Source organism: Nyctereutes procyonoides, unplaced genomic scaffold, assembly GCF_905146905.1.
Source record: "Nyctereutes procyonoides isolate TBG_1078 unplaced genomic scaffold, NYPRO_anot_genome, whole genome shotgun sequence".
Classification (NCBI taxonomy): Eukaryota; Metazoa; Chordata; class Mammalia; order Carnivora; family Canidae; genus Nyctereutes; species Nyctereutes procyonoides.
The window spans coordinates 36,978,954-37,123,132 of NW_026575159.1; the positions used below are offsets into that span (position 1 = coordinate 36,978,954).

Here is a 144,179-nt window from a genome sequence, read left to right on the forward strand (position 1 = left end):
CTGTGGTATAAAATCTGCTGTTGAGATACTAGTGAAGCTCAGTGCTGTTTTAAAATTAGGCACCTGTTAATAAAAATGCATCATGCCAGGACACTTAACCAAAGTAATAACAGTCTGTTGATATGTTTTTTAAAAGTAAATGCATTTTTGATTTATCGGGTTTTCTTGTTTTCTTTACTGAAGGAGTGTTCTACTTGCCACTTCCATAGTATTTTTTGAATCAGACTTATGAATAATTCTAATTCACTTTTTCATTTTATGTGGTTGTGCTTATTTAAAGGGAGATATATATATGTTGATTAAAAAAAAAGAAATATTTGAATTCTAGTAGGTCTTTTTTTTTATGTTGGCAACTTTTCTACTATTGAATCCTCTCTTTTGCTGAGGAAGAAATTTTACATTTTACCACATATGTGAATCATATCACAGTGAAAAAATTAGGGGTAACAGTCACCAAAAAAACTCCACTCATAAAGACACACAGATTGTGAATGAATCTTCACTTAATATGCCTCCATGGTATTATATCTCCCATCTTGTTCATGAAGCCTCATATCTTATATCTGAGAATCTATTTTTATAACTGAGATTATTAGAGAGAAGAATAATAATTTAACTATCATATGCCATTCTCACCCATGAATTCTTCTAATTGCCTCCCACAACACACACAAAGTACAAAAAAAAAATTAAGAATGACTGAAATTCCTAAGATCGTGTAGCATGCCTTAGCCTGAAATCACCTCTCAGTCTTCCCCATGTATTCCACCCAAACCTCCTCTCAAAATAGTGCATCTGTTTGTTCTCCACTACCTATATCTATGAAAATCACTTTCCAGGGACATAAAGATGGTTCTACTTCCAAAAAAAAAAAAAAGAACATCATTTTCTGGGATACATTCTTTTTAGTTTCATATTCATTTCATTTTAATTCAATAATAGTTAATATACATTGTGATATTAGTTTCAGGTGTACAATATGGTGATCCAACAGTTCCATATATAACAGTGCTCATCAAGGTAAGTGTACTCTTAATCCCCATTGTCTATTTTACCCATATCCTCCCATCCACCTCTTTTCTGGTAACCATCTATTGTTTTCTATAGCTAAGAGTGGTTTTTAGTTTGTATTTTCTTCCTTTGTTCATTTGTTTTGTTTCTTAAATTCTACATGTAAGTGAAATCATATGGTAGTGGTTTTTCTCTGACTGGCTTATTTTCTTAGCATTATACAGTCTGTATCCATCCATGTTAGAATATATATATATATAGCAAGAATCTGCAATGGGGAAAAGATAATCTCTCCAACAAATAGTGTTGGGAAAACTGGGCAGCAATATACAAAAGAATTAAACTGGACCACTTTCTTTCACTGTACACAAAAATAAACTCAAAATGGATTAAGTACCTAAATATGAGACATGAAACCATACAAATTCTGGAAAAGAGCACAAGCAGTAATTTATTTAACATTGGCCATATAACGTTTGACATATGACATTTGACATATCCTTCCAGATATATCTCCTTTGGCAAGGGCAACAAAAGCAAAACTAAACTCTTAGCACTACATCAAAATATAAACTGCATAGCAAAGGAAACAACCAACAAAATTAAGAGTCAACCTACTGAATGGGAAAAGATATATGCAAATGACATATCTGATAAAGGGTTGCTATCTAAAATATGGAAAGAACTGATGCAACTCAACACCCCAAAAACATATCCTTTCAAATTAATATTTTTATTTTCCTTGGGTAAATACCCACTGACATAAGTACTGAATTATAAGGTAGTTCTATTTCTAATTTTTTGAGGAACCTCCATATTATTTCCTACAGTGGTTGCACCAATTTACATTCACACCAACAATGCATGAGGGTTCCTTTTTCTTTATACCTTCACCAACACTTGTTTCTTGTGTTTTTTATTTAAGCCACTCTGACAGGTGTGAGGTGATATCTCATTGTGATTTCGATTAGCATTGATGTTGAACATCTTTTTATTTGTCTATTGGTCATCTGTATGTCTTCTTTGGAAAAAAGTGTATTTAGGCCCTCTGCCAATTTTTAATTATAATCTAGTTTGTTTTTTGGGGGTTGAATTGTGAAGTTCTTTATATATTTTGGATATTAACCTCTTACCAAATATATCATTTGCAAGTATTTCTCTCATTCACTAGGCTGCTTCTTTTGTTATATTGGTTTACTTTACTGTGCAAAGGCTTTTTATTTTATAGTGTTGTCTTAATAGTCTATTTTTGCTTTTGTTTCCCTTGCCTCAGGAGACATTCTAGAAAACTGTTGCTGAAGCCAGTGTCCAAGAGATTACTGCCTATCTTTTCTGTAAAGAATTTTATGGTTTCAAGTCTCACGTATAAGTCTTTATCCATTTTGAGCTAATTTTTTGTTTTGGTGTAAGAAAGTGGTCCATTTTCACTTTGTGCATGCATCTGACCAGTTTTTGCAAAACATTATTTATTGAAGAAACTGATATTTCTCCATTATGTATTTTTTAAAGATTTTGTTACTTATTCATGAGAGACAGAGAAGAGACACAGGCAGAGACACAGGCAGAGGGAGAAGCAGGCCCCATGCAGGGAGCCTGAGGTGGGATTCAATCCCAGGATTCCAGGATCATGCCCTGGACCAAAAGCAGATGCTCAACTGCTGAGCCACCCAGGATTCCCTCCATTGTATATTCTTGACTCCTTTGTTGAGATTAATTGACCATATAAGTGTGGGTTTATTTCTGTTCTTTCTATTCTGTTGATCAATATGTCTATTCTTGTGCTAGTACCATACTGGTGATTACTATAGATTTGTAGTGTATATTGAAATCTGAGGTTGTGATGCTTTCAGTTTTGGTCTCTCTCAAGATTGCTTTGGCTATTCAAAGTCTTTGTAGTTCCATACAAATTTTAGAATTATTTGTTCTAGGTTTGTGAAAAATGCTATTGGTGTTTTGATAGGGATTTACCTGAATGTGTATTTTGCTTTGGGTACTATGAACATTTTGACAATATTAATTCTTCTAATCCATGAGCATGGCATATCTTTCCAATTGTTTGTGTTATCTTCAATTTCTTTCATCAGTGTTTTTATAGTTTTCAGAATATATATCTTTCGCCTCCTTGGTTAAATGTATTCCTAGAAATTTTATTCTTTTTTTGTGCAAATGTAAGTGGGATTGTTTCTTAACTTCTCTTTCTGTTACTTTGTTATTGGTATATAAAAATGCAAAAGATTTAAGTATATTAATTTTGTTATTTCCCACACATTTCTTCTCCCTTCCTTATATTCCCTTTCACTATTATTTATATTCCCCAAATGAATGAGAACATATAATGTTTGTCCTTCTCCGATTGACTTACTTCACTCAGCATAATACCCTCCAGTACCATCCACATTGAAGCAAATGGTGGGTATTTGTCATTTCTAATGGCTGAGTAATATTCCATTGTATACATAAACCACATCTTCTTTATCCACTCATCTTTCGATGGACACCGAGGCTCCTTCCACAGTTTGGCTATTGTGGACATTGCTGCTAGAAACATCAGGGTGCAGGTGTCCTGGCGTTTCATTGCATCTGAATCTTTGGGGTAAATCCCTAACAGTGCAATTGCTGGATCGTAGGGCAGGTCTATTTTTAACTCTTTGAGGAACCTCCACACAGTTTTCCAGAGTGGCTGCACCATTTCACATTCCCACCAACAGTGTAAGAGGGTTCCCTTTTCTCCACATCCTCTCCAATATTTGTGGTTTCCTGCCTTGTTAATTTTCCCCATTCTCACTGGTGTGAGGTGGGATCTCATTGTGGTTTTGATTTGTATTTCCCTGATGGCAAGTGATGCAGAGCATTTTCTCATGTGCATTTTGGCCATGTCTATGTCTTCCTCTGTGAGATTTCTCTTCATGTCTTTTGCCCATTTCATGATTGGATTGTTTGTTTCTTTGGTGTTGAGTTTAAGAAGTTCTTTATAGATCTTGGAAACTAGCCCTTTATCTGATACGTCATTTGCAAGTATCTTCTCCCATTCTGTAGGCTGTCTTTTAGTTTTGTTGACTGTATCCTTTTCATGCTCATGGATTGGCAGAATTAATATTGTGAAAATGTCAATGTTACCCAGGGCAATTTACACGTTTAATGCAATCCCTATCAAAATACCATGGACTTTCTTCAGAGAGTTAGAACAAATTATTTTAAGATTTGTGTGGAATCAGAAAAGACCCCGAATAGCCAGGGGAATTTTAAAAAAGAAAACCATAGCTGGGGGCATCACAATGCCAGATTTCAGGTTGTACTACAAAGCTGTGGTCATCAAGACAGTGTGGTACTGGCTCAAAAGCAGACACATAGATCAATGGAACAGAAAAAAATAATCCAGAAGTGGACCCTCAACTTTATGGTCAACTAATATTCGATAAAGGAGGAAAGACTATCCACTGGAAGAAAGTCTCTTCAATAAATGGTGCTGGGAAAATTGGACATCCACATGCAGAAGAATGAAACTAGACCACTCTCTTTCACCATACACAAAGATAAAATCAAAATGGATGAAAGATCTAAATGTGAGACAAGATTCCATCAAAATCCTAGAGAAGAACACAGGCCACACCCTTTTTGAACTCGGCCACAGTAACTTCTTGCAAGATACATCCACGAAGGCGAAAGAAACAAAAGCAAAAAGCAAAAATGAACTATTGTGACTTCATCAAGATAAGAAGCTTTTGCACAGCAAAGGATACAGTCAACAAAACTAAAAGACAACCTACAGAATGGGAGAAGATATTTTCAAATGACGTATCAGATAAAGGGCTAGTTTCCAAGATCTATAAAGAACTTATTAAACTCAACACCAAAGAAACATTTGATCATTTTTAATAGCTATTACTCTGATAAGTTTTAGTAGCCACTAACCAAAGGAGTATCTTATGTTTATTTGCTGGGTACTTAAAGACAAGGAATATACAACTAAAATCTAGTATGAGAAAAACAATGATTTTAGAGAAACTTGATTTGCAAAATTTTCATCACACCTATTTATTTTCTTATTGACTCTTTTGCTTCACTCATGCCTCCACTCCTCCTAAGTTTTTAAGTAACTTTTTCTTTTTGAAATTGAGAAAGTGTTACTGTTTCTATTCTTCAGATACATTCAGAATTCTCCCTCAGATTCCCCAAAACATCAACATAATGATCTTTTAAAAGACAAGCAACATGTATTAAATGTTTCATTCCACCTACTTCCTTACCCTCATGAGGCCCTTTACCTGCTTTTCATTAGGCTGCCCTGATTTCTTTTGGACCCTAGATACATGGTTCAGTGCTCTTTTTCATGGCTGGACTGATTCACACATTTCAATATAAATAACAACAATGAAAAGTAGTGCCAGACCGGAAAAAAAAAATTCCCCAGTAGTAAAATATACCATTGGCACACATATATATTTAATCAAGTTTTAAGTGGGTTTCTTTCCCTAAAATCTAAGCCACTCATAAATTTGTTTAGTGATGCATTTGAGAAGTTATTATAGCCTAGGGTGAAGTGATTATTTTTTGCTTATAGTATGTAGTGTACATGGTTTCAATCCACAGGAAGGCCACTTCGGTGAAAATATCTTAGAAGTTTTATACTAAATATTAGAATTAAAATGCTAGATTCCTTTTTTTTTCATTCCAGAGTACAGTAGACCAGTATGTAAAGAATTGATAGTCTAAATGTCATTTCATTATTTTTTAAAGATAAGAATATTGTACTATATTAAGTAATATATCACACACATTTAAATATTAACCTACATGAATTATTTCTATCTACTAGTGGAAGTCTTTACATAGCTAAAATATGGAAATTAGAAATATTGGAGATAAAACGCTGAGAAATTAGACATAAAAAGTGTTATTATATGAGCAATCTTTATTTAGAATTGACAGTCGTTACCTACATTTTCCAGGCCCGAAGTCAGCTTTCTAAAACTTAACACTTTTTAAGGAAGCTATTTCAGGCTAAACAGATAGAAAGACAAAAAGAGACAGAGGTGGGGCAATGGAAGACTTTCATTCTTATTAATGCCAGGGTTTTCTCAATGTAAAATAAAAGTATGAATGTAAATTTGTAAGGCATCACTTCACTTCTTAACCTAAAATTGGCAGCTCATTATCCTGTGATATTGTTTTGGCAACTTGACGTGATGAAAGATTTTTCACAAAATCATGTGCGCTGCTGAGAGCCTCAAGGCCTATTAAGTAATTCCTCCACTAGACAACCAGCATCATGCATCATACTGTTGCAGTTGTCTACTAGGTATGAATGATCATAATGAAATTATTAATAATACTCTTTACTGTTTTTGACTGGACATTCTTAAAGGATACTATATCTAAATAAACAAAAGAAAAATTTCACCGCAAGTTGCATTCTAATCCTTGTAGATCCCTTACCTCTATTGAACCACAGACAATCCTTATTTCTAAGAGATAGAAATGAACTATGGATTTGGATTTTATTGGTGATTTTATATGTAGTCTATATGAAGTTAAGTAAGTTTGCTAACATTTTGTACATTTAAGTACCTTTATTTTTATTCTGTTTAGATCTCATTGTAATATGTTACTATTTTTAACTGATCCTAATTTAGCAAAAATTAAGTTTTAAAATGATATCCTATTTTTTTTTTTATTTCATTAATGAAGAAGTTAGAGCACTCATTTAGACCCTGTTCCCAGGGTAACTCATTAGAAAGCTTGAGGTGACTGAAAAAATATATCATTTATTTTTATGGTTCATTTATAGCCCCTCAAAATATTTGCAATCTCTTAGAACACTTTTTTTTTTATTTTTAAACTTATGATAGTCACACACACACACACACACACACACAGAGAGGCAGAGACATAGGCAGAGGGAGAAGCAGGCTCCATGCACTAGGAGCCCGACGTGGGATTCGATCCCGGGTCTCCAGGATCGCGCCCTGGGCCAAAGGCAGGCGCCAAACCACTGCACCACCCAGGGATCCCTCTTAGAACACTTTTATATTGACAATCTTTTGTGGCTATTTTAACCTTTAAGAGGATAACTTGTAATTATATGTAGCATTATCATAAATATATAATAATCAAATGTTATTTTTAAGGCAAATATACCATAAATTTGTATTTACACATTTATTATTTTATTGATATATGTGTCCTCTCTTCCTTTTTTTTTTTTTTAGATTTTATTTATTTATTCATGAAAGACACAGAAAGAGAGAGAGAGAGAGAGAAAGGCAGAGACACAGGCAGAGGGAGAAGCTCCATGCAGGGAGCTTGATGGGGGACTTGATGGGGGACTCCAGGATCGCGCCCTGGGCCAAAGGCAAGCGCTAAACCGCTGAGCCACCTAGGGATCCCCTATGTCCTCTCTTCCTAAACATAAATTTGTTATATGTCTATGGAGGAAGAAACTAAAAGCTTCAGCTAGAAAATTTCACATTTGATTTCTTTTGAATCATTTCGTATAATGATTCAAAAGAAATCTAGCATTTCAAATATTTTCTCTTCCCTGGTTTAAAATAATACGGAGCTAAAAGTCTAAGAGTCAACACTAGAAAGTGATTTTAATTTTATGTCTCTTACTGAATATTATTATTTGCATTGATGTTTCTCTTTTTCTGATACATTTGTTAAAAACATTTCTGTCCCTTTTGACTGAAACAGCTAACATAGTCTATTATTACTCTTTATCGTTTTCCTGCATGCGATAATTGATTCTTTATAGTTTAATTTTCTTTTCTTTTCTTATGTACTTTCATGTTGACCACTTCATTTTTTAGCTTCCTTTTCTTTAAACTGTCCTTTATGAAGTCTTTTGTTGCTTGTGTTTTTCTAAAACCTGCGTCCCATCCCACTTCCCTAATACATATTCTATTTTAAAGGATTCCATGACACTTTTAAGACTCTTTAAAATATATAACTAAAAAAGATCAAATATACATTTTAAATGTATCCCAGAAATTTAATTTATATGCTGTTTGCAATAAACTTTTAGTATCTCAACATTAGTTTTATTTTTTCTGTAAAGATAATTTATTTCTTTAATCTTCTGTACAAAATATTTTCAATTGAGTATTATGAAAGAAATTAACTCTATGAAATTTGGCTAAATAACACACATACTTTGTTTTACATAGAATAGACAATGAATTCAGATACAATCAGTAATTGTTATGGGAACAATCACTCAAGTATCATTCTTGATTTGGAAATTATCTTTAATGTTTTCTTTTGGTTTATTATTAGTTGGAAAGACAGCAATTATACATAATTAGTTGGAATAAAAACAAAAGTCAATTAAAACCAAGGGAGTTATTTCTATGGTTATTTGTTTTGCTTAAAATCATCACTCACAACTTTCAAATAAAAACTTTTACCAGAGAAAACTTAAATCTTGTTCACATTTAAAATAGAAGATATTATAAATGAAATATATATCTTGTCAGCTTTATAAGAATAGTTTTAAAACATAGGGAGAGAAAACAGATATTTTATTATTTTTTCTCTTAAGTTATGTAATGCAGTAGAATATAAAATTCATCAGAAAAGTTAAGAGTTAAGAATATCAGATTGTGGGATCCCTGGGTGCCGCAGCGGTTTGGCGCCTGCCTTTGGCCCAGGGCACGATCTTGGAGACTCAGGATCGAATCCCACGTCGGGCTCCCGGTGCATGGAGCCTGCTTCTCCCTCTGCCTGTGTCTCTGCCTCTCTCTCTCTCTGTGACTATCATAAATTTAAAAAAAAAAATAAGTTTTTTAAAAAAAGAATATCAGATTGTGTCAAGAATTTATTTTTCTGTAAAAGAGTAAAATTGGCACACAAAGGAGAATACCATTTTAACAGAGCCATGAATTTTGCTTATGATTTTATAGAATTTTATTTTATGTAGTGATGTTTTATTTGGCAGCCAGAGTTATACATTTTTAATATTCATATTATAATAACAATTAAATCTATTTTAAAAATTTGGAAATAAAACATATAACATAATGGACATTTTCCCTAACACTATTTTAAAATTTAGTAGAGTTTTGGTTCACATTTATCATCACCATGGAGCATTTGGCATGTATAAATGGCTTTATGTTTTATTATACTCTCTTTAGATAGATACGAGATTTGAACAATTGTTTCCTTACTTGTTTGCATATGCTGCATGTTTTAAATATTATTAGAGGTCTGCCATTAGCTATGCAAGTACTTTTAGTGTGGCATCTATGGTATCACAGGCGGCAGATATTATCATAACTACTGATGAGTTCTACCTAAAATCTAACAGTATTTTAGATTTTACTATTAAGCATTTTTTTAGTAATTCATATTTTACAAGTACTTTAGTCACACACAAAAAATATGGTTGCTTTGTGGCTTCTGAAACTATCTGAAAAAAGGATACATTTGACATGAGTAATTTCTAAATGTAGTGAAATGTATTTAGCAGGAGTAAATAAATGTGTCATATATATCTGAATCTCGTTTTTTTTCTCCCTGTGTCTTTTGAGTACTCCCCTAATATAAAGCATATGACAGAACCAACTCTTTAAACGACTTTATGCTGCATTTAGACCTACCAGGTATTAAAATCTGCCATTTATTTCTTCTAGTCAATTTTTCAGCTTCAGAATTTTTACTTTGATTCTTATTATTTCTGTCTCTTGACCTATTTCTCTGTTTGATGAGAAATCAGTTTCATTGTTTGGTTCTTTTTTTTTTTAAGTTTTTTTAAAGATTTATTTATTTATGTATTTATTTGAGAAAGAATGAATAAAGGGCAGGGGCAGAGGGAGAGAGAGAATCTTTAAGTGACTTTCCACTGTTCATGGAGCCCAACACGAGGCTGGATCTCAGGACACAAGATCATGCCCTGAACCAACATCAAGAGTTGGATGCTCAATTGACTGAGCCACCTAGGCACCCCTCTTTGAAAAAAAATTTAGAAATTTTGAAGTTTTTGGTAAGTACAATGTTTGGATTTCTTCAGGGAAATTTCTATTAATTGCTTTTTTTTATGGATTCAGGTCATATGTTTTATTTGTTTCTCTGTGTGCTTCATATTACTTTTGATGAAAATTACACTTTTTAAAAAATATTTATTTACTCATGACAGAAGCACACACAGAGGGAGACAGAGAGGCAGAGACACAGGCAGAGGGAGAAGCAGGCCCCACACAGGGAGCCAGATGTGGGACCCAGTCAGGAGACTCCAGGATCATGCCCTGAGCCCAAGGCAGACACTTAACTGCTGAGCCACCCAGGCATCCCAAAACTAGACGTTTTGGTTATACAGTGCGGTAACTGGAAATAAAATTCTTCCCCTTCCCAGGTTTTGTTGTTGCTGTATGTTGGAATGTTGTTTGGAGACTTTCCTAACCAAATTTTGTAATCTTTATTTTTGGTCACATATAACATCTGAAAACTCTGTTCCATTCAGCGTAGTGCTCAGCTAGTGGTTGGACAGAGATTTCCTTAAATACTTTGAGCTAAGGGTCACCTGGGTGGTTCAGACATTGGGCCAAGATATTTGGTTAACCATTATTTTTGAGTGTGACTATCAAGATGTTTCTTGGTTAATTAGCATTTGAATTTGGTGTACTCAGTAAAATAATTTGTCCTTCCCATCCTGGATGGGCATTATCCCATCTGTTGAGGGCCTCAAGAGGACAAAAAGGTGGAAGAAGGAAGAATTTGCCTTTTCCTCTTGAATTACTTGAACTGGCACATCAATCTTTTCCCTGACACTGCGGCCCTGGTTCTTAGGCTGTCTGACCCATTCTAGAATTTACACCATCAGTACTCTTGTTTCTCAGGCCTTCTGGTTCAAAGTGAATTACACTACCAGATTTTTGGGTCTCCACCTTGAAAATGGCAAATCATGGGACTTCTCAGTCTTCATAATTGTGTGAGCCAAATCCCTAAAATAAATCTCCTCCTATATGTATTCTACTAGGCATTTTCTCTAGAGAATCACGGTGAATATAACAAATTGTGTGGTTTTGCAGTTAGTATAAATTTGTTACATATTAGATAAGGTTCTATTTAACTTTGCCTTTGAATGGCTGAAATCAACCAAAATATTTCAAGACCAGTGGTCTTAGTTTGGGCTACCCAAATATAGACTTTGAGAAAAGGGTTGGTTGCAAGCAGATTATTTGGAAGGCAATACTAGAAAACACTTTGCAGGAGTGAACAAATGAGACAAGAAAGGGAGGAAAGCCAAGGAAAGACGTGTATGACTGAGTTGTTGGTGTGGGCAACTGGCGTTCAATCCTACTGGAAACCTTCCATAGGGAACTGTATGGAACATGTCTCAGAGTCACAGTGAAGGGTGAGGGAACTCAGATATCTATCCACTAACATTCAACACTCATTTTTTATGATTACCCATGGTGCATTAATCCCCTGGCATTTCTGAATTAGATGATGTTCAAGCAGAGCATCCTCAAAAGAATGAGGACATGCTCAGGGAGAACCACTGCAAGTTGTTGCCTTATATTAGAACAGCCTGTTAGTGACTTCTAAGATAGAACAAAGGGAAGTAGGTGGAGCTAGTGACAGTTTTTAAGTTGTGATATTATAAGAATAGAAACATTCAATATTACAAGTAAGATATAATACAAAATAACTTTCCTTTTGAACAGTTTTCTCTGTTCATCTAAATAGTTATATACAAATTTGATGTATTAAGGAAATTAAAATGAAAAGAGACCTTGACAATATAATTAAAGTTAATTTGATTCTAGCTATAAAGCCAGTTCAGGAGGTTCTTCCGAGATAGTCAGTGCTAAGGTTCACCATGTGGGAAGAGGGAATACAATTAAAATGATATTCACACTTCAATGTAATTACATAACACAAATACTTCCATCAGATAACACAAAGCCTTCTAGTGACATACGAATAGTTCTTTTTTACTTCAAAAAGAAAGCTTCAAATTTCTTTACCAACTAAAGTTGAAGAGAACTTTAATTGCAAAATTTAATAACTGATATTTTCTTTTATAGCTAATGGAAAAATATTTATTTTGGCCAAAGGAATGAAAATTATAGTCACTAAAGTATTGAAAGATCAAGACAAGACAGTAACATGGTTTTTAATAAAAAGATTTAAACAGGGATATATTTTATCCCTCTGTATGTTTGATTCTCATAATAGTGTTTTTTAGATGTTTATATTTTAGTTCAAAAAATGGCCTTAAATTGTACTATTTTCTCATGGATATCATCTTACTATTTCAAACTCAATTTAGCAATTGCAACAAAGATATCAAAAGCAAAAAGAACTTTCTGTTTGTGCATTGGTTCTTTGTTTTCTTTTTGTTTTTTCTTAAATTTGCTGATATGCTCTAGGACTGGAAAGTCCAGGACAGAACAATATAATGGTTCTCTCTATAGTCCCTCATGACTTTCTCTTTCTATGAAAAATTAGTCACTCATATTATAATGAGTTCAACATTTGTTATCTGTTGCAAATGATCTCTTCACATAAAATATATAGTTTTGAGGGGTAGATACTAAGTTCATTAACAGATCAGAAAATTTCTAAGTAGATCTGGATTTCAATGAATCTATACCATTAATTCAATGCTATGTCAAATATACACTTTCAAATCAATTTCCTCCCCATTGTTCTATTTTATTCATTTTTTCAGCCTAACTCTTCCCTATGAAGTGAAGTACATGAAGTACTGCTTCATGTGGTTGATGTGGTTTTGAAATACATATTTATATAGCTAAAGTTTAGGTATTTATCATTTCCTCCAGACCACTAGAATTATTAACAATGGCACATTGAACAGAGGCCTTTGTTTTGTAAAAACCTTTGGATTTTCAGATCCAGATCAAACCAAAGCTGGTAATCTTCATATATATTCAAATAAGGACTACTTCTTAATAATACCCATTTGAAAAGTTGATGGCATTGTATATGTGAACCCAAAGGGTTCTGGCTGGGTTGAGCACATACTTTGGGTTCCTTGGAATAGTCCCTAATAATACCTGCTGTCATGATGCATTACATCTTTAATACTGTTAATACATTAATACTATCTCTCTTTCATTTTCAAATGTATCCTTGTTTAAATGATTAATTATGTGGTTATGTTAATTTTGGCAGATTTAATCAAGATGCTATTTAACAAAAGAAAGTCTGTTGGGGATAGAAATTGTATCATCCACTTAAACAGGAAATATATGGTGCACTCATATTAGGATAATCTGAAGATAGATTAATAATGCAATTGTCTAAAATTGGAAATGCAATGTACAGAGATATAAACAGGAATTAATAAATACAGGAGTAAGTAATTGTATGGCTTGAGGCTCTGCTTTACCACTGCCAGGGATGAAGAGGCTATAGAGGGAACATTTCCAGAACTTTGAGACACAGAATCTTATGTGGAAAAGGACACATGATGGGAGGAAATCTTTGATTGAGAGACACAAACATCTGAGAGAAACTCCTCAGAGGCAAGCAAAGAAAATGAGGAAAACTAAATAAGAGGCAGGCTAGGTGAGGACATAGTAAAGACCTGACCTGGTACTACTCATGGACCAAACCCAAACAGCAGCTGGAGGGCAAGATAGCCAGTTACTGTAAGTCTAAATATGTCAACCTCCCACAACAAATGGGAAAAATTCAGTAAAATTTACAATTTTTAGGCCTGTAGTTTGTACTCTTGTCCTTTGTATGGTTTAAAGAGTAAGTCCCCAACAAAGCAGACACAAATATTAATTTTGTTACACTTCCACTTGAATTCTAAATTATTATTTCCCATCATTATTCTTATTGGTGTGTAAGGGAGAAATACATTATAATAATAGCATTTACAATCTCCACTTTGCAGTTGGTAAAAATGGAGTCATTCCTGGCTGCCTTCTTTTATTCTCTCTCTTTTTTTTTTTTTTTCTGTTTTCCTTACATTCCACCAGCATGTTGATGAATAAGGGTCTTTATGTATTTGGCTGATCTTCATCTACATTCCTTTAGGATAAGGAGCCTTGGTTGTCTTTTTATTGTTTTGGTAGGCTTTCCTGTGCATTTTAGGTTCTTTAGCAATATTCTTGGATTCTACATTTGGATGTCAAAGTATTTCTTCCCTAAGTCACGACAATAAAAAAATATCACCTGACATAATGAAATGTTTACTGGATGCAAATTGTTTCTGATTGACAAACACTGCCTGAGAGTAAAGGCTATCATGAGTCACCTTATTTAACGGATGAGTTCAACAGCAGACTGGATATTACAGAAGAAAAATATGGTGGACTTAAATAAGGATAAATATCAAAGAAGAAAAAAAAAATAAAAAAATAAAATATAGCAACTGAAAAAAATAAATATTAAAGAAGAATGCTCAGAAGTTTAAGAATGTATTTAAGTAAATGAAAGGAAAACAAAAGTTATCAAAATTTATGGGATGCAGTGAAAATAGTGCTCAGAGGGAAAACTATAGTAGTGAATGCATATGAAAAAGGAAGAAAGGTCTAAAATCAGTAATCCAAGACTCTACCTTAGAAAACTAGAAAAAGAACAGCAAATTAAATCCTAAGTAAGCAGTAAAAGAAATAGTAAAACTTAGAACAGAAATTAATGAAATTAAAAAGCAGCACATCAACAGAGAAAAATTAATGAACTAAAACCTGGTCTCTGAAAAGATCAATAAAATCAGTAAGCTACTAGCTAAACTAACTAGGGAAAGGACATAAGTACTAATATCAGAAATGAATAAGACATCACTACAAACACTATAGACATTAAAAGGATAGTAAAATAATGTTATTAAAAACTCTGTACCCACAAATTTCATAACTTAGTTGTAATGGGTCAATTGCTTGAAATACAAAATATGCTAAAACTCACATAAGAAAAAATAGATGACCTGAATAGGTCCATATCTATTAAAAAAAATCTGACAAATCCAAGATCATCAATAAACTCAAGTGGAACAAAGAAAACTATGTTAAGCACAGTGAGATTAAGATGCTGCAAACAAAAGGAAAAGGAAAATCTTATAGAAGCCTAGAAAAAGGACAAATTATTAGAGGGGAAAAGCAATATGAATGAGAACTGACTTATTGGATACAAGGAGGCCAGAAAAAGATTAAAAATCTTTAAAATACTTAAGGAAAAATAAAGTCAACAAATATTTCTTTATTCAGTGAAAATACTATTTAAAAATAATTGTAAAATAAAGATATATTCAGTTAAACAAATGGGGAGAATCTACCACCAGAGGAAAAACACTAAGAAACATTATGAAATATCTTTATGAAGCCAAAATAGTAATATTGCATTTTAGGGTTTATAATTTTTACATTTATATAAAACATAATAATAACATAAAAGCAAAAGAGGTAAAATTTGTTATTGTTTATATACTTCACGTAAGTATATTTTTAAAGGTCTTTAATATATATGTGAAATGGTATAACATTAACTAATGGTAGACATCAATGAATTAAGAAAAAAGTTTATATTAATCTGTAGAGCATCCAGTTGAAATGTAAACCAGGAGGTTAGAGTTAAGAAGACAATAGATTTTTTAAAAAGCCAATAGATATAAAGAAATGAAATGTTAAAATATAATTACTTTGCTTTCAGGGGGAAAAAAAGAACAAGAAAAGAAGAAAAACGAGAAGGGTTGTTAAAATAGAAAATGAATACTAAACATTGGGTTTTATTTATTTTTATTTTCATTTATTTATTTTTTTTTATGATAGGCACACAGTGAGAGAGAGAGAGAGGCAGAGATATAGGCAGAGGGAGAAGCAGGCTCCATGCACCGGGAGCCTGACGTGGGATTCAATCCCGTGTCTCCAGGATCGCGCCCGGGCCAAAGGCAGGCACCAAACCACTGCGCCACCCAGGGATCCCTAAACATTGGGTTTTAATGACCTACCAAAGTCATTAACTATATTAAATACAAATTATGTAAAGACTAATGAAAAAGCAGACACTTCAAATGGCATATACACCATTTATGCCTTTATAAAAGACACATTTTAATTTTATTTATTTATTTATTTATTTACGATAGTCATACAGAGAGAGAGAGAGCAGAGACACAGGCAGAGGGAGAAGCAAGCTCCATGCACCGGGAGCCTGACGTGGGATTCGATCCTGGGTCTCCAGGATCGCGCCCTGGGCCAAAGGCAGGCGCCAAACCGCTGCGCCACCCAGGGATCCCAAGACACATTTTAAATATGTAAAGGTTAAAGCCTGAAAAGTAAGTTGGTCAAAGATGATATGTAATGCCAGTGTAAGTTATAACAAAGATAGAGGATGGGTATATAAATATTAGAAAAAATAGCCTTCAATATAAGCAATATTTCAAAGATAAGGAAGTTTTTTATTAATTTGTCACGAAGATATAAAACTTCTGATGATATATTTACTTAATAAGTGTTTAACGTTCATGAAACAAATATTTAAAAAATAAAGGAAAAAATAGATTTAAATCACTCTGAAAGTTTTATTTTTTTAATTTTTTTATCTTTTTATTTTTTTATTTTTATTTTTTTTTAGGGTGGAACACATGTCTTCTTATTTGGGCATTCTTTTTTAATAAATTTATTTTTTATTGATGTTCAATTTGCCAACATACAGAATAAACACCCAGTGCTCATCCCGTCAAGTGCTCCCCTCAGTGCCCGTCACCCATTCACCCCCACTCCCCTCCCTACTCCCCTTCCACCACCCCTAGTTCGTTTCCCAGAGTTAGGAGTCTTTATGTTCTGTCTCCCTTTCTGATATACTGACTTACTTCACTCAGCATAATACCCTCCAGTCTCATCCACATTGAAGCAAATGGTGGGTATTTGTCGTTTCTAATGGCTGAGTAATATTCCATTGTATACATAAACCACATCTTCTTTATCCATTCATCTTTCGATGGACACCGAGGCTCCTTCCACAGTTTGGCTATTGTGGACATGGCTGCTAGAAACATCGGGGTGCAGGTGTCCCGACGTTTCATTGCATCTGAATCTTTGGGGTAAATCCCCAACAGTGCAATTGCTGGGTCGTAGGGCAGGTCTATTTTTAACTCTTTGAGGAACCTCCACACAGTTTTCCAGAGTGGCTGCACCATTTCACATTCCCACCAACAGTGTAAGAGGGTTCCCTTTTCTCCGCATCCTCTCCAACATTTGTGGTTTCCTGCCTTGTTAATTTTCCCCATTCTCACTGGTGTGAGGTGGGATCTCATTGTGCTTTTGATTTGTATTTCCCTGATGGCAAGTGATGCAGAGCATTTTCTCATGTGCATTTTGGCCATGTCTATGTCTTCCTCTGTGAGATTTCTGTTCATGTCTTTTGCCCATTTCATGATTGGATTGTTTGTTTCTTTGGTGTTGAGTTTAATAAGTTCTTTATAGATCTTGGAAACTAGCCCTTTATCTGATACGTCATTTGCAAGTATCTTCTCCCATTCTGTAGGTTGTCTTTTAGTTTTGTTGGCTGTATCCTTTGCTGTGCAAAAGCTTCTTATCTTGATGAGGTCTCAATAGTTCATTTTTGCTTTTGTTTCTTTTGCCTTCGTGGATGTATCTTGCAAGAAGTTACTGTGGCCGAGTTCAAAAAGGGTGTTGCCTGTGTTCTCCTCTAGGATTTTGATGGAATCTTGTCTCACATTTAGATCTTTCATCCATTTTGAGTTTTATCTTTGTGTATGGTGCAAGAGAGTAGTCTAGTTTCATTCTTCTGCATGTGGATGTCCAATTTTCCCAGCACCATTTATTGAAGAGACTGTCTTTCTTCCAATGGATAGTCTTTCCTCCTTTATCGAATATTAGTTGACCATAAAGTTGAGGGTCCACTTCTGGGTTCTCTATTCTGTTCCATTGATCTATGTGTCTGTTTTTGTGCCAGTACCACACTGTCTTGATGACCACAGCTTTGTAGTGCAACCTGAAATCTGGCATTGTGATGCCCCCAGCTATGGTTTTCTTTTTTAAAATTCCCCTGGCTATTCGGGGTCTTTTCTGATTCCACACAAATCTTAAAATAATTTGTTCCAACTCTCTGAAGAAAGTCCATGGTATTTTGATAGGGATTGCATTGAACGTGTAAATTGCCCTGGGTAACATTGACATTTTCACAATATTAATTCTGCCAATCCATGAGCATGGAATATTTTTCCATCTCTTTGTGTCTTCCTCAATTTCTTTCAGAAGTGTTCTATAGTTTTTAGGGTATAGATCCTTTACCTCTATGGTTAGGTTTATTCCTAGGTATCTTATGCTTTCGGGTGCAATTGTAAATGGGATTGACTCCTTAATTTCTCTTTCTTCAGTCTCATTGTTAGTGTATAGAAATGCCATTGATTTCTGGGCATTGATTTTGTATCCTGTCACACAGCCAAATTGCTGTATGAGTTCTAGCAATCTTGGGGTGGAGGCTTTTGGGTTTTCTATGTAGAGTATCATGTCATCGGCGAAGAGGGAGAGTTTGACTTCTTCTTTGCCAATTTGAATGCCTTTAATGTCTTTTTGTTGTCTGATTGCTGAAGCTAGGACTTCCAGTACTATGTTGAATAGCAGTGGGGAGAGTGGACATCCCTGTCTTGTTCCTGATCTTAGGGGAAAGGCTCCCAGTGCTTCCCCATTGAGAATATTTGCTGTGTGCTTTTCGTGGATGACTTTTAAGATGTTGAGGAATGTTCCCTCTATCCCTACACTCTGAAGAGTTTTGATCAGGAATGGATGCTGTATTTTGTCAAATGCTTTCTCTGCATCTATTGGGAGGATCATATGATTCTTGTTTTTTCTCTTGCAGATATGATGAATCACATTGATTGTTTTACGAGTGTTGAACCAGCCTTGTGTCCAGGGGATAAATCCTACTTGGTCATGGTGAATAATTTTCTTAATGTGTTGTTGGATCCTATTGGCTAGGATCTTGTTGAGATTTTTTGCATCCATGTTCATCAGGGATATTGGTCTGTAATTCTCCTTTTTGGTGGAGTCTTTGTCTGGTTTTGGAATTAAGGTGATGGCTGGCCTCATAGAACGAATTTGGAAGGACTCCATCTCTTTCTATCTTTCCAAACAGCTTTAGTAGAATAAGTATGGTTTCTTCTTTAAACGTTTGATAGAATTCCCCAGGGAAGCCATCTGGCCCTGGACTTTTGTGTCTTGGTAGGTTTTGATGACTTCTTCAATTTCCTCCCTGGTTATTGGCCTGTTCAGGTTTTCTATTTCTTCCTGTTCCAGTTTTGGTAGTTTGTGGCTTTCCAGGAATGCGTCCATTTCTTCTAGATTGCCTAATTTATTGGCGTAGAGCTGTTCATAATATGTTTTTAAAATCGTTTGTATTTCCTTGGTGTTGGTAGTGATCTCTCCTTTCTCATTCATGTTTTTATTAATTTGAGTCTTCTCTCTCTTCTTTTTAATAAGGCTGGCTAATGGTTTATCTATTTTACTAATTCTTTCAAAGAACCAACTCCTGGTTTTGTCAATCTGTTCCACAGTTCTTCTGGTCTCGAATTTGTTGAGTTCTGCTCGAATCTTTAGTAACTCTCTTCTTCTGCTGGGTGTAGGATCTATTTGCTGTTTTTTCTCTAGCTCCTTTAGGTGTAAGGTTAGGTTTTGTATTTGAGTTCTTTCAGTTTTTGGATGGATGCTTGTATTGCGAGGTATTTCCCCCTCAGGACTGCTTTTGCTGCATCCCAAAGATTTTGAACAGTTGTATCTTCATTCTCATTAGTTTCCTTGAATCTTTTTAATTCTTCCTTAATTTCCCTGGTTGACCCTTTCATCTTTTAGCAAGATGGTCCTTAACCTCCATGTGTTTCAAGTCCTTCCAAACTTTTTGTGATTTAGTTCTAATTAAAAGGTATTATGGTCTGAGAATATGCAGGGAACGATCCCAATCTTTTGGTATCGGTTCAGACCTGATTTGTGACCCAGTATGTGGTCTATTCTGGAGAAAGTTCCATGTGCACTTGAGAAGAATGTGTATTCAGTTGAGTTTGGATGTAAAGTTCTGTAGATATCTGTGAAATCCATCTGGTCCAGTGTATTATTTAAAGCTCTCGTTTCTTTGGAGATGTTGTGTTTAGAAGACCTATCGAGTGTAGAAAGCGCTAGATTGAAGTCACCAAGTATGTGTATTATTATCTAAGTATTTCTTCACTTTGGTTATTAATTGATTGATATATTTTGCAGCTCCCACATTCGGGGCATATATATTGAGGATTGTTAAATTCTCTTGTTGGATAGATCCTTTAAGTATGAGACACTGTCCCTTTTTATCTCTCACTACAGTCTTTGGGGTAAATTTTAGTTTATCTGATATAAGGATGGCTACCCCTGCTTTCTTTTGAGGACCATTTGAACGGTAAGTGGTTCTCCAACCTTTTATTTTCTGAAAGTTTAAAACTCCAATCTCAGTAATTGATTGAACAAGTAGAATATAATATCAACAAACGTAAAGATTTGAGAAACATTACTTAAAAACTTGACCTAATTGACATTTATAGATCATTACACCCCAGACCATCAGAACTCACATTCTTTTCTGGGGTTTATTCAACATTCATTAAGATAGAATATATGCTTTGACATGAAATATCCCCCAATAGATATCAAAAGTCTAAAGTCACATTATCTGACCGACAGAATTAAGTTAGAAGTCTGTAAAAAAGTATCAATAACAAATAATAGATATCAAGTAAATTTCCAAATGATTGGAAAATGACAACATAATCTTGTATATTCAAGCAGAAATCTCAGTAACCATACTAAAGAGTTTATAGATGAATGGCAATGAAAATACAATGTAATAAACCTTTTCAGGTACAACTCAAACGTAGCTCAGAGAAGAATTTGTAGTTTTAACTGCACATGTAAAACAAAATTTTTTTAAGTCAAGCATCCATTTTAAGAAACTAGAAAAGCGGGGGAGGGGTATAAAATCTAAGTAGAAGGAACGGATATACAAAATATATTTTTAAAAAAACCCAATAAAATACAGAAAAAATAGTACAGGGAAACCAATGAAATAAAGCACAACTCATTGAAAATTTATTTTAAAGATGTTTTAGTGGTCAGAGAAAAAAAAGGAAACACAATTCACCAATGTCAGCAATATATTTAAAAAAAAGGAATTTACTGCAGATTCTACAATCATTAGAGAGAATAAGAAACTATTATGAATAACATTATGTCAGTTGAGAGTTGACATGAATTGCCAAATTCCTTTTAAGAAACAATTCACAGAAACTGATAAAAGAAAAAAAAAAGGAAGATATAGTCAGTATTTTAAAAATGAATTCTTAACTTAAAATTTTACCCAAATTCCAGACCTACCAACTGTTACCATTATTTTCCACATATATTTAAAGAAGAAATAATGTTTATTACCAATTTTTTCCCTGACATTAATAGAAATAAATCAACTCCCTACTTGTTTCATGTGACTGGTATAACCATGGTGCCAGAATCAGATAAATATACTAGAGGAAGGATTATGCATTCATATCATATATTCATATCCTCCATCATTGTAAGATTTAAAAATCACTAACAAAATAGAAATTGGTGTCCATCAAAAGATGAATGGATAAAGAAGATGTGGTCTATGTATACAATGGAATCTTACTCAGCCATTAGAAACACAAATACTCACCATTTGCTTTGACATGGATGGAACTGGAGGGTATTATGCTGAGTGAAGTAAGTCAATAGGAGAAGGACAAACATTATATGGTCTCATTCCTTTGGGGAATATAAAAACTAGTGAAAGGGATTAAAGGGGAAAAGAGAGAAAATGAGTGGGAAATATCAGTGAGGGTGACAGAACATGAGAGACACCTAACTCTGGGAAATAAATAAGGGGTGGTGGAAAAGAAGGTGGGCAGGGTGTTGGGGTGACTGGGTGATGGGCACTGAACGGGGTATTTGACGGGATGAGCACTGGATGTTATGCTATATGTTGGCAAATTGAACTCCAATTTAAAAAAAATTTTAAAAATTTGAAATCAAATGTGATGTGATAGAAAAAGACACCATGTCATGAAAAATGAGTTTATTCCAAAATATAATTTTGGTTAAATATATTTTTTAAAGATTTTACCTATTTATTCATGAGACACACACAGAGAGAGAAAGTCAGAGACACAAGCAGAGGGAGAAGCAGGCTCCATGCAGGGAGCCCGATGTGGGACTCGATCCCGGGTCTCCAGGATCAGGCCCTGGGCTGAAGGCGGCGCTAAACCACTGAACCACCCAGGCTGCCCTTGGTTAAATATTTTTTAAAAATTAATTAGTTAGCTAAATATAGGATACAATCATATGTCCATCACAATAGATACAGAAAGTATTTGGCAAAGTTTGACATTAATTGATACTATCACATTTGAAAGTGTTAAGTTTGGAAAGAAGATATACACTCTGGCTACTTTTATTCAATAGACCTAAATTCCTAAACAATGCAATGAAAGACAAACACTGGAAAGGTAGATGTAAAAATTTCTTCAGACCTTTCCATTGTGTATGTATAAATTTTTGTGTGTGTGTGTATAATTTTTAAGAGATTTGCAAAACATGAATAAAATATTTTGGTAACTAAATTTAACATTATCAGAATATAAGACATAAATAAGTAAAAGAAAATTGTATTTCTATACATTAGCAATTTAAAAATCTGAAAACAACTTTTAAAACGAATTTTACTACGATCAAAAGTACTTTACAAAGAGGATAAATTCAACAAAAGATATACCAGGTTTCTATAATGAAGACAAAATACAACAATGCTTTGGAAAAAAATTATAGGAATCACCTAAATAAGTCAAAATATATGATAGGATAGTTTTTTTTTTTTTGGAAAATAAAGTGTTACTAAAAGGATAATTCTCTTCTTATTGATCTTTGGATTTAATCAATTCTAATAAAATTCCCAATAGGCATTTAGTATGCAATGATAAGTTGATAATTATATTCTATAATTTACTTGTAAATACAAAGGATCCGGTATAACCAAAACTATTTCAAAAAAGGAAGAATTTTAAGAGTTACTATAAAACTACAGTAATCAAGACAGTGTGTTAACACGAGAAGAGAAAAACAGGGTGGAACATAATACAGAGTTTAGAGCTAAACATACAATTGATTTTCAGTAAAAGTCCAAAGCAATCTAGTGGGCAAAAGGAAAATATTTTCAGCAAATGGTGCTGAAATTACTGGCTAAAAAAAAATGGAAAAAAAATATATATCTCAAACACTATCTTATCTCAAATTAAAAATTAATTGGAGATGGATCATAGCCATAAACATAAAAATTAAACTTGAGAACTCCCAGGAGAAAGCTTAAGAAAATATCTTGACTTTTGTTTGGGTGGCAAAGATTTCTTACACTAGAACAGAAAACACCCTCCTTATAAAGAAAAGAGTTTATAGTGAATGTCATAAGAATTTAAACATTTCTTAAGAAACAGTGTTAAAAAATGATTAATGAAACACTTGGAAAAGCTATTCTAAGTAAACACATAACCTCTGACAAATGAATCTTCTTATACAGAATATATAAAAAATCTTGTAGCTCAATAACAGAATATTAAAATAAAAAATATGTAAAATTATTTGAACATATACTTTACAAAGGAAAGGTAAATAAGCACATGTATTTTTTTCCACATTGTATTCTTCAGAGATATGACACTTAAAGGCAAAAAGAGATGCAATTATGTACATTCTTTACAATAACGAGTGCTTAAAAAGGCTGACAATGCAAAATGTTGATGAGAATGGAGAGCAAGTGAAACTCTCATATGTTGCTATTCGGAATTACTGATGTTTAAATAACATTGGAAAACTATAACATAGCGTCTTCACCATGACAAAATTCCTAAGTATTGATCCAATAAAAATGAAAACATATGTCCATAAAAAGTTGTCTGTTCATAGTAACTGTATCCATAATAGCACCAAATTCCTACTATCAGGAAAATGGATAAACACCTTGTAGAATATTCATTTAATAGAATATGTACATCAATAAAATGGACAAATTACTAACACACTACACAAGAAGAATTGACAAAGCACTGCATTGAGCAAAAGACAGATGAAAATGGTAAATATTGTAGTATTCCAGTCATTTATAGTTTTAGAACAAACAGAACTATAATATAGTGATAAAAATTGTAATAACAGTTGCCATCAAGGAAGCAGAAACTAAGTGGCAAGAGATATGAAGAAAATTTCGGGACTGATTGAAATATTCAACATCTTGAAGTTGTCATGCAGTACACTTAAAAATATAGTTGACCTTCTTATTTTAGCTAAAATTCCATTATACCAAGATTGAAATGTTTTGCTGAGAAAATCCTGGAGAAAGCAGAGGAAATGCATTCATGTGTTACAGAACTCAGTGCAACTCCTAATTAGAGGAGAACATAAAATATCATCGAAATATATTAGTGTTCTTATTGAATTATCCTTTCTAAGGATATAAAACTAATTTATTGTACAGAAAGTTAGTTAACTAGAAATATCTGTATTTATTTCTAGACTAGTAAGATATACTAAGAATCACACAAAAGTTTATTTAAAACCATTAGCCTTGGGGCACGTGGGTGGCACAGTGACTTGGGCATCTGACTCTTGGTTTCAGCTCAGGTTGTGGTCTCAGTGTCATAGAGCCCCACATTGGGCTTTGAGCTTAGCTTGGCGGAGTCCACTTGAGCTTTTGTTTCCCTTTCCCTCTGTTTCTACTGCTCCCACTCTCTCTAAAATAAATAAATAATTTAAAAATTATTAGCTTTAAGGTACTTTCTATAAATATACATAACACATAGTTTCATATATGTTTTATTTGTGGTATAAAAATAAGAGTTTTTATGAATTTTAACTTGTTAAAAAGGAAAAACGGAAATAAAACAGACACGTACATTCATTAGTGATTTACTATCACAAAGGTCTGAGAATGTAGTCTTTAATTGGTGTCTTTTTATTGGGATCTAATGCTACCAATTTTCAGTAGTTTTACACTATGAACTATTAAGTGATTTAAGGCTACAACCTATCCCAGTAAATCAAGTCAAACAGTATTTGGGGCAAAATAACCAACTGTGCTAACTTAGAGCTACCACCTGTAAATATTTTCTGAAACCACATTTTATGATGTCTACATGTATTCACAAACTTGACTCCTCTGTTTAACCATTTTTATCCATAATACTTTATTCACACCAATGAATAATTATTAGCAACATCAAAGAATACCCATTCATTCTTAAATTGATTTTATTTTTTACATTTCTATTTGTGTACCAGAGATATTAAGATGACCTCTAGAAAATATATTTATAATCTTTTTACAAGCTTTGAAAAAACTTCTTTTTTTAAAAAAAAAGGTTTATTTGTTTGAGAGAGAGAGAGAGAGAGAAAGCAAGCAGAAGCAAGAGGGGCAGAGGGAAAGGGAGAGATAATCTGAAGCCGACTCTTTGCTGAACACAGAGTCTGACACTGGGCTTGATCTCAGGATCTTGAAAAACCAAGAGTCAGATGCTGAACCAACTGCATCAGTCAGGCACCCCGATAATGAAGAAACTTTTCAAAAAGAAATCATCCTTAATCTTTAAATTATTTAAGTTTTAGTGCCCTTATGAGGATAATAATAAAAACCGTTGAGTCAAATAGATTAAAATATTAATGATAAGTAAATAATTATCCATGAAGAATAGTAAAGTTGTATTTATAATTTAATCTATCTTTGCCAGATAAAACTGTCCTCTTCATTTAGGAAATTTCAAAGAAGACCCACAAGAAATTCACCATTTAAGGTGCTTCCTCTAGATAGTTTATTGCCAAGTAGAGGCTTTTAAATACATTCAATACAATCCAGATATGTGATGGGATACATGTGAGGTTTTTTTTTTACTGTATTTTTTTATTTTAATGTTTTATTTTGAATATAGTTGACGCAGAATGTTACTTTAGTTTCAGAGATGGATATGCGGGTTTTTTGTTTGTTTGTTTGTTTGTTTGTTTGTTTTTCCACCCATACTCTTACCCACTTCTCCTCTGATAACCCTCATTTTGTTCTCTATAGTTAGGAGTCTACTTCTTGGTTAGTGTTTCTCTCTCTCTGTTTTTCCTTTGTTCATTTGCTTTGTTTCTTAAATCCCATATATAAATAAAATCATATCGTATTTATCCTTTTCTCACTGACTTATTTCACTTAGCATTATACTCTTTAACTCCACTTATGTTGTTGCAAATGGCAAGGTTTCATTCTTTTCTGTGGCTAAAAAAGAGCGCATTGTGGTAGGTGTGTGTCGTGTGTCTGTGTGTGTGTACAGACTACATTTTCTTTATCCATTCATCTACTGATGGACATTTGAGTGGTTTCCATAATTTGGCTGTTATCAATAATGCTGCAATAAACAAAAAGGTTCATGTGTCCCTTTGAATTATGGTTTTTGCATTTGGGGGGTAAATACCCAGTGGTGCAGTTACTAGATCATAGGGGAGTTCCATTTTTAACTTTTTGAGGAGCTCCCCTACTATTTTCCACAGTGGCTGCACCAGTTCGCATTCCCATCAGCAGTGCACGAGGGTTCCTTTTTCTGTATCTTCACCAACACTTGTATACTGAGTTTAAATTTAACCATTCTCACAGGCATAAGGTGGTATCTCATTGTAGTTTTGATTTGCATTTCTCTGATGTTAAATCATGTTGAACATCTTTTCATCTGTCTGTTGGCCATCTGTATGTCTTCTTTGGAGAAATGTCTGTTCATACCTCCTGCCCATTTTTAATCGGATTACTTGTTTTTTGGGTGTTGAGTTGTATCAGTTTTTTATACATTTTGGATACTAACCCTTTATTGAATATGTCATTCACAAATATCTTCTCCCATTTACTAGGTTGTCTTTTAGTTTTGTTGATAGTTTCCATTACTGTGCAGAAACATTTTATTTTGGTATAGTCCCAATAGTTTACTTTTGCTTTTGTTCCCCTTGCCTCAGGAGACATATTTAGAAAAATGCTGCTTTGGCTGATAACAGAAAAATTGCTGCCTGTACTGTCTTCAAGGATTGTTAAAGATCTTACATTTAGGTATTTAATCCATTAGGAATTTATTTTTGTGTATGGAGAAAGTAGTTTATTTTCATTCCTTTGCATTTAACTGTCCAGTTTTCCTAAAACCATTTGTTGATAGAGGTACTTTTATTGCATGAGCATAGAAACTAATCTAGAGAAACTCTTGGGAAAGGCTTCCTTTTGGAAAAGTCTTGCCAGATTTAACAAATAAAAAAACAGAATGAATAATATTTTAGTATAAGCATGTCACAATTTGAAATACAAATTTTACTAGGCTTCCTGTATTTTTTTCTGGCAACTTACTGAAGAGCGAGTCAGAGATTGAGTTTGGAGGAAATAAGTTAAAATAATGGAGATATGGGCACCTAGGTAGTTCAGTCAGTTAAGCTTCTGCCTTGAGCTCATGTCTTCATTTAAAGAATGAAGATATCATATAGTTAAAAGAATAATCTGTTTACAAATATCTTAATATCTTATTAAACAACTTTACAAGGTAGAGGTTTATGATTCTCATTTTCCAGATAAGGGAATTCAAATGAGTTGAGGATAAACAATTTGATCAAAGTTGTGCAGCTCACGAGAAAGTAGAGGGGCAGAAGTATTAACTTAAGTCAGTATTGACTCCAAACTTATAGTGCTTTGATTATATAATTTATGACTTTAATCTTTATAAAGACAGCTCTATTATTAACAAAGTATTATATGGAAAAACAAATGACAAATTTAAATAAAATTTTACCTAATGGTTAAATCTAAAAATATTAAATATAATTTCTGAACTAAATTGAAGGTAATGGTTTATATGTGATGTATACAAGGGTAAACAATAAAATATGCCTACATTTAGTAAGATAAGGAAAGCAGGCACTAAGGATTCTAATTTTTCAAGTTACCAATTTTTTCATTGAAGAATATATCATGACAAAAAATATTTAAGGAGGCACTAATAACAGCAAACTAAAAAGAAGAAATATAAAGAAAATAAATTATTAATTAAATAGCTAAAAGGAAAACATGAAAATCAGATATGTCAAGATTGTTTTAATCATGCTCACCAATGGAATTGGATGATAAAACTTTTGATTAAGGGGTCCATTGGTCCTAATTTGCATGGTGCCCTCTTGGGCTGTATCTATTTTTCCAGTATAATTACTAATAACATCGTTTTTCCTTTCCAAAATATTGCATGATAAATGATAAATTGTATGGTCTCCTCACCTCTGAGATATCCCAGTGCTTTGCCAGAGTCAGGATGTAGGACATAATTAATACTGTCACACAGCAATATTAGAATTGAATTTTCTTTTCCCTCCACATTTTCCCATCTATCAGTGGATTTCATCAATACAGAGATCTATGTATATGTATATATATATCTATTTAGGTACCTCTCTATCTATATTTATCATGTTATTTCCTCTATCCTGTAGCTTAATATTCCAACATCAGTAACAATATGCTGCTCACAAACTAAGCTAATTGCTGGATTTTCTACACATTATTTCTTTTAATTTTTGTAGCAGCCATGGATTTTAGTAGCATTTTTTTAAAGATTTATTTATTTATTCATGAAAGACACACAGAGAGAAAGGCAGAGACACAGGCAGAGGGAGAAGTGGGGCTCCATGCAGGAGACCAATGAGGGACTCGATTCTGAATCCCAGGATCACGACCTGAGCTGAAGGCAGCCGCCCAACTCCTGAACCACCCAGGTGTCCCTTTGGTAGTATTTTTAATCAAATGATTGAGAATTGACACTCATAATGGTTTAATTTCTAATAACTGTAAACACCCTAAGCAGAAAAGTAGGTCCCCAATCTGTGTGAGCATCACCCATGTCCTCACAAGTCTCAAGCGATTTGCCTTTTCTTCATGCCTATTGAGAAAAAAAAATCATAAAAAGGGGATGCTTGTAAACTTAACAAATAAAGTAGTGCTTAATAAATTGTACCCAGCTCTTTGAAAGATATGATACAGACTTGGCTGAAATTTCACATATGAACACCAGAAACAATCAGTACTTAGCAATTCCTCCATGCGCTCTAGAGCTGAACAGACAATTTGGTATAATGGTTGACTGGGGAGTATTCGTCCTTGGAGGCATTAAACAAGTGTAGGGAGCATTTTTTTTTTTTATCTCAGTGAGTGAGGGTTACTGGTATTTAATGAGTTGTCAAGGAATGCAGCCTGTAACTGTGCTCTCACAAAGATAATTATTTCTTGTTTCATATGTACTTTTAATGTCCTACCAGCCATTCACAAGGATAAACAGCATATTTATAATGAACTTCATCTGGAATTTAACTTTCTTTACATATGAATACAATTTATTTACAGTTTATGATTAAGTTAAACAATTAAGTTTCCAGGAAATGCAAATCCTAGCAGATTGGAAAGAAGATGTTAATTTGCTTTGTTCAAGAATTTAGTTATTCTCAATTTTGAGAGACCATTAATAGCAAGTCCTCTAGTGGTAATTGATTTTCCAATATAGGATATTTGTGACAGTCAACTTACAGTGCATATGTCTGAGTACTTTACCATGTCTTCTAATATTGTCATTCCTGAGTATTTACATATTGAAATGCATGGTATTTTATTATAAATGACTTTCTTCTTACTTCTTATATTATAGTTATAGTATTATATTGATCTTTTGAAATTATGTTTACAGATAGGCTATATTATCTATAAATTTAATTTCAGGGTAATAAAAAAGGCATTAAAATTATTATTTTTTTTTAATAAAAAGATGTACTGGGTCTGTGAAAACTACTTCCTCAAAGGAATAGAGAAGTTTCTCTGGGAGGATATGGGAGATTTCTGACTCATAAACCTTATAAATTCTGAGGAATTTATACCATAACAAAACTTAACATAGAAATTAACTTGTCACATCATACTCCACTGATGGAGTTGGTTTTTGTTAAAATGGTTCTGGGCACTCTGGTTATTGCTGTTCACACCCTGAATATTCAATGAGATGAGTAGATCCCTTTGAAAAGCTAGGACATCTTAACATTATCTACATCATGGTACTGTGCAGCACCACGCATATCCCTTCTTCGGGACTGAAGAACTTATCCAAACTATTGAGAAAGTTCTTTTCTGGTAATTGTTAACTATCAATCCTCTTTAGAAATTGCCAAAACTGGGGATTATTTTTTCTAGAGACATGTCTTTTGCCCCAGCAGTCTGTTTTAATTGACTTCTAGACAGAGTTTGCAGTCTCAGCTCCCTCACTCAGGTTAGGAACACTCTGAAGAGCCACCTCAGTTTTGATGTTCCCTGTAGGGTCCAAAGATGGCTTACATCTGTACCACAAGTCTTACACTCTGCTCAATCTTGCCATACTCCCTTCTTCCATGAATGGTGATTTTATGAACACTAAACTGAATGTCAGCCTTTGCTTTCTGGGGAAGCCAACCCATGACACTCAGACTTGGGTATACAGGCATTTTTGGAAAGAATTACAGGTAGGTGGATGGATGTATAGATGATAGATGGACAGATAGGTGGATAGATAGATAGATAGATAGATAATCATTGTTAAATTGATCTAGTCAGTTTAAATTGATGGCTGAGTGGCTCAGTGGCTGTGTCTGCCTATGGCTCAGGTTGTAATACAGGGGTCCTGGGATTGAGTCCCACAGCAGGCTCCCCAGAGGGAGTCTGCTTCTCCTTCTGCCTGTGTCTCTAGTCTGTGTCTCTCATGAATAAATGAATAAAATCTTTTTTAAAAAATTGATCTAGTTATATCATTTACTCACTTCATATTGGAGATGAGAAAAATTGTTCTCTAGTCTTATGTTACTCTGCAAGAGCCCTATGTCAGTGAGTGGAAGAAGTCCAAGGGTCCAAGCCTCCAAACACTCAAACCAGGGCTTTCTGCCACATAGGCTGTGACATTTAAATCCACAATATTACTTCTTTTTTTTTTGTTTAGTACTTAATTCTTTTGATCAACTACCTTTACAGTTTCCTCAGGTTTCATCACTATGCTGTTTATTATCTACTCTATATTTTCGTGTGCAGATCTTTTTGATAATTGGTTGCATATAAGGTTGAATCATTTCATAATGTTGTCATTTTATTTAGCATTAATCATTTATGACTTATTTATAAATATCAACAGTAAATATATTATTTTATTAATAATATATAAGCATTTAATCATTTATAATTATTTAGAGATGATTTTATCTCATAAGGGGAGACATACTAAAAATTATGTATGCCTAATCTCACTTTCACCTTTCTTTCCTTAGAGATGATCTACCTCATTGTAAACACACATTATAATCATGTGCTGTGTGATATACATTGACGTAATAAAATGTTTCATAAACTTGTGCAATTGTACTATTCCAATTATTTGTGACTTCAAGTTTTCATTTTGACTTTATAGTTTAAAGAAAGTATTAGTTTCCCGTCTCTAGGCATTTTTGTATGAGACTCTTTATGTCTCATCTCTGATTTTCCTTTCCTCCCATCTGACTTCTTTATTGCTGATGTCATCAAACAAGAGACTATTAGAGAGTTGCCCTTTATCTTTTCAGTATCTAACAGAAATGGAAAGAAAAAAGCATAACCACTAAAAACAACAACCAAAAACAAAAAGAACAAAAGGGGAAAAAAGCAAATGGAGCTCTTTTTTTTAATGCTCTGTGGTATGAAGAAGCACTTGAATTCTGTCATTATGAAAGTTTTTCAAAATTACTGACTCATTGGGATGGCTGGGTGGCTCAGCCATTGAGCTTTGGCCTTCAGCCCAGGGCATGATTCTGGAGTCCTGGGATCAAGTCTCACATCGGGCTCCCTGCATGGAATCTGCTTCTCCCTCTGTCTATATCTCTGCCTCTATTTCTCTGTGTCTCTCATGAATAAATAAATAAAATCTTTTTAAAAATTACCTAATCATTGCCTTACCTGTGTTTGTTTGCTCTTAGTTTTCCCATGTTTTACCATGAAGGTTATGCAAACATATGCATATTTGAGAAGGTGTCTGACAGGCCTTTGGTAATGCCTATTTTCTTCTCTGTATAATTACCAGCAACATATTTGGCTAGAAAAAGAAATATTAATTATTAAAAATGCAATAATGAGACCCTTCATCATTAGCAAATATTGAAAGAGCAAATTTCTCTAATTGATAGACTGTCTTTGGCAAAGGCATGTGCTCTACATGGTTTTAGGATTACACAATGGAAGATTATTCAATCATTCTAAAGAAGGAAATTCTATCATTTGCTACAACTTGGATAAAACTTGAAGGCTTTACACAAAATGAAATAAGTCAGATAGAGAAAGAAAAATACTATATATATAACTTATATGTAGAATCTAAAGAACCAAACCCATAGAAACAGAGAGTAGAGTGGATATTGCCAGAAGCCAAGGGATTGGGGGAATAGAGAAATGTTGGTCAAGGACTACAGTTATAAGTACAGTTGGTCAAAGAGTACAGTTATAAGAAAAACAGGTTCTGAGGATCTAATATATAACGTGATTATACATAATAGTACTGTATTATATACTTGAAAGTTGCTAAGTGAGTAGACCTTAAATATTTTCACCACAATATTTCACCATAATGGTAATTATGTGAGGGGATAGAGATGTTAACTAATACTGGTGTGATGATCATTTTGCCATTTATAAGTATATTGATACAAATCAATATATTGTATACTTTAAACTTATACAATGTTATATGTCAATTATATTTTAATTAAACCTGGAAAAATGTGCTTAAAAAACATGATAAATTTCTAAATTGGCTAAAATCAAGGAATAGAGGGCAATTTTTTTAAAGATTTATTTTTTTATTTTTTTTATTTATTTATGATAGTCACACAGAGAGAGAGAGAGAGAGAGAGGGAGAGACACAGGCAGAGGGAGAAGCAGGCTCCATGCACCGGGAGCCCGACGTGGGATTCGATCCCGGGTCTCCAGGATCGCGCCCCAGGTCAAAGGCAAGCGCCAAACCGCTGCGCCACCCAGGGATCCCAGAGGGAAATTTTTTTAAGGAAGAAGGTAATTTGATTTTTTCAAAAAAATGTACCAATGGGTTGAGGGAAAGGGCATGCTGACCATGTCCCTTGTCTTGAGCAGAAGTCTGAGATGAAACCAAATCTGATCAAGGCTTGACAGCAGCTAATGTGGCTCCCTGCAGCCTTAGGGAGAGGATTGGGCATGCCCAAAGTGGGACTGTGTTCTGTTAGCACTGGAAACTATCCACAGCCACGGGCAGACTGAGAGAGAGGACAGTGGGTGACTCTGCTCTGTCTCCACTAGAGCACTCTGAGGAGGAGCTGGAGGCAGAAAGCTCCCTATCGGTGGTCACTTGAGTGTGATCCTCAAATTCACAGACCTCCTCTTCCCCTCTTGCCCCCTGTAAACATAAAAATGGATTTGTGACTGCCAAGTCCCTCAGAACAAAGAAAATAATAATAATTTAAAAATAATCCAAGTATTTTAATTTGTACAATTTTAGTATTTTATATATATATATAAAATATGTATATATATTTTTATATAACCTCAACATATATCTCATATACCATCATTTATTTCAGTCTCTCATTATTTTTATACATGAATAATATTTTTTTTGTCCCTAGTTTGTTTCCTATTTAATTCATTGGCAAAATGCTATTAGAAGGATCATTATATACTACTGTAGTTTTATAAGCACTTTGTTCATAATTCTTCAATTTTTTTAATTATTTGTTTTAGATAACTTTTCTAGGCATTCCTATTTTAGAAGAGTTTGGCTTGAAACCTATTTTGTGAAAAATAATTCTAGTCTTATATATTAAGTTAATATTTAGTGAAAATGATTCAGCTCTAAGTAGCTTACACTAGAAAGGGAAGTTTATTTGTACATTTAACTGTAAATTATAGAAAAATAGCTAGTTCAGTTATAATTAGATGTATACTCAATCATTACCACCCAAGTTTATTTCTTGTGCCATTCTCACTGGGTTAACATCATCTTACAGCTGAAATCAGTTTATGTCATATACTCACAAATTAATCACCACGTGGACAAAGGCAGACTATCCTTTTTTACTTAATTCAATTATGACTGAGCACCATAACCATGAATGGAATGAGTTCCATGTAAATCTCATGACTGAGAATTTGAAGAGAAGCAATTTCCCAAGGAAAATTAGAGTTATTTTTATCACAGCAGGATGCTGACCAGAAACCAATAGATATACATTATTTCCTACATTAACTTTATTTCATTCTCCCCTATATTATCTATGCATTCTCTCTTGAAGATTCCATAAGTATATTCACCCATGTGCTTTATTCATTCTTGCTCTCCCCTTAATGTTTTGAAATCATCCTTTTTACATAGCCTGACCTCAGACTTTCTTGATTTGTCATGTATACTTCAGAATGGTTATAGTTATTTGATAATTTATTGAATATATTTTATTCTCCACTTTCACCATTTTTTAGGTTGTGATGTGTAAATAACCAATCCCCCATAATTAAAATGTAAGAACTCAAGAACAGGGATCTGATTATTTTGATATTTTCCAAAATATTCAACTTATACAACCCTGTGCAAATTTATACTCAGAAAAGTCACCAATTTGTTTTATTAGTTGGAACTATTTTAGATGCTAAGAAGATATAGGAAGAGTTAAATTTTATTAAATTATTCTCTTGTTTGGGACCATCAATATTGTATTTCATAAAACATAAGAAAACCATTAATAGAATATTATTTTAAATATAAATCTTCTCTTTTGGTACTATTACAAAGACATTTCATTAAGGTTAACAGTTACCTTTTTTTTAATATTTTAAATTTTTTTCACCTTTGCTGAGATATAATTTATACTGTATAAGATATACAATGTATTGATTTGATATACTTCTGCGTTGCAAACTGATTGCCATATCACCATAAGTTAATTGCCATATCACCACCAAAAGTTAATACTTTTATCACTTCACATAATCACAATTTTTTGTGTGTGTAGTGAGAAAACTTAAGATCTATTTACTTGGCAACTTTGAAGTGTATGATGTAGTATTGTTAACCATAATCACTTTGCTGTACATAGATTCTCAGGACTCATTCATCTTATAACTAGAAGTTTATACCTTCTGACCAAAATCTCCCCAATTCTCCTACCCATAACTCTGACAACCACCACTCTACCCTTTGTTTCTATGCATTCTACAAAAAATGACAGTATTTGTCTCTCTCTGTCTAGCTTATTTTGCTTAGCATAATGTTTTCAAGGTCCATGTTGTCGCGAATGACAAGACTTCCCTCTTTTTTACAGCTGGATAATATTCCAATATATGTATATATTACATTTTCTTTATCCATTCATCTGTTCATAGACACATTGTTTCCATATCTTGACTATTATAAGTAATGCTGCATTGAACTTGGGAATGCAGATATCTCTTCAAAATAGTAATATGATCTTTGGATATAAACCTAGAAGTGGGATTGCTATAACATATGGTACTTCTATATTTTAGTTTTTTTGAGGAACCTCTATACTGCTTTTCATCATGGCAGTACCAATTTACATTCCTACCAAGAGTGTGAAGAGTTCCCTTTCCTTCAAATCTTCACCAACACTTGTAGTCTCTTGTCTTTTTTGATGATAGCCATTCTAACAGGTATGTATGTTGTGCTTTTGATTTGCATTTTATTGATGATTAGTGATGTTGAGCATCTTTTTATGTATCTGTTGGTCATTTGTATGTCTTTGAAAAAAATGTCTACTTATCCCTCTGTCCATTTCTTGTTTGGTCTTTTGCTATTGTGTTGTATAAGTTCATTGTGTGAAATAATCCCTTATAAATATTTCCCACCATTCCATAGGCTGCTTTTTTCATTTTGTGGATTGTTTCTTTTGATGTACAAAAACTATTATCTGATACAGTCCCACTTATTTGTTTTTACTTTTGTTGTTTATGCTTTTGGTGTCATATTAAAAAAAAAGATATTGCCACAACTAATATCAAGCAGCTCTTTTTTCTTCTTTCTTTCTTTCTTTTTCTTTCTTTCTTGCTTTTTCTTTCTTTCTATATTTTTTAAAGGAGCTTTTTCCTTATTTTTCTTTTGAACTTTGTGGTTCCAGTTCTATGTTTAAGACTTTAATCTTTGGGATCCCTGGGTGGCGCAGCGGTTTGGCGCCTGCCTTTGGCCCAGGGCGCGATCCTGGAGACCCGGGATCAAATCCCACATTGGGCTCCCGGTGCATGGAGCCTGCTTCTCCCTCTGCCTGTGTCTCTGCCTCTCTCTCTCTCTCTCTCTGTGACTATCATAAATAAATAAAAATTAAAAAAAAAGACTTTAATCTTTGTTGAGTCGCAAATGAAATAGAGACCAGAAAAACAATAGAAAAGATCAATGAAATTAAGCTTTTTTTAAAAAAGATAAACAAAATTCACAAACCTTTAGCTTGACTAAGAAAAAAAGAGAAAAGACAAAATCAGAAATGCAAGACATATTACAACTGGTACCACAGAAATGCAAAGATCATAAAACACTACTATGAACAAGTATATGCAAACAAATTAGACAACCTAGAAAACAATGGATTAGCTTTAGAAATAAGAAATCTACCAAGACTGAATCATGAAGGAATAGGAAATCTTACAGAACAATTATTAGTAAGGAAATTGAATAAGCGATATTTAATATGAAAATCCTCCAGCAAGAAAAGACTAGGACCAGATGACTTCCTTGTTGAATTCTACCAATATATTACTATAGCTTCCAATATACTCAACAAAATATTAGCAAACTGAATTCAACAGAACATTAAATAATCACATACTGTAAGCAAGTAGAATTTATTCCCAGGATGTAAAGATATTTCACCATACCCAAATCAATAAATGTGATATGTCACATCAATAGAATGAAAGATAAAAAACCATATGATAATCTCAATAGATGCAGAAAAAGCATTTGACAAAATACACTGACTCATGACAAAACTCTAAGCAAATTGAGTATAGAACACACATACTTCAACATAAAAGCCATATATGACAAACACCACCTAACCTCGCTCAAAGGTGAAAACTGTTCCTCTAAGATCAGGAATGAGAAAAGAGTGCCCTTTCTCACCACTGGTGTTCATCATAGTATTGAAAGTATGAAACAGAGAAATAAGCTAAGAAAAAGAAATAAAAGACATACCAAATGAAAAGGATGAGGTAAAACTGTTTATTTGCTGATGACATGATGTTGTATGTAGAAAATCACAGAGACTCCACCAAACTTTGAACTAATCAACAAATTCAGTAAAGTTGTAAAGCACAAAATCAACATAACAAAAATCAGCTGCATGAATATACACTAACAAAATATCTAAAAAAATAAAGAAAACAATCCCACTTACAATAACATCGAAACAATAAAATATATAGGAATAGATTTATAATCAAGAGTTGGAAGATCCATAGCATAGAAAATAAAAGATTTTGATGAAAGAGATTGAAGAGGACACAATAAATCGAAAGACATTCTGTGTTCAAGGATAGGAAGAATTAATATTGTTAAAAGGTCTATATGACCTCAAGCCACCTTATATATGCAAGTGTAATCCCTATCAAGATCCAATGTGTAATTTTGGGTATTCAGTTGTGATCGCTATCAAAATTCTAATGACACTTTTCACAGAAATGGCAAAAAAAAAAGAAAAGAAAAAGAAAACTAAAATTTTTACCAAACTTCAAAAGACTGAATATCCAAAGCAATCCTCAGACAGAACAAAGCAGGAGTCTTCTCAAACTGTGTGTGGAGCACTGTGAGCTTCACTTTCTAATTTTAAACTGTACTACAAAGCTATAGTGATCAGAACAGTAAGGCATCATCATAAAAACTGATAGATCAATGAAACAGTATCAAGAACCCAGAAATAATCCCTTAATATACTCTCAACTAATATATGACAAGAGAAGTAAGCATATTTAATGGGGAGAGGATAATTTCTTCAATAATTGATGTTGGGAAAACTGGATAATCACATGAGGAAAACTGAAAGTAGATCTCTATCTCATACTATTCATAAAAAATTAACTGTTACTGATTTTAAATAGATTTCTACAAGGAAGGGTAATATTTTCTTGTCCATTGGAAAACTTTTAAGTTATTAATATATCTAGTGTATAGAAACAAATTACTCTAAAATATAAAATCTAATATAATTATATATTAGGAAAAATAGACTGAAACACATCCTTACTAAATTAATAATATATAATGTCACTATATCGTATTATTGCAATTTTGTCATTAACGAAATTACAGATTGTTTGGGGGTTGGAATACTACTAGTAGGAGAACAAACAAAATCATTACAGAATTAAAGTTAATTGGCATTTTTACTTAATTAATAGAAATAAGCATTAGTTGTCAAATTACACAAATTAATGTCAGGGTAATTAAAAACAATAATAAGACAATGAAACTTATTGAAGTCTATAATCATTAAACATGTATGGAAATACTACTTTTTGGGTGCCTGGGTAGCTCAGTCAGTTAAGTGTCTGCCTTTGGCTCAGGTTATGATCTCAGAGTCCTGGGATGGAGCACCGCATGCTGACCAGAGATCCTGCTTCTCCCTCTCCCCTGCTCATGCTCTCTCTCATTATCTCTCTTTCTTTAATAAAAAATGATGTCTTAAAAAAAAAAGAAAATATCGGTTTTCAAAAAAATAAATAGACCAGGAATAGGCAAACTTTTTATGCAAAAACAAAACAAATCAAAAAAACAAACAAACAAACAAAAAAAAAAAACAGATAGCAAATATTTGGAGTTTAGTGGACCATAAAGTGTTTGTCACAGATACTTGGCTCTATCATTATAACACCAAAGATGCCATAGATAATATATTTAAACAATGGATGTGGCTATGATCCAATAAATATTTATTTATAGAAACAGGCAGTGGCCTGGCTTTGACCCAGTGGGTCATAGTTTGCCAAACCCTAACTAGATAATAAATTTCAAGTTCGTGTGGGTATGTGCATGTCTATGTATATGTAAATATATGTAGGTGAAAAAGTCAAAATGTATAATGGATATATGTATATACATATATAGTAAAAATTAATATTTAACTAAAAATGTATTATTTATTAAGAATAAAGAAGTATACTACTTTGTAAAGGTAAGAGATTGGTGGATCAACGTCTTTGTGGTGTACTTATTGGATTGAATTATCATTAGGGGCCCATCATAGCTCTGCCACATTAGGAACAAAGTGCTTACATATTAATTTCATCTAGCATAACATATTCTTAGCTAATTATTCTGGTATGATAGACTCCCTCTGTAGACTTCCAACCTTGGTATGTCTTCTGAGTGGTTCTGAATCTTGACCAAGTAGTGCTGAAACTCTACTGACTTGCTTAACTGCAATTCTGATCCCTCTTTGTCTCTAGAAAGCAGGCAATAGGTCTCCATGTGAGAAGAATCTGAGAAGTATCTGGATGTAGAGGGACATCCTTATTTGTCACAGACGGGCTAAGGAAGTCTATATAAACAAACCTTGAAGTTTTTACTAATTTGCTAGACTAGCCCAAACTCTCTTTACTGATTGAAGCTCCCAAACGTGAGTTGTCTTTGTCCCATCAATTTCTCACAGATGTATGTTTTTTTTTTTGTCTTATATATATTTTTTTAAGATTTTATTTATTTATTCATGAGAGACACGGAGAGAGAGAGAGAGAGAGAGAGAGAGAGAGAAGCAGGCTCCATGCAGGGAGCCTGACGCAGGACTTGATCCTGGGTCTCCAGGATCAGGCCCTGGGCTGAAGGCAGCGCTAAACCACTAAGCCACCCGGGCTGCCCCTGTCTTATATTTATAAGAACTGCATGCCTTGCTCATTTCTTTGGTCTCTGTTTCATTATTAGGCTTCTGTGTGCATATAATTAAAGTTTGTTTTATTTTTTTCTCCAGTTAATCTATCTCATATTAATTTCATTCTTAGAACAACCAAAAGAATCTTGACAATTAAAGAAAATTTTTTTCCTCTTCATTAATGGCAATGTTCTACCCATTGTCTACAGTTTAGAACAATGCTTTATTCCTAGGATTAAAATGGAATAAAATGGCATCAAGCAGGGAAACTGGGGAATAATCACAGTGCAATAAGCAAAAAAGTCAATGTGTCCTTAGATTAGTAGCAAAATATAATATAGAAGACTTCAGAGAGGTAAAAATCCATACTTGTTTGTGATATCCCAGATCCTGAGCTAAAGTATGAAGTATTGAAAATGTTAGAATCCTAACTCGTGTGGGTGTGAATAAACCAATGATATACTTCCAGCTTTTATGCAGACTAGGGAAGAATATTGGAAGGCTAATAAACTACTTCTACAAGCTAGATTATTCAGTAAATAGATCAAAGATATATGAAAGCAAAAGGTAGATAAAATGAAGAAAGAATTCATACTTTATTTATTTTTCTAGGTAATTCCGTGTCAAATTTAGTGGTGAGAAATATTGGCAAGCTCCACAACGCTAAGTAAACAATAGATAGCAGCCATTTTTTTTCCATCTGAGAATTATCTCTTAGAAGAGATGTATTTGGTGTGGACACTGAAAGTTCAGTAGAAGTGGTTCTTGGGGTTCAAGAAAGTTAGAAGTGTCAAAAATCAAAGAGAATAGCATGGTAAATTTCCTACTTACTAATCTAATATTGCACATTCAGTAAAATACTTGAAAGTATGTGTTGTATTTCTTTAAACATCTGTTTCATTTTAGTCAAATTTATCAATCTGAATTTTCCTTTATAAAAATATATTTCCCTCTACATAAATTAAAGTGACTATAGAATTCTAGGTGGCTTTGAAGATTACTCTCAACTTTGCATTAATTTTTTTCCATGAAATTTTCCAAAATTGTTCTAGCAGTTTTTATATGTTCTTTATGATCATCTAATTGGAATTTTACCAGGTTTAACAGTTAACTTTTCTGTATTTTTAGTGTTTGTTTATGATTAGTGATATAATACTAAGTTAAAATACTGCTGCATTTTTATTTATTTTTTTTTAATTTTCTTTTAGCCCTCCATTATATCCTGGAACCTAACAAACATAAAGACAAACAATAAGGGTTAAACTGAGTTATAATTATTATTGAAATATTATATTAAATTCTATATTTGAAAAGAAAGAAGATAAACAAATTAATTGGTGTTATTTTTCAAGCTCTTAAATGAAATAATGAGACAGTCAAATAAATATTCAAAACATCATTTAAGTTCACCATGTCTGTCTTTTCATTTCCCATATCAACGACCATTGCAGTTTCAGTAGAAGTTTTTAAAAATATTTTTGACTATATTGTTTTTTAAAGTTGAGTGACCTAAAAAGACCTAATTTACTGCTGAAGGCAGAAAATATAATCCTAAAACAAGCCTCCTGACATACTTCGATTTATCATGAGAATGCATTAAAGGTATCTTAAATTAAGATCCACCACATATGGAGCATTACTCCATTTTTAACAGTCTAACTCTTGGTAGGATAAATGAGAACAATAACCTGACTTGAAAGTTAAAATGTTGAGAAGTCACTTGCTGAACTACGTCTTCTAAATTTGGACAGTTTTTTTTTTTTTCCAGTCTATTTGATGCTGATAACAAAAGATCAGTTTGGTGATATTCAACTTTTTTTTTTTTTTTTTTTCAGTCAGTGACCTAGAATGGCTAAGATAAGAACAGGTACAAAGGAACCTACTGTTGGAACCACTGCATCCAACAATATCGGAAGTATGGGTGCATCTACCTCCACTTTCTGAGGCTCAGATAAATTTTATAAAATGTTCTGAATTCCAAGAAGACCAATAATACTTACTATACATCGACTATGTTTCAATTATTTATTGTTTACATTGTAAAGAACGTAAGCATTTTCAAAAGACGTTGGTGTAGTAAATTCTGCCCTGAGTGCTCTTATATTTCTTCTTTGTAGGCTAGAGAGATGGAGATAAAAGAAATAAAGAAAAAATATATCTTATGGTGTGGTAGATTAATTTCCTTAAAGGTTGTATTTTTCATATCTTCCTGGGTCTATACCTTTTGTCATTTAACTTTGCAAGTCTCTCCCCCATTCTGGTTCCCGTCTTGCTCATGTGATTTGCTTTAGTCAATGTAATTCTGGAAGGTATGATACAAGCAGAGACTTGATAAACCATTTGCACAGTTTTATTTGCACTTTGCCCCTCTGTTATCAGCATGAAAATGGCATACCAACAAGACTCCACATAGATCAGTCAAAATTACCTCAGTATCTCAGTGGAGGCCTGTAACATTAGTTAACTGCCAGCTGACCTACAGACATGTGGGTGTGCTATTAATATCAGCAGACTCACATATCCAACAATTCTAGTTTCATGATCAGTAGGTACTATTATTGTATGCCACTGAGGCTTTTTTTCTTATAGATCATTATTATGGCAATAAATACTTAATACAAATAGTGCTAAATTACAACCTAAATTTTCTGGAAGAGTCTCAAAATTTAGGTTCCTGTGGGGACTGAATCAGAAAATGTATGATAATCCTTCACTTAATACTCTTTCAACAGTTGTTTATTACCTCCTTCTCCTTCACAAATTCCAAAAGAATATTTTAAATTCAAAATGGTATATGTGAACAGAAATAAGAGTGTTAGATAAATAGTTAACCCAATCATAAAGAGATGTGTTTGCTTGAAATGAATATCAGCATAAACACACATATACCCATGTAGTCATGTGCATAAAAAGACATGCCTTTGTCACCAAACTTCCAGTTTAGGGACATATATTTCTTCAAATTTTAGGTAGAACATCATAAACTTTTATTCTATACAATCTGAGCAGTTGCACATATCATCTCCATATTTCTAAGAGTTTTGAGGATGAGAAAATAGGAATGAGTGACTAAAATTTTTCCTGATTGATCCATTCAGCCACCTGTTCCTCTGATGCCAATAATCATTGGCGATCCCGAATCCAGGAATTCATCTCTAGTGACTGTCATTTTCTGTTGTTTCCTTCTTCATGTTCAGAATATATCTCTTTTCTTCATCCCTCTATACTGCCCTTATATATATGAAACATATTGAATGTTTCCAGATGGCAGAGTATAATTACAACACAGGACATACACAATTTTAAATTCTTCCCATTCTAGAAATATACCTATATTTTCAAATCAAAGACATTATCTCCCCTGTCCCTCTATTATCCTATTGGCTCCTTTTCCTATCTTCCTTTATCCTTATAAATCTCCTCATCTACCAAGCACTATACACACAAATCTGCAGCTACTGTGAACAATAATTCCCAAATATGGTTATAGTTATTTTTTATATAAAATAATTTACTCTCTTTGTTTTTCCTTTTTATTTCAGACTTTGTCCCAGAGTGAGTAGTAACATTGGTTTGATGAGTGATTCAATTCACCTTTCACCACCTATCAGAATATTTCTAGAACAACCATAACAATGACAACAAAAGTCCTTATGCTTTTCTACCTGAAAGCATACATGAGCATTCAAAAAATTTATGTAAATGGTATATATGTGTACAGATGTGTATACATATACATGTGTATATATGCATGTATACATTTTAGGTATATTTAAGAATATGTGTATTATGTATAAAAATTTATAGATCATATTCAATGCACAAATGATATCACCAGTATATGGTGACTAAGGTATTGATGAAATATTAAGAAAATATAATTAAACAAATCAATCTTGTTTGGTACTATTTAGATAGAATTCTTTGGTTGCCATGATCATATTGTATTTTGGTTGCCTTCTCTGTTCATCTCACTATATATAAAATTTTTCTTTTCCTTGCATGTGCTTTAAATTTCAAATCCAAGAATATACCACATCTAAGAATTTTATCTTTCAACTTCAGGTGAAGAACGCTATCTATGCTTATTCTGGGGCCAGATGAATGACTGCTCTACCATAAGAGTGAGGTTAAGATTTTAATTTTTTTTAATTTTTATTTATTTATGATAGTCACAGAGAGAGAGAGAGAGGCAGAGACACAGGCAGAGGGAGAAGCAGGCTCCATGCACCGGGAGCCCGACGTCGGATTCGATCCCGGGTCTCCAGGATCGCGCCCCGGGCCAAAGGCAGGCACCAGACCGCTGCGCCACCCAGGGATCCCAAGATTTTTATTTTTAAAAAGCTGATAAATAAGAGATAAAATGGTTTAAATTAGAATAGACCAAGGATATATTAAAATAAGTATGTAAGCCCTACTGTTGATTTTCAGTTACTTATTAAAGATAAAATCTGATGTAATGAACATTAGTCATTCTAGCTTTTATTGCCCTTCCTTTGCCTCTTCCTTTTAGAATTCTAAGATAAGGAAGACAAAGAGTGTCCTTCTCACTACAAAGGCCAAAAACATTATACTTGAAATCCTTCCTCAGTTATCTCTGTATGTCAATTATCTACCTTTATATTAAATTTTATTCTAGAGTGACAATGACAGCTCATCATGTCAGTAAATATGTATCTGAGATAGTTTATGAGGCTCCTACTACTTGAAAAATAAAAAGCAACAAAGGAGATTTGGGAATGAGTAGATGAGCCACTAAAAGTTATTCTGTATTTTGAGTATTAGAAGAAGCTACTTTTGTGGTAGAACACTTAGTAACCACATGAAGGAGAAACACCTACTCCATGAACGTCCATTCTTTTTGTCCTTTCAAGGTGCTATAACAAAATATAACAGATTCAGTAGCTTCCAAACAACAGAAATCTATTTCACACAGTTCTAAAAGCTAAAGGTTCAATTCCAGGTGCCAGCTGGATTGAGTTCTGGTGAACACCCTTTCAAGATTGTGGAAGCACATAATCCTATTCCAAAGCAGTCATTCCTTCAGAGATCAAGTATCTAAAAACATATAACACTACGTATGGTTTCACCAGGTTAGTCCTGCCTATTTCCATTACTGAAGGTGCCACATGTCAGCATCAACATTCATGTCCTTTAATATACTATCATATCTCACAGTAACCAACCAGTCCCCAGTGTCAGGTTGGCTAAACCTTACTGAAAAGAACATTAATTCGGTTTAAGTTTTATTGCCATTTCTGCTTCTTCAAATGTCACTATTGTGGGTTCCTTCAGTGTATCCCTTTATGTTGCTTTTTGATGTTTCAAATACGGTGTTGGCTGAAAGACAATACACTTTGAATTTGAGATACTCTCTATAGAATGGAGTGTATGTTCCAAATATATTTTACTCTCAGATCATGTAGGTCCTGGAACCAAGAAATAGAAGAGAAATATTTATTATTATATATGAGGATACATTTCACATTCTCGTGATTCTTGAGTCTATTAATTAGATTTTTTAAAAAAATACTGGTGCTATACACCTCCTAAAATAATTATTCTGTGCAATTTTTAGTTATATATATCTTATGATTTTATTATTCTCATGGCACTGAGTAAATGGAAAAAAAATAATGCAGCTATGGTATAGAGGAAAGCTTTTCTTAACTACCAAGGAGGTTCTGGAGAATATGGTTATACAATGTAGTCAGGAAGGAGACGGAAGGGACCAGAGGATGCTGAGGAGTGGAAGAATGCCATCTCGGTGCTCTGTCTAGTAATAACAAAAGGAACATTGTAGTTGTTTTATACAGTCAAGATAAATAAAAAGTTGGGTCCCTCATGATTGATCATTTGGAGTAATACCTCTTTGAATTCAAATGGAGGCACCTGGCTGGCTCAGTCAGTAGACAGTACGACTCTTGATCTTGTGTTTGTGAGTTTGAATAATCCATTGGACGTGGAGATTACTTAAAAATAAAATCTTTAAAAAACAAAGTGTTCAACACAATATACTCTGAACCATAATTTGGTACAAAGTAAGTGAAACATGCACATTGATGATATCTTGTCATTTTGAAAAATCATGGCTTTCTACAAAGGAGTCTGGCAATAAATAGGAACATTAATGTGGTTTAATTGGAAGATTTTCAATATACTAAGTGAAAATTCAAGTCAGAGCTGTAAATGGCAATGTCTCCTCAAAGCCAGACAGTGACTAGAAAAAAAAATACATTAATTTGTTTCTTTATAAGGTGGTACACTTATTTTTCTAAGGCAAGGTGGGAATAGCTGAACTCTGAAAGTTAATTCCAGCTCTTGATTGTCAAACTTTAGTAATGAGTATATACTGTCCCCCACCCCACCCCCACTTCTTTTTTTCTAGGTAACTATCATCATACTTTCTCTTTCCTTTTGTATTCAACAAACTGATTAAAGTGACAATATTCCTTCTCAGGAAATTTCCATCCCACATATTAATGTGATATTGCAGGACATAAATTACCTGCCCTACATACTTAATATCTGGGTTGCAAAAAGCATCATATTCCTTTGCAAAGAACCAATTTGAGAAGTATATTTCATAAACCAGTATGATATATTCTGGATATTAGGTATTGATCAATATTTTTTTCTCAGGAAACTAAATTTGCTTATTTTTCAGTCTACTTAAGAAGTCTTATACTGGTGCTTTCTGGCTTTTAGGAGAAATTTCCTTATTAAAGAACAAGCCATTACTAGATTTATTCAAATTATTTAAATATTTTTATCCAGTAATTTTACTTAAAAAATTTGATCAAAAAAGAAAGGATGAATCACAGAGATTCAAACACATTTCCATATCAAAAGGATTATGAAACAGCTTTATTAAAAAAAACAAATAAATGGACAAATGAACACTTAGGATATACTCCAGCAATATGCCTGCTTGTGCATATCTTAGGTTCATTACAGCTTTCAAAAAATCTGTTTTAGTTGCACATGTAAATAATAAATATGTCTGAAGAGAATGGAATCTGTCCACTAGTGGTTGTTCCCAAGGAGAGAGCATTTCTTCACAGCCTCTGTTGGTCATGGGTGAACTCTGTTGTTAATGGTCTGTGAATAGCATCATGGATACTCTCCTGGGGACAGGACTAGTTGCTAATAATTTCTACCATGCAAATATGCTCATTGACCTACAATGGGAATGAAAGTGCAGCCTTCTGGAGCTGTTTGCCGCAATTAAACTCAGTGCCCAGGGTGGATAATTTTCACTATTAGAACAAGGAAATGACTAAAGACATGCTCTGCCTTTGTCTCACATCCTGTAATTTCTGTTACTTTTCTCCTGAAACTCTGTATTCAGTGACTTCTTCTACTGAAGAGTCAATATATCTACAACATCTCATATATGAAATCAGGTAGTTTGAAAATAATGATACTAATGAGAATATAAAGTAGCTTTTCTGTACATTAATGCCTGTATATTTGGTGTACTTTCACTAGAACCATGAAGATGTGTAGGTGGAAATGGTAGCCTGAAGAACTGTGTATGGACTCTAAACTGAAAGAGAGCCAAGAGAAGTCAGAGAGAATTTTTACCCCTTACCACATGAACTTACTACTATTCTTTGTTGTTATACTAATATACAATGCATTATTCATAATTATGTATCTGGTCTTCAAAGTTTGATAAAGTAATGACATATTCCTCAAACCCTAACCTCAAACTGAAGAATAAAGAAAAATATGCCTATTCTTACTACAGAAATTAAAAAGTGTAAGACAAAAGGGTGTATGTTTCCTGGTACCACTTTCCTTTTCAGTAATCGGGAGACTGGAACAGTCTCATGTGCACTTGTATTATATCTTGTAAAGGCAGAAATTACAACCTCTTAAGAAGTACTTTTTTATTTACCAGGGTTTTTAATAATATGAATCAATGTATATTTTTAGAATAGAGAAGTAAAACAAGCATTAGTTTCTTTGTCTGAAAAATATCACTCTACTTGAAACCTATGAAAAATTTATGTTTCTTTGAATGATTGGAAAAACACATTATACTTTAAGTGTATTGGTTAATGTTATTGCTTTTACATTTTTGTGAAATGGTGCATGTAAATAAGGAATATTAAAAATTTGCTTGAAAAAGAATTAACAGTTATTAAATCTATTAATTTTTGCAGTGGATAAAAATCAGATCTCTAGAACATAGAGATGATTACCTTCTTAAAAACACGGGTAGCCATTAATATAGGCCTGTATCTTAGAGTTCTAAGTTTTCCCTAAGAGGAGCCAAAACTCACATCCCAGAATTTATGTTTGGAAAAACTGTTCTTTAAAAAAAAAAAGTTCTTAATTAGCAAAAGTTAACATTGGGGGCTGAGTTAAATTCTTATTAATAAACTGCATAAAAAATAACATTCTGTAAAAATGCTTAAAGGGCATGGTGTCCAAGAATTCCTTAGAGAAACCATATTTTGTTCTTAATTAAGACAAATTACTGTTTTCACATTTTATATTTCTTCTATATCTCTTATCACAATCCAGCATACTTTATTTATATTTATAACAACTGCTGCTTTTCTACTCTTCTAAAGTGGAACCTTTACAAAGGCATGGATTTTGTCCAGGATTTTATCCTGGAACCTAAACCAATTCCCGGAACATATAAGTGCTTAATATACACTGTAGAAAGAATGAATGTATCAATGGGTCACTCTTTGGAATTTCTGCTGGCTTTTATTTTAAATCGTAAACACTATGTGTCCTATAAGTAGCTTAAAAAAATCCTTGACTATTAGGAAGCTTAAGATCAAATACTGCAGCAGGCTCCGTGTTCAGCAGGTAGTCTGCTGGAGGTTCCCTCTGTCCTTCTCCCTACTCATGCATGTACTTTCTCTTTCTCTCTCTCTCTCTCTCTCTCTCTCTCATAAATAAATAAATAAATAAATAAATAAATAAATAAATAAATAAATAAATAAAATATAAAAAAAAAGAATAGAGAGACCTAGGAAAGGTAAATGGGAGAAATTTTTTGAAGAGAAGGAAACTGGGTGTTATACTATATGTTGGCAAATTGTATTTAAATAAAATATTTTTTTAAAAAATAGGAAACTAAGAGGAAGGGACCTTGGTAGTGAGGAAGAAAGAAAGAATTTGGGAACAACCCTTTAATTAGAAAGACGGAAGCTGCAGAATATATGGCAAATATTTCTTGTTTAACATACTATATTCTCACTAAATACAAGTCTATCAAGGCTAACCATATTTTGCCTAAATTTTGGAAGGCTTGTAGAGTTTTCTAGCTCCCTCTCTCTCCCACTCAACCAACCAGGGAATAAGATGATATGAAATAAAATAATTCAAATTTGAGTAATGAGGTTCATACGTAATGTAGTAATTTTTTTTAAATTCTGAGTAATAGTAGAAATAATTTATTGTTCTATATTAAATCTAGAAGTAATAAAAGACATGAGCATAATGCAGGATGCTTCTGCAGTGAAGAACTGAGTGATTACCCAAATTATCTTAGAGCAATGAATGGGCAGCAAATAGTCAACTATAGGGTTGATGAGAAGAGCTAAAGTTGTCCTCCAAACACAGGCATCAATAGCTTAAGGAGCAGTAATTCAGAAGATGTTTGAAGACTTAAAATACAACTGAACATTAGGCTATTCTAAAGTACTGGAGTTGGTTCCCCCTCAGGAGTTTGGAAAAATAGCAAGTCCAGCATTTGATGAACTATGGTTACAGGCTAACACATTAACACAGGAAACACATTCACTTTTCTCAAACCTTCCTTCAAAAATGTTTTGAAAAAACTGTTTCTTATCATTTGTTTCCTCACATAAGGTCTTCTCTTTTTGAAATCCAAAAATATATGGCTTAATGAGAATCTACACTAATTGAACTAATCTACTCATGACACAAGCACATCAATACCAGATCAACACATTCTCACATTCCAGCCTTCTTGGATGACTTTACCTCACAGTACATAATGGGGGTAAACTGGGAAATGTCTATTTAAACTTCCTGCCCTCCTTTGCCCTGCTGTGTGTCTCAGAAGACTGACTATCAGAAACTGAATCAATTGGGTGCCCTTGCCTTCTGACTTTGAGATGGATTGAATCAAAGAGAAGAAATGACAAGAGATTACAGGAGAGGAGGAAAATAGAGCCAGATTGTTTATTTTCTTGCTCATTTCTAGTCTGGGTTTTATAAGGTCCAAGATGCTTTTCAGCTATGTCTCCCATTAAGTAGTCTTCCTTACCATACACCAGCTCTCACCGGACTCTGGTGACCTCTTCCATTCCCTCTGTTCCTTTGGGGTTACAGGGGCAATGATGTTATGCAATTTCTAGAGCTTATGTGCCTCAAAATCCTGTGTTTGGTTGCTATACTCAGTTCATATTGTATTAAAAGTCCCTATTAATTTGTCTTCAAATAGTCAGCTTCTGTGTCCTTTCATAATGTAAAGGCAATATATGTCAAAAATCCATTCTAGCCTTGTGACCTGTGTCATGTTGGACTTAATAAACTGCATTTGGAAAGCCAAGACGATCCACTAGAAGAAAGACAGTCTCTTCAATAAATGGTGCTGGGAAAATTGGACATCCACATGCAGAAGAATGAAACTGGACCACTCTCTTGCACCATACACAAAGATAAACTCAAAATAGATGAAAGATCTAAATGTGAGACAAGATTCCATCAAAATCCCAGAGAAGAACTCAGGCAACACCCTTTTTTAACTTGGCCACAGTAACCGGAGAAGGACAGTGTATGTTCTCATTCATTTGGGGAATATGAATAATAGCGAAAGGGAATATAAGGGAAGGGAGAAGAAATGTGTGAGAAATATCAGAAAGGGAGACAGAACATAGAGACTCCTAACTCTGGGAAATGAACTGGGGGTGGTGGAGGGGGAGGAGGGTGGGGGGTGGGGGTGAATGGGTGACGGGCACTGAGGGGTACACTTGACGGGATGAGCACTGGGTGTTATTCTGTATGTTGGTAAATTGAACACCAATAAAAATTAATTTATAAAAAAAAAAAAAAAGAAACAATAATTACATCTTTGGTTCCATAGTATCATTAAGAAACAAAAGAGAAAAAAATGATACCATAAATGTATGTAATTTTTAAGTAACTTTAAACATCATGGCTTTCCACCTAAGATGAAACTGTAAGATTATAAAAGTGATTATCTGCCTCCCAACTATGGTGAGGCAAATTCAAAGAAACACTTCAATACCTCTGAATATGCACAAGAGTATATTTCAGTAAGTATTACTTCTCTTTAAAAATCATGTTCTTCTGATTTTTTTCATTTATGATACTCACCTATCATCTAAGAATATGTAGATGTTGGCATAACCTATCAAGGAATATTTAGCATTAGAGATTCTCTCTCTCCCTCCTTCCCTCACTTCCTCCCCACTCCCATCCTTTCTTTTTAACTTCTCTCCCTCCCTCCCTTTAATTATTAAAGGAATCCCTCAACAAGTACTGGAAGGAATATATCTAGGCTTAGATTAACACTAATGCAAATCAGTGTGCCAATACTGTTCCTAACAGGGAATTTCATTCAGCCTTCCTCCTACATCCCCAATGACCCCAAGCCTTCCCTGCCCATGCCTCTTTGGTTTGGAGATCTGTTGGTGAATCTGTTGTTAATCTTACCAGCTTTCTGGTGTTGAGCTATTTATTTCATGTTTCTAAACTTCACTTTCATTAGCACTAAGGGAATGATAATAACCAGTCACTGCATTCTTTAAAATAGTATAACATCTAGACAAAATACTTATCTTCTGGGAAGTATTATATAATTATTAGCTACCTCTTTTATTTTATTTTATTGCTAGAAGTATAAATTATGTCATCCTGTAGAAGAATACCTGAACTGGTAGAGAACTGTATTTTCTTTCTTAAGCCAGGTTTCTGTCTTTAAGCTTATTAATTTCACTTTGGGTTTCTCCTAGAATATTCCAAATTACTGTCATTGTCCATCTATATCTGATGGCCCAGAATGTTTGTGACCTTTTTATTTTTAATCAATTCTAAGTTCTTTAAAATCATTTAAATGAAATGATTTATCTTGTATATTAGAAATCATACTTCGGAGTATAAGGAATTCAGAAACCTTTTAATTGAGCCTCTTCTTACATTTCATAGTATTTACTTAATTATAAGTTTTGTTTGTTTTTACTTTCAAAAATGATCTCTTATAATTGTAAATCATTATGTCTTCTGTTAATTCACTTAACAAATAGGAGAGTTGATATGAGTAGTGACTGGGAAAACATTTATTTTTTTACTGATTTATCTTTATTTTCCCTTGGAGAAAATATCTTAAATAAATATAAATGTCAATATAATATAAATATAAATTAATACTCAAGTGAAAGTATTCAACAGAGGATCAAAGACACAATTATATGCAGTCTACTTGTTTGGATTTTAGACAATAATTAAAGATTTATTAAACCTCTTAATTTTATTTTGAGAAATAGCAGCCTTTATAGGTAATAAAACCAAATGGCAAGTCACTTGAAGGTGAGATTTTGTATAGAATAAAAATTGCTCTACTGGGTATTGAAAGATAACTTGACCTAGTAATGATAAAAAAAATTGTAAAAACCTTTCAAATAAAGGAAGAAACAATGGTGCAAAAGAGAAAGCCAGGGATTTAAAAGATTGCCTTTGAATTTTTCCAGAAGAACAATGGCTTATCCTAAGAAACATTGTTATTTTACCTTGTTGGAAGAGAGAACAAGCAGAAACAACTAAGATAGATTGTTTAGAAGTGCTTTAGGAAAAAACAAAAGCAAGAATGAAACACTTTTCTTGATATATGACACCTATTTCTAGTTTAGAACACAAATCAGTAGTATTTCAACATGACTTGTAAAAGATGATTCTAAAGGTGCACAAGACTAATTTTCATTGAAGTAGCAGACCACATTTTAATCCAGAAAAGACTTTTTTCTACGTAAAACATTTATACGATGACTTTGATTTCTTCTGGGGATTTTCATTCACAAATATTTCCTCATGCCAATTTGTAACTTTCTCTCCCACCCTCCCTTATCCCTCCTTTCCCAACTACAGACAATACTAATAATCTGCTTTCTGCCATTGTAGATTAGTTGTTATTTTTTAGAATTTTATGTAAGTGGAACCATAAACTGTATAAACATTTTTTTCTGGTTCCTTCATGGAACATAATTATTTTAAGATTCTTCCACATTGTTCCATGTGTGGATATTTCATTCCATTTTATTGATGAATAAGTGTTTTACTATATTGATAGACCATAATCTCTTTATTCATTACCCTTCTGATAGATGTTGGGTCATCTATAATTTTTAGCTCATAGAGTTAAAACTGCTATGAATATCCTTATTTAAGATTTTGTATGGATGTAAAATCTAATCTCTCTTGGAATAATACCAAGATGTAGAATGATTGGATCATTTTTAAGAAACTGACAAACTTTTTCTCCAAAGTTGCTATACCATTTTCATTTCCACCTTTAGTGCTTGAGAGTTGGGTCTTATTTTAGGCTATGTTAAGACATTTAGAAAACATTTAGTCAAAGGTTACTTTTGCCCCGGTACTGAAGGAAAACCCTTCTGAGCACTCTACTTGATTCCCAATCAGAGTTTTTCTACTCTGGCTGATGGGAAGAGAAACTATTCTTGGCTATAAGTGAACTTCTGTGATTGTTCTCTTTTATTCTTCTGGGTGATTTTTTTTCCCCAGATTTAGATACTTTCCTAATATGCATGCAGTGATTAGCTCTCAGCTAGAGAATTGAGGACTCTCGGCAGATGCCCAGTGCTCTTTCTCTGTGCTGCTCTTTCCTCTCTAGTGCTCTGTTCTGTGGAGTATATCACTTCACACTTTTTGAACTACTAGTTCCATCTCCACATGTCAGAGACACTTTTGGATCCTGCTTTATTTCCTCTCCTGTGTCTGTAGCATGTGCAGTTTCTTCAGGCAAAATGTTCTGTCAATTGCTCACATGTTTTGTTTTAGGTAAAAGAGGACATTTTTGTTATTCTATCTTGGCTAGATGCTGAAGTCTCCATGGTTTTGGTTTTCTTTCTTTCTTTCTTTCTTTCTTTCTTTCTTTCTTTCTTTCTTCTTCTTTCTTTCTCTTTCTTTGCTCGTCTATTTCTGTTACCTGAGGCAAGTGTTGGTGTGGTTGCTGTGTTGAGCTGGAAGCCTTGAGAGTCAGAGGAATCAAAGAAGACACCATATTCTTTTTAAGCACTCACTTTTAGATAACTCTAACACTTGCATTAAAACATACCTTACTAGAAACAAACAAACAAAAAAAAAACATACCTTACTAGAGTAGATGGCTATGCAACACTCTACAGAAGATAATAATAAGATAATACCTTTTCCTAGTCATTCCAGTTCTTTAATTCTTAGAAAAACATGTCTACTTCAGTGGATAGTACCCTGGCTATAGACTGTAAATGCTCAGATTGGTATTTAAAGCTACTTGTATCTTGATCCCACCCTCAAAATTAAATAACAAGCTCTGGGATTTAGACCTTAGCATTAGTGTTCTTTAAAACCTTCCAAGGTGATTCTACTATATATGAGAACTGCAGTCTTCACTAATCTATTTTGAGAGATTGTGTGTGTGCACATGTACATACATGTATATTTGTAAATCAAGGTTTAAAACAAAAAGTGCTATTAAATACAAGTGCCGTCTTAAACTTACTATGAACTTATAGAAACACAGAAAATAATGAAATCAGTTGTTACTGAGTATTTGAAGATACTTTTATTTGAGACAGTTTTTATAAGAGCTGGTGGGATTTTTTTCTAGGATAAATGGAAGGGAAGAAAATATGTATCAGAGAGTAATACGATCAAATGCGATAGCATCAAAAGCTAGCATGAACACTCAGGAAATAATAAAGTATCTGAATTTTAGAAAAATAAACGTGTGCAGGTTTTGTATTTTGTGTTTATGAGTGGCAGAGTAAAGAAAAGTAAAGCAAAGAGTGACATGCCTTGCTGGTCCAACTTGTAGAGAATACTGCAGTTTATAAGGAGGGCTTTTACTTTGTTATTTTGGCAATAAGTAGATATTTATACAAAAAAGTCACATAAAATAGATTAATGTCTTAAATGTGTTATATTATGAGATCTGGTATGAATATAGTTTGGGATCCATTTTTCCTATTGATTCTATAGCAGTTTTGCAGATTGTCAGAACTCATAAGAATATACTAAACTAAGTAACAGAGCTTGAATGTCAAAGCAAACTACATTTTCATCTTTGTATACTTAATCATTCATTTATTAAAATAGTAATTATTGAGCTATTTATGACATTTAGCTAAGAGCTGCATAATGTTTTTAATATATAATAATTTATTTTTATTTTTTTAAAGATTATTTATTTATTTATTCTGTGTGAGAGACACACAGAGAGAGAGACAGAGACACAGGCAGAGAGAGAGAAGCAGGCTCCATGCAGGGAGCCCAACATGGGGCTCGATCCCAGGACTCCAGGATCAGGCCCTGGGCTAAAGGCGGTGCCAAACTGCTGAGCCACCCGGGCTGCCCAATATATAATAATTTAGTAAATAATTTGAGAAGATAATATCACACAGTCCAACTGTTGACACTAATCTCCAATCATGCTGAATTTATTTTCAGTAAATACAGAATGTGCTAGTATATTGTTATGAGGAAAAAATATTTTTTCAATTTGAACTGTGCTGTTGAGTATGCTTGCCTTGACTGTGTTAATTTGTGATCTATTCTTCAACTGCAAAATATGATGAAATAAACAGTGAAATTTAGTGACTGACATATATTTGTTACCAACATAAATTATACTTACTAGCATGCAATGAGATTATACATTTTCTCAGAGAGACTATAGAAGAATTTGTCTAAACACCCAAAGGTAAAATTTTACCCAGAGAAACAATTTAAAAGTGAAAATATCAGCTAACTAGGCTTAACTGTGACTATTTTGAGTGGCTAAATAACACATGTAATGGAATATTATGTTAAATATTGATAGTAGTGACATTTCTGCACATACTATGAAACTTGGAGAAGAGAATGGCAAGGAAACACACTGAGATACACTGTATTTTATGAAGAAATCTGTAAGAGTTAACTAAGATAAACAGAATAATTTAAGATAAATGAAAATATCCACTATTTTATGAAAGGGAAAATTGGAATTTTTAATATGGCTCAATAAGGCCATTGAAGACTCTTACAGAAAACTGCTATTAAGTGAGGACTCTATAGTGACAGGTTAAAGCTGGAACTAGGTAGTCAAGTGCACAAGGGAAGAGTCAATAAAAGGATAGTTTATCTCTAGTTTTCTTTCTTTCCTAAGATTATTGAAGCACATAATAAAACTTCACTTTACCAAAAAAAAAAAAAAAGATTCACTTTACATGTGGTAGATGTTACCTTAAATTATTCTGTTCTTTTTTTTTTTTCTGAATATTCTTATTTTGCACTTCTAGCCTAGGTTAATGGTATATATAAGAGATGAAATCTCAAATGCCTCTTTTTCATGATAAAAAGGCTGTGGAACTACAGAAAACATTGAATTCATAAAGAAAATTAAGGAATACCTGTCTGGAAACTTTGTATTCTACTTTATATGTTGATCACTAAGTTGTTGGCTGATAATTTATAAACCTAAAATTCCTGGTTAATATTCCTAATCCTAAAAGTACAGTTCACTTAGGGATTCCCGGGTAGCTCAGTGATTGAGCATCTGCCTTACACTCAGGGCTTGATTCCGGGGTGCGAGGATCAAGTCCTGCATTGGGCTCCCTGCAGGGAGCCTGCTTCTTCTTCTGCCTATGTCTCTGCCTCCCTCTCTGTGTCTCTCATGAATAAATAAATAAAATCTTAAAAATATATATATAGTTCACCTAAATCACATTACGGATTAATATGATTTCATTCCAACAATAGAAGAAAATTTAAGACATAATAATAAAAACCACAAACATTCATACATATATATGTATACATGTATATAAATATACATGTGTATATGTATACATATACATATATGTATTTATATGTATATATATGATGATGCCTGGGTACTGTTATCTTAAGATTTTGAAAAAAAAAACTTATTTTATTATTATTTTCTCTGAAAGTACTTCTAACCCTTTTATGAATACAAATACATAAAAATAAAATATCTTGGCCTCTAGTTTATTCCATAGGCGATCTCACAAACAGGATTAATATTTAAATTTCAATAGTCTGATATTTTTCTTTTACAATTTTGACTTAGTTTATTTATGTAGAAGTATTCTTATAATATAAGATATAATATTCATTTTTAATATATTCTTTTCCAGGACCAATTTAATGTTATTTAATGAACATTTGAATAATACCTTCTATATTAAAAAAGTATGAAAGTGATGGGTTAAGATGGTGGAGTAGTAGGAGGTCCCTATGTGTTTGCCTTGTCCCTCCAAAACAGCTAGATAAATATGAAATCATTCTGAACACCCAAGAAATTGACCTTAGGAACAAACTGTACCACTAGGAGAGAAGAGGTCACATGGTGGAATGTAGGAAGTATGGAGATGTGATTTGAGGGAGAAAAGAATCACTGGTGCTGTGGAGGAGAGGGAGCCCTGATCATGCGGAGAGAACAGAGAGAGAGATGAGTGCAAGAGAGGGCAGTATGACTTTGGTGACTAGCACAGTGACCACAGGGCAAGCCACCAAGCCCTACAGCCCTGCACTCTGCAGGTGCTTCTTTATTAGAGCAACTGTGCTTGAGAACCAGAGCAGTGGGCCCCTCCCACAGAAGACCAGCACAAACTCCCTGCATGCACCAAGTCTACTGACCATAAAGAGCTGCAAAAGTTTCAGCTCTAGTGGAAATAGGATTAGGCCTCTTTTAACAAACAGACCAGAGCACACCTACTTAAAACTTGCCACACACTGGACAGGATCCAAACACTCCCCACTGCAGGCAATTAGAAATTATGCAGAGGACTGACCTGAGAGAAAGAGCAACCAAGACACAGCAGCAAAGTACACACAGCATATACCAGAAATACTTCTTGAAGTGTCAGTATATGACTTGTTCTTCCTAAAGCCGTTACTCTCAGGAACAGAAAATATACATGCTTTCATAACATGGAGAAGAAAAGAGAGACCTAGACAAAATGCCAAGACAGAGGAATTCATCCCAAAAGAAAGAATATGAAAGATCATGGACAGAGATCTAATGGAAACAGATACAAGTAATATGCCTGATCCAGAATTTAAAACAACAATCATAAGGATACTAGCTGGGCTTGAAAAAAGCATAGAAGACACCAGGGGGTCCTTTACAGCAGAGACAAAAGACCTAAAAACAGACAAAATAAAAAATGCTGTTACTGAGATGCAAAACTGACTGGAAGTAATGACTACAAAGATGAAAGAAGCAAAGGAATGACTAAGTCATGTAGAAGATACAATTACAAAAAAATAATGAAGCTGAAAAGAAGAAAGAAAAATATTGGCTCATGAATGCAGACTTAGGAACTCAGCAATTCCATAAAGCAGAATATTGGTATTGTAGGAGTTCCAGAAGAAGAGAAGGAAGGGGAGGAGGCAGAAGGTATATTTGAGCAAATTTACCTTCCATAGGAGGAAAACTTCCCTAGGAGGGAGAAGAAAACAGACATCCAAACCCATGAGGCACAGAGAACACCCATCAAATCAACAAAATCAGGCCAATACCAACATATTGTAGTAAAATTTGCAAAATATGGAGATAAGGAAAAAATCCTAAAAGCAGCAAGGGAAATAAAGATTAGCAGCAGACCTATTTCCAGAAACTTGACAGGCCAGAAGAGAATAGCATGATATATTCAACATATTGAATAGGAAAAATATTCAGCCAAGAATACTTTATTCAGCAAGGCTGTCTTTCAGAATGGAAAAGATAAAGGATTTCCTGGACAAAGGAAAACTAAAGGAGTTCGTGACCTCTAAACCAACCCTGAAAAAATGTTAATGGGGATGCTTTTAGTGAGAAAGAAAGACCAAAAGCAACAAAGACTAAAAAGGAACAGAGAAAATATCCAGAAACAAGTTTACAGGTAATACAATGGTACTCAGTTCATATCTATCTATAATCACTCTGAATGTAAATGGACTAAATGCTCCAGTCAAAAGATATAAGGTATCAAAATGGATAAAAGAAAACAAGACCCCTCAATATGCTGCCTACAAGAAATTCATTTTAGACCTAAAGACACCTGCAGATTGAAAGTGAGGGGATAGAGAGCCATTTATCATGCTAGTGGATGTCAAAAGAAAGTTGGAGTAGCCATACTTACATCAGACATACTAGATTTTATACCAAAGAATGACAAGAGATTAAGAAGGGCACCATATCACAATAAGGTGGTATATCCAACAAAAAGATCTTAAAAAATGTAAATATTTATGCATCCAACCTGGGAACACCCAGATATATTTGTCACAATTAATCACAAACACAAGGAAACTCACTGATAGTAATACAATAGTAGTAGGGAGCTTTACATCAAAGGATAGATCATCTATGCAGAAAACCAACAAAGAAACAATGGTTTTGAATGACACACTGGATCAGGTAGACTTAACAGATATATTCAGAACATTTCATCCTAAAGCAGCAGAATACACATTCTTTTCAAGGGCATGAGGGACACTCTCCAGAATGTCACATACTAAGTCACAAATCAGGCCTCAACAAATAAAAAAGATTTAGATGATACTATGCATGTTTTCTGACCAGAATGCTATGAAACTTGAAGTTGACGAGAAAAAAATTAGAAAGACCACAAATACATGGATGTTAAAGAACATCTGAGTAAGAATAAATGGACTAAACAGAAAATAAAAGAAGAAACAAAGAAAAATAAATGGAAACAAATGAAAATGAAAACACAATGGTCCAAAACCTTTGGGATACAGTAAAAGCAGACACAGAGGGAAGTATATAGCAATACAGGCTCACCTCAAGAAGCAAGAAAAATCTCAGATACACAACTTAACTTCACACCTAAAGGAGCTAGGAAAAGAATGGCAAATGAAACCTAAATCCAGCAGAAGGGAAATCATAAAGATTAGACCAAAAATAAATGATGTGGAAACAAGCAAAAACTATAGCAGATTAATGGAATAGGAGCTGGTTCTCTAAAAGAGTTAATTAAATTGATAAATCTCCAGCCAGCTTTCTCAAAAAGAAAAGAGAAAGTACCCACATAAATGAAATCACCAATGAGGGGGGAGATCACAAGCGACACTACAGAAATACAAACAATTTTAAAAGAATATTATGAAAAATCATATGCCAACATATGGAAAAAATGTATAAAATTCCTAGAAACATATAAATTACCAAAACTAAAACAGGAGGAAATATAAAACCTGAATAAACTGATAACCAGCAAAGAAATTGAATCAGTAATCAAATATCCCAAAAAACAAAAATTCAGGGACAGATGGCTTCCCAGGGGAATTCTATAAAACATTTAAAGATGAGTTAGTACCTATTCTTTAGTCTTCTCAAACTGTTCCAAAAAATAGAAATGGATGGAAAACATCAAAACTCACTCTATGAGGCCAGCATTACCTTGATCCGATAACCAGACAAAGATCCCACTATAAAGGAGATTTATAGACCAATATCCCTGATGAACATGAATGCAAAAATTCTCAGTAAAATACTAAGAAATCAAATCATCCACCACAATCAAGTGGCATTTATTCCTGGGCTGTAGGAGTGATTCAATATTCACAAATCAATCAATGTGATATGCCCCATTAATAAGACAGAATAGGAACTATGTGATCCTCTCAATAGATTAAGAAAAAAACATTTGACAAAGTATAGCCTCCACTCTTGATAAGAACCCTCAACAAAGTTGTTTTAGAGGGAAGATGCCTCAACATGATAAAGGACATATATAAAGATGTCATCCTCAATGGGAAAAAATACTGAGAGCTTTTTCTCTATGTTCAGGAATAAGACAGGAATGTCCACTTCACCACTGTTATTTAACATAGTACAGAAAGTCCTAGCCTTAGTAATCAGACAACAAAGAGAAATAAAAGGCATCCAAATGAACAAGGAAGAAGTCAAACTTTCACTATTTGCAGATGACATAATCTATGTAGAAAACCCAGAAAAGTCCACCCAACAATTGCTGGAACTGATTCACAAATTCAGTAAAGTTGTAGGACACAAAATCAATGTACAGAAATCTGTTGCATTTCTATATGCCAATAATGAAACAGTGGAAAGAGAAATCAAGGAATCAATCTCATTTGATGCAATACAATTGCACCAAAAATCATAAGATACCTAGGAAAAAAACCTAACCAAAGAGGTAAAAGATCTGTACTTTGAAAACTATAAAACATTTATGAAAGAAATTGAAGATAACAAAAAGAAATGGAAAAACATCCCATACTTAAGAATTGGAAGAACAGGGGTACCTGGATGGCTCAGTGATTGAGTGTCTGCCTTTGGCTCAGGTCATGAACCCCAAGTCCTAGGATGGAGTCTTACATCAGGCTCCCTGCAGAGGAGCCTGTTTCTCCCTCTGCCTGTGTCTCTGCCTCTCTTTGTGTGTCTCTCATGAATAAATAAATAAAATCTTTTAAAAAAATGGAAGAATAAATATTGTTAAAATGTCTCTCCTACCCAAAGCAACTTACACATTTAATTCAATCCCTATCAAAATGTTACCACCATTTTTCACAGAGTTAGAACAAACAATCCTAAAATTTGTATGGAACCACAAAAGACCCTGAATAGCCAAAGCGATCCTGAAAAAGAAAAAGAAAGCAAAGCTGGAGACATTATAATTCTGGACTCCATGCCATATTATAAAGCTGTGATTATCGAGACAGTGTGGTACTGGCACAAAAACAGACACATAGATCAATGGAACAGAATAGAAAACCCAGAAATGGACTCAGATCTAATCTTTGAAAAAGAAGGAAAAAGTATCCAATGGAAAAAAGATAGTCTTTTAAAAAAATGGTGTTGGAAAAACTGTTCAGCAACATGCGGAAGAATGAAACTGAACACCAAACACAAAACTAAGTTTGAAATGGATGAAAGATCTAAGTGTGAGGCAGGAAACCATCCAAACCCTAGAGAAGACAGGCAACGACCTCTTTGACATTGGCCATAACAACTTCTTTCTAGACAGGTCTCCTGAAGCAAGGAAAGCAAAGCAAAAACAAACTATTGGGACTTCATCAAAATAAAAAAAGCATCTGCACAGGGAAGGAGACAACAAATTAAAAGAACCTTTGGAATGAGAGAAGTTATTTGCAAATGACATATCTGATAGAGATTTAGTATCCAAAGTCTATGAAGAATTACCAAACTAAAAAAAATATATATAATCCTATTGAAATATTGGCAGAAGACATAAATAATCTTTCCAAAGAAAACATATAGATGGCTAACAGGCACATAAAAAGATACTCAACATCACTTATCATCAGGTAAATACAAATCAAAACTACAGTGAGGTATCATCTCATTGTTAGAATGGCTAATATTAGATGTTGGCACAATAGACGTTGGCAAGGATTCGGAGAAAGGGGGGCATTCTTACACTGTTGGTGGGAAGGCAAACTAGTGCAGTCACTCTGGAAAACATTACACAGGTTAATCAAAAAGTTAATAATAGAACTACCCTATAGCCTAACGATTGTACTACTAGGTATTTACTCAAAGAATACAAAGATACTGATTCAAAGGAGTAATGCACCTGGGTACATAGCAGCACTATGAACAATAGCCAAATTATGGAAAAAGCCCAAATGTCCAGCGATTGATGAATGGATAAAGAAGAGGTAGTATATATACATAACACAATATTACTAAGTGATAAAAAAGAATGGACTCTTGCCATTTGCAATGACATGGGTGGAGCTAGAGTATATTATGCTAGGTAAAATATGCTTGTTAGAAAAACATCAAATACCATATGATTTCAGTCAGATGTGGAATTTAAGAAACAAAACAGATGAACATAGGGGGAAGAAAGAGAGAGAGCCAAACCATAAAAGACTATGAACTATAGAGAATAACCTGAGAGTTACTCGAGGGGTGGTGGGCAGGGTGATGTGCTAAATCGGTGATGGGTATTAAGGAGGGCACTTGTGATGAGCCATGGGTGTTGTAGGTAAGTGATGAATCACTAAATTCGACTCCTGAAACTCATATTACATTATATGTTATCTAACCAGAATTTAAATAAAATCTTGAAACATTAAAAAAATGGAAACAAAAAACAGTATGAAGGATTGCAAATATTTTTTTATTTTATTTATAAAAATATAGCTATTTAGATTATTATCAAACTAAGATAAAAAAACAGAAAAAATCTAGCAAATGACCCCACTCATAAGCAAATGCAGAAAAATGAAAAAAAATGCTAATAAAGAATCCATCACTCTATTTCAAGAATGATAAAACGTGGTCAAAATGGTTCAAGAAGTAATGCACAGGTAATGAAATATTAGGTAAATTAACCAAACAAGTAAGTGAATAAAAAGTTATCTTCAGGGATGTTAAAAATGAATGATGCATTTTAGCATTCATTTCTGATTACATATAATGAAATAGAAAGAATTGGAGCACCTGGGTGGCTCAGTTCGTTAAGAATCTGACTCTTGATTTTGGCTCAGGTCATTATCTCAGGGTCATGATATTCAGCCCTCCATCAGGCTCTGTGCTAGGTGTGGGGCCTGCTTGGGATTCTCATTCTTGCCCTCTCCCTCTATGCCTCTCCCCCACCCCACTCTCTTTCTGAAAGAAAGAAAGAAAGATCGTCTTTCCTCCTTTGTCGAATATTAGTTGACCATAAAGTTCAGGGTCCATTTCTGGATTCTCTATTCTGTTCCATTGGTCTATGTGTCTGTTTTTGTGCCAGTACCACACTGTCTTGATGACCACAGCTTTGTAGTACAACCTGAAATCTGGCATTGTGATGCCCCCAGCTATGGTTTTCTTTTTTAAAATTCCCCTGGCTATTCGGGGTCTTTTCTGATTCCACACAAATCTTAAAATAATTTGTTCTAAGTCTCTGAAAAAAGTCCATGGTATTTTGATAGGGATTGCATTGAACGTGTAAATTGCCCTGGGTAGCATTGACATTTTCACAATATTAATTCTGCCAATCCATGAGCATGGAATATTTTTCCATCTCTTTGTGTCTTCCTCAATTTCTTTCAGAAGTGTTCTATAGTTTTTAGGGTATAGATCCTTTACCTCTTTGGTTAGGTTTATTCCTAGGTATCTTATGCTTTTGGGTGCAATTGTAAATGGGATTGACTCCTTAATTTCTCTTTCTTCAGTCTCATTGTTAGTGTATAGGAATGCCATTGATTTCTGGGCATTGATTTTGTATCCTGCCACGCTACCAAATTGCTGTATGAGTTCTAGCAATCTTGGGGTGGAGGCTTTTGGGTTTTCTATGTAGAGTATCATGTCATCGGCGAAGAGGGAGAGTTTGACTTCTTCTTTGCCAATTTGAATGCCTTTAATGTCTTTTTGTTGTCTGATTGCTGAGGCTAGGACTTCCAATACTATGTTGAATAGCAGTGGTGAGAGTGGACATCCCTGTCTGGTTCCTGATCTTAGGGGAAAGGCTCCCAGTGCTTCCCCATTGAGAATGATATTTGCTGTGGGCTTTTCGTAGATGGCTTTTAAGATATCGAGGAAAGTTCCCTCTATCCCTACACTCTGAAGAGTTTTGATCAGGAATGGATGCTGTATTTTGTCAAATGCTTTCTCTGCATCTAATGAGAGGATCATATGGTTCTTGGAAAGACGATCCACTGTAAGAAAGACAGTCTCTTCAATAAATGGTGCTGGGAAAATTGGTCATCCACATGCAGAAGAATGAAACTAGACCACTCTCTTGCACCATACACAAAGATAAACTCAAAATGGATGAAAGATTTAAATGTGAGACAAGACTCCATCAAAATCCTAGAGGAGAACACAGGCAACACCCTTTTTGAACTTGGCCACAGTAACTTCTTGCAAGATACATCCACGAAAACAAAAGAAACAAAAGCAAAAATGAACTATTGGGACTTCATCAAGATAAGAAGCTTTTGCACAGCAAAGGATACAGTCAACAAAACTCAAAGACAACCTACAGAATGGGAGAAGATATTTGCAAATAACATATCAGATAAAGGGCTAGTTTCCAAAATCTATAAAGAACTTATTAAACTCAACACCAAAGAAACAAACAATCCAATCATGAAATGGGCAAAAGACATGAAGAGAAATCTCACAGAGGAAGACATAGACATGGCCAACATGCACATGAGAAAATGCTCAGCATCACTTGCCATCAGGGAAATACAAATCAAAACCACAATGAGATACCACCTCACACCAGTGAGAATGGGGAAAATTAACAAGGCAGGAAACAACAAATGTTGGAGAGGATGCGGAGAAAAGGGAACCCTCTTACACTGTTGGTGGGAATGTGAACTGGTGCAGCCACTCTGGAAAACTGTGTGGAGGTTCCTCAAAGAATTAAAAATAGACCTGCCCTACGACCCAGCAATTGCACTGTTAGGGATTTACCCCGAAGATTCAGATGCAATGAAACGCCGGGGCACCTGCACCCCGATGTTTCTAGCAGCCATGTCCACAATAGCCAAACTGTGGAAGGAGCCTCGGTGCCCATCGAAAGATGAATGGATAAAGAAGATGTGGTTTATGTATACAATGGAATATTACTCAGCCATTAGAAACAACAAATACCCACCATTTGCTTCAACGTGGATGGAACTGGAGGGTATTATGCTGAGTGAAGTAAGTCAATCGGAGAAGGACAAACAGTGTATGTTCTCACTCATTTGGGGAATATGAATAATAGTGAAGGGGAATATAAGGGAAGGGAGAAGAAATGTGTGGGAGATATCAGAAAGGGACACAGAACATAAAGACTTCTAACTCTGGGAAATGAACTAGGGGTGGTGGAAGGGGAGGAGGGCTGGGGGTGGGGGTGAATGGGTGACGGGCACGGAGGGGGACACTTGACGGGATGAGCACTGGGTGTTATTCTGTATGTTGGTAAATTGAACACCAATAAAAATTAATTTATAAGAAAAAATAAATAAATAAATAAATAAAACCTAAAAAAAAAAGAAAGAAAGAAAGAAAGAAAGAAAGAAAGAAAGAAAGAAAGAAAGAAAGAAAGAAAGAAAAATAGATTGATATTTTATTAACATTAAAAACAAAAGTCAGAATCATAGTAATTGATGATGTAAGAAATATTTACATTATTGTCTGGAACAATAAAGTGATCCTCATTTCCATCAATGTTTTTAAGTACTATTCAAAAAGTACTAGGCAAAACAATTACATACAAGAAAAGGTATGAGAAAAAGCATGAGAAGGGAATATGTTTTAGATATGTAATTCTCTCCCTTCCCCAAAGAATCAATTCAAAAAATTTGAAAATATTACAAGAATTCAGGAAGATTGGTTAGTTCCAAAAATCAATGATTGACTCATGTATGATCAGTGACCAATATGAAAATCAAATGGAATGGCTTATCTCTGGTCATATTGAACAAAGTAAGTCAGATCAATCCTTCCACCAAAAACAACCATTAAGCCTTGGGGGGAAAAGGAGTTATATGAATGAATGCAGCAGAGTACTAACAAAGCAGTGAAGAATTATGGGTTGAAATCAGGGGAAGGAAATTCAGTGAGATTAGTTGAGCATTTGGGACTGCTTGGAGGACTTTCTTTTTTTTTTTAAGTAGTCTGGTAAACTCTTGGACTACTTATGTTTTTAAAAGCATAACATAAAATATAGAATATTACAGGAAATAAATCACACTACACTATGTTTTCATATTATATTTTAATGATGATCAATAATAAATATACATTTAACACATTTGATAAAGGTGTAACAGCACAATAAAAGCTATCTTAATTTCAAAAAAGTGATGAACTACATCTAAGTCAAGGACTAGCAGACTGAATAAAAACAAAACAATAGCAAAAAACACACAAAACAATGAAAAAACTTATACTACAAAACACTAACAGGGACATGATGTACTATATTGGTAACAGATAAGGTAAAGCAAAATGGATATTGCAGAAATGAGGGGCACATCCTGATGATAAAAACTAAAGTGCTACCAGCAAGATATAGCAATCTTTAATTTCTCAGCTTCCAATAACCCAAAATATATAAAGAACAAAAAAGAGAAATAAAAGTGCAATCGATATAATAGTGAAACACTATGATGACAGAAGATTTGTATACACATTTCTCAGTGAATTATATAAAAGTAACAAAGAAAATGATTTTTCTAAATGAGCAAAACATTTGAGCAGTAACTTCAAAACTGACAATGCCCAATGACCAATAAGCATGTGAAATCATGCCCATCAGTATAAAAACAATGTAAAATAGTGCCCCATATAATATGACTTTATACCCATCAAAAGGGATAAAATTCTAAAGACTAAACAATCCCAAGTTGTAGTGAGGATATGAAATACTAGAATTTTCTTAACTGCCTTAAGGTAGTATAAACTGTTGCAACTACATTGGGAAACTAAGTTTGCATTCTTTGCTAATATGAAAATGTAGATGCCCCATAAACTACACATGGGGTATGAGTCAAAAAGAAATGTGAGAAATATACACACTTTTCAAAATGTCCTTACTTGTTATAGCTCCAAACTGCAATCAAAGTGTACATAAACAACAGAAAGGATAAAGTTATAAATCAATCACTCCTGTATTAATGAGTGAATCTCACATGTGAAGAAATGGTGTACAAAAGTAGACAAACATAAAAGGTGACTAATGCATGTTTCTTCATACAAAAGTCAAAAGCAAGAAAAATAACCTATGGTATTTCATGTCAGAATAGGGCATTTTGTGGAAAGACAATACAAAAGCTGAACAATTTCTCGTTTATTTACATATATCTTTACATGTTAAATGCTTTAAAAAGACATAATCTTTCTTTTACTACTGAGCCATCATAATTGACAAATTAAATTATTTTTTAGTGTTTAGTTCAAGTCATAGAAAGAAATTTCATTCCTTGAGACCTCTTATTCCACCTTCACTATGTATACACAATCATTAAGTTTTTACTATGTAAAGTCCAGTTCTGGCACTGATAATGATTATTTTTCCAGTGAGCAATTTAACAGAGGCGATTTGAAATGTCGATTTGTGCTTGTGCTGCGGGATATAGTATTTTTCTTGACTGACTAACTATAGGCTATGAGCTCCTGGCTCTTCTACTTTCATTGATTATCTAGCATCCTTGAACAAAGACTAATGATCAAACAAAATAGGCAAAATGGACAAACATGGAAAAAACTAGTTAAAGGAAAAGCCTACATATTTTATGTCAGACTTACTCTCTCAGTGTAGTTCTGGACAGTGTCTATGAAGCCTGTATAAGCATACTTGTCAGCATGTGCTGATTCAGTTGTGTCCCTGATTACAAAAATAAAAGCATGCAGTTGAGAAAGGTTATGCCCTAGCGATTTCTTTAAAAGATTGTCTATTCTTTGCCCTAGTTCCTGAGACTTAAACTGAACTTGAAACTTCAGTAACAGCAAATGTATAAAAATAAAACTTCAGAACAGATAAAATACACTGCACAGTATGCACTGTGATATCCTAAATGCAATTCACTTTATCAGTGGTAGTAAATACATTTCATTTGAATATGAACCATGAAGAAATGGTTTGTAAACTACAAGCCCTGTGTAAGATATTATTTTATCTAAAATGTCATCTCAGTGTAAAAGTTCTCTAGGATCAAATGCCCAGCATGGTTTTGAGAGAAATATGTTTGATCATCCTTGTTTTTGCTGTTTTACTATATAACCTCTCATAAGATCCTAAAACTGCCATCCCTTATGATTTTACAGTTGGTTTTTGAAGCAATGAGATGCTACTGTTTTGTTTTGTTTTTAGGAATTCAAGTTTCAAAATATATGCCTTTCACATTCACTGATATTCCCGTCTGTTTATTCAACAGCTATTTAATGGATTCCTAACATAGACTAGAGAAATCTAGTACTTCATTCTAGTGATATTTTTATAATAAATATTTTTAAATATTGATTAGAATTATTGCTTAGATATATTAATCGTATTTATTAATATGCAATGTTTTGATATAAATACCAGCTAGTTCATTCTTTAAATGTCTAGAGATCTCAAAACGGCTAAAACATAATACTGACATTTTCTTTTTTAGGTATATGTTTGTACATAAAATATATGTATGTATAGCAATTGATTTTTAAGTACTTTTTTTTTAAGTTTTTATTTATTTATTCATGAGAGACACAGAGAAAGAGATAGGCAGAAACACAGGCAGAGAGAGAAACAGGCTCCTTGCAGGGAGCCTGATATGAGACTCCCTCCTGGGACTCTAGGATCATGCCCTACAGCTGAAGGCAGGTGCTCAACCGCTGAGGCACCCAGGTTTCCCTATTTTTTTAGTAAGTTTTAATAGCAGCATAATATTTTGTAGGGCCACTTGAAGCAATCCAACTTTATAATACTTGATAGCAATATCTGGGATTCAAGGAATGTAGATTGATTTTGACTATTTAGAAAGCCTTTAATTCCTACCTGAGAAACCAGGAATTGATTATAATTCACTGAAAATTACTATAAATTCTTAATTTAATGAAATGGTGAAATCAGCAATATTTTATAGACACACAGAGATAAAGGATTTAGTACTAATGCAAGGAAAGACAGGAGAGATTTAGAATTCTTGTGATATAGATTGATATTATGTAAGTAGTTTGAATGTCCCAAAGCATAATTAAGTAAATGAGAAAAAGACGACTGAATCTATATTAAATACATATCTATAGAAAAGTAAATCCTTTAGTTTATAATCCTCATTTGTCAAAAGAGAATAATGCATGACATCAGATAGATTTTCTCCCTCTGCTTGTTAGTGAGATGTGCCTTCTTATTCTTTCCAAGGATTAAATAAAATATACAGCACTCAGGAAAAGAACGTAGATGTTTTAAGAGTATTTTATGCTTTGAAATTAATTTTCCTTATTTTGTAACTATTATTGATCACTATATCAAATTGGAGTTAATGTTACCTAACATTTATAAACTAATGTGTTATATTTCTAATACTCAAAAAGAACGTAGTTTTGTGGATAATTGTACTCTAGTACTTAGAGTATTAATAATTGGCTCGTGAAAAAAATAATTGGCTTGTGTCTGTGTTATAGACTTTTATCCTATATTTATTTTATCCTTTGTTTATGCCTAATATTATCTTTTCAATTTAACAAAAATACTACACTCACTTCTCAGATTACTTTATCTTTGCTCCCCACCTCCCATCCCTGGTTACTAGCTGCCTTTTGCTTAAAAATTTTATTTCTGCTATGCATTGTTAATACACATAAGTTCTTGAGTTATGTGTCCTGGATCCAAAATCTGGCTCTGCTATCTATTATCTGGGCAACCTCTGACAAGTTTTTTAAACTCTCTGTGCCTCAGTTGTGTTATCTATAACCTGGAGATACTGCTCATACCAATTTAATGAAATATGTATGAAAATTAAAAGAAAAAATATACCTAAAGCCCTTTAAATCAGTGACAAGCATGTTGAATACATTTAATAACTGTTAAATTTTAAAAATTTACCTTATATAAAGCAACACTTTTTATTTGACTCTTTAATTTGGTAAAAAGTTGTTTAAATTTTAAAAGTTTTATTTTAGTGATTAATTTTACAGTAACAGGTTTTTGATGGGAAACTTATTAAAAGTGAAAGTGAAATGTCAAATAACTTTCCATTTTTTATATCTTATATTGAACTCAAATTTGTAAGAGTCCTTTGTTTAAACAGGATCCAAATTTAGTAATCCATCACTTAGGGATGTATCTGGTGCATTTTTGCACTTGAGGGCCTGCAGCATGATTTGCTTTTGGATCATACTATATTTGATGTCCAGCCTTCATTAAATGGTTTTCCACTGACATAAAAAATATATATGAAATATTATAACTCAAATTAATGATGGTAAGATTTTAAAAGGAAACGTTTTAATAGGCACTTTACTGAATTAAGGCCCTGAGAAAGGAAAGCATAATATATATATATACATATATATATAATTTATCATAGAGTTAATTGTGACTCTTGTAAATGGGCAGATTCTTTTTTTTTTAAAGATTTTATTTATTTATTCATGAGACACACACAGAGAGAGAGAGAGAGAGGCAGAGACATAGGCAGAGAGAGAAGCAGGCTCCATGCAGGGAGCCCAACATGGGACTCCATCCCGGGTCTCCAGGGAATGGGAAGCTTCTTAAGGCATAGAAGAGAAATTAAAATTGTACTTCTCCATGATTATTTGTGTAGTTAAAATTTCAAATGCTCTAAATAAAATATGTCTGTATTGCTATATTGATTTTAAAAATACATTTGATGAAGGGAAAAAGTAACGTGTTTTATAGGAAACTTCCACCAAAAAAAAAAAAAGGAAACTTCCACCAGATATTTTATATAGTTCTTTTTTACCTTAGTAAATACTGCCATCATGTTGTATCTGATTAAATATGTCTTAGTCATGAGAAGTTATGTAAGGGTGGTCAACAGAGGCCAAAAATTGTTATTGATTATTGTAAAGACCATTATTATTTTTAATCTATTTTTTCCTATTTGAGTATTGTTGACACATAATGTTATGTTACAGGTATATAACTTAGTGATTTGGCAAGTTTATACATTATGCTATGTTCACCACAAGTGTAGCTACATAACTAATACTATCTTATTAAGTGTATTCTTTATGCTGTGCTTTTTATTTCCTGATTTGTTCACTCCATAACTGGAAGCCTGTATCTCCCTCTCCCCTTCAACCATTCCCCCCCCTCTACCTGCTTCCCCTTTGGCAATCATTAGTTTTTCTCCATATTTATAATACAGATTCTGCTTTTTGTTTATTAATTTTTTTAGATTCCACGTGAGTGGACTAATGGTATTTGTCTTTCTTCATCTATGTCATTTAGCATTATATCTTTTAAGTCCATCCATGTTGCCTCAAATGACATAATCTCATCCTTTTTCATAACTGTGTTATATTTCAGGATCCTGTGTGCGTGTCTGTGTGTGTGTATACTACATATTCTTTATTCATTTGTCTATTGATGGACACTCGGGTTACTTCCACACCTTGGCTATTATAAATAATGCTGCAGTAAACACATGGGTGCATATGTTTCCCATATTAGTGTTTTTGTTTCCTTGGGATGAGTATCCAGTAATAGAATTGTTGGATTATATGTTATTTCCATTCTTAATTTTCCATAGTGGCTGTGCCAATTTACATTTCAACCAACAGTTCACAAGTGTTCCTTTTTCTTCATATCCACACTCACTTGCTATTTTTTGTACTTTTGATTTTAGCAATTCTAACTGGTATATGGCACTAACTAATTATGGTTTTGATTTGCATTTCCCTGGTGATTGATGATGTTCAGCACATATTCATGTATCTCTTGGCTATCCGTATGTCTTCTTTGGAAAAATGTCTATTCAGATCCTCTGCTAATTTTTTAATCAGATTGTTTGGGTTTTTGATTTTTTTTTTGGTACTAGTTGTATAAGTTCTTTATATATTTTGGATATTAACCCCTTACTAGATATGTAATTTTCAAATATCTTTTCCCATTCAATAAGTTGTTTTTCATTTTGTTGACAGTTTCCACTGGTGATTTTGACTTTAAAAATAGTCCAGAGGAATTAGTCTTTTAGAACAAGAAGTCCTAATAGGACATTAAATTTGTACTGATAATTTGTAGTGTCAAAATTACACTATCTCTTCAGCATAAGACAATCTATAATTCTATCACTTGGTCCTTATTTGATTAATATGGACTAAATATCTGAAGATTCAGAAAACTTTAAATAATAGTTTGGATGACATTCAGTTATATCAATTTAATTTTTCATGTACAAAAAAAGTAATATCCTGAGAATTTCTTAGATCTTGAAAATTTATGTCTCTTAAGAGACATAAATCCATTTGGACATCATCAATCATGATGAGTGGTATGGGTGGGAAACCAACCAGCCAACTAGTGATCAAACCAAGTGTGTCATTAAATCATTGAGAGCCACTGGCATAGTTCAGCTGTGTTACTCTTGTTACTTTTAGTGACTGCATTAAATGGCCTAATTGACACTGATCCATTGCTGAGAAGTCAGTATTTGGGGAAAGGAAGTGGTGCAGGTAAAACTGCCCTTCATAAAAATGTGAGTCCTTTTACATTAATGACAAACAGTAGTGGAGTAGTGAGTATCAGGTCAGAGGGAAAAAGTCTGCTCTGAGAGAATTTTAATTAGACATTTAAAAATTTTAATTAGAAATTAATCACCAACTTTATAGTTGATTCATCACAGAGTACTTGGCCTAGTGTATTTATGTCTTTTTAATTTGATATAGATAAAGAAACATTTAACAAAAGTTTAGTGGTTTGCAACTTGATGGACTGTGCTTAAGAGAATCTGCCAAAAATCTGGGACCAGGAAAAATGGTACCTTTTTCCTTTTCTCTCTTAATATTTTTGGAGTACCTACTAGGGTACTCCACAATTTCATGTATAGTATCCAGTACAATCCTTACAGAAATTTTGGAATTGCTATAATCACTTAATAAAGGACTAAATTAAGGGCCAGAGATTTTAAGAGACTTGCCAAATGGCACATAGCTTGTAAGTAGCAGAACAGGGGATTGGAGCCTGTGTTCACCAGCTGCCAGAACCTGCAATTATTTTCAAAAGATGCCAGGCAAATAAGAATCAAAAGCCAATAAATCACTGACCTATTGCAAAATAAAATAACTACAGAACCAAATTAGAAGAAATGATCATAGTATATGTCATCTTCCCTTCTCTAAATATATACAAGACATTTAGCAATCATAGAAGAGATTTTATCTGATAAGGGAACCAGAAACTTCACTTGAAACAAAAAGAATTGCACAGGCGAGAGTATGTAGCTCTACTTCAAAAGCAGAGCCTTAACATAAAAGCATTTTAGTACTATATATGCTTTTTGCTCTTCTCACCCTTTTAAGAACAATACTGGTTGATCTTGACATAATGGCTCATTGGTGATGATTCTTGCAAATAATGATTTGAGTGTGGGCACGGGGAGCAGATAGAGATTCTTCATAATGCTAAGGAAAAAAATAAAATAATACCTGCATGTTTAAAAGTCATATATAAATTTTATAAAAGGTAACAGAAAAAACAGATGTAGTTTTAAGAATAAGGACAATGAAAGATATATTTCTGTCTTCAATATTTGTCTTGATTTTGAATGAAAGAATATCATTATATGGAAGACTCAGGAATTAATAGTTGTTTCATTATTTTTATTTTTTACATAATAAAACAAGGCCTTGAGAAATTTTGCTATTTGCTCAATATTAATCAGCTTTTTAATAGGAAGAGCTTACTTTATAATTAAATGTTTTAAAGTATTTTAATTTCAGCATTTTTAAGGATGGTTTCAATGTTGTTAACATCCAATATGATCATTTATCAAACATCAGTGTGTCCAGAACAAAACATTCTAACGCCTGATAAAGACTCAGAAAACATGGCTGAAAGTTAAGATATATATCCTTGTTGACCAGAACGTATATACCTGATGTATATTTGGCATGAACATATCAAAACTTAAGCTATTCTTCCCTATCTATACATAAGTTAGAATTTAAGATGTACCCATAAGCATTTTATAGAATTAAAAGGAGGATGCAGTAAAATTTAAGAAAAATTTTAAAGTTTTATTTACACATTCCTTGGAGAGCTTCTGAGAGCTCCAAGAATCAAGAACAAATTGCCCTGTATTTCTCCTTTACTCCTGGAGACTTTCATGAAGAAAAATCAGTCTCAACTGAATGCCAAAGGCATTCAAGATAAGGAGTAAAAAAATGCACTGCCTAAGAAATTTATAAGCCATCCTACTTGTATCTTGTGTGATGCTAATAATACAAGACTACATATTATATAGCAGTTTACAATTTACAATGCCCTTTCTTCTACTGTCTAGTCTGATTTTCAAAACCACTCCATAAGTGCACACCATGTTTCAAAGGTTCAGCTTATGCATATACATTCACAACAACTGATACTTTTTTTTTTTTTTTTTTTTTTATAAATTAATTTTTATTGGTGTTCAATTTACCAACATACAGAATAACACCCAGTGCTCATCCCGTCAAGTGTCCCCCTCCGTGCCCGTCACCCATTCACCCCCACCCCCCGCCCTCCTCCCCTTCCACCACCCCTAGTTCATTTCCCAGAGTTAGAAGTCTTTATGTTCTGTGTCCCTTTCTGATATCTCCCACATATTTATTCTCCCTTCCCTTATATTCCCCTTCACTATTATTCATATTCCCCAAATAAGTGAGAACATACACTGTTTGTCCTTCTCCGATTGACTTACTTCACTCAGCATAATACCCTCCAGTTCCATCCACGTTGAAGCAAATGGTGGGTATTTGTTGTTTCTAATGGCTGAATAATATTCCATTGTATACATAAACCACATCTTCTTTATCCACTCATCTTTCGATGGGCACCGAGGCTCCTTCCACAGTTTGGCTATTGTGGACATGGCTGCTAGAAACATCGGGGTGCAGGTGCCCCGGCGTTTCATTGCATCTGAATCTTCGGGGTAAATCCCTAACAGTGCAATTGCTGGGTCGTAGGGCAGGTCTATTTTTAATTCTTTGAGGAACCTCCACACAGTTTTCCAGAGTGGCTGCACCAGTTCACATTCCCACCAACAGTGTAAGAGGGTTCCCTTTTCTCCGCATCCTCTCCAACATTTGTTGTTTCCTGCCTTGTTAATTTTCCCCATTCTCACTGGTGTGAGGTGGTATCTCATTGTGGTTTTGATTTGTATTTCCCTGATGGCAAGTGATGCAGAGCATTTTCTCATGTGCATGTTGGCCATGTCTATGTCTTCCTCTGTGAGATTTCTCTTCATGTCTTTTGCCCATTTCATGATTGGATTGTTTGTTTCTTTGGTGTTGAGTTTAATAAGTTCTTTATAGATTTTGGAAACTAGCCCTTTATCTGATATGTTATTTGCAAATATCTTCTCCCATTCTGTAGGTTGTCTTTGAGTTTTGTTGACTGTATCCTTTGCTGTGCAAAAGCTTCTTATCTTGATGAAGTCCCAATAGTTCATTTTTGCTTTTGTTTCTTTTGTTTTCGTGGATGTATCTTGCAAGAAGTTACTGTGGCCAAGTTCAAAAAGGGTGTTGCCTGTGTTCTCCTCTAGGATTTTGATGGAGTCTTGTCTCACATTTAAATCTTTCATCCATTTTGAGTTTATCTTTGTGTATGGTGCAAGAGAGTGGTCTAGTTTCATTCTTCTGCATGTGGATGACCAATTTTCCCAGCACCATTTATTGAAGAGACTGTCTTTCTTCCAGTGGATCGTCTTTCCTCCTTTATCGTATATTAGTTGACCATAAAGTTCAGGGTCCATTTCTGGATTCTCTATTCTGTTCCATTGGTCTATGTGTCTGTTTTTGTGCCAGTACCACACTGTCTTGATGACCACAGCTTTGTAGTACAACCTGAAATCTGGCATTGTGATGCCCCCAGCTATGGTTTTCTTTTTTAAAATTCCCCTGGCTATTCGGGGTCTTTTCTGATTCCACACAAATCTTAAAATAATTTGTTCTAAGTCTCTGAAAAAAGTCCATGGTATTTTGATAGGGATTGCATTGAACGTGTAAATTGCCCTGGGTAGCATTGACATTTTCACAATATTAATTCTGCCAATCCATGAGCATGGAATATTTTTCCATCTCTTTGTGTCTTCCTCAATTTCTTTCAGAAGTGTTCTATAGTTTTTAGGGTATAGATCCTTTACCTCTTTGGTTAGGTTTATTCCTAGGTATCTTATGCTTTTGGGTGCAATTGTAAATGGGATTGACTCCTTAATTTCTCTTTCTTCAGTCTCATTGTTAGTGTATAGGAATGCCATTGATTTCTGGGCACTGATTTTGTATCCTGCCACGCTACCAAATTGCTGTATGAGTTCTAGCAATCTTGGGGTGGAGGCTTTTGGGTTTTCTATGTAGAGTATCATGTCATCGGCGAAGAGGGAGAGTTTGACTTCTTCTTTGCCAATTTGAATGCCTTTAATGTCTTTTTGTTGTCTGATTGCTGAGGCTAGGACTTCCAATACTATGTTGAATAGCAGTGGTGAGAGTGGACATCCCTGTCTGGTTCCTGATCTTAGGGGAAAGGCTCCCAGTGCTTCCCCATTGAGAATGATATTTGCTGTGGGCTTTTCGTAGATGGCTTTTAAGATATCGAGGAAAGTTCCCTCTATCCCTACACTCTGAAGAGTTTTAATCAGGAATGGATGCTGTATTTTGTCAAATGCTTTCTCTGCATCTAATGAGAGGATCATATGGTTCTTGGTTTTTCTCTTGCTGATATGATGAATCACATTGATTGTTTTACGAGTGTTGAACCAGCCTTGCATCCCGGGGATAAATCCTACTTGGTCATGGTGAATAATTTTCTTAATGTGTTGTTGGATCCTATTGGCTAGTATCTTGTTGAGAATTTTTGCATCCATGTTCATCAGGGATATTGGTCTGTAATTCTCCTTTTTGGTGGGGTCTTTGTCTGGTTTTGGAATTAAGGTGATGCTGGCCTCATAGAATGAGTTTGGAAGTACTCCATCTCTTTCTATCTTTCCAAACAGCTTTAGTAGAATAGGTATGATTTCTTCTTTAAACGTTTGATAGAATTCCCCTGGGAAGCCATCTGGCCCTGGACTCTTGTGTCTTGGGAGGTTTTTGATGACTGCTTCAATTTCCTCCCTGGTTATTGGCCTGTTCAGGTTTTCTATTTCTTCCTGTTCCAGTTTTGGTAGTTTGTGGCTTTCCAGGAATGCGTCCATTTCTTCTAGATTGTCTAATTTATTGGCGTAGAGCTGTTCATAATATGTTTTTAAAATCGTTTGTATTTCCTTGGTGTTGGTAGTGATCTCTCCTTTCTCATTCATGATTTTATTAATTTGAGTCTTCTCTCTCTTCTTTTTAATAAGGTTGGCTAATGGTTTATCTATCTTATTAATTCTTTCAAAGAACCAACTCCTGGTTCTATTGATCTGTTCCACAGTTCTTCTGGTCTCAATTTCGTTGAGTTCTGCTCGAATTTTAATTAACTCTCTTCTTCTGCTGGGCGTCGGGTCGATTTGCTGCTTCTTCTCTAGCTCCTTTATGTGTAAGGTTAGCTTTTGTATTTGAGTTCTTTCCAGTTTTTGAATGGATGCTTGTATTGCGATGTATTTCCCCCTCAGGACTGCTTTTGCTGCATCCCAAAGATTTTGAACAGTTGTATCTTCATTCTCATTAGTTTCCATGAATCTTTTTAATTCTTCCTTAATTTCCTGGTTGACCCTTTTATCTTTTAGCAGGATGGTCCTTAACCTCCACGTGTTTGAGGTCCTTCCAAACTTCTTCTTGTGATTGAGTTCTAATTTCAAGGCGTTATGGTCTGAGAATATGCAGGGGACGATCCCAATCTTTTGGTATCGGTTCAGACCCGATTTGTGACCCAGTATGTGGTCTATTCTGGAAAAAGTTCCATGTGCACTTGAGAAGAATGTGTATTCAGTTGAGTTTGGATGTAAAGTTCTGTAGATATCTGTGAAATCTATCTGGTCCAGTGTATCATTTAAAGCTCTCGTTTCTTTGGAGATGTTGTGTTTAGAAGACCTATCAAGGGTAGAGAGAGCTAGATTGAAGTCACCAAGTATAAGTGTATTATTATCTAAGTATTTCTTTACTTTGGTTAATAATTCGTTTAAGTATTTGGCAGCTCCCACATTCGGGGCATATATATTGAGGATTGTTAAGTCCTCTTGTTGGATAGATCCTTTAAGTATGATATAGTGTCCCTCTTCGTCTCTCACTACTGTCTTCGGAGTGAATTTTAGTTTATCTGATACAAGGATGGCTACCCCTGCTTTCTTTTGAGAACCATTTGAATGGTAAATGGTTCTCCAACCTTTTATTTTCAGGTTGTAGGTGTCCTTCTGTCTAAAATGAGTCTCTTGTAGACAGCAAATAGATGGGTCCTGCTTTTTTATCCAGTCTGAAACCCTGCGCCTTTTGATGGGGTCATTAAGCCCGTTCATGTTCAGAGTTACTATTGACAGATATGAGTTTAGTGTCATCATGATATCTATTTAGTCCTTGTTTTTGTGGATTGTTCCACTGAACTTCTTCTTAAAGGGGAATTTTAAGAGTCCCCCTTAAAATTTCTTGCAGAGCTGGTTTGGAGGTCACATATTCTTTCAGTTCCTGCCTGTCTTGGAAGCTCTTTATCTCTCCTTCCATTTTGAATGAGAGCCTTGCTGGATAAAGTATTCTTGGTTGCATGTTCTTCTCATTTAGGACCCTGAATATATCCTGCCAGCCCTTTCTGGCCTGCCAGGTCTCTGTGGAGAGGTCTGCTGTTACCCTAATATTCCTCCCCATGAAAGTCAGGGACTTCTTGTCTCTTGCTGCTTTAAGGATCTTCTCTTTATCTTTGGAATTTGCAAGCTTCACTATTAGATGTCGAGGTGTTGAACGGTTTTTATTGATTTTAGGGGGGGATCTCTCTATTTCCTGGATCTGAATGCCTGTTTCCCTTCCCAGATTGGGAAAGTTTTCAGCTAGGATTTGTTCAAATACATATTCTGGGCCTCTGTCCCTTTCGGCGCCCTCGGGAACCCCAATTAAACGTAGATTTTTCTTCCTTAGAGTGTCATTTATTTCCCTTAATCTGTCTTCATGGTTCTTTAATTGTTTATCTCTTTTTTCCTCAGTTTCCCTCTTTGCCATTAACTTGTCTTCTATGTCACTCACTCGTTCTTCCACCTCGTTAACCCTCGTCGTTAGGACTTCTAGTTTGGATTGCATCTCATTCAGTTGATTTTTAATTTCTGCCTGATTGGATCTAAATTCTGCAGTCATGAAGTCTCGTGAGTCCTTAATGCTTTTTTCTAGAGCCACCAGTAGCTGTATAATGGTGCTTCTGAATTGGCTTTCTGACATTGAATTGTAATCCAGATTTTGTAGCTCTGTGGGAGAGAGGGCTGTTTCTGATTCTTTCTTTTGAGGTGAGGTTTTCCTTCTAGTCATTTTGCTCAGTGCGGAGTGGCCAAAAACAAGTTGTATTGGGAGAATGAGAGAAAGAGAGAGAAGGAAAGAAAAGAGAAAAAGAAAAAAGAAAAAGAAAAGAAAAAGGAAAGAAGAGAAGAAAAAGGGAAAGAAAAAGAAAGGTAAAAAAAAAAAAAGGGGGTGGGGGAAGCAATCAGAAATCAAAAAGAAAAGAAAAAAGAAAAGAAAAAAAAACACGGGGGAGTATTTCTGTAGAGTTTAAGTCCCTTGACTTCCCCTGGAACTGGTCCGTCCAGCTGGTCTTCTGGGGGAGGGGCCTGTTGCGCTGATTTTCAGGTGTTAGCACTTGGGGGAGCTGCTCTGCCCCTGCCTGCTGCAGGGCTCAGCGGGGGTTGTTTACCCCGTGAGGTCTCAGGAGGATCAGCGGCAGTTGCTATGGCAACTCTGGAAGCCTGGATTCAGTCTCCGCAGGAACTACGGGGCTCGCAGGAACTACGGGCTCGGGGCTCTCGGCTCTCCGTCCGCAGGGCCTGGAGGCTCCGGGGCGGGGCCGCTGATCTGCTCAGCTCGGGGCAGGAGCGTCCTTGCTGTCCTGGGCCCTCCCGGCCTCTGCCTGTCCCGGGGGGAGGCCGGATCCTGGGCTGTGTCCCGGCGCCCTGTGCTCCCGGGCCTGTGTTGTTGGATTTGCGCTCCCGCCCCGCAGCTCCCTCCCTGGAGCCGCTCCCGAGCCCTCCGATCTGCTCCGGTGTGTGCTGCAGCCCTTAGGGAGCTCGGCGCACTCTCCTGGGCGCAGGTGTCTGTTAGTGTCCCCGGGAGCCCGAGGGCATCCCCGCCCTCCTGGGTCCTGCTCCAACTCCCTGCGAGCCCCTTTCTGCCCGCCCGGGAAGGTTGGTGCAGCTCCTGCTCCTCCGGGACGGGGCTTTCCTGTCCTGGGGACACTCGCCCCGGCCTCAGCCGGGCTCCTCCGGGGCCCCTCCCCCTCGGAGGCCTTTTGTTCCTTTATTTCTTTTTCCCCGTCTTCCTACCTTGATAGAAGCGTGAACTCCTCTCACTGTAGCATTCCAGCTGGTCTCTCTTTACATCTCAGGCCGAATTCGTAGATTTTCAGGATGGTTTGAAGGTTATCTAGGTAATTTGTTGGGGACAGGTGATTTGGGGACCCTACTCCTCCGCCATCTTGCCCCTCCTCCACAACTGATACTTTTTGAATGCTCCTTCCCTTTGCATTAATAATCATAATAATAATGGATAACTCATAATTACTGAGTTTTTAGTTTCTAACAGGCATTGTTCTATGTCCCTAACAGTGTCTTATCTAATCAACAGCACTTTTATATACATAATTATGACATTTTTACTGATAGAAAAATTGAGGTATATTTATAACTTCTCAGGATTTTAAAATCAGCAAATGAAGAGGCAGATGTTGAACTCATTCAGGAAGTTCAAATCCAGAGTACCTACTCCATAACAAGAAAATTAATCTTCTTTCTCATCTCAAAGATGTATAAGAGAAATATCTCAAAAACAAAACAAAACAACAAAAACAACAAAATGTTGCGATTTTGATTTTTTCTAGTTTTGGATGACACTTTAATTCTTAAGCTTGTTTTGCCACCCAGGTCTGCTGATGATGCTCACCAATGTTGCAATCCATTTAAGAATTTCAAAGTTCTCATTAATAATTGACTTCCTTTTTTGAATTTGGAAGTGTTGTACCTTAGGTATATGTCAATATATAAATGTGACAGGTAACTGATATTCTTTTCATCAATATATATATAGAAAGGAATGATGAATCATGATCTCAGAAGTAAAAAGTAAACAATTTATAAACCTAAAAGGAAGCCAGGAATTAGAAGAATTTTAAGCATTTGAAGAGATGCCTCAATGTGACTGAATCAAATAAATAGCGGAACAGATGTTTTATAGATGGGGATTGATGTTTGGGGTAGGGAAGTATGGTGGTTAATTTTTTCCAGGGGTCCAGTCGTGTTGATATGTTGAGATATACCTTCTCAGGTGAAAAAAAATGTTGCATCTGGCCCCTTCTACAACCAAGAAAAAGACAACATGCCTATGGGCTTCTTCAGATTTTGGAAGCAATATATTCCTCAGCTGGGTATGTCACTCTGACCCATTTACCAAATGACCAAAAAGCTGTTATCCTCAGCCAGGGCCCTGTATTAGACAGCTCAGGTTGCTATAGCAAAATACCATAAACTGGATGGCTTATAAACAACAGAACAAGACAAGGAAGGCTCTGTGACAGGTCCAGACTGCGGTGCAAGCTGATCTGCCTCTTGGGCCATTTGATCCAATGGTGTTTGAAGGATCAGTGTCAGATAAGGATATTATTTGGAACGTTTGGCGAGCCTCTATGGGGGAATTACAACATAGGATTTTGGAGCAAGGCCCTACCATCATCAACAGATAATTTTCTTTTGAGAAACAATACTTACCTACTCTTGGGCCTTAGTAGAAGTTGAATGCCTAACCACAGGACAGAAAGTTACCATGTGACCTGAGCTGCCTGTGGTAAACTGACCTACCAAGGCATAAAGTTTAGAATGCACAGCAATATTCCATGATCAAGTGAAAGTGATATGTAAATTATCAAGCTTGAGCAGAGACTGAAGGCACAAGACATTATAAGAAGTAGCCCAAATGCCCATAGTCCCCATTCCTGCTATACTGTCTTTGTTTTCTTTCCTCTCTTGTTTCCTTATCATGTAGCATAAAGCATGATTGATTTTATATCATAATATTTAAGAATGTTTACTTTTATATCATAGTATTTAGTTCTGGTATATGGAGGAGGGTAGTAAACCCACTCAAGGACTTAATCTACTTTTCTGGGCACGAGGTTAATATGTTTTCGTTGTGGAGAGGATAGTTTTATCATATAAACCAGAATTATGACTTTAGTATTTTCTTTATTTGAAGATTAAGTATGGTTTATGGGGATGCGGATGATTGCCAAGTTGAAAAGAAGTGGACTTGTGATAGTTAATCTTTTATGTTATCTTGGCTGGTCACAAGGTGCCCAGATTAAACAGTATATCTGGGTGTGGCTGTGCAGAAGTTTCCAAATGAGATTAGTATTTTAATCTGCAGATTCAGTAAGTAGATGCCCTCAAGTGTGGGTGGGCATCATCCAGTCTGTTGAGGATGTAAATAGAATACTGTCAGAGATAGGAGAAATTTCCCCCTTTTTGCTTCCTGCATGTCTACTTGAGATTTTTGCTTGGGATACCTTGTCTCATCCTCTCTGCTCCTCAAAATGGGATTTAAACCATCAATTTCCCTGATTCTCAGGTCTCTGGACTCAGACTGAATTGTATCACCAGCTTTCCTGGTTTTTCAGTTTGCAGACAGCAGACCATGTGATTTAGCCTCTATAATCACATGAACCAATTCTTTGTCATAAATCTTTTATATAAATCCTACTGGTTTTATTTATAGCTTACTGGTTCTGTTTCTCTCTAGAACTGTAACAAATACAGTCAGTTATTAGGTATAATTCATATGAATGAAACTCAGTGTTTTAGGTATTAACTGCTGTCTGAGTTGGTGCTTCACTAATTTTATGTCTCACCACCCACCACAATTGCAGAGTTGTATTTTTCCATACCTGGGATTAGCATTGGTTCTAGAAGTTTTGCTTCCTAAATTGGGAAACCTTTACTTCCCTTCCTATTTTAGGGGAACTGGAGGAAAATATAGGGCCTGGATTTCTATACTGCACTGATATCTAACTTATGATGTGAAATTGCGGTTTAGGGAGAATGGGAAACATTTTTACAGTAAAATTGCATAAATCAATATAAGGGACTGGAAGGAATTTATCTATTAGATTCCTTGAGTAAGATTCCTTGAGTAAGATTCCTAGACTCTAAATCAGCAGCATCATATTCAAAGTAAACTTTAAAAAATTGGATCAAAAGCAAAGGTAATGTGGTGCATGCACAGAAACATGCAAGAACACCATAGAATATTATGCACTCATAAAAAGAAGCATTCCGTCACATGCTATAATATGGATGAAACTTAAGAACACTATGCTAAGTAAAGCAAGTGAATCACAAAAAGATATATACTGTATAATTACATCAACTGAGATATCTAAAATAATAAAAATAATAGAGAAAAAAAAAGGAAAATAGAAAGGTGCCAAGTGCTAAGGGAATTGTGAAGGGGAATTAGTGCTTATTGAGTATAGAGTTTTAACTTTGTAAAATGAAAGAGTTCTAGAAATCTGTTACATTGTGAATAAACTAAGCACTACTGATCTTTGAACTTAATGTTTAAAGTGGTAAATTTACTGCTATGTGTTTACCAAAATTAAAATTAAAAATTTTTAAATTGGATCTAAAATGAGTGGGAAAATGTCTGAAAAAAGAATACTTTTAATATCATTACAATCCTACAATTAACATAGCCTTGTTGAAACACAATTTATATTAGATAGAAAAAATTGTACAAATTCAATTTGTTTCTTTTAAAAATGATTAGAACAAATTTAACTAATTATCTAAAATCAAGTTGACACTAACGATCACAATATGAAAGCTATCATTTAACACCAATCACTATTAGTCAAAAAGCCAAGTGTAGTAATAAGATTGGAATTTGGTTTAATTATACAAAAATCTAAAAAAATGGAAAATTCATCTCTCTATGAAAAGTTGACATTTATATATCTCTAATAGTTGCAACCAATGAGAGTTTATGCCTAATATACTAAGTTGGCAAGAAATTTGCAACTAAGTCAATGAATCCTTTTTCATTAACCTAAATGTACATGTGTCATAAGACTAAGCAATGGGATTTCTAAGACATCAGTCAATAAATGGTCTATGTGGTATGCATAGAACTAAAACCAAACCAAACAAAAAAAGTCACATGAACCAATGATACCTTGTAAAAATATTTGTTAATTGTGTGGAGTATTCATATTAAATACAACTTAGAAAATATATGTTGATTTTCAATAGCAATCACTCTGTCAGTATTTGCTTCATTATTTGCTAAATATTATATGGGAAGACTTACTTTTCATTCATCAATTCACTCCTCAATCCAATTACTGTTATGTTATGTAGACTTGCAGTTAAAGTGAGGATGATATTAACCATGGTACTACAGGGGAAAAAAGTTTAAAAATCTCTATAATTATCTACCTGTTTTCAAGAATGAGTCATATTTTAACAACCAATCATTGAAAAATTCTGAAACTGTCCAAAAACTCACATATTAAATAATTTAAAATGCATTATAAAGACATATAAGCTATTTTATATCATAAGAACATGCATAATAGTCCATGATATAATGCACTAGTAGTAGTGTCCTAGGGCTCCATTTAAAAAGTAGCACAAATTTGGTGGCTTAAAACAACAGAAATATTGCCTCATGGTTGTGGACACTAGAAACCTGAATCAAGATAACAGCAGGACCATGCTCTCTAAAATGTCTCTAGGGCAGAATCTTTCCTTGTTTCTAGCTTCTAGTGCCTGCCAGCAATTCTTGGCATTCCTTAGTTTATAGATGCATCACTCATGGCTATTTTCTGCCTGTTGTATCTTCACATTATCTTCCTTTTGTGTGTATCTGTGTTCAAATTCCCCCTTTTCATAAGGATATCAGTTATATTGGATTTAGCCCACTCTGATGATCTCATTTTTTTTTATTTTTTACTTTTTTAAAAATCCATCATCCAGTTACATCCCTCTAACCCCTCCTCTCCAGCGATCCTCAGTTTGACTCCTATGATTAAAGAGTCTCTTATGATTTGTCTCTCTCTCTCTCTGATTTCATCTTATTTTATTTTTTCCTCTCTTCCCCTATGATCCTCTGTTTTGTTTCTTAAATTCCACATATGAGTGAGATCATACAATAATTGTCTTTCTCTGATTGACTTATTTCAATTAACAAAATACCCTCTAGTTCCCTCTACATCATTCCAAATGGCAGGATTTCTTTCTTTCTTTCTTTCTTTCTTTCTTTCTTTCTTTCTTTCTTCTTTCTTTCTTTCTTTTCTTTCTTTCTTCTTTCTTCTTTCTTTTATAGGCTGAGTAGTATTTATTACACTACATCTTCTTTATCCATTCATCTGTTGATGGACATCTGACTTCTTTCAAAAGTTTGGGTATTGTGGATATTGCTACTATAAACATTGGAGTGCAGGTGCCCCTTCAGATCACTGTATTTGTATCTTTGGGGCACATACACAGTAATGCAATTATTGGGTTGCAGGGTAGCTCTGTTTTCATCTATTGACCTCATTTTAACTTTATTACCTGTATGAAGAGCAACATCCAAATACAATCACACTCTGAAGTAGTAGGGGATAGAGCTTCAACATCTTTTTTTTTTTTTGAGGAAAAACATATCAAGACATAATAATGGTCTACAACGGTAGCACTAGATTATAGTCCAAGAGTTTTCAACATTAAAATTATTTTTAAGGCTTTTATACTATGGTAAAATAGCATTATTGAAGATACTACATGAGAGCAACTACAGCTTATAAATTGTATGAATAACAGTTAAATAATAGCTATACTGTATGTCATCTAAAATATAGGGATCTCTTTGAAAGAATAAACTTCTTAAAATTTGTCTTTTGAAACTCTAAATTGTGTCAGAAAAACAAATTATCAATAATTAAATATTAGTTTAATACCTTGTTGTAGATTGAATAGTTCTCTCCCCCTCCCCCAAATTTGTGTCTATTCATAATCTCAGAATGTGATTTTATTTAGAAGTAGAGGCTTTAAGGTGTAATTAAGGTAAAATTCCAGATGGGATCATTCTGGAGTAAGATGGACCTAAATCCAGTGAAAGTATCCCTGTAAGAGATAGAAACAAATGACTCAGAGAAAAAGGCTACATAAAGACTGAGAAAAGATTCCAGTTATGCTGCCACAAAGTACGGAACACCAGAAGTCACCAGAGACTAGAAGAGGCAATAAAGGATCTACCTCCAAAGCCTTTGGAAAAAGAGTGGCCCTGCCAACACTTTGATTTTGGACTTTCATCTGCTAGTTTATGAGAGAATAAATTGCTGTTTTTTGGGGCACTGAGTTTGTAATTTGTTATGGCAGCCCTGGGAATCAGCTACATCTCTTAGGCCTTAATGAAGAAATGTGTGGAAAGATTTTAAAAAAAAAAAGCTGATATTTTCTACAAAGTAGGTTTATAATATAAGGCAAAACTAAGAAGTACATGAATAATAACCAACCAAATCATTCAAAACTTCCCGGGTGTTCATCAACATTCATTCTATAGGCCATTTCTTCCTTCATATGGAAGAAGGACCAAATGTACTGTGCACAGCTCTGGTACACGGAATTGTTTCCCTTCAAAACTTTTTTTCTAGACCTTGTTTGTTTGAGCTGTATTATAGCAGCTGTTTGCCTTCACTCACTACCAACATAGCTAAACCATGTGTGAACCAGGCCAAATTTATTTCTCCTGTGATAATTGATCATGAGTAAACCCTAATGATGCCACCCCCAGTGTAGGTTGATGGAAAAGTTTCTGTAAGAGATATGTGGCTAGGTGGTTTGGCCATGTTCATGTAACTTACTTGTGCCCCCTATATATTGCTCAGGCCCAATCCTGAATGTAGTATTTCTGTATGGACCAGCTTTATGACTAGATGTATCTAATTATACCAACTCATAATAAGAAGCTTCAGCCATGTATACACGTGATGAGTGGCAGGGCATTCCGTCTCTACTAGGGCCTATTCATATGCCAGGAGCTGCTTCTCAACTGGTGAGTGACATGTTGAAGTATCTTAACATAATATAAACCCCACTCAAAACTGACAGCATTTTGAGGCACACAACAGCAACATCAACAACAAAAATCAGAGCAGTATTTTTTTAGTGTATATATTTTGCCTTCAGAATGTAAAGTGGCTCACCAAATGCAGTGTGCTTTCTTAATTGTGCAGGATACAAATAATATATTGTCTTTATGTTAAAAGGGAAGTTTCAGGAAACCTCAGATAATTGGGCTCTAAAAAATTTTAAAATTTTACCAATAGGACAGGCCCCTAAATCTGTGTACGTTCATCTCCCACCCTGTGGCACATATATTTTATACTATATCCAGAAAACTTGCTATTTACTTTCTAAATTTTTTAATAGCATGGTGTCATCATAGAGTGGACCATCATGATGCTCTCTGGAATGTCAAGAATATCAAATCCCTGCACTCAGTGATGTAATGGAATATAAAAGTAATTTTCTACTGGCCTTCCCCCAAAGAGCAATGAATTTTTAGGCTTTCTACTAATAGAAACTGTAAAGAATGCATTCATCAGATCAATAACATCATAGCAAATCCAGAGGCAGTGCTGATCTGATGTTGTAAATATGCATCTTCTGGCATAACAGCTGTTACAATGAGATCTACTCTTATTTATATTTATGATGGTCCATCATCATCTATCATGCGCCACAGTTTACTCTCCAGGGACCAGAGAGTAAATAAAATGGGTTAAGATAGAGACAACCACTCCTACTTCTTTTAAGCCTTAGAAGATAGGTCTTAGGGATGCCTGGGTGGTTCAGTGTTTGAGCATTTGCCTTTGGCTCAGGGGCATGATCCCGGGGTCCTGGATCAAGTCCCACATTTGGCTCCCTGCAGGGAACCTGCTTCTCCCTCTGCCTGTGTCTCTGCCTCTCTATGTGTGTCTCTCATGAATAAATAAATAAAATCTTTAAAAAAAAAAGATAGGTCTTAAAAGTCTTAAAGTGGTGCATTCCTCCCAAAATGACATAATTACTTGTGATTTATTTTCTTGGCTGGAGAAGTGGGCAGCTTTAAGAGTTCCTCTCAGTCATTTTTAGCATAATGGTTCTCATTTCTAATTTATCTCAATTCTTTTTACCCTGCCTACCAATTATGTACTGGGGGTTGCAGAAATGTATATATAGTGAACCAGTGAATACTATGTTCTGGCTGCATGATGAAGTTGGATAGAACTCTATTTAACATCTATTTTCTCATCTACCCCACCCTAACAAGAAAAATACAGTACCCTTATAGATCCTTTGATCATTGTAATATCCTAGAAATATCTATGTCCCTTTCCTCAAAGTATAATTTGAGGGATTATATCCTGTATAATTTGAGGAATTATATCCTGTAACCTGTAACTGGCCACAAGTGGCTTTAAAAAATATTGAGAAAAATTTGTTAGATATGCTGAGGGTGGCACTGTACAATTCTTTAAGAGGACTCATCTCCTCATAATGATTAGACTGTGATCATAAGAACTGATTCATATCCAAAAACTTGATCAAGTACACAAAAATTTATTCCATAACAGAAATGAAATGGCTAGTAGTGAAAGTTGAGCAAACTATTCATTAAATTCGAAAAATAATGAAGCACTAATCAATATCTGGAAATATAAAAACAGATGCACCTAGAATAGAGTCAACAGATCAAATCTGGTCTTCAAATTGTTTTTGTTTAGCCTGCAAACTAGAGATGATTTTTACATTTTTTAAAGTTTAAAAAATTAAAAGAATAAAGATATTTGTGAGATGTGAAATTGTGTGAGACTCAAATGTGAGTGTCCATAAATAGTTACTAGAACACAATATGTTTATTTGTTTACATATTACTTATGGCTATTTTGGCAGTACAGTGGGATTGAAGAGTTGCAACAGAAAATATATGATGCTCTTATCAATACACACTGCTGTCCAGCTCACTACGAATTGCAAAGACAGTTAAAAATGGACAGTTTCAAGTTAATTCAAGCAATATCATGCCATAACATTTTGGTATTATTTTTTGCTAGGGCATGTCTTTCATGTCAAAATAAGGAAAGAAGAAAAACTAACTTTTAAAGTCACATTTTTAAGGTATAGTGGAGTAAGCATTATTTTATTATGAAATTATATGGCATTAGTTAATAAAAGGTTAAATAATCTATACAAGATAAGTATCTTTAACCACCCTGCTCCTTTTTTTCCCCTGAAGAAAACGATTCAGACAATATTATGTTTGTTGTACAGTAGGTCTATGGGTGTGCTAAAAGTCAACATCACCAGACTAAGCATTCATTATAGTATTATCAAGAGGAAAGCAATGGTTCAATAAATTTGAAAAACTAAAGTGGAAAAGCTCAACACTGCAGAATTTTTTTACAAAAGAAAGTAGGTAGAAAGGAAGGTAGGTGGAAAGAAAAGAAGAGAAGAGAAAGAGGAAAAGAAAGCTGCAAATAAGTTTCAAAGTGGTTCTCATGAATTAATTTGAGCCAGCTATAACACACCATTTCTAAACCCATTAAAAGTTATCAGTTCTACCAGAATGCTAGAAGTTGTAAATTATCTTTTAATTAGTAGGATGGAATTATGGCTGATTAGTTTTTACTTTCAAATTTGACTAGAAGCATTGATTTCTTTTAGAGTCTGAGGAGAAAATGTTAAAATATTACCAGGGATTTCTCTCTTAAAGATAATAGTAGCAAAAAAGTTTTTAAATACTAAGTGTCTTGGTAAATCATAAATCTAAATGTAGCCTTTGTAAGTCCTATTGTATGTACTGTATCTACAAGATTTTTTTAATGGATTATATTTAGCTATGTTTCTTTCCCCAGGAATAGATCATTTATAGTGTGAATTTCCAAAATGGATTTGTTGATAATCTTATAGATTGGCTGTGGTTGTGCAGGCCATTTAGCATGTTCCTACATACATTCACAGTCTTTTTATGAGTAAGGTTCTTTTCATTGCTAAGTGTTCTGTCTACACAGGTAAGATTTTGTTTTCATGCATGGAAAAACGTGTTTTCAGGCACTAGCTACAGGTACTTTCAAGTATGAGTTCTTGACATTAGGTTAATCACAAAGGAACAAGTACAATAATAAAGACAGGCACTAATTTCAGTAATTTGACTTGATTTTCATAAATCAAGATAACGGGACAAGAGCAAATTAATATATTCTTTAGTTTGAGGGTCTGAGTTAGCATCTGTCTCCTTAGGTAGACCATTTTGCATGGGTTGATTGAACATTGCAATTGAAATTTTCCACACTGAAAAGTGTGGAAAGTCTGAGTTTACAACTATGAGAGTTTAGTTAAAATTAGTCAAATATTTTTTAAAGATTAATGTTTGTTACATATGGATGACAAAATCACAGAAAGACTCTCTACAGAACCAAGACACAGGGCAAGTTGGTAATAAGAGAAACCCAAGCAGCTTCCCTTAACAAAATATATATATATATATATATATATATATATATATATATATATATATATAAATTGAGGGTTTTCTTGTTTACTTTTCTCATACTTTAAAACATTGTGATCCCAAAGTTCTATATATTTATTATTTGAATGGGCTATCAGACTTCTCCTACTATCTCTTTGACCTAATTTTAAACTTAGAACAATTTTATTATCACTGGAGTCCCAGACCTTAGCATAGTGTCTAACACAAAGAAAATACCTAATGATTATATTTAATCCATCCATTCTTCTAATAAATATTTGACAGCCTACCAAATTTCAGGCAGTATATGAAACAATAAGGCAGTGAACAAGGAGACAAGATTCATGCTTATATTCTAGTGTAAGAAAACAGGCAAACATGTTAATAAATAGTTGTCTCTGCATCTTGTAATAAGTTCTATGAGAGATATGAAATAGAATAATGCCAGGTGAGATGAAAGACTTGACATGATTTTAGAAGTGTAGTATTTGAGTTGATTCTTGAAGGATTAGAGTAATCCATACAAGATAGGTAAGTATTAGAGAATCCCTTGCTTTTTATTTCTTTAGAAAATAGACCCAAAGACCCAATGGTAAGTTTTCAAGAAATTTCTATTCTTAAGTTTCTGAAAATGTTTCATACTTGTACCATAGTTCATTCAATGTGTATATTTGGCATAAGTTTTGTAAAGTAGGATTTTAAAAACTAGAATTGAATTTGTAAAAGAAGAAAAAAAGAATTTACCAAATAAAAAAAGTCACATGCATATGCGTGCATGTGCACGCACACACACACACACACACACACACACTAAAAAAAAAGTTCTGATCTGCAATTCAGACATTCAGGCTTAGGTGGTTCTCTTTTTTATCTACTAAAGAATGTATTTTCTTATTACTATAGGTATATTTGAAGATTATTATAGGACATAGGGAAATATACAGGTTTTCCATTGCTAGAAGAATTTGGAAATCCCTCTTGAAGAAAACTGATTCAAAATTACAAGTATAAAATTAATAGACTCCCAATCAGGGCCTCAGAAGAACCTCTGCAAATTAGGGATACCAAAGCATATATTTCATTTGTTTCATGGTGGGGTTGTCAGATTTAACAAATGAAATACATAATGCCCATTTCAATTTTAATTTCGGATAAGCAAAGAATATTTTTAATATAAGTATGTCTCAAATATTGCATAGAACATACTTATTCATAAAAAAATTCCATTTTAACTGTGTATTGGTTATTTTATCTGTCAGTGTCATGGAGATTTGGTAAATCTACTCTATTTTAGGGAGCAGTGTGCACAGAGAAACATCTAAACCAGATGAGTAGGATTAGGAGAGATTAGAGAAGAATCTTGTTTTGAAAGACCATTCTCCTTACTCACCCATCTTTCTGTACATCAGGCATTAACATCTAATATACTCCAGACTATTTTTTAACTGTGTTTGTATACACAAATAGTCTTGATATTTCTTTTCCTGGAGCTGATCTGCTTACATTCTGGGGTAATAAGGATAATGGATGTCTCTTTCTGGAGGAGGATAAGGGATAGGTTTTGACGACATCTCTTAGATCATATTGGGTCTTCTGAATCAAAGTTCTTCTCCTGCAACACATCCTCACTCACTGTTACCTGCTGCTAGAGTACTGAATGAATTCTGTTTGACATGCTGTGCAACACTGTCTCTAAGCTCAACTCTTTGGAATTTCTTAATATGTTAATTTGTACTCCAGTAAAACCAAACTCTATGTAGCACACACATACATGCAAACATTCTACTGCTGCTTAGAATCATCTTGACTTTGCTGCTGATGCTGTTTCCTTTTATTGAACAATCTAGAGCAATGAAATGCCAAGCAACAAAAAATCAGAGGCCTGACCTCAGGTATTGTTGACTTGGCAGATGTCTTAGGTTATTCTGGACTTTCATGTGCTTTTTGTGTATAAGTCCTGTGTCTCTTCCTAGAGAAATGGCATAAGATCAGATACATATTATAAATTCTTGAAGTCCCAGTACTAGCACTGTAAATTACACGTGACAAATGTTTATTGCTGAAATATTTGTATGTGCTCTTTTGCTTTACTATAGTACTTGGCAACTTGCTACAAAGTTGAGAACTTGTGTCCTACTCCCAAACCAGTTGTCTCAAGCACCTCAATACAAAAAGAATATATCTGGATGGATAAATTCCCTTATTGATTTGATTGATTTTTGAATTTCTTAAAACTCTCCACATCCAGGGAACTCTCAGCATACAACCTTTTAAACAAAGGTTGATTTTCCTGGAAGAGATGCAGAAAAGTCTTTTACCTACTTTCTCATAATAAAAATTCTCTCAATCCTGAAGAGTACAATAAATAGCAAGTGCCCTGTTAGAAGAAGCTCACCCTGAAAGGGGTGAATCTTAAATTTCCCAAGCTCTCTAAGAGGTAAACCACATTTTTGTTTGTCTCTTTTATACCTGGCCTGTTGTTAATTTTCTAGTTTATTTTTTTTATTTTTATTTTTTATTTTTATAATATTTATCTATTTATTTATTTATTTATTTTTAATTTTCTAGTTTAAAGGAAGACATCCCCATGCACACCGGGCAAATCAGCATCAGAGAGTACAGATACCTGACTTTGTTCCCCAAGGCCCAGTACGTTTTGCTCTACTAAGATTCTATGATCTTTATCACTTTGTCAATTTGCTTACCTTTGAAGTCAGTGGTTTTAGATTTGTCTGTTACTATTATCACTGTTATTATCATCATGGAATGTCATCCTTCCCAAAGCAAATATCACACTTTGATGGCTAGTCTTTGCTTTCGGCAGTGGACAATATGAAGATAGTGTTTACTTTGTCTGTTTCTAATTAACCCTTGAGGCTGTCTCTGGTTTAATTATTGATCACTGTTCAGCAAACTGATTTTTCATAGTAGTCACAATATTTAACAACACTATCAAATGTATTAAGCTATGTTTAGTGATTATAAATCATAGATTTATTTTTCCGTAATCTTTATGGTACACACTTATAACTAAGCCCAATTCAAATCTATGTTCTTAGCAGTATTCCTATCCTGCATTCATCTCTTTAATTTAGTTGCAATGATAAAAACAAGGAAAGGAATGAGATGTTTTACTTAACTAAATTAAAAGAAAAACTCAAACCTGAACATAGAAGTAGAAGCAATCAATTTGACCTAAGTGGCACATACTGTCTTCTAAACTGTAGTTGATGTTACTTGTTATATCACCCAAAGATTTACTCTGTAATGTCATTGTGCAAGGGATCATGCTTTGTGTTGCAGAAGCCACAAATTGAGTAGAAATGTCCAGGGATCTCCCACTCATGCCAAAAGATTTAAATACATAGGTTAAATAAGTGAGCAACTCCATTTATATGTGCATAAGGAATATTTATTAGCTCAGAGAGTTGAGGTAGGAAATGAAATGTAGAGTGAAACTTACCAAAGGCCAGTATTTCTAATGCTTATCAAGGATAGACCTAATATAATTCATAAAAAAAATTCACAAACAAAACATTTTTAAAAATTTATTTTACTTTGAAAAAAGAACAATACATGATTTCTGAAAAATGATCCTATGGGTATTTAGTTTCACCTCATGCTGATCTGTACTAGAATTTATTCCTTAATTTTAAATCACACATTTTCCTTCAGTATTTTGCGACCATGGTGCATGAAAACAGAGTGACATGTATTGCCTCCAGTATAATCATTTAGTTGGGGCTCTTTATTTTTATTAAATAGGTTCCATGCTGGGTGTACAGTCCAACATGGGGCTTGAACTTACGAACTGAGTTCAAGACCTGGACTGAGACCAAGAGTTGGATTCTTAACTGGACTGAGCCACTCAGGTGCCCCCAGTTCTTTATTTTTAAAACCATGTGCCAACTATTTTTAATGATTTTATTACTATATAATTATAATTATAAAATTATATAACTGTATAATTATAAAATTCAACAACCCAGGATAATATTTTTTTCTGTTTTAAAGAATGTTCTTTTAATTTTTAAGTTCACACCAGATGGAAAGAGTTATATGTCTGTTTACTTTTTTAAGCATTTATATATGTTCCAATTATTTCAAAAATTTCTGGCAGAAACATGGTTATGCAGTTCAGCATCTTTCTCTTTACTCTCACAGAAAATACAAAAAAGCAACAAAAAGAACAAGAAAAACAACAACCAAGGAAACCCTGATAATTCAATCTAAAAGAAAAACACAAAACAAAATGAGGAGAAAATACTTCAGATTCCAAAATAAGCATAAGGGTTACCAAAAGCAAGGAAATTTGTTTAGGCTTGAAGAAAGACGTGAAAGGAAGAAACAGTGAGAGGTGTGGGAGAGCTCAGCCTCATAACATCCTACAAAGTACCAGAAAATACTTTCTGAAGTTGAAGACCTCACTTCCTAGTGCAAAACATGTCTGTCATTTGCAATATGAATGTGGAAACTGGGATGGGTAGGGCTCGTGCTAAAAGCATTTTTGCATCAAATTTATTATGCTGAGTGAAATAGGTCAATCAGAGAAGGAAAATCATCAAATGGTTTCACTCATACATGGAATATAAGAAATAGTGAAAGGGATTATAAAGGACAGGAGGGGAACTGAGCAGGAAAAATTAGAGAGGGAGACAAACCATGAGAGACTCCTAACTCTGGGAAACAAACATTTGCAGAAGGAGAGGTGGGTGGGGGAATGGGGTAACTGGGTGATGGGCACTTGATGGGATGAGCCCTGGGTGTTATACTATATGTTGACAAATTGAATTTAACTTCAAAAAATGTAAAAAAAAAATCATTGACTATAAAAAAATACTTCAGAAAAGCAAAATGGGGGCCTTCCCAAAGAATTACACAGAAAATGTAAATGTACACTTAGTAACAAGGCCACCATGCCCTCCACACACAAGTACAAACAGAAACCTCTGGAAAATTACTAGCTTGCAAAAAATGTTCTTATTGTACTTATGAGTTAAAAAAATAACATGAATATAAGCAATGAAAGTATTATGAGAAAAACTATATGAATATGATTAAGCATCAGATCTCACGTCAGACGAACAGCATTTACTAGGAAGCTGTTGCCTAGCAGCAAGCGAAAATAATCAAATGTTTACAATTAAGTAAACAACTAAACAAAACAAGTAAAACTCAATGAAATCCTCACTTGTATAACAAAAAGTTGTAATTCAGAAATATTAAATCTGTAGCAGATAAGGTAATAAGATTAAACACACAAAAAATATATATGAAGCACTCAATAAAGGAAGAGAAAATCACAGGTTGAACTTGAAGGAGGCCAAGAAAGATGTATATTCCCTGGCTTTTTATTATGATGAATGTTAAATTGGTGTGCTGACAGTAACGATTCATGAATAAACTGAAACATTAAAAGGAAAACAGGGCATATATAAATGAAGGACACATTAACTATGTAGTAAAAGTAGTACGTGAAATCAGTGAAGAAAAGAGGGAAAATTAAATACATCCTATCTGTAAACATGGGTAGCTTTCCACAAAACAGTCAAACAAACAAATAATTAAATAAAAATTGGTATATGTCATCTCATTCATGGATAAATTGCAAATGTTTGAATGATATAAATGAAACCCTATTAAAGTACTAGAAGGAAATGTAGAAGAAATATCTTTTATGAACTTGGAGCATGTAATTGCTTTTCTAACTATGACTCAAAACCAAAAGAAGATATTTATACATAAGGCTAAGAATTATTCTAAAATTCTGAATGAAAAGACAAACATAATTTGAATGACAAATTGGGAACATTATTGACAATTTTATCCACACCATAGGCAAATCTCCATAATACTTGTTCTAATAGTGATTTTGGCAGAAAAACATATTAAAAATAGATGGATAATTCAAAAACATAAGTTTTAAACAAAATAAGTTCACCTGTTCTCAAAATTTTGAAAAGATGCCTATCTTAATTCTTAATAAGATAAATAAATACTGAGATACCATTTCTCCCCTTCAAATGAACAAAAATTCAAAGGTTTGAAAACAATCAGTTAATGAAGTGTGGGGAAATGGATAATATCATACATGACTGATTAGGGTGTAAATAGTATGCTCTCTATTAAGACAGAAATACACACTTGCCATCAGGGAAATACAAATCAAAACCACAATGAGATACCACCTCACACCAGTGAGAATGGGGAAAATTAACAAGGCAGGAAACAACAAATGTTGGAGAGGATGTGGAGAAAAGGGAACCCTCTTACACTGTTGGTGGGAATGTGAACTGGTGCAGCCACTCTGGAAAACTGTGTGGAGGTTCCTCAAAGAGTTAAAAATAGACCTGCCCTACGACCCAGCAATTGCACTGTTAGGGATTTACCCCAAAGATTCAGATGCAATGAAACGCCGGGACACCTGCACCCCGATGTTTCTAGCAGCCATGTCCACAATAGCCAAACTGTGGAAGGAGCCTGGGTTTCCATCGAAAGATGAATGGATAAAGAAGATGTGGTTTATGTATACAATGGAATATTACTCAGCCATTAGAAACGACAAATACCCACCATTTGCTTCAACGTGGATGGAACTGGAGGGTATTATGCTGAGTGAAGTAAGTCAATCGGAGAAGGACAAACATATGTTCTCATTCATTTGGGGAATATGAATAATAGTGAAGGGGAATATAAGGGAAGGGAGAAGAAATGTGTGGGAGATATCAGAAAGGGACACAGAACATAAAGACTTCTAACTCTGGGGAATGAACTAGGGGTGGTGGAAGGGGAGGAGGGCGGGGGGTGGGGGTGAATGGGTGACGGGCACGGAGGGGGACACTTGATGGGATGAGCACTGGGTGTTATTCTGTATGTTGGTAAATTGAACACCAATAAAAATTAATTTATTAAAAAAAATAAATAAAATAAAACATAAAAAAAATAAAAAAAGACAGAAATACACATCAAAATTTAAAAATATTAATACCCTTACTCTGAAATTTTACATACAGGAGTTGTCCTACAGATACACAGAAGTATAAAATAAATATAATACAAATATTACACTTTGAAACCATTGTAATGTCAAATTGGAAATCAACATGATTATCGATTTTTAAAATATTATGGTATTTTCATTTAAAAAAATATCTTCTTAGAGAAAGGGAAAGTTCTCAGTGAACTAGTGAGGCAATGTCTCACATATACAATAGGATATTATATTTTTTGTAAGAAGAAGAAGGGTGCTTTACTCATATTTGCTTTATAAATATAAAACTTTCTTAATAGTTAAGAAGATTACCTATGGAAGAGTGGTTGAGTTCGTACTGAAGGAATGGGAACTAGGAAAGAGGATATGCTTTTCATTCTATTCTTTACATGAAATGTATAATTCCATAATTCCATTATTTCTATATCCATTAACCAGTATTCTTCTACGTGGAATAATTTGTTATCATTATTATTATTATTAGCAGCAGCAATAGTAATATTACTTTAGTAGCTTTATGGGCTTATGTTTTAGTTTTAAAAATGTATAATTTGTTAGAACCACTGCATACTTTACATATTATACGTGAAACACATGAATGGGTTTCTTGGATTTACTTTAAAAAATCAAGAGTGAGAAGAGATAAAGAAGAAAAAAGATAATTCAGTATAATTAAACTTGAATTTCCTATCTTCTAAATTTAACAAACTTAAGAATGGTATATTTTATTTAATAGAAATTAAGAACATTTCAAAGTAACTCTTATGTATCTTCTATGTAACCTTGAAAAAATTATTCTCTAATGATATTTGAAATGGTCTTGTTTTGTACCTTAGTATTTTTCTAATACCTTAATAAATGAAAAGTTTTATTAACATTTAAACTATGCATACTCAAGTTTCAAAATAATTCTTCCATGTAGAAGCATGCTGCCTAATGGAAACAGAAATGATAGAATTATGAATTAGGAAATGTCAGCATATATTCTATATAAAATATTGAATATTTGAAATATGAATGCTGAAAATGAAGTTATTCATTACAAGGTCATTTTTTTTTGTTTTTTAGTGGGCATACATTTAGAAAAGGCAAGTCTCAGTTTTACAAACTATGAAAATGAAAATGATATTAATTAACATTTCAAATACCATGAAAATGATTTTAAGAAATGAAATTCAGGAATTTAAATGTCATAGGTTCTTTCTACTTGTTTTATAGTAAACGTATCAATATAGAATTTTATTGTAAAAATCAAATAATAGAACCTAAGAGAAAGCACAGTATTTCTTAGCTGTGGCATTGTAGTGTCTTCTTAGTAGTCTTCTTCTTAGTAGTCTTGACATGGATTTTTAATAATTTTCTCACCTAATGTATGCCATTCGTTTTAGTTTTCTATTTTAATTTTCCTTATTTTGATGTTCTTTTGTGTTTAAAAAGTTTCCCATATTTTTTATGAAAAAAGTCAAACTTATAAAAAAAAAGTGAAAAAGAAAAACTTCACCAATATTTGAGTGTAATTGTACAATCAGAGCACCTTTCAACTTGGGTTCACCATGTTTGAAGTGCTTAATAGGCACATGTAGCTAAGAGTTACCAAATAATCAAATAGCTCTCCATCAGAGAATGGCAAAATGAACAGCCTGACAATTTCCAGAAAATATTTTCTTTTTTTTTAAGATTTTATTTATTTATTCATGAGAGGCACAGAGAGAAGGCAGAGAGCTAGGCAGAGGGAGAAGCAGGTTCCCTGCTGGGAGCCAAATGCAGGAATGGATCCTAGGACCCCGGATCCTGACCTGAGCCAAAGGTGCCCCTGCAAACATTTTCACCTAGGCTACAGAATAGTCTTGTCTTTGGCCATAGTGGTCTGAGTATCTCATTAAATGATGGCCTTCACCGTTCTTACTGAAACTATTAAAAATTACACAAAATAAATGTATTAATTTATGAAGCATCTTGTGATCAGAGGTCAGTTCAATCCAGAGAGGCAGACAGTAATTATGTGTCCTGATTTGCCCTTTGCCCACATCTTCACATATATAACGTTTTTCTCCCAAAGTAACCCAGAATGCCCAAATGCATGATTACCATTTTTTTTGTTACCATATGTTTTTTTAGCAGCAAATGCTCTGTTTACTTATGCATCACTAAAAATTACATTAATAAGATTGTTTTCTTAGCTCAAGTTCCCTGAAAGTAGACCCTAAGGAGAAACACTTGTCTGCAGTAGTTTCTTTGGGAATGTTATCTGAATGTTATCTTATGTCAAAGAACTTGAGAATCCTGGAATTCTAGAAATATGATATAAGATTTTGAGTTCTACACAGTGCTTACTTATTTACTTTTTTTTTTTCCTTTTAGTTATAGGGCTCTGAGCCTGGAGCCATGCTATTAGGACTCTTGACTTATAAGTTTAAATAATCATTAGAGATGAAAGAATGCTAAAATCGTGCTCATGATACCACATTTCTCATTTAAAAATCACACTCTTGCTTCAATGTATCTTTCAATTTAAATTCAAAATTTGAGTAATTGAAACTGAAGTTTTATTTCAATAGTGCCACCCCCAACCTCCTGCCAACAGATCAACATTAAAACTTTTATTCTACTTCTATCAAGTTCTATCCTGATTGAGGAGGCAGGTATTGCTCATCTAAGCACAGAGCTTTTGACATTTAAAGTAATTGGAGCAAATGAATGTAGTTTTTTTCAAATGTTTCATGTATATTATCTTTACTTTAAAACCCAAACTGCTTATACAATTAAGAAGTTAAATCTTTTATGAATTTCAGTGAAAAAATACAGTAGGAGTATGAGCGGGTAGAGAATGAAAATAAGATTGAAATTTACCTATCTTTGAATTACACCCCCCCCCAATATTAAGTGGCACTTAAATTTTAGGCCAGGATAAAACTTTTGTCTATTTTTTTTTTCTTTCTGAGGAACTAACTCAAAACAAATGAAAAAGTGACAAATTTCTAGCAGTATAACCGAACATTTGCCTCAGTATGTGTAAGTGAGGGTATGCTTCCAAGGTTAACCCAAGACAACTCACTGGGAAATGAGCTTTAAAAAAAAAAAAAAAAAAAAAAAAGGAAATGAGCTTTATGAGAATAAGGGTATTCAGAAGTAAATAGAAGTACATGGCACTTTGGGTGAGAAAGGAAACTGAAGACCAAAAATTCTATGTAAGTATATCCTTCTGTGTCTTACACCCACTATATTCATAGATACTAGAGCAATGTCAGTGTGATAAGTTCTGTGCAAATACTTATTCACAAATTAATTATTTCTTCATCTTATTCATTCATTAGTTCATTAAGGTGCGACATACATACTAGGGTGCTTTTATAACTTTGCTACTGAAGGATACCCTGGAAATATAAAGATGAAAAAATACTTCAAACCCTATTGTCAATAATCTTAGTTTTGAGAATAGACTGGTATAATACAATAACTACTATAAAAGTGGTAATAGAATTCTGCCCAAGAATTCATGCTCCAAGCTTTTTGAATGCAGCCAGGTGAAGTATTAAAGAAGAGAAAATACTTGAAATGTGTTACAGTGTTGCAGTTATAAATACATTTATTATACCAGAGCACTAGTAAAAATAATAAAATAGTGGAATGGGGGAGGTAAGAGTTGTAGGGATATTAAAGTACTCCAACCACCTAAAAATATAATCTTGCAATGAGAAGAAACTCCTAAGAAAAAATGTGAAAAAAAAAAGAAAAAGAAATGTGAACCAGTTAATCAGCTCATCAGCCTTTTGGCCCTGACGGTAACAAAAGATCCTCTCAGTGTAATATTGATAATGTCATGAATTTGGAGCAAATGGTCAAATCATAGAAATATTAGGAGTTTCTTACTAACTAAATATCTCAACATATTCCACTAATGAAGTTCACTGTATCGTAATAAAAGTGGTACCAGAATCCTGTTGTCTATTTTCTAAAATATTCATTTGAAAAATAATTATTTTTGGGTTGCATATGTCAGATGAAAATAATGTATAGGGAAACCACCATTATTAAGATATCTTTTATAAAATATAGAGAACTCCAGAGGTGCTTCAAAGCTTTAAGAGAACAACAAGGTTTAAAAGTGTGCAAGCATATTACTTATAAAATTTATTGTAAATCATATAATCCAGTTAAATTCAAAATGTCAAGAGACAAGAATATAAACTTGGTTTATTCCTTTGCTTTTCCTTTGTAGTTTACATTCCACATTATTTCTTTTGCATATTATATAAATTTGGACTGTCTTTGCATTGTTTCTTCCTCTCTTTTTGCTATCTGCTATAGGCAACATTTTTAAAAATCTAATTCCTCCTACTGAATTTTCTCTTAATTCTTTTTTTTTTTTGCTTAATCCCTCATTATTTTGAGTTAACACTTATTTCATTGGCTACTAATTCAAAAAGCATAGAAGGATTTTTTTTTTTTTTTGATGCTGGTTTACAGGATAGTCTCAGAAATTCTCCACACTACTGGAGGGTATTATGTTGAGTGAAATAAGTCAATCGGAAAAGGACAAGCATCATATGGTCTCATTCATTTGGGGAATATAAAAATTAGTGAAAGGGAATAAAGGGAAAGGAGTGAAAATATCAGTGAGGGTGACAAAACATGCAAGACACCTAACTCTGGGAAATGAACAAGGGGTAGTGGAAGGGGAGGTGGGCGGGGGGTTGGGGTGCCTAGGTGACGGGCACTGAGGAGGGCACTTGGTGGGATGAGCACTGGGTGTTATGCTAAATGTTAAACCAATTAAAAAAAAAAGAGATTCTCCATACTGGTACTCTGTGTCTTGCCAAAAGGAAAACTCTTTTCTCACTAATATATGTATTAATATGTAAATTAACACTTAAGCTTTTCACATTATATCCCAATTATATATGTGGCTGTTTTGTTTGCCAGACATTATTCCACATGTATTACCTATTTGATAGATGATATCTGAGGCACATACAGATTAAGTAATTTGCTCAAGGGAGTAACAATCCAAGGAAGTAGAAGTAGAATTTGAACTCAGGCACTTGCTGTTTGGGAACCTGAATATTAACCACTATGCTCTGAAAATACATTTTAAAAATATGAGGAGATAAAAGTATTATTTTATAAAAACTCATGTTGTTTCAAGGAATCTATTATCTTTTATTTTTTTTTGCATTACTTCCATATAAAATATTTTCATCTTTTTAGGTATCAACTATTTTTCTTGGAATCTTATACTATAATTCATATTTGCCTTACATTCATAAATAAGCAAATATTGACACATAAGTGGCCATGCTGTTGATGAAGGGCAAATTTAGTGGATGTCAATGTTAAGTCTTATGAGACTAAGAATTAGAAATCTGTAAAATATACTAGGATCAGAAGATGGCTTTGTGCTAAAGGCCAACACTTACAGCACATGAATTGTCAACAAGATAAACACAAATGCCAGAGGTTAGGATAGACTAGGAGTAATAATTTTAGTTATTTGGGCAGTTCCTTACTAAAATAAAGGGAAGGAATATATTTAACTGGAATAACCATATTAATCAAATAAGGACCAAGCGATAGAATTATAGATTGTCTTATGCTGAAGAGATAATGTAATTTTAAAATACCAAGGTGACATCTGGAATTGTCTGTTAATCATTTACCTCCCCATGATAGTTCAGATTTGTATATATGACTCAGATATGCATATCCTATGAGACATTACACTTATCAAATTTGAAGGCTGCATAAAGGCCTGAGAGTAAAATAACTGTAAAGGAAAAACAAATTTGTAAAGACTCGGAATCTTCGGGATATGACAAATCTGTCTATAGAGAATTTGTAAATAGTATGCAAGGACATTTCCCAAAAGTAGTTAGACTATACAAATATATTGAGTACAAATTGAGGATTATATTTATTTTTCAGGAATTAAACTCTGGGTTTCCTAGAATCTAAAAAAACAAACAAAAAAACTATAAAATAAGAATTCTAGGGTTTTAAAATTTATTTGCAGAAATCTCAGTAATTTTAAATTAATACAAGGATAGAACCATAAATAAAATCCTCACCATTATAAGATTAAAGAAAAAAAATATTAGTTCCAAGTGTAAAAGTCTGTATTATTTAATAAGTTCTACTTCAATTTTGAATATCACTATGTTAACATCACTATTAAATGGTTATCAAAAGCCATCATGTTTCAATTTTCTCATCTCACCTCCATTATGAGGCTGGAAAAGCTAAGTATGCATGTTGTCAGTAACCATTTTCAAGAAACAGTTGCTATATAATACAGTTGGGAGTTATGTGGCATAAGTAGAAGTTTGCTTCTGGGGAAATGGTCTTCTTGATAAAGGAAGTTTCTTTTGTCTTAAATGGTTGTTACAAAGCTTGAACTCTCAGGACCATTTTGTGACTGTGAGAAATAGTCAAAATTTGAGCTACTGAACTAACATCAGTACCTACCTACCTTCACTTATTTTTATTATATGAAGAGAGCAATAAACATCTAGTTTTTTTTTTTTTATGTTCCTGCAATTTTATTTTTATTTTTTTTTATAAATTAATTTTTATTGGTGTTCAATTTACCAACATACAGAATAACACCCAGTACTCATCCCGTCAAGTGTCCCCCTCCGTGCCCGTCACCCATTCACCCCCACCGCCCCCCTCCTCCCCTTCCACCACCCCTAGTTCGTTTCCCAGAGTTAGGAGTCTTTATGTTCTGTGTCCCTTTCTGATATCTCCCACACATTTCTTCTCCCTTCCCTTATATTCCCCTTCACTATTATTCATATTCCCCAAATGAGTGAGAACATACACTGTTTGTCCTTCTCCGATTGACTTACTTCACTCAGCATAATACCCTCCAGTTCCATCCACGTTGAAGCAAATGGTGGGTATTTGTCGTTTCTAATGGCTGAGTAATATTCCATTGTATACATAAACCACATCTTCTTTATCCATTCATCTTTCGATGGGCACCGAGGCTCCTTCCACAGTTTGGCTATTGTGGACATGGCTGCTAGAAACATCGGGGTGCAGGTGCCCCGGCGTTTCATTGCATCTGAATCTTCGGGGTAAATCCCTAACAGTGCAATTGCTGGGTCGTAGGGCAGGTCTATTTTTAATTCTTTGAGGAACCTCCACACAGTTTTCCAGAGTGGCTGCACCAGTTCACATTCCCACCAACAGTTTAAGAGGGTTCCCTTTTCTCCACATCCTCTCCAACAGGCAACACCCTTTTTGAACTTGGCCACAGTAACTTCTTGCAAGATACATCCACGAAAACAAAAGAAACAAAAGCAAAAATGAACTATTGGGACTTCATCAAGATAAGAAGCTTTTGCACAGCAAAGGATACAGTCAACAAAACTCAAAGACAACCTACAGAATGGGAGAAGATATTTGCAAATAACATATCAGATAAAGGGCTAGTTTCCAAAAACATCTAGTTTTTTAAAACCAGTGTTAGTCTGGCTTTCAGTTATCTGCTGAAAAAAATTATGACTGCTAAATCCACTTATAACTGTGATAAATAAATATTACTAATTGTGAATACATTTATAATGAACATAAATTGAAAACCCATCCTACTTGAATTGTCAACTTCGTATAATACAATGTTATAAAAGTTCTCTAAGGACTCCAAAGGATCCCCAGATACCACAAAACAGGTGTTGTGAGTATGTGGAAAGAACAAGTAGAACAAGAAGAATAATAGGTTATTCGATTTCAGCTAGAGTGCTTCTAGTTTTATTTATTAGGCTTCCCTATTATTTTTTTTTGAAAAAAAAAAACAGTTCTAGAGCTAAGATATTTCTGAAAGCCTCTAGTGAAAGGAAAAGAAAATGTTAGACTACGTGTTGAAAATCCTGAGTTCCTGCCCCATTCTGACTTTATGACTTCTTGGTCATATCACCTCTGATAAAATAATTTTTAAATCTTTAAACAGTCAGACATACCTCATATACTTTTATATGAAAACTTTCATATAAAACTTTGCTGAATCTCACAGAAATATTTGTGGCACTGACCGACAAACTTTTAAACACTGTTTCACTTTATTATTATTATTATTATTATTAATTATTATTATTTAAATATTTTATTTATTTATTCATGAGAGACACCGAGGCAAAGACCCAGGCAGAGGGACAAGCAGGCTCCGTGCAGGCAGCCCAATGTGGGACTTGATCCCAGGACTACTCCAGGATCACGCCCTGAGCGGAAAGGCAGACGCTTAACCTCTGAACCACCCGGGCATCCCTCATGATGTTAATTTTGAAGAAGTTTCTGTATGTGTACAAGATTTAAAACGTGACTGGTGAGTTGCCTAATATTTCTAATATGTGATTACTCATTGAAGTAGGATTGCGGACAGAAGTCAACAGATGAATATTTTTGCACAAGAACACTTAAATCACATATAAACATAACTGCATACAGTAGATGATTCTCTTCTCAAGGGAAGGATAATATAGTGAGACAATTTGACAAAAGTAGTATTTTCTGTTTATCTTTGTTTTAATAAAAATTTTGTGTATTTTATGTTCACATGATACTGATATCCTTAAACTCTATTAAATATCAAAACTAGGAAAGTTAGAAATAAATAATGAATATATATAAAAATAACAAAAATTTTCTATTTGAACACTAAAAATATCCAATTGTCCCTCATACACTTTACATGAACCTTATAAGGGTATCAAATTCAAAACAACTTTTTTTCATGTAATCAATTTTAAAATCCTTCTTTAAATTACTTCATGTAAATTTTAAGCTAAAATTAAGTTGAAAACTGTAGGAAGATATAAAATTACCATAGAAACTCAAAATTTTAAAAAGCAAATCTGTAGCAAGAAAGACTTGTATTTCCCCAGAATAAAAGAAAATATTTCCCCAAGATAATATATATATATATATATATATATATATATATATATATATATGCTATTACCACTAATTCTCATAGTACGAAAGAGATGAAAGTGGGTGACTGCCCCATCCTGCCAAAATAATCCACCTTGAAATTATGACTGGAGGAACAGTTTAGCTCCAAGATGATTCTTATAATTTAGAGTTCATTAAATATGAGAAAGTACCAAACTTGACATTTAAAAGGCAAAGAATTACATTAGATGCAACCCATCCCAAAACTCTCCATGAATTCTTAGTTTCTTCTTCATGTCTATGCCAATTCCTCATAATGGCTTCTCCCACTCCTCCTCCTTTTCCTATTTTTCCTCCTCCTCTTCCTTTTATCTTAACAGTGTATGACATATAAAGTCCTTAAGCAATCAAGTTTCCCATAACCACAGTTTATCTGCTACTTCTTATGGGCCCTTCCAGTCAGCAATCACAGTAGTCTGCCTTGGCATTATTATGAAATTACACATTCCTAAAGTGTTTCCTGTGGAGTCCCCCATGTCCCATAACCTGGTATTTTCTACTAGCAAGTATAGATCTTTCAAGTTAACAAAATTAAACAAGTGTTACAATGATCTCTGCTAGTGTTGACCATCAAATACCATTTTTTGGCATGTAAAGGTTTATTCAAATGTATTTTGGATTAACCTTTATGGACTTTTGAAAGTTATATCCTGATACTGTTCATGATTTTGAAAGATATTCATATTGAAGCCCTTTTTTAGATATATGCAAATAACAATTAGTATGGACGAAATGCTTATTTTGGTATCTGCAGAATGCTTCATATCAATTATCTCACCTCAAAACAACATTGAGGAAAGCACTTCTAAGGAATTTTTTTCAAAAACTATTAGACTTGTTTTAATGAAGTAAATCTGTGAAGCTTCAAAATCTTTCTTTCTTGGTTGCCTTAGAAGCAGGCATTGCACACTGATAGCCAGAGGCTTAGAATCTTCCTCAATGGAAATGAGCAGTAGGGACTCATTACACATGATTACTGTTTTAACTGGAAAATTTATATGAAATATCATATTTCTCTTCACATGTTCTCTCTAAAGTAGGAAGATACCTTCTTGTTCTCCAGAAGAGATCTCAGCACCATGGATATCCAGGATAGATTTATAAAGTATAGCATAGTGAATAGATACCTAGATAAATACTGACACATACATACATTTCTAAATAGAGAAACTTATAAACAGAAGGAAATTAAACAAAATACAAACTATAAGAAATAAAAAGAGAAATTAGAAATATTTTGAAATAAATGAAAACAAATAAAATACATACAAAAATTTATGAGATATTGCTAAAGCAGTGGCTAGAAGGAAAGTTATACCTGTAAACACATTTAAAAAAAGAAGAGAGGGTTAGGTTTAACATGGAAGCATAGCAAGATCTTGAAATTACCTTCTCTCATTGGCACAAAAATTCTACAATTACAGGGGCAGCAGGGGGTTTGCATCTGGTGTCCCTGGGCTGACTGGGCTCTTTCTGGGGCCTGTGTGGCCCTGGGTGGCTGGAAAGAAAATGGGAGGAAGAGCCAAAGTCCAAGGGGCACCCTTAACTGATCTGAGGAAACTTGGTATTGGTCAATCAACATGAGCCATCAGATTCACTCACACTTGTGAGTGAAAATAGGTGTCCCCTTGAAGGAGGGAGTGATCAAAGGACCATGTGCAAGAGTTTCAGGAAGACAAACTTTCATTTTCAGATTTGGTTTCCAGACAACCTACCTCATCTAGAAGGAGAGCAATTAATGAGACAGAGGAACATTCAGATGAATTACCTGGTGAACCACAGTGAAAGCAGCACAAATCTGATAGTATTTCCCTTTCCTTTGATGAAACCCTTGCTCTGTATGTAATAAGGGAGAGGATGTTATGAAAGAAGCAATAGCACTGAATCACCAGAGACTCACTCCATCAAATCCAGATGTTGATGCTGGTGTAAGTGAACATTCAGGTGATCAGTTGAATTCAGTATCAGAATGATTCAGTGTAGAATTTGAAGGTGAGTCTCTCAATTCAGAAGATTATAGCCTTCATGAAGGACAAGAACTCTCATATGAAGAAGATGAAGTATATTAACTCTGTGTCAGGCAGGGGAAAATAATACAGACTCACTTGAAGAATTTTCTGAAGTTTCCTTGGCAGACTATTGGAAATGTACTTCATGCAGTGAAATGAATCCTCCTCTTCTGCCTCATTGCAACAGATGTTGAGCCCTTCATGAGAATTAGCTTTCTGAAGATAAAGGGAAAGGGAAAGATAAAATGCCTGAGAAAGCTAAGCTAGAAAACTAAACAAATAAAAGAGGGCTTTGATGTGGTTGTAAAAATATATATATACACACATATATACAGTGAATGATTCCAGAGAATCATGTACTGAAGAAAATGATAAAATCACACAAGCCTCCCAATCCGAAGTGAGGACTATTCTCAGCCATCAACTTGTAACAGCATCATTTATAGTAGCCAAGAAGACATCAAAGAGGTTAAGAGGGAAGAAACACAAGAAAAAGAAAAAATCATGGAATCTAGTTTTCCCCGTAATTCCATTGAGCTTTGTGTGATTTGCCAAGGTCAACCCAAAAATGGTCGTGTTGTTCATCGAAAAATAGGACATCTTATAGTATGCTTTATGTGTGTAAAAAAGCTAAAGAAAAGGAATAAGCCCTGTCCAACATGTAGACAAACAATCCAAATGATTGTGCTAATGTATCTCCCCTAGTGGACATGCCTTTAAAAGTAGAATTCTAGATTTCTAACTATATAACCCTAAAATTTTAGATCACGTGAAATTAATTATTTTACACTTATCAAAGCAAGAAAGGATCTCAGTACATGTATAGTTCTCTCTATAGTGTAATTTACTTACTTTGGGAGGGGGGACAGTAAATTCTTCCTTCTAGAAAATTTTCACTTATGTTTATATTTTGTTTGTATTTTAATGTAATTTAAATTGGATATATAGCTCACTCTTAATTCTTATTCCTCATATTTTTTAATTTTTTTTATTTATGATAGTCACAGAGAGAGAGAGAGAGAGAGAGAGAGAGAGAGAGGCAGAGACACAGGCAGAGGGAGAAGCAGGCTCCATGCACCAGGAGCCCGACGTGGGATTCGATCCTGGGTCTCCAGGATCGCGCCCTGGGCCAAAGGCAGGCGCTGAACCGCTGCACCACCCAGGGATCCCTCCTATTCCTCATATTTTAAATGATTTCTACTTTCTTAAAATTCAGAGAAGTATCTAATTTTGAAAAATATAACTAGGACACTTAAATGTACATTATCTATATCTGGGCATAGTATGTACTGATGATGCTACTTACAAAACATTCAAATTTGCAAATATTTTCACTCACCATGCATGTGCAAAAAATTGTCCAAATTTTTAGTTTTAATATACATATACTTTTTATTGACTTACAAATAAAAATATAAGATGTTTGATTTAAAAAAAAATCTGTAATTACATGTGGAATAATTACTTCTAAAACTGACCAGTAATTGAATGAAGTCTCTACAACAAAGAAGAGAAAAACAGCATCAAGAGGTGAGAGGAAGAGACATGGATTTGTAAAAAAAAAAAAAAAAAAAAAACCTGAAGCAACACCACATTCACAGTGTGTCAGTGAGTCCCAATCAGGAGTGATATAAAAGGTATGGAACCTTTTCCTGAGGAGTGAGAGATTGCCACTCCACATAAGGGATACCAACTCTTAGATCATTCACAGGAGAGACAGGTCCCCAAATCATCAGACTTTAAAAATCAACAGAGGGGTACCTGGATGGCTCAATCAGTTGAGCATCCAACTTTTAATTTGGGCTCAGGTCATGATCTCAGGGTCATGGGATTGAGCTCCATGTTAGGCTCCATACTTAGTGGGAGTTTACTTGAGATTCTCTCTCTCCATCTTTCCCTGCCCCTCTCCCCTGCATATTATTTCTCTCACATAAAATAAATCTTTAAAAAAATAAAAATCAACAGGGATTATGTTCAGGAAAACTATAAAACTGTAGGGAATGGAAAACTCACTCTTAAAAGCTCCTGTGCAGATCACTCAACTTAGAAGTCATCACACACACACACAAAAAAAATCAATTTGAAAAGTGCATAGACTATAGGTATAAGAGATCCATTTACTAACCTTAAAGCATCTGCAAGGGAGGCAGGAAGCAGCAGGGACTGAGGTACTGGTAGGAGGCGTTTTTGAGATCTCAACCTACCTTTTAGTAATATCTACACTAATGGACAGTATATTGGAATTCTCCCTCCAATCTGCTTGTACCACTGGGTATGACCTGCTGAGAGCTCAAACCTTCAATATGCCGTGATGGTCATGGATGCACCCCACAGCTGGGATGGGGACAATTATCATATAAGAAAATCTCATAACTAACATTATACTCCATGGGGAAAATCTGAAAGCTTTTCCTCTAAGAACTGTAACAAACACAAGTATTCCCACTCTTCCCACTTTTATTCAATGTAGTATTGAAAGTCTTAGCTATAGCATTTAGGTAAGGGAAGGAAAAAAAAGTATCCAAATCAGAAAGGAATGAGTAAAACTGTTACTATTTGCAAACGACATGGTATTATATATAAAAAATTCTAAAGAATCTACAAAAAAACCCGCTACAACTAATAAATGAACTCACTAAAGTTGCAGGAAAAAAATCAACTTACAGAAATTTCATGTGTTTGTCTACACTAATAATGAACTATCAGTGAAATTGAGAAAACAAACCATCTACAATTACATCAAAAAGAATAAAATACCTAAGATTAAAGTTAACCAATGAGGTGAAAGGTCTGTATACTAAAAACTATAAGATACTGATGAAAGTGAATAAGACACAAAAAAGTGGAAAGATATTTTATGATCATGGTTTAGGAGAATTAAATTATTGTTAAAATGTCCATATTAGAAGGGGGAGGGGCAAGATGGTGGAAGAGCAGGGTCCCCAAATCACCTGTCCCCACCAAATTACCTAGAAAACCTTCAAACCATCCTGAAAATCTACGAATTCGGCCTGAGATGTAAAGAGAGACCAGCTGGAATGCTACAGTGAGAAGAGTCCGCGCTTCTATCAAGGTAGGAAGACGGGGAAAAAGAAATAAAGAAACAAAAGGCCTCCGAGGGGGAGGGGCCCCGCGAGGAGCCGGGCTGAGGCCGGGGCGAGTGTCCCCAGGACAGGAGAGCCCCGTCCCGGAGGAGCAGGAGCTGCACCAACCTTCCCGGGCGGAAAGGGGCTCGCAGGGAGTTGGAGCAGGACCCAGGAGGGCGGGGATGCCCTCGGGCTCCCGGGGACACTAACAGACACCTGCGCCCCGGGAGAGTGCTCCGAGCTCCCTAAGGCTGCAGCGCGCACGGCGGGGCCGGAGCAGCTCGGAGGGGCTCGGGCGGCGGCTCCGCGGAGGGGGCTGCGGGGCGGGAGCGCGAATCCACCAGCGCAGGCCCCGGAGCACAGGGCGCCGGGACACAGCCCAGGATCCGGCCTCCCCCGGGACAGGCAGAGGCCGGGAGGGCCCAGGACAGCAAGGACGCTCCTGCCCCGAGCTGAGCAGATCAGCGGCCCCGCCCCGGAGCCTCCAGGCCCTGCGGACGGAGAGCCGAGAGCCCCGAGCCCCGTAGTTCCTGCGGAGGCTGAATCCAGGCTTCCAGAGTTGCCATAGCAACTGCGGCTGTTCCTCCTGGGACCCCACGGGGTAAACAACCCCCGCTGAGCCCTGCAGCAGGCAGGGGCAGAGCAGCTCCCCCAAGTGCTAACACCTGAGAATCAGCACAGCAGGCCCCTCCCCCAGAAGACCAGCTGGACGGACCAGTGATACTCCCCCGTGTTCCAATACAACTTGTTTTTGGCCACTCTGCACTGAGCAAAATGACTAGAAGGAAAACCTCACCTCAAAAGAAACAATCAGAAACAGCCCTCTCTCCCACAGAGTTACAAAATCTGGATTACACTTCAATGTCAGAAAGCCAATTCAGAAGCACTATTATACAGCTACTGGTGGCTCTAGAAAAAAGCATAAAGGACTCAAGAGACTTCATGACTGCAGAATTTAGATCCAATCAGGCAGAAATTAAAAATCAATTGAATGAGATGCAATCCAAACTAGAAGTCCTAACGACGAGGGTTAACGAGGTGGAAGAACGAGTGAGTGACATAGAAGACAAGTTAATGGCAAAGAGGGAAACTGAGGAAAAAAGAGACAATCAATTAAGGGACCATGAAGACAGATTAAGGGAAATAAATGACAACCTAAGGAAGAAAAACCTACGCTTAATTGGGGTTCCCGAGGGCGCCGAAAGGGACAGAGGGCCAGAATATGTATTTGAACAAATCCTAGCTGAAAACTTTCCCAATCTGGGAAGGGAAACAGGCATTCAGATCCAGGAAATAGAGAGATCCCCCCCCCTAAAATCAATAAAAAACGTTCAACACCTCGACATTTAATAGTGAAGCTTGCAAATTCCAAAGATAAAGAGAAGATCCTTAAAGCAGCAAGAGACAAGAAGTCCCTGACTTTCATGGGGAGGAATATTAGGGTAACAGCAGACCTCTCCACAGAGACGTGGCAGGCCAGAAAGGGCTGGCAGGATATATTCAGGGTCCTAAATGAGAAGAACATGCAACCAAGAATACTTTATCCAGCAAGGCTCTCATTCAAAATGGAAGGAGAGATAAAGAGCTTCCAAGACAGGCAGGAACTGAAAGAATATGTGACCTCCAAACCAGCTCTGCAAGAAATTTTAAGGGGGACTCTTAAAACTCCCCTTTAAGAAGAAGTTCAGTGGAACAATCCACAAAAACAAGGACTAAATAGATATCATGATGACACTAAACTCATATCTGTCAATAGTAACTCTGAACGTGAATGGGCTTAATGACCCATCAAAAGGCGCAGGGTTTCAGACTGGATAAAAAAGCAGGACCCATCTATTTGCTGTCTACAAGAGACTCATTTTAGACAGAAGGACACCTACAACCTGAAAATAAAAGGTTGGAGAACCATTTACCATTCAAATGGTTCTCAAAATATACCCTAAAAACTATAGAACACTTCTGAAAGAAATTGAGGAAGACACAAAGAGATGGAAAAATATTCCATGCTCATGGATTGGCAGAATTAATATTGTGAAAATGTCAATGTTACCCAGGGCAATTTACACGTATAATGCAATCCCTATCAAAATACCATGGACTTTCTTCAGAGACTTAGAACAAATTATTTTAAGATTTGTGTGGAATCAGAAAAGACCCCAAACAGCCAGGGGAATTTTAAAAAAGAAAACCATATCTGGGGGCATCACAATGCCAGATTTCAGGTTGTACTACAAAGCTGTGTTCATCAAGACAGTGTGGTACTGGCACAAAAACAGACACATAGATCAATGGAACAGAACAGAGAACCCAGAAGTGGACCCTGAACTTTATGGTCAACTAATATACGATAAAGGAGGAAAGACGATCCACTGGAAGAAAGACAGTCTCTTCAATAAATGGTGCTGGGAAAATTGGACATCCACATGCAGAAGAATGAAACTGGACCACTCTCTTGCACCATACACAAAGATAAACTCAAAATAGATGAAAGATCTAAATGTGAGACAAGATTCCATCAAAATCCCAGAGGAGAACTCAGGCAACACCCTTTTTGAACTTGGCCACAGTAACCGGAGAAGGACAAACAGTGTATGTTCTCATTCATTTGGGGAATATGAATAATAGTGAAAGGGAATATAAGGGAAGGGAGAAGAAATGTGTGAGAAATATCAGAAAGGGAGACAGAACATAAAGACTTCTAACTCTGGGAAATGAACTAGGGGTGGTGGAGGGGGAGGAGGGCGGGGGGTGGGGGTGAATGGGTGACGGGCACTGAGGGGTACACTTGACGGGATGAGCACTGGGTGTTATTCTGTATGTTGGTAAATTGAACACCAATAAAAATTAATTTATAAAATTAAAAAAAATGTCCATATTAAAAAATAAAATAAAATATGCATATATCCAAAGCCATGTGCAGAATCATTCCCATACTCAACAAAATTCCAATGGTATACTTCACTGCACTGGGACAAATAATTCTATAAGTTTTATGGAATCACAAAAGACTCCAAACAGATTGAAAAAAAAGTCTTGAAAAAGAAGAATAAAGCTGGAGGCATCACATTTCCTGAAATCAAACTATACTACAAAGCTATATTAAATAAAACAGTATGATATTGGTACCAAAAGAGACACACATATCAGTGGAACAGAATTGGGAGTTCAGAAGTAAACTCTCACGTATATTGATATATAGATATCACAAAGGAGCCAAGAACATACAAAGGATAAATGACGGTTTTGTCAATAAATGGTGCTAGGAAAGTTGGACAATCATTTGCAAAAAAGTGCATCTAGAACACCATATCTTACACCATACATAATACACACAATTATCTTGTACCATACATAATATACATAATTCAAAATTTATTAAAGGCTTGAATGTAAAACCCAAAACCATTAAGTCCCTAGAAGATAACATAGATAATAAGCTCCTAACTGCTCTTAGTGACATCCTTGTGTGTTTACTCCAATGACAAGGGGAAAAAAAGTAAAAGCAAATGAGACTACATGAAACTAAAAGACTCCTGCACAGCAAAGGAAACAAAAAAGCAACTCACTGAGTGGGAGAAAATATTTGCAAGCCATATGTTCAATAAAATGTTAATATTCAAAATACATAAAGAACTCATACAACTCAACAACAAAAATTAAACAACCCAATTAAAAAATGAGTACTTGATCTGAATAGACAAATCCTTCAAAGGAAACATACAGATGGCCAGCAGGCAAAAAAAAAAAAAAAAAGAAGAAGTTCAATAACAATAATAGTGAAATGCAAATTAAAAGACCCCTAGCAGCCAAAGCAATCGTGAAAAAAAGAGAACAAAACTGGAGGTATCACAATGCCATATATCAAGGTATATTGCAATGCTATAGTAATCAAAACACTTTGGTACTGGCACACACACGCACACACACACACACACACACACATCAATGGAGAATAGGGAGCCAAGAAATAAACCCACAATTATATGGTCAACTAATCTCCAACAAAGAAGATAGGAATGTGTAATGGAAAAAGGCAGTCTCATCAAAAAAATGATGCTGGGGGGCAGCCTGTGTGGCTCAGTGGCTTAGCTCCTCCTTCAACCCAGGGTGTGATCCTGGAGACTCGGGATCGAGTCCCATGTCTGGCTCCCTGCATGGAGCCTGCCTCTCCCTCTGCCTGTGTTGTCTCTGCCTTTCTCTCTGTGTGTCTCTCATGAATAAATAAATAAAATCTTTTAAAAAATGATGCTGGGAAAACTGGACAGCAACATGCAAAAGAAAAAGAATGAATCTGGACCGTTTTTTCACATCATAAACAAAAGTAAATTTGAAGTGGAATAAAGACTTGATGTGAATCCTGAAACCACAAAAATCCTAGAGGAGAGCCCAGGCAGTAATTTCTCCCGAATCAGCTGTGTTAACATTTTTCTAGATATGTCTCTTGAAGCAAAGGAGACAAAAGCAAAAATAGACTATTGATATTACATCAAAATGAAGTTTCTGCACAGTAAAAGAAATAATCAACCAAACTGAAAGACCACCTACTGAAGGGAAGTAGATATTTGCAAGTGACCTATTCAGTAAAGTAATAGTATCCAAAATATATAAGGAACCTACACAAATTAATTCATAATAATAATAATAATAATAATAATAATAATAATAGTGCAGCCTGGGTAGCTCAGTGGTTTAGTGTTGCCTTCAGCCCAGGGCATGATCCTAGAGACCCAGGATGGAGTCCCATGTCAGGCTCACTGCATGGAGCCTGCCTCTCCCTCTGCCTGTGCCTCTGCCTCTCTCTCTCTCTCTCTCTCTCTCTCTCTCTGTCTCTCATGATTAAATAAAATCTTTAAAAATAATAATAATAGTAATAATAATAATAATAAATCTGATTTTAAAAGAGCATAAGACATTAACATTTTTCCAAAGACATACAGATGGCCAACAAACATGTGAAAAGGTCCTCAACATCTCTCATAATCAAGGGAATAAAGATCAAAACCACAATGAGATATCATCTCACAGCTGCTAGGATGGCTAAAATCAACAACACAAGAAACAAATATTGGTGAGGTTGTAAGAGGAAAAAGGCCTCTCATGAACTGTTGGTAGAAATGTAAGCTGCTGCAGTCATTGTGGGGAAAAAAGTATTGAGGTTCCTCATAAAATTTAAAGTAAAATTACCTAAGATCTAGTACTTGCACTACAAAAGAGTATTTACCCAAAGAATATAAAAACACTGATTTGAAAATTGTACCCCATGTTTATTGTATCATTTACAATAGCTCAACTATGAAAGCAGCCCAGGTATCTGTCAACCCATCAATAGATGAATGGATAAAGAAGATATGATTATCTATCTATCATCTATCTATCTATCTATCTATCTATCTATCTATCTATCTATCATCTATCATATCTATCTATCTATCTACCATCTATCTATCTATAGATATGTATATATTTGAGTAATAATCCATCATATTATATATCTTACCATTTGCAACAACACGGATGGATGCTAAGTGAAATAAGTCAGAGAAAGACAAACACCATGATTTCACTCATATGTGGAATTTAAGAAACAAAAATGAAAAGAGAGAGAGAGAGAGAGAGAGAGAAGGAGATAGAAACAAAAAAAAACATACTCTTAACAGAGTAAAGAACAAACTAATGGTTATGAGACAGGAAGTAGGTGGGTGGATAGACGAAATAAGTGAAGGAGATTAAAAGTACACTTATCATGATGAGCACTGAGTAATGCATAGAATTGTTGAATCACTATATTGTGTACACTTGAAACTAATATAAAACTGCATGATAACTATACTGGAATTAGAATTTTAAAAATTTAAAGAACATGAAAACACTAACTTGAAAAGATATATGCTATGCCTCCTTATGTTCATTGCAGCATTATTTACAATAGTCAAGATATAGAAGCAACTTACACATTTTTTCAATGGATGAATAGTAAAAGATATGGTATATTTATACAATGGGGTACTACTCAGCCATAAAAAAGAATGGAATGTTGTTTGCAACAACACGAATGGTTCTTGTATTGTGTCAAATGAAATAAGTCAAACACAAAACTGTATTTGTGGAAAACTGGTCTTAATTTTTCTTAAATGTTAGAATTCATCAATGAGGATATCTGGGCTGTGTTACTCATTTGGGGAGTATTTAAATTATTAATTCAGTCTCTTTACTAGTTATACAAGGTCTATTCAGATTTTCTATTTCTTCTTGATTCAGTTTTAGTAGTTAGCTTAAGAAAATTTGTCCAATTCATCTACACTATCTAATTTTTTGTCATATAGTTGTTCATATTATTCCCTTATAATCTTTTCCTATTTCTGTAATATCTGTAATAGTGTTCCCTTTTTCATTCATGATTTTAATAATATAGCTTAATATTATTATTATTTGCAAATCAAGACAAAATCAACCTATATAAAGTTGAGAAACCTTTCATTTTGATGAGTGTTTTTTTTTCAATCATAAAAGATGTTGAATTATTTCAGGTACTGAAATACCTGAAATTGAGATTGAGTTGGGAGCTTTCTTTCTCTTCTAATTTTTGGAAAACTTTGTGCTCCTTTATATAGAGCAGTATGGAAAAACTATAGTGAACACAGATAATGGTCAAATGAAGAGACACACATGCCAAAGTCTCGCACAAAGGATTTTTGTCCTCATGGAACTGGAGGCCTTGCTCAGTGACACCTGGAAGCATTCTGGTTCCCTAAACATGGAAGCTCTCTGAAAAATGGATCAAAAAGCTCTCCTCTTGGGTATTTTGGAGACTTCATTACATAGTCATAATTGACCAAGTCATTAGCCATTGGCGGATTCAATCTCCACCCCTTCTCTCCTGCCTGGAGGTCAGGAGGGTGCAACTGAAAATTCTAACTCTCTGATCATATGGTTGGTCCTCCTGACAACCAGCCCTCACCTTATTTGGGGTGAAAAATCATCTTCATTAGTAACAAAGTACCCATTTCACTTTTTTTTGAGGGGGGGCCTCTGAAACATTTTTAAGAACTGTGATGAACACCAAATATATCTGACAAATATATTTCTTCTAAATCATTATATTGCAAAAGCTCATGATTACACATATCACAATTATTAGGGTAAAGAATTATAGATATCAAAAGAGCTCTATACATAGTAATCAATTGATATGACTGAATCAGAATTTTAGAAACAAGTATTAAAAATTTGCCATGACTTGGCCTTAATCAGCTCTTTAAAAGGGATATTTGAACAAGAGAATTATCATGCTCAGGTTAACATTTATTGTTGTGATTACAACTGCCTATTAGAAAAAAAACATTTCAAAAGAGATGAATCAAGCTTTTCTTCAAACAATTTTTAATGGAATTTCTAGAAAAATTGAGAACTTCTAAAACAGAACAATTAAGTTACTATCAATAGTGGACGAGAAGAGAACCAGGTGCCTGTTACATGTATGCTAGCATCATAAGTGTGCTAAATAAATACTAAATAAGAAATATTTTTACTAAAAAACAAAATCAGCAAATAGACCAGGTTTTCTCCTGAGAAGTGTTTGAAAACAGTCTGTCCAAGAGCCTCTAGGCCATCTGGGACTTGGTTGTCAATATATGAAATCTTTTGAGGAATCTGACAAATTTCATAGTGAAATAAAAAATGAACAGGAAAGATAGAATATCACTTATTTTAAAATTTTCACCAAGCCATTTCACATAAAAAAGACATTTGTGCTATTGTATCACATCTGGTTCCTTCTAAAACTATATCACTAATTATTGAAATAATTAATTTGACCCCTCGGTCTATGATATGAATATCATAACAAAAAATTACAAAGTGTGTAGAGGGGGGAATTACACTTTGGGTAGCAATCTGAAAAAATATGATAAATTTATATTCTATAATTCACTAGCAAACAATATGTTAGGCTTGTTTATTTTTATATAAGAAAATCTGAAGGTATAGAAAGATAATGGCATACTCAAGGCTTTTTGTTTTTTATTTTTTTGTCATTTTAAAACTAAGCACCAATTTAACATTATTGAACTGAGATTCTCTGATATTATTTGATCATGGAATTCTCTATAGAAGCAAGCCACTAAAATATAATTTGGGAATGAAATCCCATATATTATACCATGAGCAATATAATTTAAAGGAATAAGCCTCCCTTTTCAATGTAATGTATTTTATATTGTAGTGAAATACACAAAAATATTCCATTAGTAACATTTGGCACATCCACAATTTTCAACCATAACTATTATCTAATTCCAGAATATGTTCATTATTTCAAAAGAAATCCTGTTTCCATTAAGCATTCAGCTATTCCTCCTCCACCAAGCCCCAGAAACTACTGATTTGTGTTCTGTCTCTGAGTTGCCCATGCTGGATATTTCATATAAATGGAATCATGTAACATGTGATTTTGGTTCTGTTTTTTTGAGTGTGTTTTTGTGTTGTTTTGTTTTTTGTTTTTTTGCTGTTCTGGTTTTAATATATTATTGCATTTTGTAGTTGTTCTATTTTTAAATAAACATTACATTAATTAGTTCAAGTCCTCTAAGAGGCAAAAACCAAGATGAGATTAGATGTCCAACTACTTTATCAGAGGAAACTCCTCTGAGGACAGAGAGGAGGGGCAAGAGACAAGGAAAACCATTAAAGGAGATGCAGTTCTGAACCTTATGAAAGAAAGAGAACAAAGGAGAGTTACAAAGGCAGTCTACAATGCAGTTAATAAAACATTTTGGCTAGGCTACTGGGGATTCCTTAAACCAGTCCATCAGAGAAGTCCTGTCTATGGCAGGATTGGGCCACCTAATATTTTATTTTTATTTTTTGGTTACTTCAATTAAAAATGAATTACTAAGGAATATAGTTAATATTTCATGAAAATTGAAAGAATATCCTGGTTAAATTATTTCCTTGTAATTACTCTAAATATTTAAATAAGATTGACCTACAACCAGTGCTCTGTACCACAAAAAAAAAAAAAAAACAAAAAACAAAAAAAAAACCAACAACAACAAAAAAAAACAGTCTATTACAGGAAATTCCTCTTCAAAGATAAGTTTCAACAGTATGGAGTAATAACTCTTTCATTCATATTAACTGAAACTAATGGGTTAAATAACACATCTTTCATATCAGATGATACCATTATTTACCTTTCTTAATACATGAGAAATTTAAAAAGTAAGTTGAATATTTCAATCAAACACAGTAATATCTGTATAAAAAAAGGCTAAGGCTATATTTAATGTAATGGTACTTGCTGAGGGTATAACATTTCTTCAGAAATGAGAAAGCTGTGGGTGAGCTCATTAAAATCTGTTTTTCAACATTTTATTGTCTAAAATATTTAACAGATATATTTTTACTTTACATCTAAAATTGTCCCAATCTTTTAAAAACACAAATGGCTATTTGGATAATATGGATTTTGAGGAAAGAATTATCAGTCCATGATGAAAAAATATACTACCTGAATACATGCTACCAACTGGCTTTCTACAGCTCTTTGAGGGAGAATTTGATTACATTAAGTGCATTAAATTATTTTGTTGTTGATATCGTTAGGTGTCCTGAAGATGACATATTACATTAGTGCCCATTCTATTATATATAATATTTTCTAAGATTCACATTTATTCACACTTTTATGTGAAATAAGAATGTATGTTAAACGGATGATATTTTATATCTGATAAAATGGAATGATATTCCTGTGGAAAAACAAAACAGCGCAAAGGTTTGCTGAGATCATCAAATACTTTACTCATCACATGAGGATTTTATTTTTTAAGATACTAATAAATAAATAATCAAAGAGATGCTTTCTTTTAGGTGAATTTATCATCATGCCTGAAAGTATCAGATAAATGCTATTTTACTTTAGATTCCACCATATTTTTCCTAGTAAGTGAGGTAAGGGCAAAGTTTCTTTCTTTCTTTTTTTTTTTTCTTTTAAGATTTTAACTATTTATTCATGAGAGAGACACACACACAGAGAAGGAGAGGCAGATGGAGAAGCAGGGTCCACGCAGGGAGCCCGATGCCCCCTCAAACCCGGGTCTCCAGGATCACGCTCTGGGCCGAAGGCAGACGCTAAACCGCTGAGCCACCCGGGGTTCCCCAAGAGCCAAGTTTCTATCCCAAAAATACCGTTCAGTACTTTACCTGAAAATATTGTGCTGAGCGAAATAAGTCAATTAGAGAAAAACAATTATATGGTTTCATTCATATATGGAATATAAGCAGCACTGAGGATCACAGGGGAAGAGAGGGAAAACCAAATGGGAAGTAATCAGAGGAGGAGATAAACCAGGAGACACTTTTAATTATAAGAAACAAACAGGATTGCTGGAGAGGAGGTGGGTGGGCAGATGGGATAATTTGGTGATGGGTAGGGCATGTGTTATGATGAGCACTGGGTGTTATATGCAACTGATGAATTATTATTAAACTCTAGATCTGAAATTAATGATGTACTATATGTTGGCTAATTAAATTTAAATAAAAAGATTTAAATACTTTAAAGAATATATATTTTTCAAAAAGGCAAAATCTATTTTACTCTATTTTTTCCTTTAAACAAAAGTGACCATGTGCAGTGAACTTTGTCATTTCTAGTAACATTAATTCTGTATCACTATAAAAATAATATTGTTTAAAAATTCATCTTTTATAAAATTCTACATTACACATAATAAAACCATTCTGCATTGGGACTAATTTGTGAAGTCATTTTGACTGCTTGATATATCTCAATTTGACTATTGGATCTACCAAGTAAGTGGCATTGAAATCAGGGGAAAAGTGAGTAGGTTTGACATATATATCAAATCTTTATAATGGAAAGTGGAAAAGAGTGCTGTCTGCTTTAAGAAAAGTTTCTCTACGAAATGTGTCCTTACCTAACTCCAATCAAATAACTTCAACTCTGTGCTAGGGATTTTTTTTTTTAAGAAATCACTAAAGTTTTGAAGTTTTGAAGCCTCCTGTTTTGACTGGAATGTTGTTTTAAGTGACTGATGACAAACTCTGAAGATGGTAGTGTAAATCAGTGGTAGAGCACATAAGGACCAAGGATTCTTCATTCTATTTATCTAAGAGGTACCAAGGTAGAGCTTAGAAAAATGTAAAAATTAAAACTAAAAAAATTAAGTATGGTTTTCTAGATTATATTATCTATGTTTTAGGGGATTCTAAGTGGATAATATGGGCTATCTTGAGAAGCATACTCCATACATTTATTTTCCTCATTTTTTAATATTGAGATATAATTAACATACATTGTATTGGTTCCAGGTGTACAATAAAATGACTCAATATTTGTATATATTGCAAAATGATCACCACAAGGAGTCCAGTTAGATTCACCCTACATAGTTACAGATTTTTTTTAATCTTATAATGGGAAATTTTAAGATATATTCTCTTAGGAACTTTCAAATATACAATTATTATTAACTATAATTGCCATCCTGTACACTACATTCCCATGACATATTTATTTTATAAATGGAAGCAGGTGCCTTTTGACTACCTTCTCCCATTTTACCCACCCACTCCAAACCCTCAGCCTGGGGCAACCACCAATGTGTTCTCTATATCTAGTAACTTGTTTTTTTGTTGGTTTTTGTCACTGTTTTTGTTTCTTCTTTCTTTCCCTCTTCCCTCCCTCCTTCCCTTCCTCCCTTTCTTTCTTTCTTTCTTTCTTTCTTTCTTTCTTTCTTATTCCACATATCAGTGAGATCATATGGTATTTGTCTTTCTTTGATTTATCTTATTTAGCAAATAGCCTGGATTTTCATCCATATTGTTGCAAATGGCAAGGTTTCATTCTTTTTTTATGGATGAATAATACTTCATTGTATATGTATGCCACATTTTTTTTAATTCATTCATTCACTGATGGGCACTTCACTGAATGACTGAGCTCCTGGATCTGTTGCCTCTTGCCCTGCCCTGGAGGTGGTAGGTGTTTTAAAACTTTTTCTCTGCTGGTTATAATCCTATGGGACCTGTGAGCATTAGCCCTGTGGGCCATCAGAGCCAAGCAATGTAGAGAGATCTCCTGGCCACAGGCTCAAAAATCAGGGCACCAGAGAAAGCTATAAGCTTTTTTTGGGGGGGGGGGGAATACTGGCTAGCTGGAAAGAGGCAGAGTGGAGAGCACAATGATCATTTTCACTGGCTTCCATTCCCTGAAAACTGCTCTATGACTCTGAAAGGTATGCTAAGCTAGAAACTACCTCTTAGTTAGGCCAAAACTCCTGGACGCGTAAATAGTCCTTTTTCTCAGAAAGACTTGTGGTTTGTTTCAGTCTTCTAATTGTGCAGTGTCTTGGGAGTGGTATTCTGCTAAAAACTGTCTCTTTGATTGTTACAGTCCTATGAGATCCAGAGATCAAGAGCCAGGTGATCTAGAGGTATCTCCTGGGTAGCAGTCACAAAAATAGTGTCCCCAGATATAAAACCTAGGTCACTAAATGTGTACAGAAGCTCCCTCTGGGAGATTCTGACACTCTGGAGAGTGGCCGAGGGAGAGTGTAGGATGGTGTCTACTAGGTGGAGGAGCATAGGGGGAGTGCAAACATGGCACCCACCAAAAAGAAGAGAAAAAAAATTGGAAAATAAAAGTAAAGGAAAAGGGGAAAAAAAGAGGAAACCAAAAAAGAAGAAGAAAAAGACAAAAGGAGAAAGAAAAAAAGAAAACGAAATAAAATGACAGAAACTTTCAACTTTAGCAAGAGGGGGGAGAGCAGTGAAGGTGGCAACCACCTGCTGGAAAATAAAGATGGTCCCCACCAAAAAAGAAAAAAAGGGGGGGGGTGGCACCTTAGGCTTTCACAAGGCAGGAGATCAGGAGGATGGGGCCCACCAGCATCTGTCTCTGGAGAGTATCCCAGGAGGCTGCTGCTCCTCAGACCAATGCTTTAAACTTAGGAAATGAATCTCTTTCACATAGAGTCTGGGAACTTTTCAAAGCTGCTTCTCCGCGGAGCCCTAAGGTGGGTGAGTCTGCTTACAAATCGTTTAAGAGCCATTCCTCAATGTGCCACAATCCCACAGCCTTCCGGCATGAACCCAGTTGGTCTTCAAAGCCTGATATTTTGGGAATGCATCTCTCAAGCACCTGTCTTAACAGTCTGTGTGCCTTACATGGGGTATGAACCTTTCCCTCCTTGGGGGGAAGCTCTGGACTTTGATTCCCTCCCAGTCCTGGGTCACAATGCCAGTGAGATTGTGTCTCAGCCTTTTCTAGCCTCTTCAATGTGGTTTCCTTCTCCTTTGATGCTAAGGGGTTGCTCTAGCCACATTTAGTGTTTTGTTTTGTTTTTCCCAGAGGAAATTATTCCATATATAGTTGTAGATTTGATGTCCTTTGGAAGACGTGAGTTCAGGATCTTCCTACGTCTCCATCTTGAATAGAATTGTACATAATTTCTTTAACGAGTAATGATAAATGCTGATGATTTTCTTTGTGAGAAGGAGTAAGCAAAGAAGAGAAATTCTAGTACCTTTAACAACCCAGAAAATTCAGCTAAGGGAAGTGCTTACAGAAAAATGAAGCTTAATTATAAGAAAGTCTTTTAAATTACAGTAAAAGAATTAAAGATTTATATTCTCCTTCTAAAATTTAGATCCTGTGAGCCACTTTCCATAGTAATTTATATTCATGATTATATTACTGTAGCTTTAAATATTTTGTTTAGAAAAAAATATTTAAATTTGATTGAATAATATCTACCTATATTCACTTAATGCTTAAAAAAATTTCTAGTATTCTCCTTAAAAGGATGGCAGGGAGATATTTTATAACATAATATACTCCAATAGTTTAGAATAATAAAATATGCAATAGAATAACTTATTTCCTTTTCAGTATCTGTCATTTTTGCATCTGTACAATGATGAGTGAAGTGATCTGTGTGTTATTAGGGACATTGAGACAATTTTTCATAAACCAAAATTTATTCTGAAGCATAAATTTTGATATTTCTATTAGTGAGTGAAGGCATTTATTATAAAACATCTACACTTTTAATTATCAAAAGCAGAAAAGGATAACCCAAATCCAAATGCATTTACTAAAATATATAAAATAAATTAAAAGTGTGTTTTTTCATATTGCCTATAATTCCCAACAAAATTATTTGGGAAAGAGAACATTATGAAACAAAATATAAAAAGGAACCATTTCTTAACTATTCCAAAAAGTGAGCATGCACACACACACAAAGGACACATGATTTTTAATCAGAAGTGATAGGTAACAGTTGGCATTGCCAGGAGCAAAATGCATTTGAAAGCTATGGTCATGCTGTGTAAAAGAAAGACCGCCAACTTTAAACTTGAAGCTGTTAGCATAACCTTATCTTCCACTGGGGCTTCAACTCTATTTTTTTAATTGAATTCCTATTTCATTTTTTTAAAGATTTTATTTATTTATTCATGAGAGAGAGAGAGAGAGAGAGAGGCAGAGACACAGGCAGAGGGAGAAGCAGGCTCTACACAGGAAGCCTAACGTGGGACTCGATCCCGGGTCTCCAGGATCAGGCCCTGGGCCGAAGGTGGCACTAAACCGCTGAGCCACCTGGGCTGCCCTGAATTCCTATTTCAAAATAAATAAATCAGTAATTTATAATGTGTTCAAACAGTGGTTTGGAATAAAATATAAATTTAAGGGTTCAAAAGCCAAAAATAAACCTCTAAAAATATTACCAATACATAGGAAAATTTACTTTAGTATGAACATTTCCAAAGAGACAGAGCTAGAGAGAGTGGAAGCACAAGTCCAAAAGATGTAGATAGAGATAGGTAGTTAGAGGAGAGAAAAGCAAGGAGAGAAAGAGAGAGAGAGAGAGAGAGAGAGTATTTGATGAACACTAATTGCATTTTGAATATTGGGTTTGAAAAGGTGAATTATGGTAGTAAAGAGATAATTAAAAACCACCTGCTTCTCCCACCACAATCCTCCTGTACCAGGTGGCCAGTTATAAAGATCAGACAAGGCAAAGATAGAAATACAAGAATAGGTATGTATTTGGTAAACTGGGTAGAGACAACACAGCTTCATAAATATTTTAACATTTTACTAGTTTAGAATTGATACTTTTATTGACGTGAAATGGAAAACAACCAGGCAAAAACCAATAAACTACAAAAACAAAATTGATGAAAACTAGACTGATCTGTGGATGTAAAAGTCATTTTCAATGATGCAGAACTATTAAAATTATCAACTGCTTGTCAAATGTCATAACTGTGCTATATTGAAATGATTTCTACTGGGATCCCTGGGTGGCGCAGCGGTTTGGCTCCTGCCTTTGGCCCAGGGCGCGATCCTGGAGACCCGGGATCGAATCCCATATCGGGCTCCCGGTGCATGGAGCCTGCTTCTCCCTCTGCCTGTGTCTCTGCCTCTCTCTCTCTCTCTCTGTGACTATCATAAATAAATAAATTAAAAAAATAAAAAAAAACGGTTGGATAAAAAAAAGAAATGATTTCTACTGTAGGATTTTATTTATAATTATAAATTCCATGGCCTCAGAATCAAACACTAATCTATAGCTTTTAGATTATAGTATATAGTTCATAAGCTTATTATAGTCATTCAATATATATGCTTTAGAAACTATTGTTTGTTTGTTTGTTTGTTTTTACTGCTATTGCCATGAAGGTTCATGTTTATAGACTGGAAGGTCTCAGAAGCTAAATTTAAAACCTCTTAAATTTTCATGCAATGATATTTAGCATAATATTACAGATAATTAGGTCTATCAAGGTCTTAACATCCCAATAAATTGTTACATTAAAGATAAACTGTTATGGGGCAAAATTAAGTTTCAAGAACTTTTGAGTACATTTACGTACAAACAGAAAAATTAATAATTTAACTTTAAAAATGGAAGGAGGGGAAGAGGAGAATGTGGTACATAATATTAGCTAATTCCCATTTTTGTAAAGAGAGTCAATAGGTAATATCTATAGCTGGTACATTAAAAATAATACATGATATTATCATAATTTAGAAGTCTGTATATACAACCTTCAAAGTGTACAAACCTCATGAGAAATTATTGAAATTAGCTTTCTACTGAGTGGATCTGAGGATATGAGAAAGTGAATGTGAGGTCTGTCACCTTTTACTAAAAGTATTTTAATGCTATTTAATTTTAGCAACTTCACATATTTCTTTGTTGAAAAACATAACCTAAAAAATAAATAAGCAAACAGGCAAACTAAAACATATAAGGCATTGTTAATACATTTTGGGGACATATAATAATAAGATATTATAATTTATCAAAGTATTTTGGGGTAATAATTTGGATAGAGAAATATGTGATCAGATTTGAATTATAGAAAGATAACTATGGCTATCATATTATCAATGGACAAAATGCAATTAGGCTAATAAGCAATTGAAATAAGAGGAGATGAGATGAGCACTTGCATTTTGTTTTGTTTTGTTTTTATTTATTTAAAGAGCCAGCATGCAGGTGAGAGAGGCAGAATGATAGAAAGAGTGAGAATCCCAAGCAGACTTCCTGCTGACCCCAGAGCCTGCCATGGAACTTGGTCCCATGATGCCAAGATCATGACCTGAGCTGAAATCAAGAGTCAGATACTCAACTGACTGAGCCATTCAGGTGCCCAAGGACTTGTATTTTAGACAGTGGCAGTTGAGATGGATTAGGAAGAAAATATATAAGATGAGGAGGTAGAAATTAAGGACTTAATAACTTAATTGCTGTGGTAGCTGAGAAAAAAGGAAGATGTGGGGAATAAACTATTAGTTTCTAATTTGATAGTTGTTCAAAGGCTGACAACAATTGCTTTATTAAAAATACTACAAATTCAAAATGTGAGCTTATAATCTAAGATACAAACAAACCTAAAATACAAGTTACTTCAGATGCGATTATTGACATAAATTTATTTGTATCAATCTAGAACAGAATGTATCACTCTCATTTAAAAATTAAGCCACGTGGACCATTCAAATCCAAGGGCTATCCAATAAATGATGCCTATTGGTAAGTGATTGCAGGATTGTGAGAAACATATATAATACCTTCAATTTTTTTAAAAGATGCTTTGATTTTTCCTATGCATATTCAGTAACTTTTGTCAAGCAAAATCTCATGAATGAGATACACCATAGCATAAAGAATGCATATTTATTATATATGAAAATGTAACAGAGAGAAAATATTATATATTCAAATGATAAGATTAGATTAGGTTTTACCATATGGTTATACATTTTTATTATTTAGTTTTTTGATGGATAATTCAAAAAGTGTCATAGCTTACAGCAGACATCATATCTTAAATTCAAGAAGACACAATTATAAAATTCACCAATTACTGACAAGGCCATTTTTACAACTTTGGTTGTGTATACATATTTTTCCTTTTAGTAGGGGAAACTGAAGTAAAATTGCCCACCACCCCCAACTAATAGACATATTTTCTTAGAGAATATTGTGGTGAGAGAAGTAATATTTGAGTTAGACATTTTGGAGATGAACCAGTTGCAAAATCTGAGTGTAAACCTGATAACTAGTGTTAAATATTGGGGAGTTTGTTACCAATGAAAAGGGCAAGAAGGATGGGAAGTCAAAAAGTCATGGTGTTGGATGTAGACTTTGGAATCACCCAATTTAGGAAGGCAGGGATTGGAAAGAAAGACTATGAACTATTTCCAAGAAACAAATGAATGAGGAGAAATGCTTGGCAGTTTAGACAAATGACAAGTAGATGATTCCATCAGATGTTCAGTAATAAGTAAATAACTAACATTTATATTTTCCTCCCTTGGTATGAAAACAAATGCCACTCAATTCATTATAATATATTCAATTATAATGTATTCTATTACATATTTTCAACAATAATTATACAATCAATGCTTATACAAACATTTTTGACCTTTGTTTAGAATAAAATAAACTTTTTTAAGACCTGAAATCAAAGAGAACCCCAAGAAAAACATTTAAAGTTTGAAATAAAGATTATGATTTCAAACTTTCAAAACTTTTACAGAGACCAGAGGAGATGACAGAGGAAGTGATTTTAAGAATGAGAAATATTCTAGTCCCAAACTGTTGCAGTGTATGCTTGGGATAGACTATTTATGAGAAACTATGTCTTAATCTCAGTAGGATGGTGGATTTCAAAGTTGACGTTAGAGAATTTTAGAGGAACATATTTTTAAGAAGAAATACACATATAAAAATATTTGGAAATCTTGAGGTGTATACATGGTTTGGTAAAATGAATAATATTGGAGCGCCCTCAATGAATACATTATCCAAATCCTTAAGGATTCTTTACTAAATGAGTATAAATCAATGTAAGTATGACTTCTTAAAATGAACAATGATGCAATAGTGGAGATTATAAATTATATTAAAATATAATTTGAACACAATTATTTTTAATTTAGATTTTTTTATTGAAATTATCTAACTCAGCTCTGTGCCAAAGTTTTGTTCTAGTTTCATATTATTTCATTTTCCCCTCTTAAGACACTATATTATAATTTGGTTTTATAGACAGAACTTAAATAAGACAAGGGGATTTAACATACTGTTTAAATTATACACTTACCAAATGATGAAGTCAGGAATCTTCCTTACCAGTACACCGTTCAGGTGTACTGGCAGGATCGTGCCCTGGGCTGAAGGCCAACACTGAACCACAGAGCCACCCAGGCATCCCTGTACAGAATCTTCTTCTTCTTTCTTCTTCTTCTTCTTCTTCTTCTTCTTCTTCTTCTTCTTCTTCTTCTCTTCTTCTTCTTCTTCTTCTTCTTCTTCTTCTTCTTCTTCTTTCCTTCTTCTTCTTCTTCTTCTTCTTCTTCTTCTTCTTCTTCTTCTTCTTCTTCTCTTCCTTTCTTCTTCTTCTCTTCTTCTCTTTTTTTCAGATTCTTCTGTAACAGGGTACATCAAAGTATATTATGGCTTTTCTCTTGAGATAAAGCATCCTTATTTTTAAGCCAGGTTCTATATAGAATTCTATTATCATGCTTTGGGACCATATAAGTAAATATTACTTACTTATATGGGTTAAGTATTACAATATAGATAAAATAGCTTTATTAATTAGATATTATTAATCTAAAATAGTTTAGATACTATTCAAATTCTTCAAATACTCCTTTATGTACATACTTCTCTATGTGTATTAAAAGACACACACAGCCAATTATGTATGCCAATGTTAAAGGTGGTACTGATATTGTCATGTTTAGTGTATTTATCTAAAATTATTAAGTGACTCTTATGTGACAGAAGCTATGATAACTGCTGGAAATAAAAAGATAAATAATTCTTGTCTCTGTCCCTGACTAAGAGCTTACAACCTAATTAGGATTGGCAGAAGTATACAATCCAGTATAACTAGAGATGTGAATCAAGTGTTCTGGAAGCTCTAAGAATAGAAAAGCTAAATTTTTGGAGATATTTATTATAAATAACAATGAAAAATACATAAGATAGAATGTTGGAATATGAAGTTTACAAATCATTATATGCTTATGTATTTTTTTAAATTTTATGTGATTAGTATGACTAAAATGTATACAAAGACTCTAATTACAAATATATATATATAACATGAAAATTATTTAAAACAAACAAATAAATATGGAAAATAAATGGAATATTATAATGACTTTTACTTAGTGTGCAAGTTTTGGGAAAAATAATGATCTACATTAAATTCCATCAATTATAAATATCACAAATGACAGTTAAAACATCCATATTTTATTATGATTTTTTAAAAGATTGTATTTATTTATTTTAGAGAGAGAGAGCAAGCAGAAGTGGGGGGTGAGGAGGAGTGAGGAGGACAGAAGGAGAGGGAGAAGCAGGCTCCCTGCAGAGCTCGATCCCAGGACCCTGGGATCATGACCTCAGCCCAGCTGGAGGCAGACGCTTAACTGACTGAGCCACCCAGGTGCCCCATATTATGAATTTTTAAAATAAAAGCACAAAATTTTATTTTAAGACCTATAAGTTATAGATTAGCCATATACTGCAAATTACATGCAAATGCTCAATAACAGATAACAAATATTAATATAAAAATTAACCTCCATTTCTGAAGTATGCATTTTAGTATGGAATAATTTATTTCAAACAATTTTAAGATTAAAGATCAATAAAACTCTCTGAGCTATTACCAGCTATTATCTATTTATATTGACAGGTAAATGTATATTTTATATATAAGTGAAAAATTGCATACAGACACACTTTAATTGCCTAATATTATGTATGAAAATAATTTGTTCAATTTTAGTTTATATTCTTTCCAATTTACATATAATACTTTTAACATATATCTTTCTTTAGCAACCACATAGTCTTACTATGTGCGAAAGATTGATATTTGAGTTTTACCAACACTACTTATTTAATTCTCATGTTTTCATCCATTTGGGCTTTCATAACAAAACATATTATAGACTGAGTGGTCTATAAACAAGATACATTTATTTTTCACAGTTCTAGAGCCTGGGAAATCCAAAATCAAGGCACCAGCAGATTCAATGTCTGGTGAAGTCCTGCTTCCTCCTCACTCTGTCCTCATGTTGCAGAGGGGGCAAGAGAGTCTCTGGGGCCTCTCTCATGAGGGCTCCACCTTCAAGACTTCATTACCTCCCAAAGGTCCCACCTCCAAATACCGTCACAATGGGGATTAGGTTCCAATTTATGAATTTTAGGGGCACAAACATTCAGTCTGCAGCACCTCATAAAAATCCTAGGAAGGAGTTCTCATTATTAACTCCATTTAAAGGTGAAGAGCACAGATAGGTCAAATAGCTCACTAACTAGGTTGTAAAACAGTCAAGATTTGAAACCAGACAGTCTGGGTTCAGATCAAGAAGTATCTTCAACCTTAGCTTATATTTTGCTTTGATGTTGTGCCCAAGATTGTGAATCCAAGAAACCACCAAGGAGCCAACACCGATGCAAGTACATGAGGGTTTATTAACAAGCTCGGGCTTGGGTCCAAGTATACCTGTCACAGCGGAGCAGGGACTTGGACCCCGAGGTGGGTTTCAGCTGGGTTTTTATGGGCTGGTCTAGGGGATTTCCAGAGGGGGTGGAGGAATTTCTTAAGCTCTGTTTTCATTCTGATATGGGGCTTTCAAGGGCGTTAGCGTTTTTTTCCTGTGACTGAAGTAAGGTAAAGTTCAGCTCTTATTCACGGAGGCCTGAGATGGCTGTACTTGTGCTAACACTGAACTTAAGGTGGAATGGCCTCAGTTTTCTCAGCCTCCACACTTAATATACATTAAATAAGTTTGCTTTCACATGTAATGATATATCAATAATGTACTTAATCCCTATAGGTAAAGTATTTTCACTATAGATTTCTTCCTCATCCTTTCTGTACTTTAACAAAACAATTAACATTTCATAAACAAAAAAAAAGGCAGCCCTTCAGGTTTAAATGCAATAGACTCAATGTAGCAACTCTGAAAATAACATAATTATATCATTAGAACAGATGAATAGGACACATAGAGGGAGTGAGAGGGCAGTGTATCAATGTACAGTGTACAATACAGAATGTTAATACAATACAAAATGCTAAATAAACTTTTATTAATAATTATTTTTAGTTATTAGAACTGTAGCTTCTTAATCTCTTCACTGGTTCTTCACAATATTTTATATTATGTTAAAATTTCAAAGCTGATTCTGTTATGGTCCTAGACTCTTATTTACAAAAGTCTTTTCAAATAAAATGTCTATAGAAAACTAGAAAACTTGCTTTTGCTCTGACATTTGCTTTTGTTTCTCTGTATAGCCCTGGAGGTTTATAAACACCCACAGCATTGTCTTCTTTGCTCATCTGTAATCTTCTAACTCATCTTTCATTTTTGTGTTGCCTCTCTCACTTTCAAGTTTCAAATCTTTTTCTTGCTATCTTTCTAATTCCTCCCTACCTAGGCCATAGAACTAGACTTACCTTGCCCCACGAATATCAATATCAGCATATGCTTTTTAGCAGGTTGGATATCACAGAGGGATTCTCCAATATGCTGCTCAGCAGGAAAATGCCAGGCAGCCAGAATTCTGGGAATCACAGAAGGAGGAGGTTAGAGGTGCCACAGTCCAAAATGCAGGCTTTAATCTAAAGCCCTGTTTGTGGTACACATCCCTCCTGCACTCATTTGAGCTTTGTGCCATGAAACTGGACGGACTATCTGACATCTGGTTGTGGGGGCTGCAGGATTCTAAGTTTTATAATTGTTCCATTTAGCTGACTTTCCAACATAACAAAATTAGTTCATATAATCTATTTAGCTATTTTTAAAATGTAAAGAATACAATTTTACCTTTGATTCTAAGGTAAATTCTTTTTTTTTTCAACTACCCTTTTTTTTTTTTGTTGTTAACTGAAATCTTACAAAGGCCGATCTTAAGTCTTCAATTAACTTCTCAGCAGTGGTTGTGGGTACACTTTCATTTTTGGTTTTGTTTTTGCTAAGAATCTCTCAGTTGTCAATGTTCCTTTTTCCCTCAGAGCCTGTAATACAGCAACCTCTCTTTAACTACCCCCACTGAGAGTAAGCAGAGTAGGTCAAGGTTCTTCCTAGACAAGTCTTAAGCAAATGGCTTAAGTGTTGGCAAATTTATTTTCAAATCTACATAGCTTCTCGTAAGAGAAAGCCAATGCAGATATTTGTCTTTTTATTTTGTTCGGTGAGAGAACAAGAGTTTTAAGCACCTAATTTCAGAAAGTACATATAGGATGATAGTCAAGCCTGTCATATTTCAATCCCTTACAATAAAAATGTGTCTCTCTATAATTCCTACTGATAGGTAGCTCTAGAATTGTCCTACAATCCAAATTCATATGTAAATTCTCCACTCTTATAACACAACTGGCGATAATTGTACCAATAGTAGATATCCAACGTAAGGATATCATTCAGTAGACTCATCAGATCACTGGAGGGCATAGTGTGAAAATGTCTATTTCAAACTTGGCTTAAATCTCACTTTTCAGAACACTGTATTAAATTATGAAAGAAACATGAAATTCCAAAATAGTGAATGTACAGATTAAGAATATAAATTAGACCATGAGTAAACAAAAATTTAAAGTTATAATCATTTAGAAGATGCTATGCAATGGATAAGGAATGTGGAAGAGAAGCATGGGGGAAAGGATTGCAAAGATAAATGACCAGACTCAGGAACCATTACAATGATCCAAAACACCTGTCTCTGATATTCCTCAAATATGCAGTTTTCTACATTCATGTCCCTAAGATATAGGACACACGATGGTTTTACTTTTTGTTTGTTCCTGTGGCTTACTGAATTGCTTTTGGACTAGTATATACAGTTGTGTAAATTATCCTGAATGAGAGTCTGGCCTTTTGAATTCAATAGGAATACTATAACAAAAACTCATGATTTATAGAGCTCAGTAGGGCCAGACAGAAAACACAGCACACCCTTCAAACACATATATGAGATAAATGTATGTAATAGGTACACATGTATTTCTTTTTCTACTATTGCATTTGGAAATCCTGTGCCTGATAAGCAATTTAAAGCAGAAGATGATTTAATTTGATGCCACAGCTCTATGAAATCCTGGTAAGTTTCATATGTAGGATTTTTTTCTCTTTGGTTTATAAACACTTTAGGATCTTTAATGCCAAAACCATTAAATATGATGGGAATGGTTATATATATATATAAAACGGTTATATATATAATATATATATTTGATATGTATTTAAATGTAACTAATGTATGTATTACATTTAATACATATTTATATTAAATCTCTGCAAAACCATTTTTTCTATAAGACATAAGAATATGTATCTCAAATATATAATGTTTCCATTCTGGTTAAATTGAACTTATGCCTAAATTACCAAAATTTAGAATTCAAGATGATCCTCTGAAAAAGGCACTTGGGTTCCCCATGAGGCAGACTAATTTGAACAACAGCAGCTTTGGAAAGACAGCCACTGCATTTCTCTTTGACCCCTGAGCCAGGCACTGAATATAGCCTGTGGCTATATTAGAGTACTCATGGAGAAACATTATATGGTCTCATTCATTTGCAGAATATAAATAATAGTGAAAGGGAATAGAGGGGAAGGGAGAAGAAATGGGTAGGAAATATCAGAAAGGGAGACAGAACATGGAAGACTCCTAACTCTGGGAAATGAACTAGGGGTGGTAGAAGGGGAGAAGGGCGGGGGTGGGGGTGACTGGGTGGCGGGCACTGAGGGGCACACTTGACAGGATGAGCACTGGGTGTTATTCTGTATGTTGGCAAATTGAACACCAATAAAAAATAAATTTATTATTAAAAAAAAGAGCACTTACGGAGAATTGAATAAGAAAAAGCAATGCTGCATATTTCAGAATTTAGTTTGTTTTTACTAGACAAATGTATTCTTCTCCCCAACAACCAGCTGAAATAAATTAATTTCTAAAATTGTAAATTCTATATGAAGAAATCAATTTTATTTACATGTTAAATTCTTATGAAATGTGTATGTATGCATATTAGCTATGCCTCAAATGATCTGCTATTTTATAAGGCTGGAAAATCACCTGCTTAAATTAGAGAAGTGTAGGAGGAATGGGATATGCATTTTTAAAGCACATTGAGTTACATTGGTATCATAATTTGACAGAATAAGCTTAATCACTACAGAAAACTAATTTCTGTTTGGAAAACTTCATAGGCCAATGCTTATCATCTATTTCCCTGGTTAAATGATTGTAGGAGATCTAGAAATAGGTATATATTCTCCCACTAGTGCTAAATATGCTTTATTTTTATGACACATTGAGATATTTTCCTCATGTCAGCTTTTATTTGATTTTTGCCTTTACTTAGAACATTTTGTGAAAGTGTAAGTTAAACTAAAAAGATAGACCTAAAGATAGAACTTGTAGCATAATTTCAAAAATTTATGTGGTTTCACATATTTGGTAGTGCAAAACAATGTGTTAAGAATTGACCTTGCTTGGGATCTCTGGGTGGCGCAGCGGTTTGGCGCCTGCCTTTGGCTCAGGGCGCGATCCTGGAGACCGAGGATCGAGTCCCATATCGGGCTCCCGGTGCATGGAGCCTGCTTCTCCCTCTGCCTGTGTCTCTGCCTCTCTCTCTCTCTCTCTCTCTGTGACTATCATAAATAAATAAATTTAAAAAAAAATTTAAAAAAAAAGAATTGACCTTGCTTAAAAAATAAAAATTAACTTTGCTATCTAAACTACTCCATAGAACAAAATAAAGTATAAATTCAAAAAATAAATAAAATCTTATTTCACTAGAAAAATTTTAAGTTGTCTATTATAAGAAATTAATAACTTACCTAATTTAAAATGAATTCAAATGTAACATGTTTAAAAATGTGATACATTTCTAAGCTCCTTACTTCATTGCCTGAAATAAATAAAACATAAATGTTAATAACTAATTCTTTAGTTTCAAAATTCTCTACAATTAAAGTGAAATATTTTAAAATTTAAAATTATCTTATTGACTATTTTACATGGACCAAATATATTGTGTTAGTTTCAATAGCTTGCAATATATTCTTTATTTATATAACATATTCCCTGATTTAAGTGCCTTAGTGAGGCTTGTATATTTCCATCACCGTAATAAAATATGTATAATTGAGGCTATCACTGTCAGGTTTAGCTGACAGGATGTAGGAAATAAATTGGCAATGAACTTCTTCATTTTAGTTGCTACAGATAAATGCTACAAATAAATATTTTAATTATAGGATTAACGCCCTCATTCTACATAATAAAATATGTACATATATATATCCCTGCATACATATACATATTCCTGCTACTTATATGCCACAAAGTTAAACCATTATACCAGAAAAATTTAGGATCAAAACCTGGCCTTACAAAGGTCATGAAATTAAAAAAAAAAAAAAGTAAAACACACACACAAAGATCATGAAATAAAACAATGAAATAGTTTATGTATTCAAAAAGTAAAAAAATAAAACCCTCATTTTCTATGCTTATGAGTACCATTATACTTTATATCTGTTTGTATTTATCTTGAAATATTTAATGTCAGAAGAAATACAAGATACTATGGAATAGAATCATTCAAGGGGTGCCTGGGTGGCTCAGTCGGTTAAGCATTCAACTCTTGATCTCAGCTCAGGTCTTGATCTCAGGGTTATGAACTCAAACATGACACTGGACTCCACACTGGGCATACAGCCTACTTTAATTTTTTTTAAGGTTAAAAATATATCAAATTCAAGCTTACATATGCTAAGCAAAATAAGTCAGTCAGAGAAAGACAAATACCATATGATTTTATGTATACGTAGAATTTTAGAAACAAAACAGACGAACATGAGAGGAAGAGAGAGAGGCAAACCATAAAACAGATTTTTAACTGTAGAGAACAAACAGAGGGTTGCTGGAGGGGAAGCCTGGGTTGTTCATGGGTTAAATAGGTGAAGGGTATTAAAGAGGGCACTTGTGGTGAGCACTCAATATTGTTTGTGATGAATCACTGAATTCTATTCCTAAAATTAATATTAAACTATATGTTAACTAATTGGAATTTAAATAAAAACTTGAAACTACAGAATAAAACCCTTGAAACTACAAATAAATAAATAGAAAATATAAACTCTAATGGCCAAAATATAAAAACAAATTAAATTAAAATACTTGCCTTGTTAAAAATTTTAAAATATAAATAAATAAAAACTTGAAAAAGAAAAAATTTTTAAAAATAAATTAAATGCTCAATAAAAAAGAAAAAAAATTCAAGCCTGTAGTTTTAGAAACAAATAATTGGAAATATAAGGGTGGATTTTATTCTTCCTTTTAAATAGTAAATAAATCATAAGGCCTTTATTGCACTAGCTCTGCTTTCAAGTATATAAGAAATACATGTAAATATTGTAATTATGCTACTTTCTGTAGGGATAATGATTTAAAGGAAATTTATCATTTATTGCACGCAGAAATAATCTTTTCCACATTACTGCTAATAATAATGTTCTCCCAGAATTTTTTAAAGTTTAGTATGACAGAGGATGCAGTATGTCATAAAGAGCCTATATCGTTTTAATAGTAGCAGAATTTGCCACCCCCATATAATATGCTACTCTGGCATAAGGATTATTTTGAGCTGACAGCAATTGAAAAGAAATGGATACCAGAAAAGCTCTTTTCACTCTCTCATTTGTCTAAAAGTGGGTGCCCCCCCTCCCCTCCCTACCACAAAAGACATAAGTTAATCTAGAGAAAATTCTAGTTTCTTAATATCTCAGGAATGTACCAAAGAATCCACATAACAAATCTTGATAAAATCATCTCCTATCATTAATTTCCCCAATATAGTTGCCTTCCAATAATTTGTTAGAAGCTCAAAGTCCTTTTTCTTTGTTTTTGCTTCTCAAGAAATGTATTATATTTTAAGACAGTATAAGTCCAAGTTTTAACCATCCCTCTGAACTACTCATCTCTGAGTGTCCTCATGCCTATACATAATGCCTATGTGTGTAATAACTTTGGGGGAAACATAGGTGTAAACAATCAGAAATTAGAAAAAAGGGAATTTTAAGTGTTACTCAAAATTATTAATTGAATCACTATTAATGTTTTTCAATTAATACAATAAATAATAATTTTAAATTTTATTTAATACTGGCTTTTTTAAAACAAATTCTGCCCTCCATGAAGACTGGAAACAGTGGCAATTGTTTTTACCCCATTCAATTTAAATGTTCCCTTTAAATCTAAATTTAAAAAAAAATCTAAATCGGTCAGAAGAGTGAATAAATTTATTTTCTCATAATAGTTTTTCAAAGAGTAAAAACCAGTTTTAGGGGAGCCTGGGTGGCTCAATCAATTAAGTGTCTGCCTTTGGCTTGTAGTTATGATCCCGGGAATCGAACCCCACATTGGGCTCCCTCATTGCTTCTCCTTCTCCCTCTGCTGATCCCCCCTGCTTATGTGTACTCTCTCTTTCTCTCTGTCAAATAAATAATTTTTTAAAAAATACATATATTTAGGGATGCCTGGGTGGCTCAGTGATTAAATGTCTGCCTTCAGCTCAGGTTGTGATCCTGTGGTCCTGGGATAGAGTCCTACATCGGGTTCCTGCAGAGAGCCTGCTTCTCCCTCTGCCTATGTCTCTACCTCTCTCTGTGTGTCTGTCATGAATAAATAAAATATTTTTAAAAGTTTTTAAAATAAAAAAAGAAAATATATATATTTAAATAAATAATAAATAAATAAATAATAAAACCAGTTTTTGTGTCCTTTACATGTCTACTCCTCCAATACAATTTCAACTATTTAATACCTCTATTTTCTTAATACCCCGTCACTATTTTCCAAGACTTTCATGTCCCTATTCACTCAATTCTGAAGATATTCTAATATGACTAAGATCCTCTAATGTACCCATAATTGGAAGTGATTTCCAAATATCATCAAGTCTTCATGGGCTCATTCCTTGTCTTGGTTGGCATATTCTCTACTAGTATACTCTGATTATACCATCCACATACTATAGCATGGCAACTTCAACTATCTCTAAGGTGCTAAGGGTCAATTAAAATTCTCATATTTTATACAAACTACTGTCAAACAAAATATCCTCTATCCCACTTAATTATATCTTTAATTTATATGCAAAGACTTACATTAATTCATGTTAAATCATTAAACTTGCCAAAATGATATTTTATTATTTAAAATATTTGGAAAATGAGCCATCAATTCCATTTATATCATCTTCCATTACCATTATATTAAACAAATTTTATCTCTTAAGGTGGAACAAATTTTACATTTCCTTTATGTAACCTAGCTCATTGGAGGGCACCCCAATTCACACACTTTCTAATTCCATGCAATATTCCATAACCGAAATCTGGCTGCACAATCTACAACCAAAACAAACCCACTTCAAGTCATTTGAATGAGGAACTGAGTAAATTGAAACATATAAAATGTTCTAGATGGGAAGATTTAATGTAACAAACCATACAAGACTCTTAAAGTTACAAAATACACTGAGGGTGGATAGAGGGGAGGTGGGCAGGGGATGCATTAAATGAGTGATGGGTATTAAAGAGGGCCGTTCTTGGGATAGCACCAGTTGTTCTCTCTAAGTGATGAATCATTAAGTTCTCCACCTGAAACTAATATTATACCATATGTTAATATGATATAATATCAGACCTGCTGCTCCCGCTGCTAAAGCCTTCAGTGGGGTTTCCACGGCAATTTATTTATTTTTTTTTCACATGCACAGTTAGTGTTTTATTCTTTGAAGAATGGTTATGAAACATTACAGTAAGTCAGGTTGACAGGTAAAGTTTAAAATAGTTTTGTAAGGATATAACATGATTGTTCACTCCACAAAATTTTGACCTTAGAGCTTATGATACACTTAGTTGGCAGTAGCACCCAGGTTTTTCCAAATAGCCATCATTTTTCCTTTGTCTGCATAGACTTCTCATTAGCTGCCTTCTACTTTTGTTGCATTATCTCAGAGTCCCTCTGCTTTCTCTGGGAAGTGGTCAAGCTATCTTCTTTTCTTTCTCCCTTGCTAATTTCCTGGGATTTCTTCTTGTTTTTCTGGTGGGGGTAGTTCTCGCTGGTTTCCTCGGGCCATGCCCATGGCGGGCCCGCTGGGGAGAGAGCTCCTCGGGAGAGCAACATCCTCCTAGAATTTAAATAAAAATTTGAAAGAAAAAGGAATTTGGACTCTTCAAGACAGTGAAGAGTAGGATCCTCACCTGACCTGCTCCCACCCACTCCCCCGGATACCTTCCAAACCATCCTGAACACCTATGAATCCAACCTGAAATTTAAAGAGAGGATAGCCCGATGCTACAGAGAGAAGGGTTTTTGCTTCTAACAAGGTAGGAAGGTGAAAAAAGAAAAAAAGAAAAAAATGAATCGAGGCGGGGAGAGGTCCTGGGGAGGAGCCGGGCTATGGGGGGCAGCGGGAGCCTCGGGACAGGAGAGCCCACCCCAGAGATGCGAGAACTTTAAAAATCTGCTCGGATTCTTCCTGGAGGGAAAGTGCTCAGCCGGGAAACCGGCAGAAGCACAGGAGGGGCGGGGACCCTCCAGTCTCCCGGGGTCACTGGGAGAGGAAGGTGCCCCGGGGAGAGCGCACCCACACCGCGGGGATCTCGGTCAACGGCTGGAGCGCACCTGGCGGGGGGCCTCGGACAGAAGCCAGTTGGTCAGGCGGGGGCTCCAGGCAGGGGGGCTGCTCCCTGCTACCACGCTGCGCCCCAGGAGCACGATTCCAGCAGCCCAAGCCCCAGATCCCAAGGCGCCGGGGGACAGAGCCTCCATCCTGCGGTTCCCCCCAGACAGGCGGAGGCAGGGAGGGCACAGGACAGCAAGGACGCTCCTGCCACCAGGTACTCCCAGCTGTGCAGGTCAGCACCCCCACCCAGGAGCACCTAGACCAGTGCGGACTGGGAGCTGCAGGTGGTTACTGGGGGAGCTGACTCCAGGGCTAGAGACCTGGCTGCCATCAGTGGTGTTGTTGCTCCTGTGTCACCGTGTGCCTGGGATGGGGGGTGGGAGGGGCAGAGGACAGAAGCCTCATGGGGTAAAGAGTTCCCACTGAGCCCCAGACGGAGGGTGGGGGTAGCTCCCCAGGTGCACACACCTGAGAGTGAGCACAGCACACCCCTCCCCCAGAGACCAGCTGGAAGGACAGGGGAAGAGGAAGTTCTGGACCAAGCAGCGCTGGAAAACTCCAGGGGAAGTCGACGGATTTACACTATATAGAACCAGAGGGTACCCCTTCTTCCCCGCCCCTTTTCCAGTACAACTTGTTTTTATACAAGACTAAAAATTTCCAATATTTTTGTCTTTTCCCACCTTAACTACAATAATTTACCAGCTCTTCATTTTTAAGTTTCTTCCATTTTGACTTTCATATTTCTACAATTACAATTACAATTGATATCTTTTCCACTTCTGGATTCCCTTCAACATATGCATTTTAATTTGGGGAGATATATGAGATATATTTTTGTTTTGTTTTGTTTTGTGTTTTGTGTTTTTTCTGCCTCCTTTTGTTCTACAAAGGCAGAAGTTAATACCTTCTAAAACATGATTAGCATGCACCCAGAACCAAGTGGAATACCATGCTGTTTCATTCTGTGAGATCATATTCTCTGTTTCTTCCCATTCTGCCCCCCTCTTTTATCTCGTTTATGTTTTGGTGGTCAATAGTGGGGCCCTCTACAAGTCTTTCTGGTTTATATAAATTTGGGACTAAGCATCTTCTAACATACAGAACTTAATACCCTCAGAACCAAGAGGATCACCCTCTAGGACCCCTCAGACTACATTCTCTCACTACTACCACTTCTTCACCAGCACCATCTCCCAGTCCCTGCCTTCTTTTCCCTTCCACTCTTTTTTCTTTTTACTTTTTTCTCTCTTTACTTTTTCTTTTTACTTTTTTTTTCTTTTTCTTTTTTTTTCTTATTCTTTGGAATTCTTGGCCTTTTATTTTTTACTACTTTGTTTTAAAATTTACTTTTCACTTTAGTGGTCCTTTTCGTTGTTGTTCTGATCTTTGTTTTCA

General features: G+C 34.4%; 2 pseudogenes; one reads left to right on the forward strand and one right to left on the reverse strand.

Annotated features, from left to right (window-relative positions):
* Positions 1-63,162: 63,162 nt before the first annotated feature.
* LOC129502458 (E3 ubiquitin-protein ligase Mdm2-like) lies at positions 63,163-110,124 on the forward strand (annotated as a pseudogene).
* Positions 110,125-142,045: 31,921 nt separating this feature from the next.
* Positions 142,046-142,232, reverse strand: LOC129502386 (small EDRK-rich factor 1-like; annotated as a pseudogene).
* Positions 142,233-144,179: the final 1,947 nt, after the last annotated feature.